The 136,888-nt window shown below is 62.1% G+C and overlaps 6 protein-coding genes across 8 annotated transcripts in view; 2 read left to right on the forward strand and 4 right to left on the reverse strand.

Moving 5' to 3' along the window:
- Positions 1-5,520, reverse strand: part of UBE2I (ubiquitin conjugating enzyme E2 I) — an 11,556-nt gene extending 6,036 nt beyond the window's left edge. The window contains exons 1-3 of the mRNA XM_055409101.2: positions 5,366-5,520; positions 1,031-1,106; positions 787-870 (exon numbers count right to left, since the gene is read on the reverse strand). Coding sequence (XP_055265076.1) covers positions 787-870; positions 1,031-1,096 — 150 coding nt within the window. The 5' untranslated portion in view covers positions 1,097-1,106; positions 5,366-5,520. The remainder of the gene's footprint in view (positions 1-786; positions 871-1,030; positions 1,107-5,365) is intronic.
- An 11,595-nt stretch (positions 5,521-17,115) lies between these two features.
- Positions 17,116-20,542, forward strand: LOC129545826 (mastin-like). The gene is made up of 5 exons (XM_088833054.1): positions 17,116-17,176; positions 17,329-17,509; positions 17,716-17,990; positions 20,129-20,289; positions 20,375-20,542. The coding sequence occupies exons 1-5, from the start codon at positions 17,116-17,118 to the stop codon at positions 20,540-20,542; spliced, it is 846 nt and encodes a 281-aa protein (XP_088689180.1).
- Positions 20,543-27,961: 7,419 nt separating this feature from the next.
- Positions 27,962-29,826, forward strand: LOC129545063 (mastin-like). The gene is given in 6 exon segments (XM_055408863.2): positions 27,962-28,111; positions 28,281-28,461; positions 28,608-28,719; positions 28,722-28,884; positions 29,383-29,537; positions 29,649-29,826. Coding segments are annotated over 6 exon segments (843 nt in total). The 5' UTR covers positions 27,962-28,050; the 3' UTR covers positions 29,820-29,826.
- Positions 29,827-39,578: 9,752 nt separating this feature from the next.
- LOC129545062 (tryptase-2-like) lies at positions 39,579-42,493 on the reverse strand. The gene is made up of 6 exons (XM_055408862.2): positions 42,390-42,493; positions 41,836-41,890; positions 41,555-41,726; positions 41,181-41,446; positions 40,064-40,227; positions 39,579-39,998 (listed from the first exon to the last, which is right to left on the reverse strand). Exons 2-6 carry the CDS (start codon positions 41,888-41,890, stop codon positions 39,834-39,836), a joined length of 822 nt encoding a protein of 273 aa, XP_055264837.1. The 5' UTR covers positions 42,390-42,493; the 3' UTR covers positions 39,579-39,833.
- Positions 42,494-49,810: 7,317 nt separating this feature from the next.
- Positions 49,811-77,442, reverse strand: CACNA1H (calcium voltage-gated channel subunit alpha1 H). 3 transcript variants are annotated; one of them, XM_088833110.1, is made up of 33 exons: positions 75,245-77,442; positions 74,971-75,104; positions 74,426-74,523; positions 71,911-72,070; positions 71,281-71,599; positions 71,015-71,107; positions 69,450-70,227; positions 67,750-68,192; positions 66,182-66,333; positions 65,368-65,553; positions 64,560-64,677; positions 64,153-64,308; positions 63,771-63,861; positions 63,406-63,614; positions 61,539-61,955; positions 60,987-61,087; positions 60,732-60,855; positions 60,586-60,654; positions 60,297-60,481; positions 59,979-60,105; positions 59,720-59,845; positions 59,427-59,483; positions 58,995-59,187; positions 58,421-58,438; positions 57,122-57,273; positions 56,298-56,407; positions 55,975-56,108; positions 55,739-55,813; positions 54,372-54,446; positions 53,572-53,693; positions 53,054-53,477; positions 52,494-52,654; positions 49,811-51,935 (listed from the first exon to the last, which is right to left on the reverse strand). In XM_088833110.1, exons 1-33 carry the CDS (start codon positions 75,335-75,337, stop codon positions 50,931-50,933), a joined length of 6,705 nt encoding a protein of 2,234 aa, XP_088689236.1. In that variant the 5' UTR covers positions 75,338-77,442; the 3' UTR covers positions 49,811-50,930. The 3 variants fall into 3 exon arrangements, with proteins under 3 accessions (XP_088689236.1, XP_088689234.1, XP_088689235.1); XM_088833108.1 differs by having other exon boundaries at positions 59,427-59,516; positions 75,245-77,441; XM_088833109.1 differs by lacking the exon at positions 58,421-58,438 and having other exon boundaries at positions 49,812-51,935; positions 59,427-59,516; positions 75,245-77,440.
- A 29,471-nt stretch (positions 77,443-106,913) lies between these two features.
- LOC148773710 (voltage-dependent T-type calcium channel subunit alpha-1H-like) lies at positions 106,914-108,131 on the reverse strand. The gene is made up of 2 exons (XM_088833116.1): positions 107,839-108,131; positions 106,914-107,563 (listed from the first exon to the last, which is right to left on the reverse strand). The coding sequence occupies exon 2, from the start codon at positions 107,543-107,545 to the stop codon at positions 107,045-107,047; it is 501 nt and encodes a 166-aa protein (XP_088689242.1). The 5' UTR covers positions 107,546-107,563; positions 107,839-108,131; the 3' UTR covers positions 106,914-107,044.
- Between the last annotated feature and the right edge of the window lie 28,757 nt (positions 108,132-136,888).

Here is a 136,888-nt window from a genome sequence, read left to right on the forward strand (position 1 = left end):
GGGGTGCTGGTGGCCAGGCCCAAGAGGAGCTAGGGGCCTGCTCCGGAGCACCCCCAGGAGCAGGAGGGCCCCGAGGCAGCTCCCCAGGACTCCTGGGGCCTCTATGGCCCCAAGGGGAGACGGAAAGGGCCTTCCCTGGAGGAGTACGTGGTCCCGGGGGGCTGGCCCCAGACCCACACCAGTGGGTGTGGTGAGGACTCACAGAGGGGGCTCCCTGGGACATTCTGCAAAGCCACCCCGACACCCCGCGGGCCCAGGCAGCCTCCTGGCTCCACAGCGCACCCCTCCCAAAGCTAGGGCCCACTCCTGCTGCATCTTCATGCCAACCACAGGGAGGGGTGTGGGGACGAAGCCCTGTCACCACCCAAGCACCTCAGAGGTCTCCTTCCTCCCACCCCCGAAGCCCACAAAAGCTTCCAACGTGCCAGTTCCAGTGCACCCAGTGGCACTCTGGCGCTGAGTGAAGGACACAAGGCTGAAAGGGCCATCCCAGGCGGCAGAGGTCGCTTCTGCGTCTAAGGATCTGCCAGGGTCCAAGGCTCAAAGACCCTCTGCCCTGGCCCTGGAAGTACTGCTTCAGCCTCAGTGCATCCGTCCCCATCCACCCCTCCAGGGCTCCCCCTGCTCCCAGACATGGGGCCCCACGGTGCACTCCCCACCTGCTGCAGCCCAGCTCCTTTCTGAAATAAGGTTGCCTGGGGGGCACCTGTCACCCAAACCTCGTCCCCTGGTCAGGGGACGGGCCAGGGCCTGCCTGCATCCTTCTGAAGGGGTGGCCCCTCTTACCCCCTTCTTCCCAGGAATGGCGCACTCCCAGTTCATGAGGTTCATCGTGCCATCAGGGTTCTTTGTCGGGACGGCCACGAAACCCTGCGAGGGGAGAGCACGAGCACATGGGCACCGGGCAGCGGGCCCACCCCGGGACCAGCCCTCCAGCGCAGCCCAGGCCAGGCGGCGACCTGCATGGAGCGGGCGTTCCGGTCAGGGGACACAGTCACCCTGCTGCATGCAGAAATAAAGCTTTCCTTACAAACGGGTGGTCTTTTCTCCAAGCTTTCCTCTCCTGGGCAAGTCTGCTGAGAGCAATCCCCGACATGTTCGCGTCCCTGGAAGAGCCGGGCAGAACGTGTGATGAGCAAAGGTAGCTGTGGGCCCTTCGCCCCTCACCCTGCACCTGGCCCAGCCCGAGACTTGATTCCGAGGAGCAAGCAAATGATGGCTCCCAGCGGCCTCACAGGCTCTCTGGGCATGCTTCCACCTGGGGTCTGCATGGGGGTCATGCCCCCTGGGGCACCCCCAACAGCAGCCCTGCCCTTTGTTCTGCAACCCCAGCTGGAGTGACAGGGACCCCGGTATCACTAGGAGGGGCAGGAGAAAGACGGGGTCACCCAAAGGGCCGGTCTGAGACCTGAGGGGCGGTCACTGAGCACGAGGACATGAGGGTGCCGCCAGAACCCATGCTTGGGTCTAGCTTCCAGCAAACCCCACCAGGCTGTCCACAGCCCCGCCACCTCCTCATCTGACACCCCACCCAAGGACCCGCCGCCACGCCGCCTGTCCCCCAGACTTTGGAGAAGTCAGCAAAAGGCACAGTTGGCCCTGTAGCCCGGCTGCTGGGGCCCCTGGTCACTTCTGAATGCTCCTCCTCCACCTCTGGACCCCAGACCCTCAAGGCTGGGCCATCAGCATGCAGATCCATCACCTGACGTCGTTGGGTCGCATCCCGGGGTGGCTGACCCCACACACCGACCAGACCAGGCGCAGGCCCAGGTCAGAACCCCACTGCCCTCGCCGCCCTTCCATCCACAGGAACCTGGCCACAGAACCTGCTGGAGAATCTGACCCTAAGTGCGTTCGCTGGTCTTCAAGTCCATGGGAACGTTGGAGAGTACCCCGAATCAAGTACCTCCACAAGCACAACTTTAACCATACTGAGGGGAGAGTCTCCGAGCTGGGCACGTCCGCTGGGTGGCCAGCTCACCCCACCTCGCGCCTCTGGCAGGGGAGAGGCCCAGCACCTGGAGTCTCCTAGGACAACAAGCCGTGTCTTCCACAGCCACAAAACAAACTTTCACCGAAGACAGAACAAGAAACTGGCCATGCTTCCCAGCGGTGCTGGCACTACCCCAGAGCGGGGGACCAAGGCCAGCTGAGAGCTGAAAAGGAAAGACCCAGAAAGTAACCTGCCCACTGGGGGCGAAGCCTCAAGTTAAACCTAGGGGTAGAAGGGCCGCTTCTCACCGAGGCCCCTGGCCCACCATCATTTGGCTCAGGCTGCCAACTTCTCCAGCAAGCCAAACGGCGACCCTGTCCCAGCACCGGCTGCTAGTGGCCACTCTGGTGTGCCCACATCTGTGCAGGGGAGTGGGGTCAGGTCAGCAGGTCGACAGCAGAGTCTGGTCCTGGGCAGCTGCTTGTTCCCAGGCCCAGTGGCCTCAGGGAGCCAGAACTCTGCAGGGGTCTGGCTCTTGGACCACTCCCCAATAAGTAAGCATACAGGAGGTGGGGCTGGGATCGCCACCACAGACTCCAGCCTCACCCAGGAGCCCAGGAAGTGGGGTGACTTACTGCAGACACCAGACAACTGGGTGCCGTGAGATGTCAAGAAATACAGAGACTTGTCTCAACACAAGGAAAAGCGAGCGTCGAAACTCTAGCTCCCATGCAGGCCTGGTGACAGGAGCCTCTGCCCAGCTCTGACCACTGAGGACACTCTCCAAAGGCTCTAACCCTGCCCAACCTCAAGATCCAGTCCCAAGCAAGAAGGCCTTAATCCCAAACAAGCCTGCACCCCAAACAGAATTTCTCTTTGCCACCCCCGACCCTCCAATCCTGGCCCGCCCACCTCCTCCTCATCCATGGACCCGATGGACAGCACCCCATCTGAGGTCTCCTTCCCTACACAGGCACATCCATCTGGTATTTTCATTCATTCACGCGATATAAGTTGAAGACCACAAACGCGGCTGCCTGAAGGCTGACACAGGCGTGCTGGTGCCCCTGGGTCCTACTGGTGGTTGGTTGGCCACCTTGGCACTGCCTACAGCACCAGGCTCTGTCCAGAAACAGGAGGGTGGGAGGCGCTGGGGTCACTTCCCTCAGGCGGGGAGCCAGCAGAGTACAGGGGAGCACCGGTCAGCTTTCGTCTTTAAGGTCCCCACTGACGTGAGGGCAGTAATCCTGAAGTCTGAAAACCCTTCACTTCACATGACCCTTCTAAACAGAAGTCGCCCCCGCCTCATCCCCAGGGCCGATGGGAATGCCTCCCCTTCCCCCAGTGGGGCCTTAGGGATGTGCAGGATGTCCTACACGAGCCCCTCACGGGCCAGAGCAAAGCACAGGGCACAGGCTACGGCCACCTCTAAACTGTCCCACACGGAAGCTCAGCGGCAGAGACAAGCAGCCTGGCTCTCTGTGCAGTGTGAGGTTCCTGTTGAGTCTGCGCTCAGCAAGGCGTCAAGACTGGTTCCTGGAGCCTGGGCGGCACACGGGTTCTGGAATGGACAAGCTGGCACTCGAGGGCTCTGGAGTGGCAGGGATGGGCCAGGACGTAGAAAAGGCCGGCGGGGTGATCCTGAGTGCTGCATGCCTGCTGACTGCATACCAGGACCCCGCCACAGGCCACCTCTTCTGCTGACAAGGAACAAAGCTGCCTCAGCAGACTCTGTCCGGGCGCCAGCTGTGATTGTCTCAGGTGCAAAAAGGTAATGGGGGGGGTCCCACAAGAGCTGCTGCAACCCCATCCTTGGGGGTGACAACCAAACGGCACCAGAAAGATCAGTGCTGCAGCCAGAGCAGAGTCACAGGCGCACACCTGCACCAGCCCAGAGAGGCAGACCTCTCACTCCCCAGGAGAAAGCAGCCAATTTGCTACATTTTAATTACAACACGGAACCACTCGTTCAGCATCCCACTTAGAATCGAATCAGCTTTTCCCAACTGACAGGGAGGCACTTGAGGAGCTGTGAAGTGTGAGGAGAATCTTCAGAGCAGCAAAATCAGTAAGAGGCAAAGATAAGATATCCATGACCTGCTACAGACAACCTGAAGCACCGGATCCGGGTCTGGGGCAGACCACTGAAGTCTGCAGCCACCCTTCGACAGCCTGGGCTGTGCTTGAACCCACTCTTCTCAGATCACGCTCTGGTAGCCAACAGCACTGTGAAGCCACTTACTGGCTGCAGGCGAGGGCCAGTGGTCTCCCTCTCCCACCTCAACCTTCTCACCTGTATGGGCGATAGCACTGTGAGCCCAGAGGTCGGCCCAGGATGAAACCGGTGAAGGCTTGCGGCCCTTGGTGGGCTTTCCCATCCAACCGTAAACTCGCCAGGGGAAGGAAGGCACTGGCTTCACCTGAGCTCAGGAGGCCCTCCAGCCCAGGTGCACTTCCCTGGTCTTTCCTGACACGCCTCCCAGGCTTGTTTTCAAAGCAAGCCCGGAACCCCCAGCGAGACTCACGTGCAGCACCATGCAGAATTCACCCCTAACCCACCCCAAAACCCAAAAACAAGTCAGGACAAACGTGGGATTCTTCTCCGCCTGCTGCTGGGGCAGGTTCTCCATCCAAAGGCAGGGTTTCCTTGGTAGCAAGAAACACAGAGGACCACGGGTTTAAGAGCAGACCAACGAAAGCCAACTCCGCAAACACTCTAAGAACGGAGCTTGTTTTCAAATAGTACAAACCAAACCAGTTACTTCTGTGATTCAAGGACAGCTGCTGGCCGTTACCATCAGCCCAGCTAAACATTCCCTCGCCTTCCTCTTACTCGCGAAAACTACCAGCTCCAGCCTCCGTGCAGTTGGTACAAAGCGGTCTTGGGACGAGATCTCCCCGGCAAGGGGAAGCGCGAACACTCCCCCCAACGGCGAGCAGAGCTCGGAGGCGCAAGAGCTCTGGCTTGTTTTCGTTTCCAGGCATCACACGCCACCCCCAAACGCGCCGGCGCTCCTGCAGCGCGCGGCTTTACACTCTTTGTGCAGCGCGTCCTCTCCCCGGCTGGAACGCGCCACAGGTTCGCGCGCAGACCGTGACCCCGGAAACGCTCCGCCTGAGCGGAGGGCTCGGCGCTCCTGTCAGCGCGGCCCGAACCGAGCGCGCCGTCGGTCGCCCCGGACGCGACTCGCCCCGAGCGCGAGCCCGGGGGAGAGGACGCCCCCACTTCGCGGGCCGAGGCCGCGGCGGGCCGGGGGCCGGGCCGCCCGAGGGGAGCCTGGCGGGCTGGCCCCCGCCGCGGCGTCAGCAGCCCGGGGCGGGCCGGTCCCCGGGAACGGGCCGGGCCGCGCGCGGAGGGCGCCGGCCCGGCCGGGCCCGCCGGCGGCGGAGACTCGGGCCCCCGCGGCCCGGCGCCCGCCCCGCGGCGCTCACCTCGGGCGGCCCGGCCCGGCGAGCGAGGCGTACTAGGCGGCGGCGGCGGCGGCGGCGTTCCCTTTGTCTCGGGACTTCCCTCCCGAGCCCGCTCCGCGCGCAGCCCGAGCGCTCGAGGACCCCGGCGCGGGCGGGGCGGGGCGGGGCCTGCGGGGCCTGCCCGCTGCGCGCCTGCCTCGCACCCCGCCGCCGCCGCCGCCAGCCCCGCACCACCCGCGCCTCCGAGCGCCGCCCGCCGCCCGTGTCCCGTCGCCGCGCGCCCGCGCCCCGGGCCCCGCTCGGGAGCCCGGCCCGGAGGCGGCTTTCCAGTCAGGCGGCGCCATGGACACCTGCGTCCTTAAAGGGGCCGCGTCCCGGGTGTGAGGGAGCGTCTGCAAACTCCCCTTCGCGGGGCACTGTTCCTCGCGAGGACGGGCTGGCGAGCGGCGGGCAAGCAGGGTGGCTGAGATCTCCCGGGGCTCCCCAGATGCCCCGCGGGCACCTCTCCGGGCAGCGGTCCCGGAGGTCTCCTTGAGGCTAGGGCCCGGAGCGGAGGAGCAACGACCACTGAGGCCTAGGGATCCCCCAAGCGTCGCAGCACGGAGACAATCCCTCGCCTACGGCATGCTGTGAAACCCCTTGCGATTGGCCAACTCGGGGCTCTGGGCGGGGCATCCGTATAATGTGCCCAATGAGCAGGCCCCGTACAGAAGACCAAGTGGGGGCCCGACCGACGGGAGGAGAAGTGCAGACGGTCCCTAACCCAGGGGCTGGCCTGGGGGGAGGGGCGCCGGGGGTCCGTGCGGGTGGGGGAGGAGCAGGGGCAGGGCTGGGCCCCTGAGGCCGGGATCTCAGGTCCGCCCCGAACGCGTGCGCTAACGCCCGTCCTGGCCACGCTGGCCGCCTCCCCGTCGGGCGGCCCCCGACCCCCGTCCCCTGGCCCAGGGTGGGAAAGAGGGAGCGTTCCAAGGTCAGCCTGCTCCGACCCTTGGGCGCTTTGGGGTCAAGTGGCGGGAGGTGACACCTCCCCGGCTTGCATTCATTCACCCCTTCGTCCTGGGTCTCCTCCTTCCTCCGTTTCCTCCATCCTTCCCACCTTCACCCCCAGCAGCACCCTATTTGGCACTGTACAGAGACTGTTGGCCTCCAGGGCAGACCCTTCCGCAAGGCTGGTGTCCCAAGGCCCACGTCTGGCCCAGAGCTCTCAACTGGTGTTCAGCACTCCCAGCCCTGTTACAGTGAGGATGGTCACTAGCCCTGAGAAGGCTCCGGGCCGGGCGTGGGGTTGGGGTTGGGGCGTCTCCTGCGGCTGGTAGCTCCGCTGGGCTGGGGAGGTAGTCTGCCTAGGGTACCTCTGGGTCAGCCGTGGCCCAGAGGGCCTGGTTATAGTGCCTGGGGTCCCGGGTAACGAAGACCAGAGGGCTCAGACCCCTTGAGCATTCCAGGTCTCTCTGAGGCTCTGAAGTCCAAAGGGGCTGCCTGCTCCTGTGTCCCCACAGTGACCCAGCGTGGGCCTGTTCTGGGACACTGCCTCCCTTGTCTCTTCACCAGCGCAGATGCCAGGATCAGGGGCTTATCTGAGACATCTGTTCTTGGGTCCCCAGCGTTGGTTCGTTGGCTCTGAGTAGAAGCGTGCGTTGTAACAAGTGTCCCACGTGGGCCTGCCACGCAGCACTTGACCACTGAACTACAGTGTTAAGAACCCCAGGAGCATGGGCTCAGTGCCAGTACCATCTTTTTTGTGAGGGTACCGGGAGGTTTGCACAGGGCTGCACGGGGAAGTCACCCAGACCAGTAACATTTGCCAGTGAAAAGTGGTGGCCACTGCTGGGGGAGGATCCTGGCGGACTGCGCCTGGTCATGTGCCCACTGTAGGGGGAAGGGGTAGTAGGTGTGATTGGCAGCTGCCTAGAGTAGGGGTAGCACCCCTAGCTCCCTCAGGTGGCTGTTGAGGGTCAGGCCGTGGGAGGTCTATGTGCAGGGGCTGCTGCTCCAGGGGCTGAGTTAAAAAGGAAGAAAATCCACATGCAACAGAATGAAATTGGACCCCTACCTCACACCACATACAGAACCAACTCAAATACCTAAACAGAAAAGCTCAAACTATAAAACTCTTAGAATAAAACAGAAAAACCTTCATGACCCTGGATTTGGCAATTATTTCTTGGATGTGACAACAAAAGCACAGGCAGCTAAAAAGGAAAAAATAAATGAATCAAACATCAAGATTGTGCATCAGAGGACATTATTACCAGGGTGAAATGGTGACCCACAGAATAGGAGAAAACACAGGTTACATATCTGATAAGGGGTTAGCATTTAGAATATATAAAGAACGCCTACAACTCAACATCAACAGAACAAACCCAGTTCAAAAATGGGCAAAGGGTCTGAAAAGATTTTTCTCCAAAGAAGATGGGCAATGAGCACGTGAAAAGATGCTCAGCTCCACTAGTCACTAAAGAAATGCAAATCAAAGCACGTTGGCTGGAATATGGAGAAGCCTTGTGCGAGATGGTGGTTACATAAAACGTTTTGGTTCAATTGCCATGGAAAAATCTGGAAGGTGGGAAGGTCCAGGGCTTGCAAGGACTGCATCTGTCTCCCTGAGCTTGGGAGCCATCCTCAGAGAACCAAACTTCTGGACTTCCCACCCTGGGGGTATCTGTGGGTTGCAAAACGTGCTGGGGAGGCATAGGATGGGTGCCCATCGACTGGGAAAGGGTGGGTCTTTATTTATGCTCCCATGTGTCCTGCAGAGAGCTGAGCCACCAGGGTGAGAAATATTTGATTGTCACAAGCCTTTCTGCGAGTGGAGGATAACGTCACCTGGGGCAGCTGGACATTCCTCTCATTGCAGAAAGAACGTGGCTCCAACAGAGCCTGGCTCCCAAACCCCATGAAACAGAGGAAGTGGGGTGGGGGTGCCTTCCCACCTGGTCATAGGTTCATTCACTCCCTGCCTTGTCATTGAGCCCGGGGCTAAGAAAGGATTGGTTGGTTTTTATTTTATATTAAGATGAGAGAACATGTTTGCTACTCCAAGACAATGAGAGAGAAAGGGTGCTCAGGGGTGAGTCGGCCACACCCCGAAGGGTCCGGGCTCTCACGGCCTGCAGGTGGGCATGCCTGTGAACGTTTTCAGAGCCCTCCCCTCCGCGTGAGCCGTGATTCGGCATCTCCCCCGGCACCCTATCAGACTCAGCCCCCCACATCTCAGTAGGCATTCTGAGGACCCCGGAGCCGCTGGCCAGGTCAAGTCCCCTGCACTCGGCCCTCCCCTCCCCGCACTCAGCCAGCTCAGCCTCAAGGGCAAGGCTGAGGCCTGGGCCGCTGCTGCACCCCTGCGCCCCTCCCATCCCCTCCCCCAGCACCGCAGCCAGGCCGTCCCCTCCTGCCTGCTCTAAGTCCCAGCCCCCTCCCGGCCCTCTCCCAGCGCCAGAAGGCCGACCCCGCAGGATCTGCAGCCCTCGATTCGGGGCGCTCCCCCGCAACCTGCGCCCAGCTTGGAGGAGGAGCTTTCAGGGTGCCAGGCGGAAGAACCGGAAGACCAGCGGCTCTCACCTGGCTCGGCGGGCGGCGATGTGACCGCGGCGCCTCGCCCTGAGCTCGGCCGCCAGGTGGCAGCAAAGCGCCGCCGCCGCTCCAGCTCGGCGGCCGACACGGCAGGTAAGGCAGGTTCGACCCCGGCCCTTCGCATTGCGGTCCAGACTAGACCAGCCGTGCATTTGCACACTTAGCAGCTGCTGAAAGGAGGCTTCCTACACAGCTGGATAGCGGGTGTCCATGTGCCTTGCACTTAAAGAAATAACAGTGCCAACTGAACCGCGCTCTGAGTTTGAAGCCTGATGACCTTACCTGACCCTAACCTGCCCATATTCTGGCCTCACCTGTCCTTTCTTGTTAAAGTGGGGTAGGGATGGGAGGAAATAAGGATACCAGGACGTGGAGAGGTATTGAAGTAGCCAAAGGCAAGCCTTTCTCTTGGCTTTAAACTGAGGGATTCTACAAGCAGCTGGCACGTCTCCTGCATCCTGTAATTTGATGTGTTTTTACTGCAGACTCCTCGAGCCTGGGAACTATCTGTGAGCAGGTGTTCTCTGTCCCCACTCAGTGATGAGCTTAGAGCCAACACCAGCGTGCTCCGAGGTCACTGTGACACATCCCTCCCAGCTTCCTGGAGCTCAGACTCCACGTCCTGGATGCCAGGCCCCAGTGGCGCTCAGGATGAAGGGTGTATGTCCCTGAAGCTGCCTGGGGTCTCTGTCCCTGGAAGCCTGTCCTCCAGCAGGGGGACAGTCTCAGATGGGCGGTGCCAGAGCCCTGGGGCAGGGAGGGCAGCCCGCCTCCTTCCCTGTGCGGCCTACCACCCATATCCAGGGCCTCTGCCAGGCTCACAGCCTGGGCCTTGCCTGCAGCTCTCCACTTGGCAGGGCTTGTGGGGCTCGAGCAGAGGAGCCTGTGGAGGAGTGGACATGGACCCGGATGGTGGAGGCCGCTTGAAGGAGTCAGAGCAGCGGGGTGAGGGTGGCTATAAGGTCAGATGATAAGGGGGTGGCCCACCCCTGCAGGTTGGGTTTAACATGGAAAGCTCCTTGCTATGTGACCCAGCTCCATCCCCCTGCTTAGGCGAACATGCAGGAGAACTGAAACCAGGCATTCACGCTGAAATGTGTCCACGTGTGTCCCCAGCATCCCTGTTCATGGCAGGCAAGAAACAGGAGCAACCCACAGGCTCCTCAGGGGAAGACGGGTCAGCAGACCCTTCCATCCAGACAGGGCATGGCGTCTGACCCACACCCCACACCACGTGGACGCACCCGGCAACGTGCTGAGCCAGCGAGGGAAGCCAGACACTGAAGACCACGGAGCTTGTCTCCGCAGCTGTACAGGATGTTCAGAATGAGGAAATCCACAGGCAAGTGGAAAGTGGATGGGTGGGCACCTGGGGTGGGGGGTGGCGGTGTGGGGAGGAATGGGGAGCTGTGCCTTCACGGGGATGGGTTTCCTTTCATGCCTTGGAAATGTTCTGGAATCAGAAAGAGGTGGGAGTCGAGTAACATTGTGAACGTACTAAATGCCACCGAATCCTTCACTTCAAACGGTTACAGCAGCACATCCGTAGTTTCTGTGTGCTTTACAATAATAATGGTGATGATGGTGATAATGTCCTGAAATCTCGCCTTATGAGGGGTTACCACCCCCTCAGTCCAGATGGGTCAGGACGGCAGGTCACCACCACACATGGACCAGGTTGGAGCATGCGTGGAGGTTCATGGGCACCTGGGCAGAACACGCACACCAAACCAATGAGACAAACAACCAAACCTGAAAAGCTGGTTGTCTATGGAAGACCAGAGGCCAGTGATTCACAGCAGAGGAACGAGATCAGGGGAAACAGAGGGGAAACCGCCCAGCTGTAGCCAGGCCCTCAGGGGTGAGGCCACCAGACAGGACCTGATTTGCGCCCCCACCAAGGTTCTGGGTCCCGATGGGCCTCAGCCTTGCAGGGAGGGTGTGTGAGCAGGAGAGTTTGTGTTGTAATTCTGTTTTTGATGAGTGACAGTGCTTTCTGTTCCTATACAGTGCTATGGTTTTTGTTTTTAATCTGGATCTTAGTTAAACATTTGAACAAATTTAAAGACAAAACATGGAGCAAAAATGGGGGAGGGTTGGGACCCCAGAAACAGAGGTCTTTGCTCCTTGCCTCTCCTTGTGGCTGCATCCTACCAGGCGCCCTCCCCTGGGCACTTTTCTGTTGGCGTCTGGGGGTTGCAAACTGTGTCCATTCCATCCCCAGCCCTTGCCTACCACGGCCCCAGGGGGCCAGAGACAAATTGGAGACATGGGCCTGCCCCTCAGGATTCCCGGGACGCCTGGTGCTCTGGGGGAAATGGCTGGACAGGGGCTGGGCTCAATGCTGAGCTGTGGGGACCCCTCCCAGGGCACTGGGCCCTGAGCCCGGAGTGATGTCAGCAGGTGGGTCGTGGTTGGGGGGGACAAGGAAACAAGCTTCCGCAGAGATTGTGAGGCCCTGACCACCACCCACTGGCCGTTGCTGCCAATTCTCCAAGCCAGGCTTCAACAGTACGTGAACCGTGAACTTCCAGATGTTCAAATTGGGTTTAGAAAAGGCAGGGGAACCAGAGATCAAATTGCCAACATCCGTTGGATCATCAAAAAAGCAACAGAATTCTAGAAAAACATTTGCTTCATTGATTATGGTAAAGACTTTGACTGTATGGATCATAACAAACTGTGGAAAATTCTTCAAGAGATGGGAATAACAGACCACCTGACCTGCCTCTGGAGAAGTCTGTGTGCAGGTCAAGAAGCAACAGTTAGAACTGGAGATGGAAAAATGGACTGGTTCCAAATAGGGAAAGGAGTACGTCAAGGCTGTCTATTGTTACCTTGCTTATTTAACTTGTATACAGAGTGCATCATGCAGAATGCTGGGCTTGATGAAGCATGAGCTGGAGTCAAGACTGCCGGGAGAAATATCAATAACCTCAGACACGCAGATGACACCACTTTTATGCAGAAAGCTAAGAGGAGCCAAAGGGACTCTTGATGAAAGTGAAAGAGGAGAATGAAAAAGTTGGCTTAAAACTCAACATTCAAGAAACTAAGATCATGGCATCCAGTCCCATCACTTCATGGCAAATAGATGGGGAAACAATGAAAACAGTGAGAAACTGTATTTCCTTGGGCTCCAAAATCACTGCATATGGTGACTGCAGTCATGAAATTAAAAGATGCTTGCTCCTTGGAAGAAAAGCTGTGACAAACCTAGACAGCGTATTAAAAAGCAGAAACATTACGTTGCCAACAAAGGTCCACCTAGTCAAAGCTACAGCTTTTCCAGTAGTCATATATCGATGTGAGAATTGGACCATAAAGAAAGCTGAGCGCCAGAGAATTGATGCTTTTGAACTGTGGTGTTGGAGAAGACTCTTGAGAGTCCCTTGAACTGCAAGGAGATCCAACCAGTCCATCCTAAAGGAGATCAATTCTGAATATTCATCTGACGGGTTGATGATGAAGTTGAAACTCCAATACTTTGGCCACCTGATGTGAAGAACTGACTCACTGGAAAAGACCCTGATGCTGGGAAAAATAGAGGGCAGGAGGAGAAGGGGACGACAGAGGATGAGATGGCTGGATGGCATCACTGACTCAATGGGCATGAGTTTGAGTAAGCTCTGGGGTTTGGTGATGCACAGGGAGGCCTGGCGTGCTGCGGTCTATGGGGTCACAAAGAGTCGGACACGACTGAGTGACTGAACTGCACTGAACTGAAGATGCTTTAGATGATGGGCCTGCCGTTCCTCCCTGTAGCCCCACAGTGGTGCCCAGGCCAGCAGGAAGGAAGAGGAGGGTGACCAGGGACTCGAGAGGGGAAAAGAGAGTTGGGTTGTGAAGCTCCCCCTCTGCATGCCTGGCTCGTGGGGACACTCGTCATGGCGGAGAATGTTGCTGGTTGCTCTATGCACTTGACCTCCAGCAGCCCCGTGAGTCAGCCCATCTTCTGCCTCTGCCCATTGCTGCCTCCCTCTCTCTGTCTCCTCCATCCGGTGTCCAAACGCTTGCCCATCAGACACAGACACGACACTGTGGCCTCTTTCTTTGCCTCCGAGTTGATGCTAGTTACTTGCAGCTGCTTGGCCATCTCTGTGGCCGGGGTTTAGGGGGTGAGCTCTGAAAGCCGGCGGGCCCTCTGCTGTGAGTTTGGAGCCCCGTCTGCACGGTGACAACACCACGTGCCGGCTGCCCCCTGCTCTGCGCCGTGGCCATCCTCCCCTGAATTTCCCTCCAGACACGCTCGGGAAAACGACCAGATTTGCCTGCAGTTCACGTCATGGTGGGGTTTTGAAGGGTTGATGTTTGATGACAGCCACCTCAAACCCCCTTCTCAGGAGAGTTTTGCGGTCGTCACAGACCTGCGAACATTCCTCATGCAGCTATTAGAGGGGAAGGGGCGCCGATGCGGCTCTAGACTGGCCCCTCCCACAGTTATCCCTGGGAAGCAGGGACGACTTTCTTTCTTTCTCAACTTATTTGTGTTTAAAATATTTATCTTCCATCTCGACACTTTAAGAAACTTAATTTAAAAACCTCTTCAGTTGAAGCTTTTGGCTTTTCCTGGAAGAAAATCACATTATCTGCCAATAATAGTCAGGAGGCTTTTCCCCCATGAACCTCAAACCTCTTGCTTCTGGTTCTGGCAGATCCGATGGCCGTGTTCAGACCCTGTTTTGCCCCCAGTGTCCTCCCTTGGGGTTCTTTTCGGAAGTGGTGGCCCCCCTCTTCCCCTGGCTCTGCTCCAGCCCATTTCACCTGATCTGGGTTACGGGAGGTGGGAAGTCAGGGCCCAGGCTCAGGCTTGGCCCTGGGGGCCCAGGGCTCCTGGCTGTCACCTCTGTGATGTGTCCCCATCAGCTGGGCCCTGGGAGCCAGCTCCACACCCACACCCACCGCTGTGGGTGGATGGACAGTGGGGGGTCGGGAGGAGGCCCCTTGCTCACCCAGAGCTTGTGCCAGGGCCTGTAGGGCCCCGCCCCTCCTGTATGCAGACTCTCTCCCCCTGATGGTGCCCTGGCCACTTGGGATCTGGGTTGTTCTCTGTAGAGACCTGAGCAGCTCTGGGGTTCTGGGCAACCCGGAGGAGCAGGAAGGATGCTGGTGACTCCGGCCCCCAGAGGGAGTGATGGGTCCCTGGAGATCTGAGCTCGCTGAGTGCGGTGCTGTGACCGGAGGGGAACCTGGTTCCAGGTGGGGTAGTGAGTTGTAGGGCACTGCCATGGCCCCAGCTTTTTCTGGAGTGACCTCCTGCCTGTGCCAGGGCCACCACTGCGGCTCCTCAGCCCTCAGCCCCGGGCAGGAGCCAGGGTGCTGGCGGCGTGGGCCGATGTCGGGCCCTCCTGGGTGTTTGAGGAGGGGGCCCTCACTGCTCCTTCCCCGACGCCCACTGTTCACTCAGCTGCATCCTCCACCACGCTCTGCTCTGAGGCCCTCCTGCCCTGCCGCTGTCCTCAGCTCAGGGAGCGGCCGGATTGTGCCCTCAGGTGGGACCAGGGTCACGGCCTCCCGCCTCCTCTCTGTGCAGCTCGTTGAACCCAGGAGCCCCGGTTCTGGGTGTCCCTGCCTGAGGCTGTGGCCAAGCAGCTGCTGGGTGGGCTCTTCCTGGTGGGTTGCCAAGCGTACAGCAACGGAAGGCATCCTTGCGGCTGCAGGCGGGGGTCCAGCTCAGGGTGTCCTGGGGGCTCTGGGAGGACTGCCCAGCATCCAGGGTCGCCCGCATCCCTGGTGGTGGCCGTGGCCTCCTGTCTCTGCCTCTGTCACCTCCACGGCTGTCTCTTCCATGTGTCTCCCAGCGCCCTTACCTCTTCTTACAAGGGTGCCCACCACTGGATTGAGGGGCCTCCCAGCTCCAGTCTGATCTGGAGGGACAGGGGGATATCAGTTGAATAATTAGTGGTCCCAAGCTGGGGGGTGGGCGATACTGCCTTCAAAGTAGCAGCGGGTGGCGGCGCCCTGCCGTTCTTCCCATTGGGAGCGAAGCGCACTGGCTGCTGCCCAGCCAGCCAGGCAGCTGGTGGAAAAGTGGTCACGGTGGGGGACATTCTCAATGGGGCTGGTTTAGCCTCCCAGCAACGGGCACCAGCGCCCGCCCCGATGGACAATTCTGCCAGGGAGCAACCGGCCCTGTGGACAGAGGCCCAGGTCGGCGCTCCTGCTCCTGGAAGGGCCAGAGGTTTGTTCCTGTGGTGATGGAGGCGTGTCCACCTGTGGTTTTGAGGAACTTGGCCGGCACCACTGTCTGAGAGCTCGGGTGTCTGAATCCCGTCCCATGGTGTCGGCACCCAGACCCACTCTGAGCTCAGGAGGTGAGAGAGAAACCCATGGCCGGGCGCCCGCTGGGCACACCTGGGAACCGCTGGCTGGTGGCCCAGCTGGGCAGTAACACGTCAGGGGGCGGGCTGTCCTCCAGGACAAAGCCTGGGCAGAACTGCAGGCCTCCTCTGGAGCTGTGTCTCCAACTGTGGAATCAGGGTGCAGGGGCCACAGAGGGAGTGGGGGCCACGGGGGCTGGGGGAGCAGGGCCCCCAGAGGGAAACAGGGTGCCATGTGGGGAGCAGGGTTTCCACAGGGGAGTGTGGGGGCCACACAGGTGCAAGAGGGTGCAAGGGGATCCGGGCTTGCCCATTGGCATGCTCAGTGGGGACTGGTGCTCCCGGAGCACACAGGTCTGCACTCTGCAGGGTCAAGGGTCACGGCCCCTCAAAGGGCCCCAGTGTCGTAAGGATGTGGAAAGCAAAGTCGCGGTTGACGCCTGGCTGTGCTGGGCTTTGTGTCCAGAGGCCCCTGGGCAAGAAGGAGGGGCATCCTGTTGGTAGGACAATGACACTGACCGCTGGGGGAAGGGCTGTTGTGTCACAATGGAGGGCAGGGGACATGCAGACGCGCCCCTGGCCCACCTCAGTTGTGACGGCCTGGAACCACAGCCCCAGCCCAGATGTCCATGTGGCCAGACGGAGCTCAGACACCTCAGGGATGGGGTGAGTCTGCAGGTCATTGCCGAAGGCGGTCTAGTGGACGGTGGGGGGGCGACACTGGCCCCCAGCTTGGCCGCAGTGGCTGTGGGCTGGACCCTGAGCCTCACTCTCCCCTGTCCCATGGCTGCTGTCCCCACACACAGTGGACGGTGCTGGACGGGGTGGGCCGCCACGTCCCCTTCTGGTAGCACTTGCTGACCAGTGTCTGAGGGGCTGGCAGCTCCTTTGTGGCTGCCTCACTCCCGTCAGCCCCCTGGCTAATCTAGGGTGGTGTAAGGGCTGGCATTTTGTCCCCATGAGGGCTGTGCATGTCCTGGGCCTCCTTGCAGGCGGTGGTCAGCCCTTCATCGCCCTCCACCCAGCCTGGCTCCATCCACCTGCCTTCCACAGCCCAGCCGGTCACACTGTCTCAGCAACAGCTTCCGAGAACCCCAGCCTCAGAGCAGACAGGGGGCCGTGTCCCTCCACTGGCGGCGGTGAGGGTGGCGGCCAGCTGTGCTCCAGGTAGATGGTGGCGTGCTCCAGCTGCCCCGCCAAGCTCAGTGGCCTCAGGGGTTGGTTGCCCCGCGGCTCAAGCAGCCCGGTCACTGGCGAATGCTGCCCCTCATCCTGCCAGCCTGGGCCAGTGCTCCAGGACTTCGTCCAGCAGACCTGCATCCTCTTCACATTCTTCTGGGCCTGTTTCCACTGGCCTGGTTGTGGGTTGACAGCTGAGGTTCTGGATGTCAGGCTTCCCAGGTGGCACTAGTGGTAAAGATCCCGCCTGCCAATACAGGAGACAAAAGAGACGCGGGTTCAATCCCAGGGTTGGGAAGATCCCCTGGAGGAGGAATGGCAACCCACTCCAGTCTTCTTGCCTGGAGAATCCCATGGACAGAGGAGCCTGGCAGGCTGCAGTCCCTGGGGTCGCACAGAGTCGGACAGGACAGCGTGCACGCACAGCAAAGTGTGGGTGTTACCAGCAAGGGCGGGGGCAGGAGCGCCTCAATGACTGTTGATCGATGCACCGAGCTTGGTCCCCACGGGGCTGGAGAAAGGAGGTGCTTCGCAGCTCCCTCGACCCCCACCTGGGGGGTAAAGGGGCTCAGAGGGGCTGGAGAGGAGTGAGAGGTGCACCCCCATGAGGAAGCCAGCCACTCAGCCTGCTTGTCCACCCTTCCCCTGGAGTCCTGGCCCTGGGTGCCTCACCGGGGGCCCTGTCCTCCCTTGCAGATGCTGTGGCTGCTTTTCCTGACCCTTCTGGGCCCAGGGGGCTCTTTACCTGTGTCCCTGGGTGAGTCTTGACTCCCTGTCCCTGTCCCCTGCCCTGGCCGCCCAGATGCCCCCGCACCGGTGCAGAGGGGACTTGTCAGTCGACCCCCAGGAGGGACTGAGTGTGTGCAGCCGGGCAGGGGTCCCTGATGGCTCCCTTCCTCGGCTTCCCAGATCCCAACCTGGGGAGGGAGCAGCATGGCACGGTGGGGGTGCACGACGCCCCTCCCGGCCGGTGGCCATGGCAGGCCAGCCTCCGACGGCACAGCGAGCAGCGTGAGCAGTGGGAACATGTGTGTGGGGGCTCCCTCGTCCACCCCCAGTGGGTGCTCACCGCGGCCCACTGCACTGGACGGTGGGTCACTCCACCCCTGCCACCGTGGCTGGGGAGGGGAGCGGGCGTGGGGGCACAGGGGGGTGTTGGTGTGGGCTGGGGGCCAGGCACTGGGCTGCACAGAAAACCATAGCTCTGCCAGTGGCCAGCCCGGTTCCTGCTGCAAGATGAGCCCGGCCCTGCCCCAGCCCGGTGCCTCTGAGTGGCTTCCGGCCCCTCTCCCTCAGGGAAAGCCCGCAGGCTTCTGCCTTCAGGGTGCAAGTCGGGCAGCTGAGATTCTATGACCCAGACCGGCTGATGAAGGTGACTGAGATCATCCCACACCCTGATTACGACCACCTCCTGTCTGCCAAAGGGGGCGCGGACATCGCCCTGCTGAGACTGGAGGCCCCTGTGACCCTCTCCCCTCACGTCCGCGTGGTCTCCCTCCCACCTGCCTCGCTGAGGGTCCCCGAAAGGAAGATGTGCTGGGTGACCGGCTGGGGTGACATCAGACTCGGAGGTGAGGTTCTGTGAGACCCAGTGGGCGTGCCCAGAGACGCCTTATTCTCTGTGATGTGGGGGAATCCTCTCCTTGTTTAGTGGGGTGAAATATACCTAACAACAGCTTCCCTGGTAGCTCAGCTGGTAAAGAATCTAGCTGCAATGCAGGAGACTCCGGTTTGATTCCTGGGTTGGGAAGATCCTCTGGAGAAGGGAGAAGAATACCCACTCCAGTATTCTTGGGCTTCCTGGGTGGCTCAGTCGGTAAAGAATCCTCCTGCAATGTGGGAGACCTGGGTTCGATCCCTGGTGTGGGAAGATCCCCTGGTGGAGGGAATGGCAATCCACTCCAGGATTCTTGCCTAGCAAATCCCATGGACAGAGGAGCCTGGCGGGCTGCAGTCCATGGGGTCACAGAGAGTTGGACACGACTGAGTGGCTAAGCACAGCACATGCCTAACAAAGGTTTGCATCTTAACCACTTTTAACTGTACACGAAGTACATTCACATGACTGCACAACCATCACCATCACTGGCCACCAGAACGTCCCCCCACACAGAGGTTTCCTCTCCCTCAAGCACTGGCTCTCCTCCCCCAGCCTCTAGTTCCACCACCAGCTCTCTGTCTCTGCGGATTTGCCTATTCTGGAAGCTTCATGTAAATGGAATCATGCAATGTATGGTCTTTTGTGTCCAGCTCATCTCATTGAGCGTGTTTTCAAGGCTCATCCACGTTGTAGTGAGTCTCAGCGCTTCATTCCTGTTTTATGGCTGAGTAATATTGCACTGTGTGGATGAACCACATTCTGTGTATCTGTTCACCAGCTGATGGATACCTGAGGGTTTGCCAGTTTTTGGCTCCTGTGAGTCAAGCTGCTGTGAGCCTGAGGCTCCCAGCACCTATTAGAGCATCTATTTTGAATTCTTCTGGGTCTAGATAAGGTATGGAATTTCTGGGTCATCCACTAATTCTGTATGATATTTTGAAGGGGATTCCCCTTTGAGCTGAATGTTCATGAGGCCTGGGTCTCAGGTGGGCAGGTTTGTGGACGCTGGGGACTCAGGGCCTTTATTCTCTGCCAGGTCCCAGCAATTACTCCCATGGTTTTCATGGGGTCCTCACCATGACCACCAGGGTGGACCTTGACTGTCCTCCTGCAGATGAGCAAACCTGGGATTGAGAAGCTAGGGATGGGACTGACTCCTGGGCATGTACCTGAAAAAAGCCAAAATTCAAAAAGATACTTGTGCCCTGACAGTCACTGCAGCACCGTTCACAACAGCCAAGACATGGAGACAATCTAGATGCACACTGCAGATGAGCGGAGAAAGGAGATGTGGTCCACGCGTACCGCAGAATATCACTCAGCCATGAAAAAGAACGGAGTCATGTCATGTGCAGTGACATGGACGGACCTAGAGATTGTCATACTGAGTGAAGTCAGAACAGAAAAAGACAAATATCTTGTGATATTGCTTATATGTGGAGTATTAAAAAAACTGTACAAATGAACCTATTTACAAAACAGGAATAGTCACAGATATAGAAAACAAACATGGTTGCCAGGAGAGAAAGGGCTGGGGAGGGAGAAAACCCACTGCTATATGTAAAATAGGTAACTGACAAGAGTCTACTGTATAGCACAGGGAACTCTAGTCAACAGTCTGTAATGACCTACATGGGATAGAAGCTGAAACGGAGCATCTTGATGTATGTGTAACCGTCTATGTCTGCGTATAACTGAATCACTGTGCTGTACCCCTGAAACTGGTGCAGCATTGTAAATTAACGATTCTCCAATAAAAAATAATTAAAACAGAGAAAGAGAAGCTGGGGTCTGCTGTGGTCTCAGATGTCAGAAGGTGAAAACTTGAACCCACGTGGCTTAGAGCACTTTGTCAGGTTAAGTGCTTGATATGTCCCTTCTCCAGGGAGAAAGAATTCCCGGGAGAACGCCATCCTGGGTTGTCCTGTCCTTAGGCTTATGGAGCCCTGCGTCCTGGCGTGGCCGTGGGGAAGCCGAGCCCCAGGGCCTCAGGGTGCTGGGTCTGGACCCAGGGTCAGGGTTGGCAGTGGGGACCTGGAGCCGACCGCTGATGCCCCAGCGTGGAGCAGAGTGAGTGCCTGCCCTCACCCAGCCCCTGACCCCCGACAGGGCTGCTGCGCCTGCCCCACCACCTGCAGGAGGTGGAGGTGCCCATTGTGGGGAACGAGGTTTGTAACCAGCACTACCAGAACTCCTCTGCAGATGCCGCCCATCAGATCATCAAGGACGACATGCTGTGTGCTGGCAGCGAGGGCCGGGACTCCTGCCAGGTGGGACCCAGGCCCGCCCTGTCCTCCCGACCCTCCTCACCCAAGAGGGTCCCCTGCAGGGTGCTGAGGGCTGCCTCTCCCACAGGGTGACTCTGGGGGCCCCCTGGTGTGCAGCTGGAATGGCACCTGGGTCCAGGTGGGAGTAGTCAGCTGGGGAGACGTCTGCGGCCATCGCGACTTCCCTGGGGTGTACACCCGGGTGACCAGCTACGTGTCCTGGATCCACCAGTACGTCCCATCCCCCAGACCCTAGACAGGGCCAGGGTGGGGTCTTCCCAATGAGAAGACTGCTAACCCTCCCGGCCAACACCCCATGTCTTTCCCAGGGCCAGCTGTGTCCTCCAAACCCCTCTTCCCCTCACCCTCCGAGACACTGGCCCCCTGTCTGGGAGGGAGAGACAGAGAGAAGCCCTGTATGCTGCTGACTCCTGGCAGTGGGGTGGCCCCTGGCCTCCCGCTCACCCTGTTTCCCATTAAACTAGGAAAAGCCAGCCCCTGGCTGTGGTTTGGGATCGCGGCATGGACGCACTGTGGTTGCTGGATGGAGCGGTGTGGGGGACCCTGGAGCGGTCCGCGGACTCTGGCACCAAGCTGGGTTGCCACATCTAGGGGTGGGGACATTTCCTGGGAAGCTTTCTGGGAGCTTGTGGGGGAGGGTTAACTTTGCCCAGGGTGCATCCTTTTCCAGTGAATGCAGGGCAGTGACTTTGTTCTGATCACACCTCCCCCTGCCCTGCCTCCCGTGACTTTGCTTCAGGACTTTCACCTCCAGGAGGGATCTCTGGAGTGAGTAGGAGGGGCTTTAACCCAGTAAGTGAAGGGGTGGCCCTGATCCCGCCCCACCCTGCGCATTTCAGGGACACGGGTGAGATCACAGCTGCCAGCACCTGTGGAGGGTCACCCCCGGGACTGGCCACCCCATGAACCCTTCCGCCCATTCCCCTTTCTCTCCCTGAGGCTGATACTCAGCCTGGAAAGTCACTCCCACCTGGGGCCTGGAGGCACCCGGGGACACATGGATCCTGCCGCTTTCCGTAGCATTTACAAGCCTGGGGTCTGGCAGCGGGTGGGCCCCCAGCCCCGACGAGGTCCCCCTGGAGACACTAGGGTGCCCCCCACACATACCTGTGTCCAGGCCTGGGTCCTGGGGGCAGGAACCACCCAACATGTGTCCTGGGGACTCGAGGCCTGAGGCTCGGAGCATTCCAAGGGGTCATGGCTGAGACGGGGCGGGGCACGTGGGGTAGGGAGCGGCCCCCTCTATGAAGTGGGCACACGGCTCCCTCAACGGGCAGAGTGAGGCCCTCCGCTGCTCAGAGGGCTCCCGTGGGCACCTTGAATCCCCAGGGAAAGACCCCACGAGACTGTGGAGGGCCTAACATCGTGGTGGGCAGCCTCAGACGAGGCTGGACAGTGGGTGGAGACCACTGCCATCAGGAGTAGGTGGTTCCCAGAGGGGAAAGGACTGTGACGCTGGCCCCCCAAGCCCGGGAGCTGCACCCCCTCTGATACGGGCCTCCTGGGCTGTGGTCCTCGGGGAAGGGCTTGGCCGGGCCACCCTTGCCCATCCCAACACCTCCAAAACTCCCTGTGTGCCCTTTGCGGCCGCCCCCTCCCCGCCTGACTCTTAGCCGCAGCCTCTGGCCTCCGGGTTGCGTCCGTCGTCCAACACTCTCTGCTCGTGAACGCACTGCTGTTTGTTTCCATCTTGTTTAATTCATTAATATATTGGCTGCACCGCAAGCGGGATCTTAGTCCCTCGACCAGGGAGTGAACCTGCGCCCCCTGCTTTGGCACCTTGGAGTCTTAACCACTGGACCACCAGGGAAGTCACCTACCTTTTTATTTTTATTTGAACTTTCTTTCCTTTTTTTTTTTTTTTAACCTGAATTTACCTGCTCACGATATTGGTGCTTTTCCAGGTCTCTGGTGAGTATGTATCAGGCCAACATTTTACACTGGTTTTCATGGGAATGTGTGTCCATTTCCTTCTTCTCGGAAAGCCTGCGTTTTGCTCTGTAGCCCTTGGCTTTGTCATTGGCCTTAAAATGCCATTTTAACAGGTTAGCGCTTATTTTAACCCGTATTTTGCTAATGACTCAGTCTGCTGTGCGTTTTCATGTGCTTCCTTGGCACCCTCCTAGCTTCTCTTGTAAACACTTTCTCTACTTGGGCTTTGTTGGGGCAGTCCAACTGCAGGTTGGAAGGCAATTTCCAGACACAAAATACTGCAGTAGGGAGGGAGCTCAATAAGAACAAAAAGCAGAGATAATGCAGGTGCTGCGAGCACAGCAGGCCAACCTCCTCACCGGCCAGGGAGAGTTGACAGTTTTCATGGGTTAGTAGCCATTTTTTGCAGCCTCAAGACAGAGAAAATTCCTGCTGGAAGATTGGCATTATGTAATTGGTTCAGTTCAGGAGGTAAAGAATGCCTGCAATGCAGGAGATCCAGGTTCGATCCCTGGGTCGGAAGATCCCCTGGAGAAGGACATGGCATCCCACTCCAGTGTTCTTTCCTGGAGAATCCCATGGACAGAGGAGCCTGGGGGGCTGCAGTCCACAGGGTCGCAAAGAGTCAGACACAGATGAGCAACTAACACTTTTTATTTTAGAGCACTGTAGGTTGACAGCTGGGGTGGGCACCTTTGCCTAATTTGGGGTGAGGAAATCTGCTAGTGATGATCGTGGGGGGAGGCTTTTGGCAATGGTTACAAAGGGGCTCAGTCAGCTTTGGAGGTGACCTTGGCTCTGGGCTCCGCTTCTGTGGCCTTGGGACGTGGCCTTGGGACAAGGCCTTGAACCTGTGGCCTTGAACCTTGAACACATTTTTGTTTCTCAGGATGGTGTCTGGGGAATTCGTTATCTGTTCTGGATACAAGTATTTTATGCTTTGCGATTATTTTCTCCCTGGGACTCCTCACCCCATTTTCTTAGGAGTGTTTTTTGAGGAACGTAGGTTTTTGGTTTGGATGAAACCCAGCGCGCCCCCGATGTGCTGTTTGTGGCTCGTGCTCCCCTTTGGCGGGGTTTGTCTGCAGGATCGTTTCCATCCTTGACTCTCCGGGGTCGCGCTCTCGTGAGGAACCTGTGTCCAGGGTGCTCCCGATGCGCTCCCTCAGTGCTGGTGTGTGAGCTGCCTTGATGTCATATAATCACTGACGTCCTCAGACTGGCTTCTACTTCCTTAACTTACTAATTTATGTTGTCCCAGCATTTCTCTGCCTTCTTCCCTTTTTCTTCTAGAACAGACATCTGTGCATAACCCCAGTAAGAGAAGACGTTGATCGGCCGTTCGTCTCCTGTCTCACATCTCCCGAATCGGCCATCTGGACAGCATCTAGACTGTTAATTCTGGGTCATTGTGGCTGCCTATTTCATCGTTCTCTTTGATGGCATCTCTTTTAAAAAGATAAGAGTGGGCTTGATGATGAGATTTGATTTCCTTTGCTGACTGTATCTCTTGGGACATTTGCCTTTTATTGAGCTTTACTGTAATTGATTCAAAGGTCTGGGATGTGGTGTTTCTGAGAATATGCTTGTGTTGCCCTCTTCCTCAAACGGCTATTTGCTTGCTTCTAAATTGTTTTCTTCACCATTCTGAAAGATTACTTGCCTGTCAACTTGCATCTGCAGTTACTGTGGGATCATCTGATACAACTATTGATTTTTCAAATGAGCTGTGACTCCTCAGACTGTTAGACATGGTCAGGATCCCCTCCACCTGCCCAGCCCGCCCCTGGGGGTGCCGCCTGATTTTTTGCTTTCAGTTCTGCCCTGAGATGAAAATTCAGGGGAGGCTCCCTGTGGAAGGGGAGGGAATCCTGGCGGGGAGGGGACAAGGGCTAGTGATACAGGTGTGGAGAGGCTTCCCACTGTGGGTTCAGGAGCTTTCTCTGCCGAGGCTCTTCTGGAGTCAGGAGAGCATATCGTTCTGTGACATCCCTCTGGAGGGACTAGGGAGCTGTCGGTGGGTGGACCCGCCTGACATCGGTCCTGCTGTGAAGCCACACTGATGGCAGGGTGAGGTGTGAGGCTTTCTGCTGGGACGAGTCTCCAGCTGTGGATGGTGTGGCTGACGCGGGGCTCCGTCCTCGAGGATGAAGAGGACGCGTGCCCCTGGTCTTACCAGGAGTGTTTGATGAGAGCCAAGTTTTGAGCTGCTTCCCATTGTCTGGATGGGATTTATGCTGGAGAATGGGGGTTTGAGGTGCTTTCAGGTTGAGGACCAGGTGAGGAGGGGGAGCGATGGGGAGCGGGGGCTCCAAAACCAGGCCACAGGCTGCCGTGTGCTGCTGGGAACAGGCCATGAACCTCAGCCCGAGAGACAGACCACAAGTACCAAGTACCGAGGGCAGGTTACAGAATAAGAGATGGAAGACGAGTATTTGAAAGCTAGTCCCCGCCAGGTCCCCAGGAAGCCCTTTGGAGAGCATCTAGAAGGGGCCATTTGCACCCCAGATGGGCGAAGACTGAGGAGACGGTGCCTGGAGGTGGCAGAAGCAGGCAGCAGATGCTCTAGGGCTGATGGGAGGTCCCTCCGCCCTGCAGGGTGGCTCGGGAGCCAGGCTGCTGCCCTTATCCTTCAGGGTGGGGAGGGGAGGTGGTAAAAGAGCCCGTCAGCAATTGATTCAAATGGAAACACTGTTTATGTTCGTGTTGGCAGAATCTGGACACGACCTGAAAGCCCTTCTGCTTGAGATGAATGACTGTGTCGGGGGAGCCCTGTCGCCATCCAGGCAGGCGGATGACGGAGGCCGCGATGCTGGTGTTGCCGCAGACGGGGGGTGAGCCGTGGGGTCACCCACTGGAAACACCATGCAGGCGAAGCAGCCCTCGCAGCGCTGAGGGCACAGCCTGCGGGCTTCAGACAGGGAGGCGGGCTCCTCTGCAGCGTGTGCAGTGTGTTCAGGGCAGAGATGCCTGGTCGATGGCCATCATGACGAAGTCTACAATAGCGCATGCTGGGGAGGCTGTGAAGGGAAGGGGAGCCTCCTGTAGTTGGTGGGAATGTAAGCTGGTCAGCGACTGTGGAAGACAGTATGGAGATTCCTTAAAAAACTAAAAAGAGAGCTATCACGCATGCAGCTGTGCTAGTTCTCTCTAGTCCTGTCCGACTCTTTGTGACCTCACGGACTGCAGCCCATCAGGCTCCTCTGTCCATGGGGATTCTCCAGGCAAGAACACAGGAGTGGGTTTCCATGCCCTTCTCCAGGGATCTTCCCAACCCAGGGATTGAACCCACATCCCTTGTGTCTCCTGCCAAGAGCAGGTGGGTTCTTTACCACTAATCCACCTGGGAAGCCTCAGAGCTACCATATGACCCAGCAACACCACTCCTGGTCATATGTCCAGACAAAATTCTAGTTTGAAAAGATACATGCACCCCAGTGTTCATAGAAGCACTAATACAATAGCGAAGCCTTGGAAGCAAACTGAATGTCCATGAACAGATGATGGATAAAGACGTGGTGTATATATACAATGGAGCATTAATCAAGTGTGAAAAAGAATAAAATAATGCCGTTTGCAGCAACATAAATGGATCTAGACGTATCACACTAAGTGACATGCGTTAGAAAAAGACAAACACCGTATGACATCACTTTTATGTGGAATCTACAATATGATTCAGATGAACTTGTTCATAAAACAGACACACTCACAGACATGGAAAACAAACATGGTGACCAAAGAGGAGGGATCAGTTATGGGTTTGGGATTAACAGATCCACTTTACTATGTATCGACAGCCAGTAAGGATCTCCTGTATAGCACAGGGAATTACATTCAGTGTCTTTTAATAATGTGTAATGGGGAATACAAGATCCACTTTACTATGTATAGACAGTAAGGGTCTCCTGTATAGCACAGGGAATTACATTGTCTTTTAATAATGGGGAATACAAAAAAGAATATGTGCGTCTGTGTGTAACTGAGCCACTGTGCTGCGCGTCTGAAGCGAACGCAGCACTCCCCCAACCCTGGGCCTTGCTGCCCTCCCCCAGCCCTCCCTACTGAAGACCTGCATGAGCAGAGAAGAGCCTGCAGGTGAGCGCCCAGCATCTCCCTCCTCCCAGGCCTGGGGCTCCTGGGCTCGGCTGTGAGGCAACCCGGCCTGGACCAGGGGCCTGGGTCCAGAGATAGGGGTTGGGTAATACCCACAGGCCCATCACCTAATCTCTTCTTGCGACACTGTGCGGGGGCCGCAGGTGGCCCAGCGGGCCTTGGACACGACATTCCTGGGGGCCTGGGGCTTGGTCCTGAAGGCCCCCATCCCCAGGTGACACGGCCACCATCTGTGAACCCTGCACAGGGCAGAAGCCCCAAGCCTTCAGAGCATCGCAGCTCCATCGAGAGGCTGCAGCTCAGCCTGACCCCACCCTCCCTGGTCCTCTTCCCCGCGGGCCGATGGGAAGTAGAGTAGGGGGTGGGGATACACTAGGCTGCAGAGCAAAGCCCCGCAGACCGGGTGGGAGCGTGTGTCCTCCCAGTCCCGGTGCTGAACGTGGAGACCTGCTGGGGCAAGGCCGGTCCTTCGGGGACCTCTGTCCTCGGCCTGCACATGGCACCTTCTCCCTGGGCCCTCCGAGGTCTCCCCATGCGTGCCTATGTCCTTCTCCTAAAGACACCAGCTATGTTGATTAAACCATCACCCCAGTGACCTCTCTAACGACCCCCTCTCCAAATATAGTCACATCCTGAGGAATGGGGGCCAGGGCTTTAACACAGGAATGCAGGGGACATCACTCAGGCCACACGGGACCTGGGCTCCCTGGGGAATTGGGGGAAACACCTCCGGCCCTCCTGAGTCTGGCTGAGTTCTCTCAAATGCCTGCACCTCCCCATGCTCAGGGGTCCCTCTGGACCCCAGGCTCTCCTAGAAGACACCTTGCAAGTGGGTCCAGGCAGAGGGGTGCCAGCTCCCAAGGGGCTGGGAACCGGGCCCAGGGAGGGGCCCAGGGAAACCCTCACCCCTCATCCTCTGATTCTTTCCCGACCTCAAACCTGAGAACAAACAGGCCCTGAGCCAACCCTCCACCCGGCACGCCCCGAGACCTGTCCTGCCCTCAGAGGCTGTGCTCAGGGCGGCACTGAGACCACACGCCCCCAGGGGCGCCCGGGCCTTCCCGTTCCCGTGGGCGCCCAGCCCGCACTCTCACAGCTGGAACGCTCCTTTGTCCTGGATCTGGAGCCTCCATGGGCGGTAATAACTGTGAGCCCTCAGGGTCTGGGAGAGACGTCAGGAGGGTTGTCAGCCCAGGCACTGGGCTCCAGGCTGGGGAGCAGCCCTTGGTCCCCGGAGGTGGCTGGTACCCAGAAGAGCAGGGCCCTGGCCTCACCACCTCGCCTCCGATTAAGGACCCCCTCCTTGGGCGGTGGCCAGTCAGCGCCCCTCGGTCGTCTCCCTCCTCCCTCTCTGCCCACCGAGTGTCCCTCCCAGTGGGACCCACCCGGGCAGGGACCCCGGGCCCTCGCTTCTTCCCCTGCCCAGGCCCCCGTCCCCACCCCCTGCCGAAGGAGGCTGAGTTGAACTGGCCCTGGTCCCCAGCCCCCACAGGGAGAGGACCAACCTGGCCGCAGCCACAGTCCTGTGCCCATTTCCTGTGTGAGGGGGATAAATGGGGCCCTGGGGGCACTGGGGGCAGAGACGTGGAAGCAGCTTGGAGGAGGCCACCTTCCCATCCAGACCAGCCGGAGCCTCGGGCCACCCTTCACAAAGCTGGTGCTGGGGGTCCAGTTGCCCCTCAAGACTGCCTGCAGATGCTGTGGCTGCTGGTCATTACTCTCCCCTGCCTGGGGGGTTCCGTGCCCGTGACCCCGGGTTAGTCCGCACCCCACACAGTGCCCTGAGGGGTCCTGAGGATCCCAGGACCTGTCTCTGCACCCAGGGTCAGCACATCTGGGGGGCAGGGGCCTCCCCACTTCTGAAGAGCTTTGCCTGGGAAGGTCATTGTCTGGGTCCCTGATGGCCCCTTACCTTGCTTTTCCAGGCCCTGGCTCAGGACATGAGCTGGTAGGCATCGTGGGGGGGTGCGATGTCTCAGCCAGGAGCTACCCATGGCAGGTGAGCCTGAGGGTCTACAATAGGACAGTTGGCCGGTGGAAACACTGTTGTGGGGGGTCCCTCATTCACCCCCAGTGGGTGTTGACCGCTGCCCACTGTGTTAAGCTGTGAGTATTCTGTGTCCCTGTGGCTGGCTGCAAGGAGGGTGGGGAGCAAAGGGGGCTGGGGGATGTGTGTGTGGGTGTCCAGGGGTCCCTCCCCCGCTCTGGGGGTCCCCAACCTTCTCTGAGTGGCTCCCGGTCCCTCTCCCCAGGAAAAGCCTGCAGGCTTCTGCCATCATGGTCCAAGTTGGGCAGCTGAGACTCTATGACCATGACAAGCCAATCAAAGTGTCCAAGATTGTCCGACACCCTGATTACAACCAACCTCCCTGTCTGCTAAGGGAGGGGCGGACATCGCCCTGCTTAGGCTGGAGGCCCCTGTGAGCCTCTCCCCTCACGTCCGAGTGGTCTCCCTCCCGCCTGCCTCGCTGACAGTCCCCGAGAGGAAGATGTGCTGGGTGACCGGCTGGGGCAGAGTCACGGTTCACTGTAGGTTTGGGGAGAATTGAGGTGAAGGATGAGGAACTGGGGAGGCTGGGTCTTCAGGGAAAGTGGCTCACTCTGCAGACCTTGGGACCCCAGGGAGGGGTGTCCTGCGTGGTTCTGGATGGGAACCTTCTGGAACAACCTCAGGGGTGGGCCACTAGCCCTGGGCTCTGTCAGATTCTGCCCTGGCTGTCCTGGGCTCTGACCCCCTCAGCCTGAGCGCACAAGGTGGTCATCAGGTCATGCGGAGGAGGTCTGGGTCACCGAGTGTGGGCAACCCACCAAGGTCTCAGGGCTCCTCCATGCTGCAGGGGGATGGGCATCTAGACGTTTGAGAGTCATGTAATCAAACCCCAAATTTATGGCTGTGGGGACACTGAGTCCAAGGCCAGGGGCGCTGGGTCTGGACCCCAGGGTCGGACTGGCAGTGGGTCCCCAGGCCCTCTGCAGACCGAGGGGAACCCCTCCCCAGCACGGAGCTCACCCAGCCTCTCCCCGCAGCGCCCCTGCCCCCGCCCTACCACCTGCAGGAGGTGGAGGTGCCCGTCGTGGGGAACCAGGTTTGTAACCAACACTACAGGAAAATTTCAAACAACACCAAGCCAATCAAGGACGACATGCTGTGTGCCGGGAGCAAGGGCCAGGACTCCTGCAAGGTGGGACCCCAGACTCACCCTCTAATCTGTCCCCAACCTCCTAGTGAGGGACCCGCCAGCCCCACTGCCTGGGGGCGTGGGAAGTGCTTACTGAGTGGTGTTTTCCTGCAGGGTGACTCCGGGGGACCCCTGGTGTGCCTCTGGAAATGCTCCTGGGTCCAGGTGGGAGTTGTCAGCTGGGGCCACAGCTGTGCACTCCCCAACTTCCCTGGGGTGTACACCCGGGTGACCAGCTACGTGTCCTGGATCCGCCAGTATGTCCCGCTGTCCCCAGGGCCCTAGGCCTGGAGACCCCCAATCTTCTTCGCTCAGGGGCCCCTGGTGGTCCTGGGGAGCAGGCAGCGGCTCCAGAAGGGGGCACCGTGTGGAAGGGAGATGCCGGCAGTCAGCTGTCTGTGATGTGAGCCTCATTAAACTGTGCAGAGCTGCTCCCAGGCTGTGTGTGCTTGACCTGACTGGGGTGGGGGTGGGGGGTCCCTGGGTGGGCTCCCTGGGCACAGTCGGAGGGGAGCAGGGTGGGCCCACCTCCCGGGGCAGGTGTCCTCGGTTTCTCCCCCTACCCCCACTGCCGTCTGTTGCCCGCTTCTCTGAGACCCTGGGGCCTCAGTCCACACGTCTCTCCTCCCCTCCCTACCTGACACCCGCACCAGGAGAGTGGGGTCCCCATCGGCGTCTCTCACAACTATAGCTGTTTCTTACGGGATGTGTCCTGTGGGCCCCCTTAGACAGCTGGTCTCTGGGGTTCAGAGGTGCGTCCAGGTGACACTGGAGGAGGAAGGGGCCTGGGCTCTGCGGAGATAGCCCTGGTGGGGGGGCCCAGCGGGAGGGGTGTCCAGGTCCCCGTCTTCACGCTGCTTGGCTTCCAGCTGACCCACCCCGGCCCGGCCCCTCAGGACCCATGTGGAGAGCCAGCTTTTCCTGAGCAGAGTGAAGTGTCTGTCCAGAGTGGATCCTGGCCCCTCTCCCTGTGGGACCCAGGGCTCTGAGGATGACGTTTGGGGCCCAGTTACAGTGTTTGGTGTCCTAATTAGTTTTAACTGGCTTGAGCTCAAACTGGACACAGCTGACTCGTAGTCCTTGAAAACAAACTGGGCAGATAGCTGACCGTTTAGACTCTGTGCCAACTGGAGGACCTGCACATTTGTTGCAGCAGCAATGACAGGAGCCTGGTCGGTGAAACTGGGTCCATGGTCGAAGGACCTAAGTGGCGATCACCCCAGGCGTCAGCGGGACAAGCTGAGCTGAGTGTCTTGATGACAGGCTGTGGGAATAAAAAGTGATCGTTAAACTCTTTGATGCTTAAAAATGTTAACTAACGGTTGGTTTTAAGGTGCTGTAGGATTTACAACCAAATCCTCAAGTGGAATACATTCTATTGACCCAAGATGGAAGAAATATTCACTTATTGGGGTCTGGGGAAGTCGTTCCGTCTTATACATGATTGAACTCGGATCTTATGCTAACTTAACTCTCAGCCTGTTTGTGGCCATCAAACACACATTGTGTACCTGCTTTAATTATTACAGAAAAGGGCACCTTGGTCGGAATTAAGGAAATCCTGGGGCGCTGAACGCTGGTGCTCCTTCCGTGATAAGACTCCCTCCCAGGTGCTGGCCAGCACTCGCTGGTCTGTTTCCTGTCTCCCGCTGTGAGAGACCCACCCAGTCCTGACCACTCTGTTGCCCACAGCCACCCCTCCTGCCTCAGGGCGAACCTGCGGCCTCCCCTGTGCAGGGTGAGAGGCCCCCAGCTCAGTCCGCCTGTCCCAGAATTTACCACATGACACTGTGCGTGGTTCCAAAGGGAATTTATCCAAGTCAAACAATTTTGACTTGGTGTCACACCCACCCCCGGACACCCATACACCCACCCCCTTCTTCCGTGAGGCAGTCTCTATTCTCTGAATTAGCCAGTCGCCATGTGACTGTGACCCGGATATGACACGACTGTCTTCTCTGGGGAGATGTTTGCTCCCCTGGGGACCACTCAGGTGAAGGACTGTACTCTTGGCTGAAGGGCCACAAGGGCAGGTGCGGGCAGGGCAGCCGAGGGGCCCAGAGATGAGGGAGGCTCTTGTGTCGCAGATGCCTGCGCAAGTCGGCAGGGACGCGGCTCTTGGGTTGGGCGCTCCCAGAACGCTCCCTCCTCCTCTGGTTTGCTTGGCTCCCGGCTCAGGAAGACCCTTAAGGTCAAGCGTGTCTACACTGCACACCTGGGATTCTCCTGGATTCCCCCTCAGCCTGCCGCAGGGCCCATGCGACAGCCGGCAGGGGGGGCAGGGAGCACGTTTCTTATTTACAACCCGGCCTGGCAGGGAGGGAGCGGAGCGTGTTCCTGGGCTCACCTGGGATCTGTCCTGGCTGCCGCCGGGCTGCTAGACCCTGTGCCCTGAAGCCCGTGTCGGATGGGGCCAGGGCAGAGGGAGAAGCTGGAGCTGCTGCCGGCCCTCAGCAGGTGTCCCTCCAGATAAGGGGGTCTCAGGAGGGCGAGGGGTGCAGGCCTCCCGGGACTGCGGTGCTGTGGCCCCACGGTGGGCCCCTGGGACGAAGCCATCTCTGGGCCAGGCTCTCCAGCACAACTGGTCTTTCCACGGGGAGCAAGGAGGGACGTTGCCCTGGCCCTGGGCAGTGCTCCGGGCGGCGGCCCCGGGGAGAGGTCGGGGCGCACCTGCCTCCGCCAGCAGGTGTGGCTCCGTCTGGTGCTACTGGGGCTTTCCTTCCTGGGAACAGAGGTGAGTGCCCAGGCAGGCGTCCTGCTGCCCTGGAGCCCAGGCCCTGGCCCTCCGGGCAGACTGCGGCCCCTCGGGGCTGGGTGTTTCCCAGCAGGGAGGCAGGGCTCCAAGGTCTGTCCTGGGACCTCACATCATCTAGCTTTTCTTCCTGGCTCCACCCCTGGGAGATATGTGTGGGGTCACTTCCAAGCCTCCCAGTTTTTTTTTTCCAATTTTATTTTTTAACACCCAAAAGCATTTTGTATTGGGATGTAGCTAATTAATAATGTGACAGTTTCCAGTGAACAGTGAAGGGACTCAGCCATACAAACACGTATATCCATCCTTCCCCAAACCCCAATTCCAGGCAGGCTGGCACGTAACATTGAGCAGAGTTCCTTGTGCTGTGCAGCAGGTCTTCGTTGGTTATCTATAAAGATAGCAGTGTGTCCATGACCGTCCCAAAGTCCTTAACTAGCCCTTCTCCCCCGCACCCACTGGTTCCTGAAGGCCGTCACCTGTGCCTGGTGGGTCTGAGAGAACACTCAGGTCCTGCAGCTTTTGTAACTTTCGAAGTCCTTCCCCAAGGCTGCTCAGTCGGCTCAGGAGCAGACAGGACGCAGAACACGGTGGAGCCGTCCTCACCCCTAGGCCTTCTCACCGAAACCTCAGAACAACACCAAGGAGACCCTCTTCTCGTCCCAGCAGGGGGACTGAGGCCTCCCCAGTTTCCAGCCTGGGAGCCACTCACCACCCACGGGGCCCACTAACATCTAAATTGATTAAAATTAGGTGAAAAGTTTAGTCACACAAACCGAGGTACTGAGCCCTTTACCGTGGAAAGTTTCAGGGGGCGGCTGCTTGTGGTTCAGAAAGTTGGTCACAGGCAGGAGTCTAGAGCTACTCAGGAGAGGAGCCACCTTGGGCCCAGCCCCAGACCCTGTTATTGCAGAGAGGCCACCTGGTGGCTGCTGGGCTGACCGTGACCGTGACTGTGACCATTCTCAGCCACCTCTTGGCCAGCGAGCGGCTTCCTCCCAGATGCCTGCGTCGTCGGGAGCAGCGAGGCATCCCCCCCGCAGTGGCCCTGGAAGGTCAGCCTGAGAGAGCAGGGCCGCCATGTCTGCGGGGGCAGCCTCATCAGCCTCCAGTGGGTGTTGACCACCGCCCGCTGCGTCTGCAGGTGAGCCCCGCTTCGCTCTCTCTGGGGCTGCGCGGTGCCTCCGCCCCCGTTACCCGGGTTCCGTCCCTGGTCAGGGGACTAGACCCCACCTGCTGCGACTAGGATGTAGCACAGCCACATAAACAAAAGTGAGTGTGTGCATAAAAAAAGAATTCCTGCCTGTGCGCGCTCTTGCACACTGCCCTCCTCAGGGGACCCTGTCCTGACCCGTCTCAGGTCACTGTCCTACCTGCTGAGGGCTCAGCTTAGCTGTCCTCAAACACTGGGAGGGGGCCGTCTGCCACCCCCTGCCCCGCAGCTGCACCTGGAGCCCCTGAGCTCCAGCCACCTACCTGCCTGCCTCCTGGCGCAGAACCTGTCTGCCGCCCGCTGCCAGCCTCGGCCTCTGCCGTCTGGGCACCACTTGCCTTGCTGTCTGCCTGGCCTGGGAAGAGTGGGGTCCAGTCCTTTCTGCCCCCTGGCAGCAAAGGCCCGCCTCATGCAGGGCTCTGCACAAAGATGGGTCTTCTAACCCCATGGCTGGAATGGACCCTGGAGTCTTTGTCCCCATCCAGATGTGGTCAGCCCCGTGGGCCAGGGCTGAGCAGAGAGGGTCTGAATGAAGCACCCAAGCGCACAGCCCTCACCCCCAGAAGCCAGTTCCGATGGCGCTGACGCCACCAGACTTTCCCTCCTCACGCCCCATCACATGCCCCTGCTTCCCGCACAGCTCTGTGAGCCTAACTGTCCAGCTGGGAGCATCTGTCCTGCACACCAGCCCCCCAGGCTGTCTCTGCGGCCGTGCTCTGTGTCATCCGACACCCCTCCTTCAACGGGAACGTGCCTGCTAAAGCTGGCTTGGCCGTGCCCTTCTCCCAAACCATCAGGCCCATCCCTCTGACCTTGGCAGGCTCCTCCTTCCCACCGGGAACCTTCTGCTGGCTGATCGGCTGGGGGGACATCAGGCAGGATGGTGGGTGAGGGGCCAGGAGCAGGGGCGGAGGGGACGGCCCTGAGGTGGAGCAGGCCGTGTGCAGGGATGACGGGTCACTTGCGGCCTCTCTGCGCGTCCCTGTCCCCGAGTGCCAGGTCCTGCACACCGCTCACCTTGCTGCCCACTTGGGTCAGGCGTCTGCCTCACCATGCAGGGCGGGGCTCACCCCCAAGGGCGGGCAGGGCCGCACTCCCCACCCAAGGGCCCCTCCTCCCTCCCTGATGCCCAGTCTCTTGCAGTGGCCCTGCCGGAGCCCCACAGGCTCCAGGAGGTGGACATGCACATTGCCAGACCACAGAGCTGCCGCAGGCTCTCCTGCCCAGAGCCCGTTGCCAAGAAGATGCTGTGTGCTGGCCACTTCCAGGGCCGAAAGGGCTTCTGCAAGCTCAGACCCCCATTGGCACTCCTGCCCTGGTCCTCCATGGGGCCTGGGGAGCCACCGGACCCCTCAAGGCCTGTTTCCTGCTAAGCAGAGTGGGGTGAGGAGGCAGAGCCCCGTTCGCAGGGAGTCTGTGACACGCCTGCTCCATGCTTAGCCAGGCCCTTTCACCTTAAGTGGCCCTGAGAGGCAGGCTGGGGCCTGGACTCGGGGTGGGAGAGACACACCGTCTCACCCCCGAGGTGGAGGGCTTTGTCTCGCCCCCGAAGTGGAACAGTATCTGGTACAGCCAGAGCTCAATGGATGCTTGTTACAAGAATGAGTCTGGAGTCAACCTGACAATAAACAGCCAGAGAACTCGGGCTCCAGCTGCCACAGGGAGGTGAGCGGGTGCTGGGTCGGAATCTAGGCTCAGAGAGGCCATGTGACTTGTAAGGGAGGCAGCGTGCATCAGGGGAAGCATCCAGGCTTGGAATAATAATAACATGACTGAATCTCAGCGATGCTGTAACCTAGCTGTGTGACCTTTAGGAAGTTGTTTAACCTCTCTGAACCTCAGAGGCCTCAAAAAAAAAAAAAAGAGGAAGATAGAGCTGATATGCAGGGCTGCCAACAGGATAGATTAAGGACGGAGCTCCTGCCTGGACACCTGGAGCCCCAAAGAGCTTGCCTTGTGTGCCCTGCTCCACTGCCCCGGCACCCAGCCCCTCTCCATCCCTGTGTCCCCTGAAGTCAGCCTCGGCCCGAGAGCCCCCCGGACCTGTCTGCTCTTCTTGCTTCTACCAGGGTGACTCTGGAGGCCCCCTGGTCTGCCTGCTCCGGGACCAGCTCTGGGTGCAGGTGGCAGTGGTGAGCTTCAGCGGGGTCTGTGCTGAGCCAGCCGCCTGGGCGTGTGCACCAGGGTCTCTGCCTGCCAGCCCTGGATCCGTGCTGCATCCTCCTGCCAAGAAACTTGCGCGGGGGCTGACCCCTCCCAGGGGCACAGCCTGCCCTTCTCACGTCATCTCCTCCAAGCTGCCCGTTTCTGTGGGGCCCTTCCCTGCTCTGCCTCACTGTCCCACCTGTCCCCGCCTGTCTCCCTCTCCACCCTAACCCCCACGTGACCAGAGGATGGAAGATGGCCAGGGCATGCAGGCAGTTTGACTTGTTTAAGAGCTGGGTCAGGAAGGAAGCACAAAGTCGCTGGGCCCTGGGGGCGGCTTTGGCCCTTGGGGCCTGGGGGCCTGGGGGCCTGGGGCCCTGGGGGCCTGGAGGTGGCCAACACCCTGACGCTAACACCAAATGCTTGGTAGCCTGTGCCTCTGGCCTGTTCATTTGAACTGTCATGGCGGTGGGGGCTGCAGGACCACATGTCCTAAGCAGACATCCCCAGGGGGGCTCTGTGCCCCTGGTTTTGGGGTGTCTGTGGTGGGGGAGGGGGGCAGGCTGTGGATAGTGTTTGCTCTCAGAGCAGTGGCCTGGGGCTCACCCTGGTCTGGGAAAGCTACATAACTGGCAGCATCTCTTGTTTAAAAGGCAAGTAATGACTTTTTCATTCTTTACAAGTCTCTCCATTAGTCTGGCTCTTCTCTGCACAGGGATGCCTACAGAGTGAGCCCACAACCTCCAGCGTAGGTGCAGCTGGGAGGTAGGGAAGCGGGCCTGCCCCCCACTCCGGCCCCCACCTTGTTCCACCGTCCAGGGACTTTCTCACCCAAACCAAATGGCTTGGCATATCCAGGCTGCAGGGTGTGAGCGGTGATGTGACTCCAGGTCACCCGTGCCCTAGACCCCCAGTCCAAGTCTCACTGTCCAGCCATGGGGAAGGAGCAGAGAGCCCAGCGCACCTGCATCCATGAACCAGGCCCTCCCATCCTGGCCGGCGGCAAAGGAGGGGGTGGCCCTGGGTGGCTCCTGGTACAGACTGGGTCCAGGGAGCCCAACTGGGAAGGCATTCCCAGCCCCTCTTCCTGCCTGCCCTCTGACCAGGCCCCGGCTCTGAAGAGGGTCCAAGGGGACTTTCCTCTGTCCAGAGAGGGGATGGAGCAGGCAGGACCCCAGCTTCTGGGTGCAAACACGGCCAGAAGGGGCCTGGAGGGGGTCTTGTGGCCCTGGAGTCTCCTGCTTCCTGTCCATGTCTCAGAGGCTGCCTATGTAGAGGGCAGGCTCCGCTGCTGTGGCCTGTCCCAGACTGGGAAGGCCTGTCCCCTCACTGGAGGGGTCCAGGGTCATTGTCGAAAGCCTGCCAGGACCCCATCCCCCAGCAAACCTAAAACCTGTGGTGGAGAGCCTGGATTCCCGCAGCTGCACAGCTGGCCTGCCCTTGGCGTCCCATCTCTGGAAAGAGGCCCTGAGAGCACACATCTCTGCTGTCTGCTGTGTGGCCTGGGGAGCTTCCTCCTCCTGCAGGGAGGCAGGGAGGACCTGTCACCTCCCTTTGTCCCCCTGTGGACACTGTCACGTGGCAGCCAGTGGCTGACTCAACAGGGCTAGGTCAGACCCCAAGCATCTTGGCTGCAAAGACTTTTCTCCCCAACTGGGCAGGGATTGGAGCCAGTGCCACCCCCTCCAGGAAGCCCTCCCTGGTTCCTGCCAGGCACACTGTCTCCCCTCCTCTATCCTCCAGGACCCTAGTCTTTGGGGTTCCTCAGGAGGGTGTCATTTTGAGGCCCAGACTGAGCCCCATGGAGACAGCTCAGGCCTTGTGACTGGCATTTATGTATCCACCCCAGGTCCCATGGACCCCACCACAGATCAGATTGGCACAGCCCCAGCTAACTGGCCCGGGGCAGCCTCTTCCTAACCATCCTCTGCTGGCCAGGGCCTGATGACTGAGCTGATTAGCCCCTGGGAAGGGCCGGGACTTTCCTGCCCACCTTCCTGCCCCAGCTGCCTGCCTAGCTCCTAAGTGCAGGCTGTGGGTCCTCCAGGATGCTCGAGGTCAGTGGCCCCTCTTAGGTGCGGGGAGCTGAGGCATGGACGAGCTACATTTATGATCAAAAGTGATTTGAGACTAAGACGGAGAATGAGCAGCCTCGGCACCTCCCCCAGCGTGTGGCTTCAAGTCAGAGTCAGAAGTTGAGAGTCTGGCTGCAGACCAGGGCCTGACCTCTGGGGCTCTGCAAGGTGGACCCCAGTGCCCCTCGGCCCACCAGCCTGGGCGGAGGTGCAGGTCCCGAGGTTGGCGGGGCAGCAAAGGACTGGGAAAGGCAAAGGCGGTCTTGCCTCCGTGGTTCTGGAACCTCAACTGACATGGAAATCGGTCCTAGAGGATTAATGTCAAAGTATGTCTGCATGTGTGAGCACACACGTGTGTGTGCGCGTGCATCTGTGTGTGCATGTGCAACAGTTCAAATCTTCAGTTTGTAAACACAAACACCTTCAACTTTACAAAGCCAACAAAAACAATTTTCAGCAACTGCGAAAGTGTTAATGCATCTAAAACCTCAAAATGACCGCAAGAACCTAAGTACTCCAAGCCTCCCTGCCGGGGAAATGCAGAGCTGCCCTAAGGCAAACCCCACACCCCAACAATCAGATAAATGCAATCTACAAAATGAAGCAGCCAAAGGATGCTACTCTTTACAATAATTTAAAATATTGAGTATTGATTATGCCTTTACTCCCTCAGTGTAGTATGCATGTGTGCGTGCTAGGTGGCTCCAGTCGTCTCCGACTCTTTGTAACCGCACAGACTGTAACCCACCAGGCTCCTCTGTCCATAGGACTCTCCAGGCAAGAATACTGGAGTGGGTTGCCATGCCATCCTCCAGGGGATCTTCCCGACCCAGGGTGGGACCTGTGTCTCTTCTGTTTTGCATCGCAGGCAGATTCTTTACCACTAGTGCCACCTGGCAAGCCCCACAGTATAGTATATGATATATTTTTATATATTGTGTATCACATATATTATGTATCTTGCATCGTGTTTACATTATTACACTTCAATGATATGATAGGCTAGGTCTCAAGTTTGTTTCCAGGGTATGTCTCACATTGTGTCAAGGTGTTGGATTCAAAGAAAACCAGAGCAACAAGGGAGCAGAGACCCCAGTACAGACTGGGCTTCACTCCAAAGGAAGCAAGTGGGGATTGAGGGTCAAGGAGCAAGGGGATAGCAGGTCTAGGGGAATTCTGGTTAAACCAACCTAAAGAGGCTCCTGACACGCCCAGGGAGATGACACCTTGGGTGGGGAGTGAGGGTTCTGATCAGATATCAAGGGGGATCAGGTACTAAGAGAAGGGTTCTTACTGAATCAGCAAGGTTCCTGGTAAAGTGGGGTGTAACCAGGAAGGGCGCCGCTGGGCCAGGAGAAGGTTCAGGGGCCCCAGTGATGAGGGGAGCGCTGTGATGCCCACAGGTGGGAGGAGCCAGGGGACCAGCCTTTCTGGAGATGATACAGTGTTGCCAAGGGGTTCTAGGGAATCTGCTCCAGACACAAGAGCCAATGAGGAGACAGCGCTCAGATGCTGACAGCAAGAACAGCCTGTGCAGGAGCGGAGCGCAGCCCCAGAGAAGGCAGGCGGGCCCAGGCACGCCTCTGAGACGGGCTGGGAGGTCGTGGGGGCGGTCCCCTGGGGGCTACCCGACAACAGCAGCGGACACTGCCCCGCAGGAGACATGTGTTCTGCAGCATGAGCCAGGGTGCAGAGAAGAGGCCCTGGGCTCCAGGGGCAGGACGGGGCCACCCCCACAGCCAGGCAGGTACCCAGGGGTGGGGGACCCACAGAGACGGTGGCTGCACCCAGCCGGGCCCTGGGGCCCTCCCCTCCCTCAGCGACACCCGCAGCCAGAGACAGGCAGGACCATGTCTGCTCTCCACGCTCTTTAATGAGTGTCAGCCGCCCCTGCTGGCGCCCTGAACTGGGTGGGGAGGGGGCTGGGGCAGGGTGCTCAGGGCAGGGAGGGGTCAGCAGAGAGGGGTCAGCCGGGAGGGGGGCCATCGGGGGTGGGCATTGGGGCAGGGGGCCGGGAAAGGTGCGGGAAGTTCGCCTCCTTGGCCAGAAGAAGTGGTGTGAGGACAGGGCGGCCGGCTCCTCCACTGACCCAGGGGGCGGCCTGGGGACCGGGCTCAGGGCCCCTGGGGGACGTACTGGTGGATCCAGTCAAGGTAGGAGGTGACGCGGGTGTAGATGCCTGGCCGGTTGGGCTTCGCGCAGCCATCGCCCCAGCTGACCACACCCGCCTGCAGCCAGGTGCCGTTCACCTTGCAGACCAGGGGTCCTCCGGAGTCGCCCTGTGGAGGGGAGGGGTCAGTGCGGCTGCGAGGGGCGGTGGGGGCTGTGGGGGGTGCTGACCCACCTGGCAGGAGTCCCTCCTGCTGTCCCCGGCACACAGCATGTCCTCCCGCACGATGGGGACGTTGTCCCCCGTGTACAGGCCAGCGTGGTACTTCCTGTCACAGACATCGTTCTCCACGACGGGCACCTTCACCTGCTTCAGGGGGAATGGGGGCGGCAGGTGCCCTGCGGGGAAGGGGCGGAGGGAGGCAGACTTGGGCCGGGGGTTCAGCTCACCCCGTCCCCGATGGCAGGGATGGGGCAGGACCCCCGAGACCTGATGAGACCGCCTCTCAGAGGGTCTGCAGCTCGGGCAACACGCAGCGGTGAGCGCTTCCCTCCCACTGCTGCGAGGCTATGGGTTCTCCGCCTCAACTAAGGTCCGTCCAGGGAGGGGAAGGGCCGCGGTGCTGCGGTTTGCAGAGCAGAAGCCCGGTCTTCCTTCAGCTCCGCTGCCTCCAGGATGGGCTAGTTTCTGGGCACCACCCAGCCCTACCTCTGGGCCATCCCCGGGCCCAGGATCAGCTTGTCTTTCTGTGCCGGGGTGGCTGGGCGGCATGCCACCATCTCTTCCACCCTCGGCCGATCTCAGGAGCAGAGTCTTTCTGCAGGACACCGAGGACGTGACACTGGATGGCCGTTCACGCTGAGTGTCCCCAGGGCTGTGCTCTGAAGCGTGGGTCAAATGAGCACAAGCCCTTTACACAGGAGCGGAGGTGGTATGCCGGAAGGGGTGCCCAAGCAGCACTCAAGCTCTCCCACACCCCTGCAGGGGTCTGGTCTCCTGTCCACGGGCACAGCACCAGGATGCAGGCTGCCCAGCCCAGTGTTATCGTTAATGAGACATTTCATGGGTGCGATTTTCCTCTTTCCTCTTAGAGTACCCATGAAATACCAACTGCAGCCGTCCCCATTTAATGGCAAGGGAAACTGAGGCACAGAGGTGCTGAGGGACCTGCCCGACACCCCGAGAGTTTCGTCCGTCCGTTGGGCTCTCAGCACACCAGGCCGCTACCACCTCTCCTCCCCAGGGTCTCCACACTCGGGCTCCCTGATGGGCGGTGGGGACCCTGGTCCCCAGAGGAAAGACCAGAGCCTAGAGCCTGGCCCTGCCCCATCCTGGGGTCCCTGACACTCACTTCCACTCTCCACGTCGCCCCAGCCCGTCACCCAGCACTGCGTCCCCGGGGGGAAGGTCTCCGACGCAGGGGGCAGGGTGACTGGCTGGACGTGGCAGGAGACGCTCACGGGCTCGTCCAGCTCCAGCAGGGCGATGTCCGCCCCGTTCTCAGCCATGTAGTAGTTGGGGTGGGGGATGACCCTGCTGACGGACAGCAGCCGGTCCTCGTAGTACAGGTGCTGCTCCCGCAGCTGCACCCGGAGGTGTGAGAGGTCGCTGACTTCCCTGGGGACAGAGACGGGCCCCTACTCAGAGCTGAGCCATGCTCGGGACACCCAGGAGCCTGGGTGGAGCCCCAGGCGCATCCCACCCGCAGGCCCCCTGGAGACTCACGGTCCGATGCAGTGGGCTGCGGTCAGCACCCACTGGGGATGGATCAGGGAGCCCCCGCAGAGGTGCCTCCAGTACTGGTGACTCACTCTCAGGCTCACCTGCCAGGGCCACCTGCTCCCAGGGGCCTCCTGCCCCCCAACGATGCCCACGCGCTGCAGGGCCTGGCCTGGGGCTGGAGAAGCAAGCCTTCAACCCTGGGCTCCTCTGAACCCACCACCCGCCCCTGAGCGTGTGGGGGTGGGGGAGGGCAGAGACCCCGCGGGCCTGGGGTCAGTACTCACCAGGGGCCGCGGGGACCAGGCTCAGCAGGAGGGCTAGCGTCAGCAGATGGAGCATCTGGAAGGAGCAGGGAGAGGTCTGGGGGAGCGGGTCTGGGGGTGTGGGGTCTTACGTGAGGGGTCTGGAGGTGAGGCGTTTGGGGGTGCGAGGTCTGTGGGGTGTGGGGTCGGGGGTGCAGGTTCTGTAGGGTGTTGGGTCTGGGGTGGGGGTTCTGGGGGTATGGGGATCGGTGGTGAGGGGTGTGGGGTTGCGGGGCCTGTGGGGGTCTGTGGTGTAGGGTCTTAGGTGAGGGGTCTGGGGTGCAGGGTCTGTGGGGTGTAGGGTCAGGGGGCGCGGGGTCTGTGGAGTGTGGGTTCTGGGGTGTGGGGTCTGGAGGTGCAGGGTGAGGGGTCTGGGGGTGTGGGGTCTAGGGTGAGGGGTCTGGGGTGAGGGGTGCTGGTGTCATTGGGGTCCCCTTGATCAGGGGGTCTGTCCAGGCCGGGGGTCTGGGGCCTCAGTGCTCGGCCACCTGGCTGCACAGTGACATCCGATGTCGGGGTCCTGCTGGGGGGCTCACCTTGGCAGGTCCAGGCTGCTCTTGCCCAGCCCGCTCTCTCTGCCCCTTTATCCTCACGGACAACGGCAGGGTCAGAGGAGGGGCCGGGTCCTCCAATCCAGGGGAGTGGGGGAGGAAGTGGGTGACTCAGACCAGAGCGAGTCCATCTGGTCAGGAAGGGGCCCTGCCGCCCCATCCATGCCCGCAGACCCGATTCCTCCATGTGGTCCCACGTTCATCTCTGGCTGTTATCTGAGAACTTAACTCTACCATCAGGGGAGCCTTGTTATCTGGGGATCTGAGTGCCATCTGCAGAGGGACAGGCCGAGGGATGTGACAGGGAGGGGACAGGAGAGGCCAGAGCCACCTTCCCTGGACGCTCCCCTCCAGGCCCAGCACCCCTGTCCCCCGCCCACTGGCCGGGGTGAGCCCCATCCCTGTCCACCCACCCTGCCTCCTCACGCTCCCCTGGGCCTGCTGGTCACTGGTCCTGCAGCCCATCCGCCCTCCTCACCTCACAGCCTCCTGACCCCGGCCTCCCACACCCCACCGTCCATGTGGCACCTCCTGTCCTGCCCCCACCCTGCCGGGACACCAGCCTGGCTCTGGGGTCCTCCTGTCCCTGGCTGGCTCTCTTGCATGCCCTAGGGGTATACTCAGCTGGATTTCTCAGGTAAGCATCCCTCAAAACAGGCAGGGGCTGCCCAGGCCCCATCTCAGACCTCCCTCCAGCAGACCCTGGTCACTGATTCTCCTGCCCCCACACCAGGCCTCCTGGGCCCTGGGAGGGGCAGCCTGGGCGCCAGTTCTCCCCACCCCGGTGCCTCCCCCAAGGCCACTTTCCTAAGTGTGCAGCCCCCATGGGCTCAGAGTGGAGGTAGAGCCTCTGTCGTCCTGATTTGTCAGCTGACCAAACACGGAGCATGCACTGTTGGGCCAGGGCTCTGAGCCCAGGGCTGGTGGGGAGGAGACAAGTCTGCCCCCCGCCGTGGACCATCAGGCAGCTCTCCACCCAACCCTGTGCCTCAGCTTCCCCACATCTAAGAGGGGGCCGCTGATCTTGAGCTTCCCGGAGGACCTGCAGCCTGTGCTTAGGAGCTGGGCAGGGGGCTGGGGCAGGAAGGAGGGGCAGGAAAGTCCTGGTCCCTCCCAGGGGCCTAATCAGCTCAGTCATCAGGCTCTGGCCGTGCAGAGGACGGTTAGGAAGGGGCTGCCCCAGGCTGGGCAGCTGGGGCTGTGCCCATCTGATATGCGGTGGGACCCATGGGACCCGGGGACGAGTGGGCAGCGAGATGCCCTGAGCTGGGCCTCAAACCCTATTCTGTATTTCTTTTTTTTTAATGTAATTTTTTAGAATAGGTTTAGATGTACAGAAAACTTTCCAAAGCGGTGTCGACGCAGCCGTGTACTCCAGTGACACTGAGGCTCCTGGGTGCTCCCAGGGACACAGCTAGGGAATCGTACAGTGTCTCACAGGTGAGCACACACAGGCACACACATGCACACGTGGACTGGCACGTGAACACAGACATGTACACACGTGCACAAGGGATCACACACATGCACACATGGGCTGACACATGAGCAGACATGCAGGCTCACACCCCCTGCATTTATGGATCTGTATTGACAGTTCAGCGTCTACACTGAAGCCATCGGCTCTCTCCAACCCCAGCTCCACACCTTGGGGTTTACTGCAGCCCCGTCTCCTATCTCCTGCCTTTTCTGGTGGGTAAAACCCGGTTCTGCCCCTAATTCATCAACTTATTTGGTCAGTGCCCATGTGTCCATTACCCTCCCATCTCCATTAGCCTTGCCTGAACACAAGCCCTTTTGCTCCAGCTGGCACCCTCCTCTATTTTCTGCAACACTGACCCCTTCTCGAGCGAGCGGCCACCCGACCACCTAGCTCAGAGGAAGGGGCAAGGGGAGGCAGTGGGCAGAGTGTGAGTGGCAGTTTCAGAGGGTGAGTGGCAGTGTCTCCCCCTCTCTGCACTTTCCCGATGAAGAAAGTGCTTCTCGGTCGTGGTTCACCTTTGAGGAAGCGTCTACACAAGCTGCTGCCCCTTTAAATCAGTTGGGCGTCATCTGAGGGGTTGTCAGCCTCCTCCTCTCCCCGCTTTACCTGGCACTTGCCTCACAGATATTCTTCTCAGCGGGTTGCTTACACTTTCGCTTTCTGAAAAGTGTCCTCAGCACAAGTTTTCAATTTGGCGAAGTCCAGTTTCTTCTGACTCAGAAATTCACCAGCTCTTCTGTTTCTCTTGGTGGCTTCCGAGTCCCCTCGCCTTCCAGATCAGGGTTTCCCGCTATAGTTTCTCTCCCGTGTTTTACAGTCTTAACATCTACACTGAGGCCTAGGGTCCACTTTGAACTGTTCCTCTGTGTGTGTTACAAGGCGAGCACCGCTCCCCTCTCTTCCCACACAGATGACACAGTTGTTCCATAAACATGTTCTAGGAAGGTCCCCTTCTCTGTCTCCTGAAAACAGGGAACTGTGTTTGTGAGTCTCTTTCTGGGCTACTGTCCTAACACTCTGGACATCACCCTGCACTGATAACACCCTCTCGTGGCCACTGCGGGTGCCTGGGGTCCCGTGTGTGGGTGACTCCACAGCACAGGGCTGCTGCCCCCTTTCCCCTGTAGAGTTTCCCCCAACCTGAGCCTCCCCCACTGCTCCGCAGACCACCAGCTAGGACAACCTGACCCAGAGGGCAGCCCCTGTCAGCCGGCTGGACGTGCTGTGTCCCCGGGACCCCAGGGAGGCCGGGCAGGTGAGCCCAGGCTCGGGAAGCGGAGGACGGGGACTCCTTGGCTCTCTGGTCCTCACCCCATTCTGCCTGCAGGACAACCTAGCAGACCTCTGGTCAGCCAGTACCTGACTGCAGGTGAGCTGGGTGAGGATTGTGGCTGTCCTGACTGGCCCACATCATGGGTTCTCCAGGCTTTCTGCCCTCTGACCCTTGATCCATGACCCCTCCCTGGCAGGGAGAGCACAGGCCATAGGCTGGGCCTGGGGCAAGAACCACTGGGTCCAGTCCAGCTTAGCGTCTCCTCCTTGTGGGAACTGAGGCCACGGTCACAGGCAGGAGGGTCCCCAGACCCCAGCGCCCCAGGTCCAGCTTGCTCCCCACGCCCTCCTTGAGGGTCCAAGCCCAGAGCCACAGCTACAGTCATACCTCCACTCTGAGACTGCAACCTAGTGTGTAGGTCAGGGATGGCCGGTCAGCTGGTCCCTCCTGACACACACTCCCCAACTCCGATCTCCTCCACACTGCCCCTGTCACTCCCAAAGCCCACCCCTGGGGAGACCCGCCCCCAGGTCCGTCTTCCCCAGGGCAGCAGGCCTCTCACCCGGGGTGGCCCAGCCCCACTTTCTCTGCATCACCCTGTCCTTAGCAGACTGAGGCTCTCAGGGTAGCCCCTAGGCTCCTCCCTGGGAGTCCTCCTCCTGCCCTTTCTCACTTCAGGTCCCACCTCAGGCCAGTGCCTTGTGATGCCTGGGGAGACAGGACCCCCATCCCTGGCCCCAAAGATCACAGCCTCAGCCAGAGACTTCCCCGGGGGCTACCCCGGGGGCTGAAGGCACTGACCAGCTTCACCCATCACTTTTTCATTCTGCAGTTAGGAATCCACAGGAAGCTCAAGAGGTCACTTGTTTAGGGCTCTTGAGGACACGACACCATCTGCCGACAGCATCTCTTCCCAAGCCGGTGGGACACGTGGGATGCATCCTTGCAACACCGGGAAGTGCATCTCAGAACCTTGCAAACTTGATCCCCAAGATGATTGCTCAATTTATATCGCATTTTCGTTAATAACTAGGTAGAATCTTTTTAGGTTAAAAATGGTCATTTGCATTTCTTCAATGAATTGTTTATTTATTTGGTTATTATTGATTTTGTAGAAGGGGCTTAAACTTATTGTTGAGTTTCAAGAGGAGGAGGTGGTCTTTATGAACTAAGGATACTCAGTTCAGAGGGTCTTCGGGAGGACCCACGTGGGGTCTGTTCACGCCTTACCATCACCTAGCCCCGCCCACATCCCGGACCTGACCAGGTATTGGTCCAATGTTAGCCAATCAGAGCAGGCACATGCTTAAGTTGCTGATTGGCCCGCTTCTCAGGGCTAAGCCAGTCAGAGCCTCCTTTGGAGGTAAGGCTCTCCAGGGCCCCCTAAGCCTTGCCTGGTCCCCTAGCAGGCCCTGGGCACCAGTATGTCACTGTTGTCCCTGCTTCCCCCCGCCCCCACCGTGGGTTCCTAGAGTCCCATCTCCATCATCCTGCTGCATGGGACACAGATGCAGCACCTGGAGGCCCTGGGATGAATTGTTGAGAGAATAAGTGACGAGGGTCTGCTGGAGGGACGCCTGAGATGGGGCCTGGGCAGCCTGTCTCCCTGCCTGTCTCCAGGGGTGCCAACCCCCAGAAATCCAGCTGAGTACATCCCTAGGTCGTGCAAGAGAGCCAGCCAGGGACAGGAGGACCCCAGAGCCAGGCTGGTGTCCCGGCAGGGTGGGGGCAGGACAGGAGGTGCCACATGGACGGTGGGGTGTGGGAGGCCGGGGTCAGGAGGCTGTGAGGTGAGGAGGGCGGATGGGCTGCAGGACCAGTGACCAGCAGGCCCAGGGGAGCGTGAGGAGGCAGGGTGGGTGGACAGGGATGGGGCTCACCCCGGCCAGTGGGCGGGGGACAGGGGTGCTGGGCCTGGAGGGGAGCGTCCAGGGAAGGTGGCTCTGGCCTCTCCTGTCCCCTCCCCGTCACATCCCTCGGCCTGTCCCTCTGCAGATGGCACTCAGATCCCCAGATAACAAGGCTCCCCTGATGGTAGTTAAGTTCTCAGATAACAGCCAGAGATGAATGTGGGACCACATGGAGGAATCGGGTCTGCGGGCATGGATGGGGCGGCAGGGCCCCTTCCTGACCAGATGGACTCGCTCTGGTCTGAGTCACCCACTTCCTCCCCCACTCCCCTGGATTGGAGGACCCGGCCCCTCCTCTGACCCTGCCGTTGTCCGTGAGGATAAAGGGGCAGAGAGAGCGGGCTGGGCAAGAGCAGCCTGGACCTGCCAAGGTGAGCCCCCCAGCAGGACCCCGACATCGGATGTCACTATGCAGCCAGGTGGCCGAGCACTGAGGCCCCAGACCCCCGGCCTGGACAGACCCCCTGATCAAGGGGACCCCAATGACACCAGCACCCTCACCCCAGACCCTAGACCCCACACCCCACACCCCCAGACCAAGAGGCCCAATGCCACCAGCACCTCACGCCCCAGACCCCACACCCAGACCCTGTACCCCAGACCCCAGACCCTAACCCTGCACCCCAGAGCCCACACGCCCAGACCCCACACCCCAACCCTGCACCCCAGGCCCCACACCCTCAGACCGCAGACCCCAAACCTGCACCCCAGAGCCCGCACCCCAGACCCCAGACCCCACACCCCCAGACCCCACACTCCACACCCCCAGACTGCAGTCTCCACACCCCACACCCCACACCACCAGACCAAGGGGCCCAACGCCACTGGCACCCCTCACCCCAGACCCTGCACCCCAAACCCCACACCCCCAGACCCCACACCCCAGACCCCGCACCCCAGACCCCGCACCCCAGACCCCCAGACCCTGCACCCCCAGACTCCTCACCCCCAGACCCCAGACCCCAACTCCACACTCAAGACCCTGCACCCCAGACCCCACACCCCACACCCCCAGGCCCCAAACCCCACACTCCCAGACCCCTCACCCCAGACCCCAAACCCTGCACCCCCAGACTCCTCACCCCAGACCCCAGATTCCCAGACCCCTTACCCCCAGACCCCTCACCCCAAGCCCCCAAACCCTGCACCCCCAGACCCCACACCCCCAGACCACTCACCTAAGACCCCACACCCCCAGATCCCTCCCTGCTTCTTCCAGATACTCCCTCTGCTGTCGCTGGCCCTCCTGCTGAGCCTGGTCCCCCGCGGCCCCTGGTGAGTCCTGACTCCGCCACCTTCCCTGGCCCCCTGCCCCGCTGCCCACCCCCAATGAGCCCCCTACCAGCTGACCCCTCCCTGCCCTGAGCACCCTGCCCCAGCCCTCTCCCCACCCAGCTCAGGGCGCCAGCAGAGGCTGCTGACACTCATTAAATAACATGGAGAGCAGACGTGGTCCTGCCTGTCTCTGGCTGCAGGTGTTGCTGAGGGAGCGGAGGGCCCCAGGGCCCGGCTGGGTGCAGCCACCGTCTCTGTGGGTCCCCCACCCCCGGGCACCCACCTGGCTGTGGGGGTGGCCCCGTCCTGCCCCTCGAGCCTAGGGCCTCTTCTCTGCACCCTGGCTTGTCTTTTTGGTGAGGTAAAAAGTACCTTTCACGACAGCTAAAGCAACACAGTCGTTAAGGTGATTCTTGGGGCCCCAGGTGCCCAGCAATGAGTCAAGAACCAGATTATTATCCCCTATAGCCCATCCCCACCCCAGGTCCCTGTCCTAATAATCCAGATTACCCAGCCAGGTGGGCAGCCCCTGGGAGGCCTGCCAGGTGAGCCCAGACTCTCGGCGGAGGATGGGACTCCCTGGCACCCTGTCCTCAGGGTGACCTGGAGAACCTCTGTTCCCCAGGGGCCAATACCTCACCCAGGTGAGCTGGATGAGGACTGTGGTCCACATCCCTGCTTCTCCTGTCCTCTAACCCTTGACCCACGACCCTTCCTTGGCACAGAGAGTGGGGGCCACTGCCTGGGCCTGGGGCAAGAACACTGCAGCAGCCCTGGGTCCGACACGGCTCAGCGCCTTCTCCTTGTGGGAACTGAGGCCAACATCATAGGCAGAAGGGTCACAGACCCTAGCACCCCAGGTCCACCTCTGCCCACCCACTCTGCCCACCTTCGGGGGCTGCTTGCTCTCTGGAGTCCTGCAATTCCTTGAGTCTCCACCAGAAGGAGCCCCTACCGCCTCTGGGCTGGGCGGGGCCGGGCAGGTGGGGAATGGGGGAGGGGCCAGCTGCAGCCCAGGGCCCCCCACACTGGAGACTCGCTGCCTACCTGTGTCAGAGCAAATAGATCCCAGCCTCAGCCAGGTAAGTTCCAGATGGCACCTCCCACCACCTGGACCAGCCTGGAGGCAGCCGCTGTCCTGCTGCCATGGGCACCTGCTTTGCTGAGTGGAAGGCAGGGCCTGGACGCTATCGGGGAACCAACCCTGCACAGGGTACAGCCCCGCACCATGGTCACAGCCACAGTTCACCATGGAGGACCACAGGTTCTAAGCTGACCCAGCCCGACTCTGTTCCTGCTCTCAGGGTGATGGGGTCATTGGGGGAGCGGGTCTCTGCATTGGGGCTGCAGCTGAGGCCAGCAGGACATGGGGCAGGTCTGGGGTCAGAGTCTTCAGGTAGGGACACAGGTAGAGACAGCAGGCAGGGGGCAGTGCCCCCTGCAGCCCCAAGTGACTGCCCAGCTGGGAAGCTTTCTCACAGGGGCCCACACCCCTGCTGGGAGCCCTGGCAAAATCTTCCTGGTCCGATCAGACTCCAGCGTGTGAATGATGCCACGTGGTTCTGGCTGCCAAGATGAGCTTGGCTTTTTCACAGCAGAACTTTCTATCTGCGATCTGCTGAGCAGTGTGGTGGGGGTGGGGTGTGGGAGTAGTGAGGACCTAGAGAGGGCAGGGGGGCTTTGTGGAGCCTGTGGCGCTGGTGGTGGCATCACCCAGGTCTGCCCTCACTAAGGCCACAGGCTGGCCACCCTCCCATGGAGGAGAAGGGTACCAATTCTGGCGGTGGAAACCCAACATGTTTCTTAAATAAGTTAATATTTATTCCACTCTGCTTTGCACCCCCATCCCCTCCCCTTGATTTGAGAAGCAGAGTTTTCAGCATCGGATTATTGCAAACGTTTAACCTGAATTTATAAAAGAAAGTGAAACAATGGGGCCATCAGCTCAAAGTCTTGACCCAGGCCCTACGGGCAGTGGGGGTCTTATTGCACGGTCCCCACTCCCTGGCGACCGGTCACTTCCCAGGGACCAGAGTCAAGGTTCTCTCTGGAATCCTGAGGGGTTGGAACGGCGGGGAGTGGGTGTGGAGGGGAGATGAGACAGCAATGAGTGGTGGAGACACGGATGAGAACTCGAGACTGTGAGTGATGGAAAGCGTGGCCATGGCGGCCTTTGGCAGGAAGCCGCCACCAGAGGGCGTGAGCGGCCCCAAGCGTGTTCCCTATAAAAAGAAGTGGAGGTGAGGATGGGGCTCTGCTGGGCGGCCTCTGCCTTCCTCCTCCTGGTCGGTTTCTGGTCTTTGTCCCTGGGACTCCTGGGCGGGCCGCCAACACGGCCCGGGACCACCTCGGCACACTGGGAAACCCCAAACCTGAATCGACAGGATGGAGGCCTCGGGCTGTGGGCTCCCGCTGCTCCACGTGCCCAGAACGGCATGGGCCTCCCTCTCTCTGCGTTGACATCCTTCTGGCTCCTCTGCCCTTGGGGGGCCCGAGCCAGGATCCACACACAGCACTGTCCTGGCCGCCACCCTGCTGGGTGCACCCCAACCCCAGTGCCAAAGCCTGTGGGCACTGCACCTGAGCTACACGGGCTCGTCTACGCCGTCACCCAGAACTGGTACAGCCGGGGGGGATGCTCTCTGTGGTGGACTCTCGGGGACAGTGAGGTGCACCCCCCGCCCCTCTTCTGGGGGGTCTCCTGAGGGCACTGGGGGCTCTGTCTCCCAGGGCTCGGGAGGGGCCACGGTGCCTGAGGAAGAGGGTCTGGGTTCTTGGGAGGCCCCGTGGCCCCCATCCACGAAGAGGTCCCCACTGGGGCCCCCCACGTCCAGCGGCTCAAAGACAAAGTTTGGGACAGTCAGGTGTTCTGTGCGGCAGGGGAGCTGGCCCCGCCGCTCCCCCTTGGCAGCAGCGTCCAGCCCTGCACTGTCTGTGGGCTCCAGGGGGTCTCTGTGGGGCACAGCCTCACAGGATGGGGTTCGCCGCCGCAGGGTGGTGCTGCCGCTCTCCGCCACAGGGGCCCTGGCCGCACCCTCGTCCTCCGCAGGGGGCTCTATGGAGATGCAGGGAGGACTCATCTTCTTCTTCCTGCGCGCCCCCAGGGCCAGTTCGGCTTCCAGGGCCCGGGGCTTCGCCTCCCCGGCCTCTGGACGGCTGTCCCCGATGCCTAGCTCCCCCGAGGGCCGCCTCTGCTCATCCACCCGGCCCGGCTGGTCCAGGAAGCCCTGGGCGTCCACGCTGTAGAGCCTGTGAAGGTCTGGCTCACTGCCCACCATTCCGCAGGCAGTAGGTGAGGCCGAAGGGCTGCGGGCAGAGCTGGTGATGTGGCTGACCTCCTCGTCGGCCGGGTCTGGGGCTTCAGCCTCCTCCCCGTCTGGGGCCGGCGGCCGGCTGGAGATGCAGTGCTGTCCAGAAGTGTGCTTGTGGGTGCGGATGCTGGCGGGCCGCGGGGACCGGGGTGGGGACCGCAAAGAGGGCCCCAGGGATGCCTGCCTCATGGGGGTCTTCCCGCCAGGCTCTCCCCAGAATGGGCTGCTATCCCCACTGCCATCGACCTGCCCTTCCAGGGATTCTGTGCGGACGGCCTCCTGCAAAGGCAGGGTGTCAGGTGAGACCAGCCAGAGGGACCCCCTCCCCACTCCAGGCCAGGTGACCTTGTGACCCCCAAGGCTATGGATCAGGGTGAGATGACGCTGCAAGATGCTGGTGTGGATACACTTGTCCCACAACTGGAGCAGAAGGACCCTCACCAATTCTGGTCGTATGGGGAGGACCAGAGGCCAAGCTCCTGTGGGCAGGGCCTACCCAGGGCCCTGGAAACCCTGAGGGGTACAGACCCCAGCCGCAGCCACTGCTTGACTGTGGTACTAGACCAGCTTGGCTCCCCAAGCAGGGAGGGGGAAGGGAGGGGGGACAAAGGCTCAGGCAGGAGGGGATCTCTGGCTGCAGCCAGGCTCACAGGCACGGTTTCTGGGGAGGGGGTGTCTGGGGGACTTAGGCCGCTGTTTAAGGGGCCGTGGGTCCCCGTGACCGTGTGTGGTCATTACAGACTCCAAGGGCCCAGCGCCCATGTCTCTCACGCTTCAAATGGGGAGGGAACCCCAGAGACCCCAGGGCTCGGCTGAGGACCCGAAAGTGCCTCCTACCTGTCTGCAGAGCAGCCGACCGACACTAGGCGAGCGGGCTGCAACTCGCGGGGGCAGGGCACGGAGGGTGTCGCCGCCCCTGGCCGGGGAGGACACGGCGGACGGGACCTGAAGGGAGGCGCAGGACTCCACAGGCGGCGAGTGGGCGGCGATGACCCGGCCTGCGGCAGGAAAGCGCCAGAAATGTGTATCCACCCGCAGCGGTCCCTGCCCGACAACCCACGCCCCTCTGACCCCCGTCCTTCTGGCCCCGCCCCCATTGCCCATCTGGCCCCGCCCCTCCTGCCCCACCTGACTCCGCCCCCACCGCCCCTCTGGCTCCGCCCCGCCCCCTCTGCCTGGATCCCACCGTCCCTCTGGCCCCGCCCCACCGCCCCACCTGACCCCACCCCGCCCCCATCGCTCTCCCGGCCCCGCCCCTCCTGTCCCACCTGACTCCGCCCTCATCCCGCGTCTGACCCCGGCCCCTGCCCCCACCCATCGCTCCTTTGGCCCAGCCCCAGCCCCGCCCCCGTCGGCCCCGCCCTCCCAGGGCCAGGCTGCTCCGCCAGGGGTCGTACCCGCGGCGCCCGCGTAGGTCTCCATCTCCACCTCCTGTAGTGGGTGGGGGTGAGCGGCTGCGGCAGGCGCCACGGGCCGGAACATGTAGCTGTCGTTGGGCAGCGAGAGCATCCTGGACACCGACACCTTGCGCACGACCAGCACGCTGGGGGAGTCCGACGAGGCGCCAGGGCTCTGAAGGGCCGCAGGCCTGGGACGGACGGGGGACCCCTGCGCCATCTCCATCTCGAGCTCCGCGTCCAGCTCGGCGTCCTCGCGGGCTTCCTTGTTGCTCTCCTCCAGGTGCTTCATGAGCACGGCCACCACCACGTTGACCAGCACGAACTGGGCCACCAGCACGAAGGTGACGAAGTAGATGGGCGAGATGGCCGGCAGGTAGGTGAGGCAGTGCTTGTCCTCGCGGGCGCACTCGCGCAGCGTGTCCTGCGGGCAGAGGGCGGCGGGCAGGCTCCCACCTCCGCCTGCAGCCCCCTACTCAGGGGGCTCCCATCGCCCCGCCCACTGCACCAGCCCATACCTTCATGATCCCGTTCCAGTTGTCCCCGGTGGACACGCGGAACAGCGTGAGGAAGGCCATGCCGAAGTTAGAGAAGGTGGCGTGTCTGCTCAGGCCCTCGCAGGGGTTGTCCTCACTGCATTCTGCCGGGAGCAACCGGGTCAGCCTGCCCCATGGGGCCAGGGCACACACGGGCCTGCCCCCCTACCCCGCCCCGGGAGAAAGCCATGCTCCTCAGGGTGCGGGGTGGTGGCCCAGCAAGTCCCCTGCTCTGCGGAATGACCGGGCGGCCCTGGCACAGGATAGCCCCAGAGGCTGGGTCAGGCCTGGGAGTCGCCAAGCCCAGGGTTGGGGCACCAACTTCGGGGTCCAGGCAGACCCTCAAAGGTGACAACCACCTTGACCCCCTCCCACACAGGCCCACTGGTGGCTCTTGGAACCCACTGAGCGTTCATTCAGTGACACCCAGTGGGACGGGGCTCCCATAGGACCTGGGCCGCCACGAAAGGTCCCCACAGGCCCCCACCCAGACTGGCCGGAGCCGCATGCCGGGGAGGTCTGAGGAGATCCTAGGTGACAGGAAGGGCTGGCTGCAGCACGACCCTGGGGCCAGTAGACTTGGGGCCACACCTGTGTGTGTGCGCGTGCACTCACACTCTGTGGGTCTGCACAGCGCGTCTGCATGCGCTGTGTCCAGTTACCTCACGGTGAAGGGCCGTGGGGGCAGGGGCCGGGCTAGAGGCCGGGCCACCCGAATGCCTGCGTGAAGCTGCGCCTCCCGGGCGAGTCTGGGGGGTGGGACACCGCGCTGCCGCACTCACCGAGCCTCCCGAACAGCTCCACTCCCAGGGCAGCATAGATAAAAAACAGGAGCATGAAAAGCAGGCCGAGGTTCCCTACCTACACGGGAGAGAAGCGGAGTGAGGTCAGGGGGCTCAGCCTGCCCTGCCCCCAACCCGCGACCTGCCCAGCGAATTCCCAGGCCTGTCTTGAGCCCTGTTCTTGCTCCAGGCCTCCTGGCCTCGAGGCTCCTGTGGCCCCAAGGCTGCCTGGTGCCCAGGGCCCCTCCTTGGCCCTCACACCTGCCCTGCACCCAGGGGGCTGCCTCCAGCTCCTCTGCTCCCGAGCGCCTCCCAACGGCTGGGGTGGACTCCAGCCTCAGGGTGCCCACGGGGAGGTGAAGGCGGAAGCTCTGCAGGCCGCCAGGTCTTGCCCAATTCCTGCCCGTGGCTCTTCCATGAACTTGCTGCCCTTCCTCCACACCTTCCTGACTCTGATGTGGCTGGTTCCCCTCTTCACCAGCCCCCAGAGGCATTGCACCGGGGGTGGCTGGGGCCTGGGCTTCCCCCCCACCCCCCATCCAGCTGCTCCCACAGACAGGGAGCGGCTACACAGGAGCACTAAGGGTGTAACTCGGGGCTGAGGAAGGCTGCTGGGGACCAGTGGAGGCCAGCTGAAGATGCAGGGTGTGCACAGCTGGGGAGGCAGCTGGGTGGATAGATACATGCTGGGCTGGTGGACAGTGGCCAGGAGGGCTGGATGATCTAGTAGATGGGGGACAGACAACTGTCTGAATGGATGATAGAAGCCTGGGTGGCTGGATGGCTTGTTGAGAGAGCTGGAGTCACGGTCAGATGGACACATGGATGACCGGGTGGACTGGCTCAGGGGCTGAGTACTACACAGATGGGGCAGTGAGACTTTCACCTCAAGAAGCTACACAGGGTCCGGGTCAGGGCTGTGGACACGGGATGTGGGGACACAGGGCCTGAGCGGCTTCAGGAGAGACAGGCCTTTGGCCAACACCTGAGCCCTGGGTGTGGCCCTCCAAACTCAACAAGCCCACTGCAACCACAGGCTCTGCCCTCTGCCCAAAGCCCACTGAGCGCAGAACTGCACCGGGCAGTGGGCCCTGGTCTTCCCCAAAGAGACTACAGAGTGAGGCTGGAAAGCAGGCGGGCCACCCCCTCACAGCACAGCTCAGCAGTCCATTACTCCCTGTAGGTGGCGGGGAAGGGCTTGATGATGATGATTCTTTGTCTAGAGACTAGAAAGACCATGTGAACGAATGATCCCTGACCAGTGAGCGAGGCCCTCCTGCAGTCTTGTCCTCTTGGGGGTGTCTGTGATGCCCACCCTGGGAGCAGGGGAGCCAGACCCACCCAGGCCAGGCCCCCGAGCGGCCAACCTACCTGGGGCAGCGCCTGGACCACTGTGTCCAGCAGGGCCCGCATGCCCGTGGCCATCTTGAGCAGCTTCAGGACTAGGACGGGGAGCCGAGCATTAGTGGGGGGTGGGGCTGGTCTGACCCAGACCACGCATCCCCTCACCCCCAGGCCCCAGGCGGTCCACTGGGGCGGGTGAGGCAGGACCCTGGGGGGCAGGCCCTCCAATGGCGTGGGGCTTAGGCAGGCAGTGGCCTACCGCGGGCGATGCGGAGGACACGCATGATTCGGATGATGGTGGGGTTGATGGGCAGTGCTGCATTCATCTCAATCTCCTCCAGTGTGATGCCCATGATGGACAGCAGGACAATGGCCAGGTCCAGCTGGTTCCACCTGGGCGGGTGGGCAGGCATGGCTCAGCGCTGGCCAGTACCTCCTCCCCGGCACCCCCGGCCCTTTGGAGCACCCGGAGTCCCCTCCCTGTCCCCGGGAACGTCCTGGTGTCACCAGGGGCACCCTTGCTCAGCACCGTCACCTCTGCAGGCCTCCGGCCGTGGTGCCCACCTGCCCCGCCCCACACACCTGTCCTTGAAGAACCTCCGGAACCCAAAGGCCACCAGCTTCAGCACGGCCTCGACGACAAAGACGATGGTGAACACGTAATTGCAGTACTTGAGGGCCTCATCCAGAGCCTGGGGGCGAGCACCAGGCTCCTGACCGTCAGGCCCCCTGCAGCACTACCAGGCCCGCCCCACTTCTCTGCTCCGCTGACCAGGGCACCCCATCCCCGCCCACGGACAAACCTTGGCTATTACTGGATGCAGGTCTGTGCTGGGTTGGGGAGGCCTGCCTCGCCTGACCCCTGCAGCATTCTCAGGACGACCCTCAGTTGGAGGAACCTGCCGCTGGGAACCCAGACTCCTGGCCCTGCTTGGACCAGTCCCACCCACAGCCCAGGGCAGGAGCCAGCCTGCCAGATGGGCTCAGCTTCAGCTACAGAGTCAGACGCTCTCAGCTGTTCTGGGAGGAGGGAGCGTCCCATCTTTGATGAAATAATGGAGATGGGACCTGAGAGCATCACCTTCTCAGTCTGACCTTCCCTGGGGACATCCCCCAGCCAGCGTTTTGGATGGAACCTGTCACAGGATCAAGGATGCCCTCGGGACAGGTGGCCCTGGGAGTGTCCACTGGCTTTAAAGGAAGGAGGGCCCTTTGTTCAAGCCACACCTCCACGTATCCCACAAGCCCTGGAGAGGGCTCAGGCAGGGCTGCAGACCTGGGGCTTCCAGCTCTCAGGGTAGCACCACCCGGCTGGCAATGGAACCCACTTTTGGCAACCAACACCCCCCCATCCTGGCCGCAGGCCTGGAGGCAGGGGGCCGGTGTGTCAAGGCAGCGAGCCCCACCTTGGGCTGGTTGTAGTGCTCCATGGACATGGTGATGACGTTGACGCCAATGATGAAGGTGATGAAAAGGTCCAGGTAGTGGCTGGTGCACAGGGAGTGTATGGAGCGGCGGGTGGGCGAGTAGTCTGCATAGTAGGGCCGGCGCTGGGCCTCTGCGGGGAGAGCACAGCGGTGAGTGGGCGGGTGGGGCAGGATGAGGGCTGCCTCCCAGTGGCTGGGGAGTCAGGGAGCTGGGGAGGGCTCAGGCTTGTGTGTGGGCCTCGGGGCAGGTCACCCACTGACCTCCTCCTCCAAGAGGGCCTCAGCCTCAGAGCAGATCCCTGGAGTGGGCATAGAAACTGAGACTCCACCTGGGCCCTGCCCTGGGGCCCTGTCTGGACCCACCACCCTGCCAGGAGGTCCCAAGCCAGGGCCTGTGTAGTCTACTCTCCTGGACTGGCATCAGGGTCCAGAGATACCTCAGTAATGAAGGAAGGGGCAGATGGGAGCTTTTTGGGGGGCAGGGACAGTCCCAAGGCAGGGCAGGGCAGGGTGACCCACCACACCCCCATCTCCCCGGCTGGGCATGTGCTGTGTTCAGGCCCGGAGTTTCCCTTCACTCCCTGTCTTCCAGGAGGCCTGTGGCCATGTGCCTGCTGTTTGGGGTCTGCTTGCCCTCCGATCCATCTGAGGTTGGAGGCCATGACCTGGGGGACTGGAGGGGGTGCATCTCCCAGCAGCTCTGTCTGCACTAAAAGCTCTGCCCGCGGTAACTCCCTAGGGCACACCAGTGCTTGCTAGATGAGGGCATGGCTGCCCCCACTGCACAGGGGGCCCTCCTTGGCCTCAGAACCCATGGGCAGGGACCAGGGAGAGCGGGGGCCAATGGAACCAACCCCTCCCTGGGGCCCGCATGCTCCTTGGTCTGGCATGCGGTCACTAGAGAGCTCAGCGCAGCAGCCAAGGGGGCCAGAGGCCAGTGAGGCCAGGCCAGCACTGAGGATATGGAGCAGCGACCAGCCGGCAGGCGTCCCAGCACAGCAGGCAGGTGTGCAAGCCAGGCAGAGGCACACACGGGCTCAGAGGCAGCAGTGTGAACACCAGGCAGCCAGTCAGCAACCCCTCCTCCTCCCACTGGCGCCTGGCGCCCCACAGCCATCCCGTGCTGACCCTGTGGTGGACCCCAGGGGGCCTGGCACCCTCCTGCAATGTCCACCCTTCCCTGTGGCAGGGGCAAAGGAGCAGAGGTCAGGCCAGTCCGCAGCCCCATGCAGTGGCTGGCAGAAGCGGGGCTGAGGCATGCGGGGTGGGGGCAGGTACCTGGGTTGGGGAAAGTGCCTGGAAAGACAAGGAGATGGTCTGAGCTGGCCAGTGGGCGGGGCCAGGACCCCTCCTGGAAGAAGCCCACTCTGCTCCCCAGCTTGGGCAGGGGTGTCCTAAGACCCTCTCTCTGTCTTGAATGGCTCTGCTTGCTCCCCCCACCGAGGCGTGAGAACACAAAAGCGGGGTGAGCCTGCCCCTGCAGTGGTGGGTGTGGGGGCTGGGGTCTCAACCCTGTGCCTCCTGGGAAAGGCCCCCTGCCTCTTCCTCAGACGTCCTTCTCTGAGAACATGAAGGGCGAGCATGCAGAGCCATCTGGAGAGGCCGGGGCATAGAGGAGTGGGGCCAGGCAGGGGGGGTGCTCCGGGGCCAGGGTGCTGAGCCGCTGCCCGGGCGCAGTCCCCACAGCCCTGGGCCGGGGGCGAGGCGGCAGCAGCCAGGTCTCGGAGCTGCCCCTGGCTGGCCTCCTGGTCCCCAGTCACCATCCCATAGGCGAAAGGGGGGCTCAGGTGGATGCGGGGGAGCTGGGCTACGCGCAGGTAGCCAGCAGCCACCGCCAGCGGGAGGGCCTTACTCCTGCGCTTCCTCTCCAGGCGACGCTGCCGCTTCTCCTCGCGCCGCCGTGCCTCCTCGGCCTCCTGGTGCTGCCTGCACTTGTGGAAGTTCTCCACCACGACGCCCACGAACATGTTGAGCACGAAGAAGCTGACGATGAGCAGGAAGGAGATGAAGTAGAGCAGCATCCAGGGGTTGTGGTTGGGCACGGGCTGCGGCACAGGAGAGCGCGTGGGCACCGGCCCGCCCACGGGCACTGACCCCGCCCACATGACCTGAGCCCCGCCCACATGCGCTGAGCCCCGCCCACGGGCGCCGGCCCCCGACGTGGACCTCTGCGGACGTGCTCTGAGGCCAAAGGTAGCCTCGTCTCAGGGGACGCTGCGCTCTCGGAGATGAGCGGAGACCAAGGGAGAAGGCCAGCGCAGAGGGGCAGGGCCGCCCGCCGCACCTGCTGGTCCACGCCCACGGCGTCCAGCCCGTCGTACATGATATTCACCCAGCCGTCCTTGGACGAGAGCACGAACAGCGACATCAGCGCCTGCGAGGCCAGAGCAAGGCGGGCACCTCTGGGCGCGGCCTCCTGCCGGGCGCGCCCTGCAGGGCCACACGCGCTGCCGCGGCTCGCTCACCATGGACCCTCCAACTTGCTGGCTGAGACCCTGTGGCTCCCGCCCTCCAGATCAGGGATGACCTGGGTGAGTCACCCGCCAGCCCCGCCCGCCCCGCCCCAGCCCCGCCCACCTGGCCCAGGTTGTCGAAGTTGTACTTGCGTCGCACCCAGCGGTAGTGCGCGGCCCTGCACTCGGCCTTAGTGGAAATGTTCCTGGTGTCGGCGCCCTCACAGTAGTAAAACTTCCCCTTGAAGAGCTGACCGGGAGGGGCGGTCACTCAGAGGGCCAGGCCCTGCCCTGCCATCCCCCGCCCCGTCACGGGCTCTCCAGGGGCGACTCAGCCGCTGCTGCCCACCGCCCATCGTCCCTCAGGCAGGCAGGCCACGCACCTGCACCCCGAGGATGCCGAAGATGATGAAGAAGGCACAGCAGATGAGGACGATGTTCCCGATGGGCCTGAGGGACGATATCAGAGTCTCCACCACCAGCTTGAGTCCTGGCGCACGGCTGATGACCCTGGAAGAGGGCCAGAAGGAACGCACTGCTGGGCGCGCGCCCAAGGGAGCTGCCACCAGGAGGAGCGCCCAGCACTGCAAACACCTCGCCACCGGCGGCCCGGGCCCTCTCCCGCCCAGATCCTGCCCAACACGTGGGCTGCCCTCCTGCATCCCTCTGCTCCTTCGGCTCCGCCCCATGGCCCAGTCCACCTCAGCGGCCGCAGGGTCCGCAGCAGGCGCAGCACGCGCAGGATGCCCAGGATCTTGGCGCCGCCGGCCGAGGCCATGGCCACGACGATGTCCACCAGAGACACCAGGACCAGCACCCCGTCCAGTATGTTCCAGCTGCTCTGCAGGTAGGCGTGCTCGCCTGAGAAGAGGCCCAGGGCCACCACCTGGTGAGTGCAGACAATCCACTCGTTGACCTACGCCCTGCACACGTGGCCGCGGCTGCAAGGCCAGAGGGACAGGCCCCCGGGTCCCCCAGGACTCAGTGTACCTTCACCATCATCTCCGCCACAAAGATCGCTGTGAAGATGTAGTTGGAGACGCTGAGGAAGACGCGCTCCTGCGGGAGACAGGACAATGGGAAGGGCCAGCCATGGCCGTGGGACCCACCCCTCCCTGGCGAGGAGAGAGCCTCACAGTGCTGCCGGGGTCAATGTCGGGCCTCTCCAGGGCGATGGTGATGCAGTTGAGGAAGATGAAGACGAGGACGACGTGATCAAACATCTTGTGAGCAATGATCTTTTGGCAGGAGATGCGGAACCTGGGAGCCGGGGGTGGGGGTTTTGGGGACAGTCCTGGCCAAGTCCTGGCTTCTGTCCACAGAGCTCACCATCTGGTAGGGATGAAGGGGGCACCCAGGGTGGGGTCAGCTTTTCCAGGTGTGCCCCTCACCTGTTCTGCGGGGAGAAGAGGTACAGGGCCCAGGGCTCGCGGCTCCGGCAGCATTCAGGCTTGTGCGGCTCCAGCACCTTCTGCAGTCGCGAGCAGCAGCTCTGGGGAGGGAGGGGGTGTGTTCAGGGCCCCTCCCAGCCTGACCAACCCCAGGCCCTCCCACCTTCAGGTTCAGCCCTGTCCACCCACCCAGGCACCAGGACAGGGAGCTACACTGGGGGCTGGGGGGCCTGTGAGTGGCCATCCTCAGATCCCCACCCAGGTGGCCCCCAGTAGTCCTGGGCAGCGGGGTGCCCAGCTGAGAAGGCACTTCCCCTCCCCCGCAGAGGTCTCACTGAATGACCGACTCCAGCCCAGAACCAGCCCTCAGCCGGAGGTGGGGCTGACCCTGGGGTGAATCCCACTCCAGAGCTCCCCGTGGGTGCGCTCTGGCCCAGCCTGTCCTGCTTCCCGCCCCCTCCCACCCCCAGGGCCTCCCATGAACGCTGGCCCCACGATGGGGGCGGGTGGAGGGGGAGGCAAGGGGCCAAGGTGAGGCCCACCCCCACTCACGTCCTCCACGTCGTCATCAAACTCGGCCAGATCCTCCTTGTGGCTGTCGATGCGCAGGAAGAACTCACTGGGCAGGGCCAGCACCTGCCCATTGCAGTCGTGGACCTTGGTGGGCAGCAGGGTGGCTGGCCGTGGGGGCCGCAGGTCCAGCGTGCTTCGGTGGTCCAGGGACTCGGCGCGCCGCAGCGGCGTGGCACGTGTGCCCGGCGAGACCCCCGCCCCGGGCCGGCCATCCTCAGCCTCCTCGTCCGTGCTGCCGCTGCCCCTGCCCTCACCGGACAGTAGCGACTCCCGCTCGCCACACTGGCTCCTGCGCTTGAGGCTGGGTGCACGGCCCAAGCTGTTCCAGCTGGAGCGCCGGCTGCTCCAGGCGCTGTTGGGGCCCCAGGGGGCGCAGGGCGAGCTGCGGAGGCTGGACTGCGGGGTGGGGGCAGGAATGAGCAGGTCACACCCCTCCCAAGTCACCCCCAACATCCTGGCCTCAGGGCACCTGGCTCACGGGCCTTTCCCTGGCGAAAGGGATTTCCACTAACACTTGCGGGTGACATTCGTACATGGATCATCTCCTTTAATGGGCTTCCCAGGTGGCTCGGATGGTAAAGAATCTGCCTGCAATGCAGGAGACCTGGGTTTGATCCCTGGGTTGGGAGGATCCCCCGGAAAAGGAAATGGCTACCCACTCCAGTATTCTTGCCTGAAGAATCCCATGGACAGAGGAGCCTGGCGGGCTACAGTCCATGGGGCTACAAAGAGTCGCACACAACTGAACAACTAACATGCATGTGTAAACTAAACAGGGCCTCTCCTCTACAGGGCGGACAGCCCTGCTGGGGCGCTGCTCGTGGCACTGAGCCTTCAGCGAGATGCCTGTGGCCCACAGTGGGTCGACGGTGAGCTGGAGACACCACCAGCAGGTGCCAGAGCCCTGAGCAGGCCTCGCATGCCAGCTTGAGGACCAGAGGGTTGGCGAAAGTCATCAACGGGTCAGGGACCAGCTACAGACCAGGCATCCTCAGATGTGGCCCAGCAGCTGACCTGGATCTCTGGGGAGGGACTGCTCATCAGTTTCTGGCTGGTAGGCTCTGGACTTCCAAGGAGAAGCCGCGTGCCACCTCAGGAGAGAAACTGGGCTGTGCTCCGGGGATTCACCTTTGCTGCGCCTGTGCTCTCTGCCCTTTGCCGTTTTCACCTCCTGGGTCTGGAGGAGCTGAGCTGGAATCTGGCCCAGCAGCCCCATCCTCCTCTAGCAGCTTAGCTGGGATGTGCTTGGCTGCAGGTGTTCTGTGACTGACTTTCAATGTCCCCACCTCTCAATGGTTCGCCTGGACTTCCCTCCAGGCTCACCCCCACCCCACTGCAAGTTAGCTTGTCCTGCTCCGCCCACCCCTCCCCGGCCCTTCTGAGACACAGAGCCGGCTCTAGCTGCGTCTGGGGTGGTGCTCCCTGGGTTTGTCTGGAAAGACTGTGGGCCCCAGCTCCGCAGGGCGCTGTTGGTCGTGACGCACGGGAGCCTCGGCCCGGCTTCCGTCACCTGTTTCGTGTACTCAGCTTTTACACCTTTTTGCCATTCTTCTGTTTTCCCTTCTTGTACACCCTGTGCTCTGCCAGCTTTTATCTTATCTCGCGCAAATTGGAAGATAAACTCCTGGCCTGCTATTCTACTTGCTTATTCATATGCCTCCCGTAAGAACAGCGGTTTCTAGTTCCATTTATAGAAAACAAAGCACTCGGGCCTGAGGGATTTCTGGGGTGTGAGTGGGGAGGGCACATTTGGGAACCCTCACTCATCTCTGGGAAAAGGCCTAAGGAGCTGTGGCGGGGGGCAGTGAGCCTGAAGGTGCCCTGAGGCCAGGGCAGGGTCCCCTACCAGAGATTTCTGGTCTCCTAGCTGAGGGTCCATGGAGCTGCTGCTGCCACGGCGTGAATCCAGGGGGCCAGGGGCCACGTCCAGGTGTGGGGAGCTCTTGGGGGTGGGCATGGGCGTGGCCGCCGTGCGCATGATAAGGGGTGGGGGCAGGCTGCCCCGGCCCTCCAGGTGCCCGTTGGGTGTCACCGCCAGCGAGTACATCTTCATCTCTAGGGGAGGGGGGAGAGGTGAGGCCATTCGAGCCAGCAGGGCTCCCAGAAAGGAGCACCTGTCTGCCTAGGACACCCCTCGGGAGTCCCAGCTGTGCCCAGACCCTGGAGGCAGCGTCCCCTCGCCCCATCCCTGCTCCCCATCCACATGCGCACCTGTGGCCCTGAGGTCTCGGAACTTGTCCAAGTCCTCCTCCAAGTGGGTGGATGTCTTGTCTTCATCTGTGTCGGATCTGGTGGCATCGCCCTGTGCCCGCCGAGCACACAGCACACTTGAGGCTCCCCGCGGGGGGCGACCCCCAATGGAAAGGCCAGGCCCACAAGGGGTGGGCATGGACAGAAGAGCCCAGCAGGGTGAGAACGAGGTCTGCCCCACACTCCTGGTTCCCACCACCTCCCCTGGAAGCCCCCTCACCTCCCCTGGAGGCCCCCTCACCTCCCCTGGAAGCCCTCACTCCCCTGGAAGCCCCCTCACCTCCCCTGGAAGCCCCCTCACCTCCCCTGGAAGCCCTCACCTCCCCTGGAAGCTCCCCCTCACCTCGGCCTGGAAACCCTCCACCAGGATGGCCACCAGCAGGTTGAAGAGCACGTAGTTGCCAAAAGTCATGAGGGCCACGAAGTATAGGGCAGCCCAGGAGGACGTGGAGGCCATGCCGTTGTACAGGACGACATTCCAGTCCTCCTGGGTGAGGATCTGGGGGAGGGGCAGCGGGCAGAGTGGGCCCAACGTGGGGGCTGAGGGGGCACCAGGACGGGGTCCTGGCTGGGGGAATACCGCCAGGTCTCAGGACCAGAAGGACGAGTGAGACCAGGCCCACCACCCCAACGTCCCGGCCACCGTTCTTCACCCCTGGTGGCCTCGGAGGGGCCTCAGCCAGCTCCGAGCAGGGCTGTGGCCCTCCAGGGACCACCGTGCACAGCACGGGACGGCCTGCTCAGCTGTACCTGGAACACAGTGACGATGGCCCACAGCAGGGAATCAAAGTTCTTCCGGTCGGGGACTGTGTCTCCGGTATCTGTTTTCAGACTGAATTTGCAGCCGAAGAGATGCATGCCAAGGATGCTGGGGGGTGGACAGGCAGGGGTACTGTGAGTGACTGGTGTAGAGGAACAGGTGTGGGGCTAGGGACCCAGCCTGGTCAGCCCACGCCCACCATTCACTCCTCTACACCTCCCAGGCCTCCAGCTTTCTCCTGGGCAGGGCTGCCCGGGGTCCATGGCCAAGCTGTTTCCATTCTATAGGTGGTAAGACCGAGGCTAAGAATGAGGGGAACACTGGAGGCCACTCTGGTTTCAGACAGCAGCCAGGACTGGGTGTCTGTCTCACCCGGCCTATGTGGGCCCCAGCCCCCTCCCCGAGGCCCGAGGCCCTGGGCTCAGCAGCAGCAGCAGCAGGGGTCCAGGAGCCCCAGCCTGCCGGCTCCGCCCTCTGCCGCCCCCTTCGCCCTTGGCTCTTGTGAGCACAGATCCACGTCCCCCACTGCGTGCTGGTGCCCGGCACAGGAGGCACCCCATCAATGCCAGCGAAACCCCCAGTGATTGATTTTGTCTTCCTCTTTGCGGCTCAGGGCACCCCAGGCTCCTAAGCCAGGGCCGGCTCAGTGGGCGGGACCTGCGCGGTGGGCTGGGCCGGCCGAGGCGGGACCGGGGGCGGTGCCGGCGAGGCGGGCGAGCCGGCCGGTGCGGACTCCTTGCCTCAGGCCTTCCCCTTGCGGCCACCCGGGGCAGGGCGGCCCCTGCGCGGCGCGCGCACCTGAAGATGAAGATGAATAGCATGAGCAGCATGCAGAAGGTGGCCACGTTGTCCATGGTCTTCATGAGCACCACCAGCTGGCGCCGCAGCGCGGGCATGAAGCGCACGAGCTTGAGCACCCGCAGCAGCCGGAAGGTGCGCAGCACCGACAGCCCGCCGTCCGCCTGCCCGATGATCTCCCACACGCTGGGGGGCGAGGGCAGGGTTAGGACGCCTTCGGGGCGGCGCGTGCCTACTCCAGCCCTGACTATGGGACACCCTCTTCCCAGAGGCAGGAACAGCTGGGAGCCACCGCGGCCTCCTCTCAACCCCAACTGGGAGAAGGTTCGGCTGCATCAAGGCGTCGGAGGGGCTGAGGGGTGGTGGTGGCATCTCTGAAGACTTGACTGAGCGCCTTTCCAGCGTGCCTGGCTTGTCTGCTCTTGTTAGGCTGGGGACCCCCTTGACTCCCAAGGGCCCTGCTTTGTCACGGGGGGGAGGGAATTTCCCCAGATCCCCCTGTCCTTTCTGTGCTGATTTTGCTGCAGCAAGCTAGCCTTCCTTGCTGAGCCCTCAGTGGAGGCCGGCTGCAAGGCTGAATGGCCACTGAGCGCCTGCTCTGTTCCCGTAGGGAACAGTTCCACTAGCTTCTAGAAACTCCTGCCTGAGCTGCCGCTGACCTCACCGTGTGCACCCGACAGTGCCTATGAGGAGGGGCAAGGACCACGCCCCAGGAGACCCCACCACTGCACCCTGGCGGCAGAGCCTTTCCCAGTGGCGGGGGCTCTGCCAGGCATGGGAGCTTCCCCAGGCCCCAGGGGAGGAGTGGGCCCACCTGATGACCACGATTATGCCATCAAAGATATTGTAGGGGTTCCGGATGTAGCCCAGTGGGCCGCAGGCCAGCAGCTTCAACAGCATCTCCAAGGCAAACATGCTTGTGAACACGATGTTGCTGATCTCCAGGGCGTTGGTCAGCTCATCAGGCTGCGGGCGGCAGAGTGGTCGTCAGGGCCCGCCCCCAGCCCCCGCTACCTGTCATGGCAGGGTGCGGCGCCACTCCACTGATCTGAGAGCAGGTAAGGCTACGTCAAGGGGCTGTGGCAACACCTCAGGAGGAGCCCCATCGGCTGCTGTCCAGAGGAGGAAACAGGGACCGCAGGGGAGTCCCCTCCAGCTGCACCTAGCCTGCCTGGCCCTCCCACCCTGACTGTCCCTGGCTCCCCCAGGCCCCACCTGACCTTCCCAGCAGCATGTCTCAGAAACAGGGCTCCGGAGACTTCCTAGACCCCAACAGCACAGGCCTTGGGAACAGAGTCTGGAGTATCTGTTCTGGGCGCATGGGTACCGGGTGCAGGCAGTACGGTGGTTCCCCCAGCAGCGGCCCTGGCCCTGGTGGCCCCGCACACCCTCCCTGGTCAGCAGAAGGCCCCACAGGCCCCTTTCTTGCCAGGGATAGGCTGGTCTGCCTGTGTGTGCGAGTGCATACCTGCTCCGGTGTACACGCTGGTGTGTGTGCCAGTGTGTGGTCTGCCTGTGTGCACGTGAGTCTGCATGTACCCGCATGTGCTGTGCGCACGCGTGGCCACCCACGTGTGTCTGTGCACCAGCTCTCATCTACACAGGTAACCTTTGCGTACGTGCATGTGTACGTGTGTGCATGCAGAGGCTCCTCCTGGCCAGGGATCCCCGAGCCTGCTGTTGCTCCTGCCCTGGATCTCACCCTCACAGGCGGCACCTCCCAGCCGCCAGTTGGAGGCCAACATCACTTGCATTTTCCCTGAATTGCAAAAGGATGAAAGACCAGAGCTTAAGGGACTTAAAAAGCCCATAGGACAGAAAAGGAGGAAGGCAGTTTGGTCATTAAGAGTGAACTGGCCTCGGTCTCCAGGGAGGACGACCTCTCCCTGCTGGCCCAGCTGCTGCTCCTTGGGGAAGCCCCAGTCCAGGGGCCATGTGCCAGCACCATGTGCCACTGCCACGTTTCTCCTCTGGGGCCACCCAGGGCATCCCAGCCCAAAGGTCCAGCTCACACGGGGGGCTCTGTCCATGAAAGCTGGGCTCTGGGGTCCCACCCTGAAAAGCACCAGATGGCCGGGCGAGTGCCCTCGGCTCCCTGCTGCCTCTGGGTCTGCGATCTCAATGCCCCACCCCAGAGGACCTCCGGACGGGAGCCACAGTCTCTCTGTTCTCCACTCAGCAGAGGCCCACCAACGAGCAGCAGGAGCATCCGCTGAGTGAGTGATAGAAACTCCCTCACAGCTGACCTTCAGCCCCATCGCCATGCCTGTTACCCAACCCCAGAGAGCCCTCTGTGGAGCCCATGAGTGACTAAAGGCCGCAGGAGGCAGGCGGGCAGGACGTGCCCAGGGCCGCTCCGAGGGCTTCCGTGTGTGCGCCCACCTGCTCATGGTACTCGACACCCATGCTGAGCGTGTTGGTGAGGATGGCCACCATGATGCCCCGGTTGAAGTACTTGCTATCCACGATGCGGCGCAGCTTGCCGCTGAAAGAGGCCCAGACACGACCCAGCCCGCCCTGCTCGCCGGCCGCCGCCCGCCGCGGCCCCCTCCGCCGTGTGCCGCCTGCGCCTGGCGCCTCCGCCGCGGGGGGCGACTGGATGGGGTCACGGTGGTCCCCGTGCCGCACGTCCTGCGTGAACTCGTAGACCCCATTGCTGTCTGAGTCTCCACTGTCCGAGTCGCTCAACTCCAGCTCGGGGTCCTCCAGGGCGCTGGTGCAGTACGGGCAGCTGCTCAGCTCACAGGTCAGCGTGCCCGCCTGGGGGCTGGGCAGGGGGCAGGGCACACTCAGGCCTGACAGGCGGCTGGGGGCCTGGCCCAGTCCTGCAGGGAGAAGGATGCGGGCAGCCTCAGGTTGCTCAGGCGGTGCCCAGGAAGGAGGTGCTCAGGAGCCTGCTGTGGGTGAATGGTGTCCGTGTGCACAGCTGCACACACCTGGGCACACTCATATATGCTTGGGCACACAGCTGAGCACACTGCACACACCTGGGCACACTCTTATACGATGGGCACACAGCTGAGCACACTGCACACACCTGGGCACACCACGCATGTCTGCATACACCTGAGCACGGGTGCACATCTGGGCACTTTCGCACACACCTGGGCACACAGCTGCGCACGCGCACACGCACAGGCACAAGACGCACACACTTGCACACGCATACGCCCCGCAGAGCTGCTCTCTGTTCACTCAGGGATAAAAAGAGGCAGAGGCTCATCTCCGCAGGAGCCACACCACCCACAGAAATATGACGTGAGCCACTTTCCAGTAAACGGATGGCGTGACCGTGAACGTTCTGGCTCACGATGCCCTGAGCCATCATCACTCTGGAGTCTCTGAGGCCCAGGTGACTCTACACCCAGAGCGGCTTAGACTCGCCGCAGCCAGGAGCCCCGCAGGGCCATGCTCCCCAAGGGCACAGTGCAGAGCTGCAGGCACGTGTGTGGTGACACCCAGGGCACCGTGTGAGCACACGGGGCGGCCTCGGCACACACACCTCTCCCTGCCCCGGGTGCTCCTGCCAGTGCAGGCTGCCCAGGAGGCCTCAGCCTGGTGTGACCCCCAGTGTCCTGCATGAGCCACGTGGGTTAGGCCGGGGGCCCAGCTGGGGGGACCAGGTGTGCCGAGGGGCACCCTGGCTCCTCCCTGCTCAGCCTCTGGGAGCTCTGCGACCTTGGCTTCCCCTCCCCCCGCCCCAGCCGCAGTCTCCCCACCAAGAGCGCGGGCCAAGTGCTCCTCCTGAGAAATGACTGGTTGTCCTGCTCGGGGCCGGACGTGGGCCATAGGACAAGGCCCCGGTGCTTCTTTTTTACTTGCCAGCTTCAGAATTCTCATTTCCCCGTGGCAGACACTCGCACCCCACTGAGCCATCAGCTGCTCAAGAACACAGGATGGATGGTGGTGGGGGGCGCCCCCTCCCATCTGAGGCCCCCAGACCCCCTTCCAAGAGAAAGGGGAGTCCTTGTCCAGGACTCCAGAGGAGAAGCCTGGGCTCACGAGGGTGGGCACGTAGGTGGGGATGTCCCAGGAGCCCTGTGTCTCACCCCCCACTGCTCCCCACAGGGGCAGGTCCTTACCATGCTCCCCAACCAGGTGCTGGATCTTCTCGCAGGGATCCGGGCTGCTCAGCCTCAGGGGGCTGTGCCCCCTGGCTCCCAGGGGACCACCAGTCCGCTTCCCCTTGGGACCGAGGCCGCCTTTGCCACTGCCTGCGGCCGAGGGCAGGATGGTGGGGTAGTTCATGGCTCCCAGCCCGGCAGCCAACTTGAGCCCGGCGGCAGCGGTGGCTGCGGCGTGCGCCACGCGCGCCCTCTCCTGCGGCCCCTCCACGTGGCAGTCGGCATGGTACACACTGTGCACCGATTCGGTGTCAGGGGGCCCGCGCCCGGGCGAGGCTGGCACTCCGGCCCGCACCAGCCTGGTGTCGCCGGCTCCCGGCTCAGGGTCTGGCCGGCGGGGGCTGCCATGGCTGAAGTGGTAGTGGTGGTGGTGATGGTGGTGGTGGTGGTACACGAGGTGGTGGATGGAGGCAGCGCGCCCGCCTGCCCGCCGCGGCCGCCGCGCTGAGCCCTGGCCATGCACGGCGCCGCCGGGGTCCACCTTCTTGCGCCAGCGGCTCTGCCAGCGGGCGTAGAGGCGGAGGCCACGGCGCTTTAGCTTGCGGCACACATGGCCCACGTACCGGAGGAGCTCCTCATAGCAGCTGCCCGGCTCGGAGAAGCTGGCCAGTGTGCTGTCATTGGACAGGTAACGGGCCCGCTGCTCCCGCATCAGCTGGTTCTCCCGCTGCTTCGTCTCCGAGAACTGCGTGGCGATGACCACCAGGCACAGGTTGATCATGAAGAAGGAACCCACCTGCGGTGGGCAAGCAGCCATGAGCTTGCCGGCCAAGTGCTCCCGGGAGCGGGAAAGCACTGGGATCCACCATCCTGGGTGGGGCAGGAGGCCAGCACAGCAGCTGTGGTTTCTACACCACAATCAAGCCTCTGATGAGAGATACACTGAGCCCTACTGTGGGCTTCCTGATCTAGGGGCCGGCGGGGTGCCCTGGGACGGGTGGACTGAGCCCTACTGTGGGCTTCCCAATCTAGGGACCGGCGGGGTGCCCTGGGATGGGTGGGATCCCTGCTGATTCGATGCTAAGCCCCAGCATCTGGAATGGGTGGTGAGCAGTGGCTGCTCCTTGATTATTTGTGGACAGTTGGAGGACATGTGGGAAGACTCTTTCCTGTCATTTGTGTGGTTCATGCCTTCCTCCTGAAGATATATTCTTCAACTAGATCCTCCTGCCTGGGTCAGGCCTCCCCCAGTCCCCAAGGCTGCACTGTCCTCCGTGGCAGGGTCCCTCTCCTGTGCTTGGGTTTATGGTCTGAGATAACAAGGGGCGGGTCCCTGGCTCAACTCACCTCTGGTCTAAGCAGACCCTGCCTAAGACCCCAGGGCCACTGAGAGAACCAACTGAGGGCCACCTTTGGGGATCACACTCCCTGTGGAGGGCCAGGATGGTGCAGGACCTCCATGGATCCCGGGGGCAGGGGCACGACTAGTAACAGAGGAGCTCAGGATCTAAGACAGGTCTGTCACAATGTGAGGACACCTCCCACCCCTCGCAGCGGATGTCCCACCACATCTTCACACTCACGATGATGAGCAAGATGAAGTAGATGAAGTTGTAGAAGGAGTGGGCGTCCATGACGTAGTACATGATGTCCACCCAGCCCTCCAGCGTGATCACCTGTTGGGGGGGGGGGCAGGCGGCTGGACACAGGGACGGCCCTGGGAGGGCAGTGGGCTCTCCTCGCCTGTCCCGGGGAGGGTGCATGGCTAGTGGGGCAGGAAAGCCCTGCCTGGCACCAGCCCCCAGCCCTATAAGCTAGGCGTGCGGTAGTGGGGAGACCCGGAGCCCACCTGGAAGATGGCGATCCAGGCGTAGCCGATGTTGTCGAAGCTGATGGCCCCGTTGTGCGGGTTGGAGTCGCCCGAGCGGCACACGTTGTAGTACTGGTTCCAGTTGATGCAGCTGTGGTGACCCGTGCCACTGGTGCCCTCGACCTGCGGCTGCCCGTAGGCCTCCCAGCCCAGCGTGCACTCCACGCGCAGCTCGCGACGGCTGGGGATGTGCGAGCACTTCTGCATGCCGTTGTCCCGGCGGGAGGAGCAGATGAACGGGTTTTCCTCGCCCTCCTCCGGCTGGTAGTACGGCCGCAGAAAGCTGAGATTGCTATTTCTGGAGGAGAGACGGCGAGACAGATACACACAGAGGTATACACACACTCAAAACAAAAGGTAAAAGGCAGACCTAAGTCCGCTAGCGCTAGTGCCGCTCTCCGAAGGTTGTGTCTGGGGGAACAGGGCTTGGAGGGAAGGAACCTGGAGGGCGGAGCCTGTTGGGGGGGGTGGAGCCTCAGGGGCGGGGCCTGGGGGAGGAGCCTGTTGGGGTGGAGCCTCCAGGGGCGGGGCCTGGAGGGAGGGGCCTGTTGGGGTGGCGCCTCCAGAGGTAGGCCCAGAAAGAGAAGTTTAGGGGCAGGGCCTGCGCACCTGGCGAAGGTGCTGTCCAGGAAGCAGCGGTTGCGCAGCAGGCCGGCCCAAAGCTGGACGCCCACGATGCCGAAGATGAAGAAGACAAAGAAGCAGAGCAGTAGGACGTTGCCGAGCATGGGCAGTGTGTCCAGCAGCAGTGTGACCAGGATCCGCATGCCTGCAGGCATCACACAGCTGATCAGCGCAGCAGAGCCCTCCCGGGCATCCGAGGCCCCAGCCCCTCCTGAGCTCTCTGCCATTCACAGGTGGGCATCAGTGGCTCTGTGGGGGACACGACCCGGGCTCCTGCACATTCTGTCAGACCCCACTGAGGGCGGTAAATAAGGCCACCGACTGGAAGGGCTCAGGGTAGGTGGTCCTTGCTCCTCAGGAATGCTGGCCCGGACGACACCGCATCCAGGAGGGCCCCCAGCGTGACAGCTCAGGAGTCCTGCAGCCCCAGGCTCATCATGGGAGCAGCAGCCTGGGGGAGCCCCAGCAGCTCAGACTCTGAGCTGCCTCCTGCGTGCAGGAGCCATGGGTGTTGAAGCAGGTACTGTGTTTGGGGACCAGTGTTTCTTCCCACTCTCTATGTGAATCATGTGAAGCAGAGCCCTGGAGGGGAGGTAGGGGCTGTGTGCACCCCAGGGCAGGAGGCAGGTTTTTTTTACATGTTTTTTCTTTTTAATGTGAACCATTTTTAAAGTCTTTATTGAATTTGTTACAATACTGTGTCTGTGTTATGTTTTGGACTTTTGGTCATGAAGCATGTGGCATCTTAGCCTGCAGACCTGGGCTCAAACTCACACGCCCTGCATTGGAAGGTGAAGTCCCAACCACTGGACCACCAGGGAAGTCCCAGGAGGCGGCTTTTGAGAGAGCGTTTTGAAGATCTCCTTCCTGGGTGCGATGGAGTGTGTGAACACAGATTAATCTATGGAGTGGGTCAGCCAGCCCCACTGGCCCTTCACTTGGTCCCGGCTCTGCCCTGCTCCAAGACCTCAGCAAGGACATGTCTCACTTCCAGAAACAAGCAAGGGCCAGGCTAAGAGTGCAGGCAGAGCCAGGGGCAGATGCCAAGGCCCCCTGGAGAGCACCCAGGGGCTGCTGGGTGACAGAGGGGCCCCTGGGGCTACAGGGGTAATCACAGCTGGGAGGGGCACTGCAGTTTCAGAAATGGCCGAGAGGAAGAGTCACCAGGGACAAAGTCCGAGAGCACCACCGTCGCCAGACTGCAACTGGCTCCGAGGCCACAGATGATCCAGGGTTCAGAGTGGACCCCAGGCAGCCAGAGTAAGATGCAGCCTGGAACATGCCCACTGAGGGCTCACTGTGAGGGGAACATGGTCCAGTGTGGGGGAGACAACCAGTTTGGGACCAGGGCCTGACCCCACAGGGAGACCAGGCTGAAGGCAGCATTTGGCCTGAAAAGTGATCTGTGCTGTGAAAGGGGCTGCGCGGTCACTTCAGGCACTGACAGGGGGCCCAGGTGAACAGAGCCAGTGTGTGGAGGTGCTGGGCACAGAGCCAAGAACCACCTCACCTCACAGCCATCCTTGAGGGGTACCACGTTCCCAGGTGGGTAAACCAAGGCTCAGAGGGGTGCAGTTACCTGCCCAAGGCCACACAGCATCTGAACCCTGTCTGATCCCTGAGGGTAGAGCCAAGTGGCAGCTAGATGGAAGACCTAGGAGTCCCACAGCATAACCCTTCACCCTCCTGCTCTTTGGTGGAGCTGACAGCTTCAGAGGGAGACAGTGACTCATCCTGGGGGGGATACTTCTTGGAGGAGCTGCAGGACAAGCCCGGACCCCTTGGGCCTTGGTGCTGAAGTCACCAGGACCCAGGATAGGCAGCCAGAAAGGCTGTGCACACCTAGGTAGTACACGAGACCCACCTGTATGCATGTGTACACACTTGACAGTCACGTGGGGAATGCCCCCCACCATACCCTCAGGAACACTAACAGCTGAATTCAGTCAGAACACTGGAAACTCTGAAGACACGGAGACCCCCACACAGACCCATGTGGGCATGACCAAGGTCAGCACAGACCACCTTTCAAACAAGCTTCCAAACCCACACGACTGCCCAGAAGCTTCTCCATGCTCCGCTGAGCACCAGGCCCCTTGGCAGGGCTCAGACGGGAGGATTGCTGGGGTGGGCCAGACAAGGAAGCCACCACGTCCTGCATGGCTCCAGGACATGACCCCAAACACTGTGTGGATGATGAGTCTGAGGTTCCGAATGGCCCCTGACACTCAGCAGCCCTGGGGGACATGGGGCCGCCATTCAGCCTGACTGCCCATCACACTCCGGCTCAGTACAGGGGTGCTCAATCCCCACCTGCCCTCCACCACCCTGAAAAGCAGCAGCATGTAAGCGGCAAGAGGCCTGCACCGTGGTCTGGGCTGGGACCCCAGCACCCAGACAGGCGGTACGGCCTCTGCGTCTTGTGCCCAGTGGGGCCTCAGGAGCTCTTAGCAGGGCTGTCTGGACACGCTTCCTCCAGCCCCGGGTGGGGGTCACTTACTGGGCACACGGTTGATGGCACGAAGGGGCCGCAGCACGCGCACTGTTCGGATGGCTGAGAGGCTCACGTTGTGTCCATCCAAGGAGTACTCCATCATACTGGGGGCAGAGAAGGGCATGCTCACCGGGGGCAGGTGCTGGGAGGGAGGATCAGAACCAGGCCAGGGGGCACCTGGCTCTTTCCAGGGTACCCTGCCGGCTGAGGCCAGGAGGTGAGCACTTGCTGGAGGCATGATCCCCATGCCGTCTGCCCAGCCTGGCTGCCCGGAGGCAGGGAAAGCACAGCCTTGGCTGAGCACTGGAGGACCCTCGCCACTCACAGGCCGCCCGGGACACCCTGTGTCTGTCCCACCGTCCCTGATGCTGGCACAGGGAGCCCCAGATAGGACCTGCAACTGGCGCCCCACCCCCAGCCACTCCCTAGGCCCCGTCCCGCCTGAGTGCACCTCCTCATCTCTCATTCTGGGGGCCCCCGGGGCCGCTCCCAGGCCGGCCTGACCAGGCACTGGGGTTGCTCCAGGCTGGCCCTCGGGGGAGGGGCCGTACCCCGCCATGACGATGAAGAAGTCCAGCCGGTTCCACGTGTCGCCCAGGTAGCACTTCTGCCCAAACAGCCCCAGGGCGATCATCTTGATGACCATCTCCACCGCGAAGAAGGCGAAGATGAAGTCGTCAAAGGCCTGCAGGAGCGGGGCCTGAGTGGGGCCTGCGCCCCTCACACAGCCCGGGCCGCCGGTGACCGGCCCCGCCCCCGCCCCTCCAGGCCCCGCCCACACCCAAACCCCGCCCTCCTACCACACCCAGGCCCCGCCCCTCCTACCTCCAGGATGCCGCAGCGCTCCGAGCGGCACTCGACGTCCTCGCAGGGCCGGAACATGCCCAGGGTCACGCAGTTGAGCATGATGACCAGCATGCTGACGTGCTCGAACCACGTGGGGCAGGTGCCGAGTTAAGGGTCCACGTGGCAGATAAGGAGCCCCAGGACGCGCCCCCAGCAACCCCCCAGCCGCCACAGGGCCAGATCCTCAAAATCTCCCCATTCCGCGCCCGGTCCATCAGCTGGGCAGTGAGGGACAGACCCCAATGCCAGCCTCTGGACACCGCTGCCAACTTCTCGTGTACAACAGGCCTTCGGACTGAGGCGCGGGGCCAGCCACTGCCCCTCTGCCAGGCTCCCTAAACCGTAGCCAGGCTCACCACTGCTGCCCAGCGGGGACCCCAAGTACCACAAAAGCCCACTAATTGTTACGGGTGCCATAAAGTCTGCCCCAAAGACCCTCTCCGTGGCCTTGCAGGAGTCCCTCCTGTGACCCCAGAGGATGCCCTGACCACGGAAACAGGCAATGAGGGATGCGAACTTTAGCCCAGCTCAGTGCGTGGGCCCAGGAGACCGGCAGTCCTACTGTGAGCCTGGATGAAGGGGGCTGGGACACGGACGAAGGACAGGTGAGTGAGGACCACCCCCCAGGTTAGTCGGCTTGTGAAGGGTCCCGTCCCATCCAGGAAACTCTCCCTTTGGCAGGAGGGTGTCATGCCAGGACCTTAGGGCGCCTGGCCAGCAGCCCTTGCTGTATCAACCTGTGCTGTGTGAACCTGATCACCTGCAGGGTTGCTGGCCCTCAGGACGGAAGGCCACCCGCCACCTCAGTGAGGATGCATGTTCTGAGAGTGGTCACCAGGTGGCGCCTCGGCTCCACAAAAGCCACGGTGCACCCCCAAGTTCCCCCTCCGCTCCTCCCAACCAGAGCCATGTGGTGGGCAGGCAGTGCCAGGCATGAGGAAAGGGGTTCCCAAGCTGGGGCAGTGGGGCTTCTCCCAAGCCTGTGGGTGCAGGCAGGTGTCCCTCAGATGGGAGGGCCCTGGGGCACTCCTTGTACCACCCCCCCCCCCCACCAGGACACACAGCCACCCTGTGGCCCCGGGGCCAGCTTCCTGTGGGGCTGCCCGCCTGTCCCGCCCTGGGCTGGATAGCAGGGCACCCAAGAAGCCTCTCCGAGCTCTGTGGGGTAGAGAGGACCTCCTACTAAAGACAGAGAGTCAGCACTTAGAAAACACTGCTTGTCCAAAGACAGCCTGAGAAATTCGGTACCGCGGCCCCCAGCCCCTCCCCTGGTGCCCAGGGGGCTGGTCAGGATGACGGGGACCAGATTGCCTGCAGCACACGTGGGCTGTGTGCCCTGGAGCCTTGGTGCCCCTTTGCGTCCCCTCAGTGTCCACCAGCTGGGGGAGGGCGCATTGCACAGTTCAATGAGGTGACCAAAGCAGTAGGGCCTGGCTCCGCAAAGTGGGTTGGTCCCCAGGGCCCTGAGTGCCTACTCCGCGCCCCGCTGCACGTGGGTGTTAGGCTTGGGGTCCATGTGGCCCCACCCATGAGGGTCTCTGACCCTGAGGTCACCTGACACATTGGCAGAGGCTATGCTGTGACCGGGGTCAGGGAGGGACAAGGCGTGGGGAAGCTCAGGGCCTGTGTGTTAATTCAGGCGGATGGGCAGGAGAAGGCCGGGCTGTGTCTATCTGTCCTTCCTTCGTGGAACTGGCAGCCCGCCCCACCCAGACCCTTCTCCCCCAGTGCCCCACAGGGACAGGGCCAACAGTGGCCCCTCTGAAGGCCCTGGTCCCCGGCGCCCCTCGCAGTGTGGCACTGGGCCACCGATGTAATTACCCATTCCCGCCGAGAGTGCCATAATTACACCTAATGTGTTCAGCAGTAACAAGTGCCTCTGCTGTGATCTGGCTGCAGAAAAACAGAAATCAGCATCCCGCTAAGATAGCTCAGAGGGCCCGGACCCCAGGTTTGCGACGGCGGGCCACCATGAGCAGGCAGCTCTGGACCTGGCGGATGATGGTCAGATGTTCCCCAGACCTGGCTGGGCCCTTGGTCTTGCAGGCTTCCCACCCCCACCCCTGCAGGGAGGCAGCACAGAGCAGCCTGCGCCCTCGTTTGCCCATCCCCAGCAGCAGAGGTGTGGGGACTGCGCACTGGCTCCTGCAGCACCTCTTCCCTGCCCCACTTCCCCTAGCTCTTCCTCTACCCCAAGGGCTCTGCCTGGATGGCCCTTCCTCCCACGTGGTGAACATCCTGCTCCAGGAGCAGCAAGGTGCCCAGCCCAGCCCAGCCCCAAGCCCTCAGTCCCTCCCATCTTCCACCATCATCACAGCCCTCTTCTCAGACTGATGTCACCGGCCGGCTGCCCGATTCCTCCCAGGCCTGCACCCACTCTCGCTCTGAGGTCACCCCAGACCCTGGAGCTGGCGTAGGGCAGAGCTGAGGACCTTGGCGCTTGATGGTGCCATGCACATCTGGAGCCCCCGGATGGTCTGACCGGGACCCACAAAGGGCAACTGGGCAGGGGTTGGGAGCCGTAGTCCCCAGCTGGTGCCTCAAGTCAGACTCCCAGCAAGTTGTAAAGACAGTCCAGCTCGAGGTCCTGGGCTGCAGTCCTACCTCGATACCTTCCCGAACCACAGACAAACCCCCCAACCTCAGCTTCCTCCTGACCCTGCCGGCCCCGCCTGCCTCCCTCACCCTTGGGGCCTGCCCCAGGGGCTCAGGACAGCTTCCATGGCTGCAGTGACCCTGTTGATGAGCACAGGCTCACCTGAGCAGTGGGGACACGATCCATGTGGCTTGTGTGACCTACCTGGTGAGTATGGCCCCATCCATCCCCACAAGCACACCCTTGGTGGTTATCATCCTATGATACACCCGCCCCACCCCCACCTAAACACCATGCGAGGGATGAGGTCCCAGGGTCCTGCAAGTCGTGTCTGTACAAAGTGCACCCAGGAGACACAGAGCCGCCCTCCCTGGGGAGGGCTCTCCACGCGCAGGGTCCCCTTGGCCCAGTCCAGAGAGGAGACCTGCTGGAGGAGGGCTCTATCAGCCACCCAGGCCAGCCATCCCCGAGTCACACCTCGGTGGGCAGCTGACGACAGGCGGTGCCAACCAGACTCTCATCTCACAGCCGCTGACTTCCGGAGGCTTAATTACACAGATGGATTTTCCGGGTTTTAATTAAAAATCCTGTAGGTTTTGAACCAAATTCTACAAATCAGAGTCAATTTCCACTGCGGATCCAAGGAAGCCAGGCTGACGTGGCTGGGCAGAGATGGCTGCGCCAGCCCAGCAAGAGGCCTCATCACATGCAGAGGGGCTGGGGGCATGGGTCTTTCACATGGGATTCCACAGCCAGGAAGGTTCTGCCCAGGTCTGGAGGCTGAAAAAAAGGCAGACAGCCTGCTGACCCATGCTCCTGGACCCCACTGGGCCTTGGCCTAACAGAGCCCTGCTGTCCAGCCTGGGCAGGGTAGGGCCTGGACTGACACTCCCTGGGGAAGCCTGTCCCACACCCAGGGGCTTGCAATGAGAAATGGGTTTCCAGAGAGGCTCGAAGAGGGGCCCAGAGCCAGGCCTGGAGACCCAGTCAGCAGAGGGGGCAGGGATTTGGTCCGTTCAGGGACCCCCTCAAGTGCCATACCCTGCCCCCGCCCCACCCCACGGGTCCCACACTCCGTCATGAAGCTCTCCTTGCATCCGCCAGCCCTGCATCAGCCTCTTCCCTGCTCCTCCTTTCTGTCTGTGCAGCCTTGGTGGGGACCACCTTCCCACCCCCGCAGCCACGCCCACAGGCCTGGCCTCCCCCAGCCGGTGCAGAGCAGGAACTCAGTCCTGTGAAGACTCTTGATGCTGACTTCATGGTCTCCCAGCCCACAGCTGCAGAGCACCGCACACAAACCCAGTGACAGGCCCAGAGGGCCAGGAGGGCAAAGTGGACAGTAGCCGCTGTCCATGGTGCTGAAGTGGCCACATCTGGGGAGCTCAGGGCTGAGGGGCTGGGCTCACCCAGGGCCGGGCTCTGTGGAGGCACTTCAGAGTGTCTAGCTCCATGTTCCTTCTCATTCCCAGACTCCCAGCTGGTTAAGAAAAGCACACCAAGGGCTGCTTGGAAGACAGCACCAGCCTGCATGGAAGACAACTGGGAAGCAGGGTGACCCCCAAAGGCACTAGGATGCTGTGAGGTGGGGAGCTGGGTTTGGGGAGGTCAGGAGAGGCTCAATCAGCACACACCAGGGGCGGCCAGCCACCATGCCATGGGGGTGCTGACACACCATGTCCATCACCAGGGACACTGGTCTCCAGGGTCCTGGAAGAGGGTGGGGGTCTCTGAGGCCCAGGTGGCGCAGGATGGTGTGGTCCTGGACCCCTGAGCCAAATCCTCAGCATGATGCAGCTGCCCACAGCTCACCCAGACCTGCTGGTTCCACGAGTCTGGGGACAAGAACCTGACCGCCAGGTTCTCTTCATGACCACCACCCATCTCTCACCATTTTTTTAGCCTCAGATCAGTCAACCCTAAAGGAAATCAACCCTGAATGTTCACTGGAAGGACTGATGCTGAGGCTGAAGCTCCAATACTTTGGCCACCTAATGCGAAGAGCCGACTCACTGGAAAAGACCCTGACGCTGGGAAAGACTGAGGGCAGGAGAGGGGGACGACAGAGGATGAGATAATTGGATGGCATCACTAATTCAATGGACATGAGTTTGAGCAGGCCCTGGGAGCTGATGAAGGACAGGGAAGCCTGGCGTGCAGCAGTCCATGGGGTCACCAAGAGTCAGAAGGACTGAGCGGCTGACCGCCGCCAGCCACCTCCCACATTTTCTTAGCCTGTTTCTCCACCTGTACAGCAGCGGTGATGATAGCTACTTTCCAGATGAGGACGGCCACCCAGACCCCCCATCCCATCCCTCATCCTGATGAACACTGCCACGTGCCCCCCCGCCCCCCAGGACACACGGAGGGAGGGGACATCATGCCACAGCCCCCCACCAGGGATCTGCGGATGTCGGGCAGGGTCTGTGGGGGAGGGTCAGGATGTGGGAAACCATCACCAGGGCTCAGGCAGCGGAACCGGGCATCCTCACCCAGAGACCCGGCTCCACACCCCAGAGCCACAACCGACGGGGAACACAGGGCTCGAGGGCTGTGGGGTGGGGGGTCCCTGGGTGCGCCTGCTGTGGGGGGTCAAAGCCCTGACCCCACAGGTCACGTTGAGATCACCTGGACAGAGACACAAAGCTCCCAGGAGGATGAGGCCTGAGCTGGCTGGCCCCAGAGAATCTGCTGGGCTCACTCACCCTCTTAGGCCCAGCCCACAACTGTCTGGCATGAACGTCCACGTGCCCAGGCAAAGGGGCTCCGGCACCAGGAAAGGGGTGCTGGGCCACGCCAGACATCCAGGTCAGCATCTGTGCCCTCCTCACTATGGCTGAGGCTACCACCCAGGCCAGGCCACGTTTGCTCGTGCTGGGACCACCACCTCCCTGTTGCCTGCCCTGTACCTACGGCAGCCCCCGGAGCGCCGTCCTTCCACTATGCCAGGGTCCAGGACACACAAATGCAAGAGCAGACCCTAGCTGTTTGTGACCCCCAGCAGGCAGACCCCTGTAGGGAAGGCCTCAAGGCTGTCATGCGGCGGTGGGGAGCCAGAGACAGCCAGGCCTCCAGACCCCACCCCCAGGGTCCAGCATCCGGCCATCCCATTTGGTGTGGAAGAGTCGCCCTGATGGGCAGGAAGATGGACAGCTGAAGACGAGCTTGAAGGGTGAACACCAGGCTGGTACTGGGGCTCTGGACCTGCCCACAGACTTACCGCCCGTGGGCGGCCCCTGGTGGGAAACCCCTCCCTTTCCCGGGGTGGGGACCCCGGGCTGCCCCTTCCCCACGGCTCTGCTCCTGTGCCTGCCCCACCCGTAGCTGCATGCCGCCCATGCAGCCGGCCTTCATCTCGTCTCCGCCAGTCTCGGAGCACTCAACCTTGAGCTTCCTATTTGCCAGAGGAGGAAAGCACATGTTTATTCATGGGGGAGGAAGCCCCGCCCTGTGGAAGAACGACCTGGGCCCTGAGGCCTGGGAGGGAGCGCATCTCCCCAGAGCCCACTGGAGACCCGCGGGCAGGGCTCAGGGCAGCACGGAGACCCCAGGGACCGCCCCGCTCCACGCAGTACAGAGTCTGGAACCGAATGCTCCGTTCCAGGACCCGCTAAGGTGGTGAGGCACCCTGACGTCCTCGGTCCGGCTGCAGGGGGCCAAGCCCCACTGGACAGCAGCGTCTGCGATCCTGAGACCGCTGACGGATGCGTGAGCTGTTCCAGACATGTGTTGTGCAGCTGAGTGGTAAAAGTCTGCAGTGGGGAACAGGGCACCCCAGTTACAGAGAATGCATGGCACAGGTGCGCCGGCAGACAGGCAAGAGGGCTGGGCCCACGTGAGAAGTCTGATCCACATACGAAGTGAACGTTGTTGGAGCCGCATCGCTGGTGCAGTGACCAAGGTGGGGTGTTAGGAAGTTCAGACACCATGGTCCACAAGGGCTGCTGGCTAAGTGAGGCTGGGGATAGGTCCTCACTCCTGGCTCCCCAGCCACCCACCCGAGCAGACACACCTAGCCCAGTGTTTGTGGGGCAGTCAGAGCCCATGGGTCTCCTGCCCGGCCCACCAGCTGGTGACCGGCACCTCCCAAGGTTGCCACAGACTCAGAGCAGCCTCCTCCCTATCCAAGCAGACACACGTCACTAATGAGGGGGCCTCCCTCGCTGGCCTCGCCCTGGCAGGGTCCCCGCAGAAGGGCCCGTGGCTCACATGCCATGAGTGTGGCCCCCACCCAGGGGCTGGCATGCTGGTGAGACTAAGCTGGCCAGCAACGCCATCTGTGGACCACCAGCTCCACAAGGAACTCAGAGGGCTCCTGGCAGGACCCATGGACACCGTCCAAGTGCAGCCCCCACTCTGGACCCCCAGGAAGCAGGAAGATGAAGAGCTGCCATCTGGAAATTCCTCAGAGTGTTAACCCGAGTCCCCACACAGTCCAGGGTCACACGCAGAAGACCCAAAACCCAGAACTTATTACATACACATACACACGCATTCAGGGTTTTCCCAGTGGCTCAGTGGTAAAGAACCTGCCTGCAATGCAGATGTCGCAGATGTGGGTTCGATCCGTGGGCCAGGAAGATCCCCTGGAGGAGGGAGGGCACGACAACCCACTCCAGCGTTATTGCCTGGAGAGCTCCATGGACAGAGGAGCCTGGTGGGCCACAGTCCACGGGGTTGCAAAGAGTTGGGCACAACTGAAGTGACTTAGTACACGCTCATACACGCGTTCACGGCACCCAAAAACCAGGGGCAAGCCCCACATGCAGCAGGTAAGCGGACAGACAGCACGAGGCCCACCCGCGCTCCGGACGGTTGCCGGGCCATGGGCAGGGCATCAGCACCTGCCGCCGGGCATGAGGAGCCTGAACCCGGGCCGCGTGAAGGCCAGACACTGGGGCCCCGTTCGTACGACTCCGCCTGCAGTTTATGAGACGCGCTGAACTGGCAGACCCACAGGCAGTGACCCACTGGGCGCCAGGGGCTGGCAGAGGGGGCGGGGCCCCTTTGGGGTGAGGATAAGCTCCAGAATTAGGCAGGTGTGGTGGCTGGTCAGGCCGTGAACATACTAAATGCCTCTAAACCGTTCACTGTTAAAAGGGCTGATTTCACAGTATGTGAACTTCACCTCGGAGAAGGCAATGGCAAGCCACTCCAGTACTCTTGCCTAGAAAATCCCATGGATGGAGGAGCCTGGTAGGCTGCAGTCCATGGGGTCGCTAGGGGTCAGACACGACTGAGCGACTTCACTTTCTCTTTTCACTTTCACACATTGGAGAAGGAAATGGCAACCCACTCCAGTGTTCTTGCCTGGAGAATCCCAGGGATGGGGGAGCCTGGTGGGCTTCCGTCTATGCGGTCACACAGAGTCGGACATGACTGACGTGACTTAGCAGCAGCAGCAGCAGAACTTCACCTTGGAAGATGCCATTTGAAATGAGCCTCCCTCAGGTGGGCCAGTGTGGCCAGTGGGAGGGGCTGGGCGGGGTGGGGTATCCAGTGACGGCTCCCAGGGCCTCAGCAGCTCGGGGGTGTAGGTGAGATGTGCTGGGGGTACAGTGATACCCATCAGGCAGGGGCTGAGCCTCACCAAATGAGAGCCGGGCTCTTCAAAGGCTGGGCGGCAGCCACACCCGTGGCACTCAAGACTGTGCTATGTGGCATCCACCCTGGCTTCAGCATGGGTACCACCAGAGCCAGGCCTGGCCCCCCATGTGCCCCCAGGTTCTGGCAGGGTCCAGGGATCCAGGCCCCCAGACCCGCTCTCCGTGGCCTCCTGGCCCCGATCCTCACCACACCTGCAGGGACTTGGGCTGGGCCCTCAGGTAGGGGTCTTCTCCGTGGTCTCGGGGCCCTGGCAGGGACTCAAGTGCAGCAGCTTGGGAGCCAGGGGCTGACCCCCTGCAGCACTGAGAAGCAGAAGATGCGGACGGAGGCTTGCGTAGACCCGCCTGCCCCTGGGGTGGGGTGAGTTTCAGCCCAGTTGCCAGCCTCCAGTGCAGCCAGAGGGTCTAGGCAGAGACAGACCCCTGAAAGCGAGCGCTCCGGCCCCTTCCTCAGGGGTGTGGCCTCACCTGCAGCCCCCATTCAGCGACCCCCCCCAACCCCAGACAGATGCACCTTCCCTGGAGGCTGGAGATGCCTCTTCTACAAGCACTCTTGGATAATTAATTAATTAGCAAGATAACTCATTAATTAAAGTTCTCACTGCGGTGACGGGGCCCAGCCAGGAGCTGGATGCTCTACAGACTTGGGGGCCTCCAGGGAGAGGGACAAAATGGGTCCCCCGGCACGTGCTCGCTCACACAGGGCTGCAGACAGAGGAGACAAGCTGGCATGGCCAAGGCCAGGAGGCTGAAAACGGAACTGGGTGGCGAGGGAACCCCCCAAGGGGACCCAGACATTTATGTAGCTACACCCCTCAGCCGCACCAGGCCAAATGCCCCCTTTCTCAAGGGGTGCCCAGGCTACTGCCAGAGGGGACACGGGGGCAGGTCCCGTCTTCGAGAGTGTGCTGATCCCTCTTAACAGGGAGGGGTTCTGACCCGGGGCTTAGGGGGAACAGTGGTCCACCCACAAGGGCTCAGGACAAAGCCGGCTGCCCAGGACCCAAGCCCACTGCTGTCAGGAGCCGTCTCGTGGGGGAGGTGAGGGAAACCCCACACACTGCAGGAGCACATGGTGCCCACGGGGCTCCCAGAGTGGGGCCTGAGCATGGCCATCCTGAGGCCAGGGAAGAGCAAGGGGCGTCGTCTGGGCTCTCGTAGGGGAGGGTGCTGATGGAGACCATGATTTTAGGAAGCTACTCTTTCTCCCAGGCCGTCTCCAAGGCGACAAGCTGCTGACAGGCTTAGGGGGCTGTGGAGGGGCTGCCCCCAGTCTCTACCACAGGAAGGCTCCACAAGTTTTAACTGGGGGAGGGGGTGGGGTCCAGAGGATCCTGTTGGTGTCTGAGAAGTGGGGCAGGCAGGAGGGGGACCTGAGACCAGGGAGGAGCTGGGCCTCTGGCAGGCGCAGGCAGGCTTATGTGAAGTTAAAGGCCCCGCTGACCCGCTCCCTGCCCCCAGTGGCTCTGCATGTGGCAGGGTCCCGTCTTCTGTGGGAAGCTCCAAGTTGCCCCATTGTCCACATCTGTGGGGATAGGTGGCCACCAGTCCCCACAGGTCACCTGTACTCCTCGGAGCCACAGGTCTTCTCACCTGTATAGAGCTCCCTCGATGCATTCACCCAGCATCGGGGTGGTGGGACTTGTCCTGGCAGTCGGGGGTACAGCAGTACCCCATTCCCTTCCTGCTCTGTCCCAGGGTCCTGCCGTGGTCACACGGGGCAGGGGTCTGGATCAGGAGCCAACCGTGAGGACCGAGGCGGGAGAGGGCCTCACCTGCGGGCTCTCCCTGTCCCCATGCCGGGATGGCGCCCACTGACCTCCCCGACTGTCGGCCCGCTCAGACCCCACCGCACGGGGCCGGTCTCCCCGCCCCCGTCCCAGCCTGGGCCCGTATGACTCACTCAGTCTGCTCGGCCAGCCGGGAGCCGCCGGGTGGGGAGGGAGAGCCGGCCAAACATGGAGCTGTTTGTTCTCAGTGAGGCTCGAGGTCATGAGGGCAGTGCTGGGGGTGCTGGGTTGCCCCAGGGAGAGCGTGTCCCCGGGTGCCTGGGGGCCTGCAAGCCCACTCCCCACCCAGCCTGGCCGCACGGGTGGCCAGCTGCGACTGCCCGAACGTTCTCTCCCCCTGGACCGAACTTCGCGTCCTCAGAGCCCCTCCCTGTGCCGGTGGCCCAGAAAAGCTTCCGGAGCTGAGCCTAGAGGCCCCCCGGAAGCCGGCTCTGCCCCCGGTCTGCCCCGCACCCCTCCCCCAGCCCCCTGCGAACTGGGACTGCAGAATGTGGGATGGAGCCCGGACCCTGGGTCTCAAAGGCAACGTCATCTGAGCAGCTTGGGGCACAGACGCCCCCACCCTGCTTGGGCGAGTTCTCAGCTCGTCGGGTGAGCGCCGTTCTCACGCTGGCAGTCCACACCCATGTGACTCAGAGGAGGGGGTCAGGAGCAGAGGCAGCCCCTTGCCTCCAGCCAGGCGGGGCCGGGGGGTGGGCAGCCAGTCCCCAGCAAGAGCGAGCCTGTACCCCGGCACACACGTGCCAGGCACGTGCGAGTCTGTGCTCTGCCTGTTCCTGCGAGCCATCCACGCCCCAGGCGTGCATCCAAGCAGGACTGTCTGTGCACACACACGCTCACACATCTGCACACCAAACACACAACCACGCACATGCGTCATGCACACACACCCCGTCACACACACGCCATCACGTGCACATGCACTCTTGCACACACATGCTCATGAACATTGCCACGTGTGCATCTTGCAGGTGGTGGCCTTGAGGGGGGCCTGGCACTCCTCTTTCTCGGGAGGAAGACCCCCTGGGACTGCAGGACACCACAGAACCACACCACATGTCCACAGCTCCCGCTACCAGCACCCAATTCAGAAGACTGCTAATTAGGAAGAGTGCTAATGGTTCCCTTCAGCTCCTAATAAAGAGCTTGATTAGGGATTTTTTCCAAGGCATAACTGAGTGAAAAAGTGCCTGGTCTCCACCGCCGATCACCCACAAGGATCTGGCGTGTGCAGGCCACTGAGCCTCGTGGAGACCTCGCCAGTCACGTGGTGGCCTATAGCCCCTGCCCAGGAACGTTTCTGCCTGCAAGTGAAGCCACCCAAGCCGCCCCCCACCCTTCCAGCCTTCTTTATTTCCCTCCCTTATTTCCAGCTTTCCTGACGGAGCTCTGTTACAGCTCTGTCTTGGCTTCCGCGGGGAGCAGCGGAGGGCTCCAAACGGTCTGCCTCATCTGGCTCTGTCCTGGGCCCAGGTGGGAGGGCCCAGCCTTCCCAGGTGAGGCCTCCTCCCAGCTACACTTCTGTACATCTTGGTCCTTTCTGGGGGGCTACTCACAGCCCTGGACCTTGGAGGGCAAGGCGGCACAGGGCCAGGAGGGGCCCCTTGGGAAGATGACCGCCCAGCGTGGGGCCCGCTCTGGGCAGGAATTCTCCAGGCCAGAAATAACCGCCTCAGCGCCACTGCACAGCTGCCCGCGGCCTGAATTAGCGACCCCAGGGGACTGCTCGCTCCTTCCATGGGAACGCAGCCTGCAGCAGCCCGCCCCGCCCCCAACAGCCGGCAGGCTGTCCCTGGAGAAGGGGTCTGGGGTCTGCAGAAGGTTGGCTGCAGGGGGTTCCTTACCACAGGAGACTGGGGTGAGTGCACCTGGGGCCCCCTGAAGGGCCTCCCCCTGCACCCAGACCCCCCGTCCGCAGGGCCTAGGTGGGGAGTTCTTCAGGCTTTTGCACACCTGTGTTAGGTAAAGCCCTGCTCACACCTGGGACACACAGCCACTGTGGTGGGAACAAGCTTACACGTGCATGTACGTCTTTGCACACAGGAGACCTGGTCACCCCGACGGCAGGCACATGGGCCGGCAGCTCGCAAGGGGTGCTGTCCCCTTGCCCTCGCCCTACGTGGGCGGCTCCCTGCAACCCGGCTTCCCACGAGTGTTGCCGGGCAACCGGGCATTTATTCAACAGATGGAGGAAGGCCAGGCCTTACCCGCCCGCCCACCCACCAGGGGCGGCCTGCCCTCCCACAGCATCGGGGCATCCCCGCGCAGTCAGGCCTCCCCACCCCAAGGGCTGACTCAGCAGGGCCCCATCCTCGGGTGGGGGAAGGCAGGAGAAGGGCAGCTAGAGGCTGAGGTCAGGGACCGCAGAGTCCAGCCTCCACCAGAGGAGCCACACCCCTTCCCCATCGGTCCCCGGGGCACTGGGTAAAGACAGAGCCCCTCCCCGGGGTGGGGACAGTGACTGGGGGCCCGCACAGGTGTTTTGATGCCCCAGGCAGGTTCGGGGAGCCCAGCCTCGGGGGTCGAGGGCCGTCCACGCCTCCACTCTGCAAGCCCCCAGGACACAGGAGCAGTCCCACCAGGCAGGGGCCCCAGGAAGGGGGGGTCCCGAGGAAAATAGAGGCAGTGTCCAAAATCTTCCAGATGAGTCGCGGGCACCGGGAGCTAAGGTGATCCCCACCCTCCAAAGCAGAGCAGCCCCAGGCCCCCGTGGGCTGCTCAGGACAGATGCCGCACAGGGGGTGTGACCCCATCAGGTGTGGGGCTCCCACAGTGATGAAGCCACCGAGGGATGGGGCCCTCTGCCTGGTGAGGGCCCAGGCCTCCTCTCTGGCACCCCTCCTGCGCCCTAGACCCAACCACCCCGCACCGGGGACCCCCCAGGCCACCGCGGGAGGGCCTCAGCCTCTCAGGGCCTTGGAGATTAAGGCAGGCCCTAGAAGCCCCGGGGGGGGTACCCCTCATCCCTGTGCTGATCCCGCCCCTGGAACCACTAGCTTCTCCAGCCCATCCTTCTTCCTCTGCCCACCCCAAGTCCCCCCGCCTGGGGGTGCAGATGGCCCAGGGCCTTCCCCCGGGGCTGCCAAGGAGCCTCTGGAAGGACTCAGCCCATCTGGGGGGCAGGAGGCCACGCATTCGGACGCCACTCCTCTTACAGATGACACACCAGGGCCTGGAGAAGGAAGTTCCCGGTTGGGCAGCAAGTTCAAGGCCTGCAGGAGCCCCTCGTCTCCTCTTTGCAGCCCTCGGGATGGGGCCCCTGCGCCCAGGAAGATCCCCTGCCCACACTGCTGAGCTAAGCCAGGCACTAGGCCCCAGGCCCTAGCGCTCTGGAAGGTCTGGACAGCCGCACTCGCTCCTCCAGGCCCCTCAGCACCCCTGAGGCCCTCTGCCGGGTACGACCTTGGCCCTGCCTGTGTTAACAGCAGCAGTGATGTTTTAAAAGGACGGCCCAGACCCTCAGAATGCCAGTTTCAAGGTGAAACTCACTGGCCCTGGGCTCGCATCCTTGGACCGCCATCTGCCCACACCCCCACAGCCGCCGCTCCCCCCACCACCGCCGGCAGCTGCCCCTGACATTTCAGCACTGACGCCGCTTGGACATCTTGCCCGAGGTTCAGGGCCGGTGATGGCCCGCTGTCCAGGGTGTGGAGCGGGCAGGTTGGAGCGCGGTCTAGACCGTGGCCCAGGGCCACACCTTCCTCAAGTGCGAGGGTCACGCTCTGGCCTGGGCCAGAGCCCCTGCCCGCCCCCCGACAGGCACGTCCTCCCGGGCGTGGAGTGAACTGTGTCCCTCCAAGTCCTTATGCTGCAAACCTACCCCTGGACCTTGGCTGTGAGTGCATCTGGAGACAGATGCTTCAGAGAAGCGCTGAAGGCCAACTGAGAGGTTAGGGCGGGCCCTGGTGCCTTGAGAAGAGGGGATCGGGGCACGGACACACACCGGGGGCACGTGAGGACAGAGCACGGCCTCAGGAGAGACCAGCCCTGATTGTGGACGTCCAGCCTGCAGGACTCGGGGGAACAAACATCTGGTGTTTGAGCTGCCTCGTCTGCAGTGCTCTGTCACAGCCACCCCGTGCAAACACACCCAAGTGCTACCAGGTCCTTGGGGGACCCTTCCTAACCCCAGATCGGTCCCGCCTTACCCGGGCTAGGACTCCCGGGGGCGGGCATGGCCCCAGTGCCCTGTCCCATGAGCTCCGTCAGTTGGGTGAAGAGACTTGGGGGAGTGGCTTGGAGGGGAGGGGTCTGGCTGCTCAGACAGATGTACAGCTGGACACTGGTGACTCCCCTGTGTGTGTGGGGATCCCATGTTCCTCCTGGCACTGCAGTTTACCTGATGGATAAACTGAGGCCCAGGGCACATCGCCTGCCAGGTCACAGGGAAGCCAGGCCTGGCCAGTCCCAGTGGACACTCACCCTTGTGCCCCTCGTCCCGCGCTCTCTGGGAATCTAACGTGGCCCGATGGCCCCCAGGGGCCCCTGCCTCCCACTGCCCCAGCACAGACCCCGCCCTCCTGGAGCAGCCAGCCCGCCATCTCTGGCGTGGCTCTGTCTCACCCCCTCCCCGCCCCTTCCCGGTGCCACGTCCCACAGGAAGTCTCAGCAGCTGGGCTCACACCCGCAGAAGCAGGCTCCCTGCGCTGCAGGGGGCCGGGGCGGCCAGCCGCCAACCTGGCAGGTACGGGCCCCCAGACCCAACAGAGACCCGAACCGGGCAGGCGGCACAGAGATGGGCCCTTGGAGCTTCCAGGAAAGGCCCCTCCACAGGCGGGTGGGGGCCAGGGAGTGTCCAAAACACACACATGTGCTCCACCCACGACCCCCACGCCCAGGACAAGGCAGGGAGACACTCCAGAGGCGCCTCGGGCTCCATCAGACGCTAATTAGAGCTCCGTGTGGTGCGTGCTCAACAGCAACAGAGGGGCGGCCGGCACAAACATTTCAAATGACACCGAATTTGCACTTAATGGGCTGAAATTCTTTAAGCTGAGAGCCCAGCTGAGCCATTATGCGGCCGATTTGCAGAAAGTGGAGAACACCTCATGGGAGCTGACAACCGGGGCACTTCCCATGACCAGAGGGGCAGCTGCCCGGCCCCGGGGCGACACCCCCAGCACAGCCACGGGGCGCCCCCGAAGTGTGGGAGCCCCAGCCGGGTGTAGACAGGACCCAGGTGCAGAGCCCAGGCTGCCAGACCTCAGAGCGCTGCTTGCCCTCCCCCCGCAGCATGAGGGCAGCCCCTTGGGGGACCCCTGCACACAGCAGTCTTCGTTTGGTAGGTATACCGGTGCACACAGTAGGGCCACCCACTCACAGGGCCGCCAATCACATGTGGCTGGGAGTTTGGCCTGTGCGCACAGCTGGGACCCGTTCCAAGTCACGAATGAAGGGTGGCCTCATCAGGACACGCATGGACCAGGTGCATGGCAGGGACCGGCGGGCCCACTGCTGGGGGAGGGCACCTCTCCTGGCCGCCACCCGCCCAGCAGCCCCCTGCCCGCAGCCCTGGGCCCCAGGGAGCTCGCAGCCGTGCTGGCTCCCCTCCAGCCTCCTGCCTTTGCATCGATCCCCTAATAACTTGATCCATTATGCCAGAGCAGGATTCTTGGAAACCGGCAGGAAAAGGAAGGCTCCTGCAAACGGTCTGAGTCATTTTTTTTTAAACTAACAATAGGGTGCCTCTCCTCTCACCAGCGCGGCGGGCTCTCCACCCTCGCTGTGCCCTTCATGGGGAAGGGGCCCCGACAGCCTGGCCAGAGCCGCAACGTCCCTCCCAGGGCTCTGAGCCCCGTCCAGCTCTCCCCTCGAGTCCAGCCTGACCCGGGACACAGGCCCTAGTGGAGGAGTCACTCACTGGCACTCCCTCTGGGAGGGAGACCGTCCACCCCCAACCTGGGCCATGGGAAGAAGCTGAATTTACACCCGAGTCTCCCAGCTCTGCAAAGCACATACCTTCTGGGGTGCAGTGCCCACAGGGCCAGGGTGATCAGCAGACCTTGGACCCAGCCTTCAAGCAGGCTGAGCAAATGGGCCAGGGCAGGCGACCAGGGCCTGGGAGCGCTCTCTCATCTGCAAAGCGGGGACCCCAGCAGAACACCCCCTCCCCAGGGGGAGCCTGGATAATTCTCTGGCAGGTGAGTGCCGCTGCCCCAGGCTGGTGGTCCTGGCGGGGGGCAGGACCCACCCCACCCTCACTGGTGCCCAAGGGCCCTGCTGTCTCCAGCTCTTCCATCAGGCCAGGCTGACGAGAGACTGGCAAAACCCCACAATGCCCCCTTTCCAGCGGAATTTTTATGGTTTAGAAAACAGACGTTTTTCATAAAAGAAAATGCTATGGCAACACCTAATGAGTTTATTATTGTTTTAAATTAATGACTAAAAAGCGATTTTTAAATTTCTTCAACTTAAACTCCAAGAAGATAAACAGCAGAACAGAGGCCCATTGCAGAGACCTCCTGGGGCCTCAATCCATCAGGCCCTGGGGTTCGGGAACCTATTTCAGAGGCGGCAGAACAGGGTCTCGGTGCGCAACCGTGCCAGGGCTCCCAGCTTCAGAAGGATGTCCCCTCCCTGCCCTGCCAGACACCCCAGGCCCCACCCAAAGGGGCTTTCCTCCTGGGCCCACTTCAAGAACCCCCATTCCGCAGCCAGTGCCTCCCCAGGTCCCCCTGGGTTCCAATGGACACACCCCAACACCCCCAGGGGAGCAAAGCATTTCCGGCCACACAAACATGATGGTTCCCACACCCAGTGCTGGCCGGGGGGGCCCCACCCCATGTGTCCCCAGATCCCCCCTTCCTGCATCTGCCAAGGCCTGAGGGGGCCACCCCTGGGCTGGCCGGGCCAGATGTCCCTCTGCCCCGCAAGGCCCTGACTGGTGGTCACTCAGGGCTCAGCAGGACCCTCTCTGAGGAACAAAGCCCACCCTTCCCACCAATGACCCCTCCTGGGGCAGGGACCCCCGCCACGTGGCCCCCACCCACCCCACGAGGCTGCCTGCGGGCTGAAGGCCGACGGCTGTCTCCGTGGCTGCAGAAAGCCCATGCCAAGGACCCTGGGCATCCCATAGCAAACCCTTTGATTAGGGAACTCCGGGCCCCAGAACGGGCCCCCTGCTGCTCCCACTCTTGGGCGGGCGCCATGTGCTGCAGGGGGAGGCGGCCCAGGCCCTGCTGCAGGAAAGGCAGCTCGAGGGTGGCCTGGCAGAAGCCAGGGGTGCAGAGGAAGTCCCCGTGGGGGGTGTCCTTTGCACTCACTGAAGGCATGTTTCAGAGCCCCGCCCCCATTTCTAGAAGCTTCCATGAGGCCAAGGATCAGGAGGTGAGGGTTTGGCGGCTGGCTCTGGATGTGGTGGACCTGGGCCTGGGCCAGCATATGAGTTGAGGGGGACTTGCTCCCCGGAGGGGCGTCATGGGGTCTGCAAAGCCTCCAGCTGGCCAGGACCGGCCCCCAGCCCAGGTGGCTCTGCCAAGGAAAGCTGCCACCAGCCTCCCAGGTTGGGTCTCACCTTCATACCCCCCCAGATGCCTGACACCCCAAACATGCTCACACAGCTCCACAGGCCCCCAGAGTGACCAAACGCTGTCTCCTGCGGTGTGAGGGCTGCACTCGGCCCAGTTCCCTCCCGGCCGTCAGTTCCGAGCATGTCGCCTCAAAGGCAAGGGGGCACCAGGGGACGAAGATGAAATACACAGGTTCACACAGAAGCGGGCGCTGACGAGGGTCCTGGCCTGCTGGCGTCTTGCTCAGCCCCCTCCAGAGGACGTTAAGGAAGGGGCAGCAAAATGGGGGCATACCTGGTTGGCATGGCAACCAGGAAGCCAGCCCGACCTCAGCCAGACCATTATGGCTAGAGAGTGAGGCGTATTTTCTAATTAAAGTGGGAGACGCGACATTGATCCTGGGTCAGTCGTTAACGAGGCGTGGGACCTGCAGGGGGCCAATGCAGGCCTGTTTTTCCCACCAGGCTCTCCCCCCGCCCCCTGAGCCTCCCTGCCTTTTCCAGTCCCTCTTTTAAGGTAAAACTCAGACCAGGCCACAGCTGAGTCTACCCAGCTTCAGATTCCACACTGTGCCGGCCCAGAGAAAGGCCCGGAAGGCGTGGGGAGGGGGCCGCCCCCTGTGGAAGGCGGGTGGCGGCCAGCTGGCGGCCCAGAGACGCCCATCCAGGAGGCCACTGCGGGGCTGGCAGGGCTGGGGGTCCGGAGGTGAGCCCCCAGTGGTGCCCTACAGGCAGCTGGAGCATGGTGGAGGTGGGAGGCGCCTGGGAGGGGCGCGGGGGGGCACTGACTCTCCTCGCCCGGCCTCCAGAGCTCTGCAGATAAACAGTCTAAATTAGGAATTAAAACATCGTTTGCTCCCACCAGCAGGCAGGCCAGCCATATTTCAAACGTGCAAGAAACACCCCGGCCTCCTCCCAGAGCCCCAGACTTCCCAGTGTGGGTCTGCAGGATCGGCACTCAGAGGTCAAGGTCAAGGTCGAGCACAGCACAGCCTGCTCTGCCCCAGCTGGGGCCCGGTGGGGGCCTCCCCAAGCCGGCAGGCTCAGAGCGGGGCCAGGACCCCAGCCAGCCGGAGAGTCATGCGCTCTGCTGGGGCCTCCCCGCAAGGCCCCGAGGAGGCCGGAAACCCCCACAGGCATCAATGCCTGGGGCGGGGGTGGCACTGGGAATACCCTCCCAACTCCCCCCTGCCCCAGTAGAGGCCTCTGTGGGTGCTGGGCAAGGATGTCCGCCCTCGGGCACTGCCTGGGACCCGTGGGGCTGCAGCCCCTCCGTTCCCGGCTCCAGGGCCCACCCTCCCCCAGCTTCCTGCCCTCTCACTCCCAGGTGGGCAGGGGGCGGCCTGGAACAGGGCACAGCCCTGGGAGTGAGCACTTGGCGGTAGAATTCCAGGCGTCAATGAACTGGAGGCTCATCCCTGAATTCTGGCTGGAGGATGCCTGCTGCACCACGGGTCAGTCCACGGGCCGCCAGGCTGGCCCAGAGGATGCCACCGCTGGGGGGCATGGGGAGATGATTCAGGACCAAGGCGCAGATGGGAGAGGGTGGCGCTTTGGGTGCTGGGAGAACTGAATCGGCAAGGCAGGGGGCCCCCCAGAACCCCTCCCTCCACAGGGCCCCCTGCTGGGGCTGCCCCAGGCTGGGAGGAGATGTTTCCCGGGGTGCCAGCTGTCCTGGGGGCCCTGCTCTGACCCCTGCACTGACAGCCCCACATGTACCATGAGTCTAAGGGATGGTGGCTGAGATGGGCCTACTCTAGCACCTTATAGAGGAAGCCACTGGCTGGTCGTCGGGACACCTTGGACCTGTCACCCCCAAGTCACAAATCCCAGCCACAAAGAGTCAGCAGACACAAGTCTGGTCATACCTCAGGCCATGGCCACTGAGACAGAAAAAGAGAGAGGGCCTGGGGGCTGACCCACGGAACCCAGATGGCCAGAGTGGACACTGGTATCTGATCATAAACACTGCCCAGCCCGCCTCTGCCCTGTCCCACGGCGGGCTGGGAGGACCCATGGAGCCCCCTGCAGACACTGCTTCACACGCCATTCCCACAATGTCTCTGCCTGGACACTCTGGCCACGAGGAGGCAGGGCTGCCCAGCCCTTCTGCCTCTGGTTAGTGTCTCCACCGGGATGAGAGAACAGTCTTCCAGAAGGAAGCCTGATATTGCTGGACAGGCTGGACTAAGACCTCAGCACCCACACAGAGGAGCGGGGCCCTGCATGCCCCGGGCACTGCTGAGTAGTAGGTGCTGGTGGTCCATGACTCCTGGCTCTGTGCAGAGCTGAGGTCACCCCGGGCATTAACTTGTCTCGCTTGGTGACTTCGGGGAGCAGGGCAGGAACATGTGGTCAGAGGGCCACTGTGTGACAGGCCCAGGTAGCCATGGACTCCAAGGGACAACCCTCGGATCCAACAGCTCTGGGGAGGTGCCATGGGCTGAGTGGCTCAGACCCTGGACCTCAGAACGCGGCTGTATTGTGTTTGCAGATGGTGCCTTTAAAGGACTCTGGAGGATAAAATGAGGTCGCCGCGTTGGACCCTAACACAGACCACGTCCTTATGAGAAAAGAGCAGGACAGACACACACACAGCGGCCCCACAGGAAGACGACAGCCACAGGCCGGGACAGAGGCCTCAGGCTGCCCGGGAATGTGCCAGCTCCCGCCCTGAGCGTTCCACCCACTGGTCCCCGCGGGCACTGAACCCCTGCTGGTGCCAGCCTCTATCCCACCCCTGCCCCGGGCACCACACACACTGGACCAAGCAAAGAGGAACCCTCAGGGCTTGTGTTTCCAATAAAAGGCCACACTCCACGGGCCACACCTCGGGCCCCCCAGACTCAGGAAAGGAGGTGGGATGGCCAGCGGCGGGGACGCCCTGGTCACAGAAGAGCTGGCCAAGGAGCCCCGGGGTCACCAGGCCTGGAGCAGCCCTTGGCATGCTAAATCGCTTTATGTAACTCAGGCCAGGCCGGTAAACCAGGAGCCCGGCTGGGGATTAGCGACAGGCGTTGCCACGGCAACCTGATTAGTCGGAAACGTGTCGTCCTCGGGCCTGGCGCTGCTCTGCAGAGGTAAAAGGAAACCCCAGAGATTCATTAGCAACAGGTTCCCATGGCAACCGCGCCAAGCTCATTAATAATTTTTTTTTATTCCTAGTGTGGGTGTTGAAATCCTCCAGAGGGCTGATGGAGGCACAGATCCGGGCAAACACACGCCAGTCACTCCCCCCACAGCCTGGCACCACCCCACCCATGTGCCTGCCTGTGCGCCAGGGCGCGGTGACTGGCAGACTGCATGCTTCCGACAGCCGTGCCTGGAAGGTCCATCGAAGGGAGACCCGGGTCAGAAGGGCTGCCCGATGCTGGAGGCCTTCCACCCTGACCAGGCAGTGCTGCCCACCGCCCAGGAGACACCCCAGGAGCATCTGCAGGAGGGCAGGTGGGCAAGTCCTGCTCCTTGGTGGGCTCGGGCTCGGGGCAGGGGGCGGTGTGATCTCTGCTGCCCACCAGACTCCTCTCTGGGGACTACTGCCGAGACTGCTACAGATCCACGGGCTCAGAGACCCAGGTCCAGGGCACAAGGGGGTAGGAAAACGCATTGGCACCTCAGGCACTCTGACACAGTTCCCTGTAAGCAGACAATTCTGCTCCGGGGTGCGTGCCCAACTCAGACATGCGTGCTCATGGCAGCACCGCTCACAGTGGAAAGGTGCAAACAGCCAGGCCCACCAGCGGTGAACGAGGAGACAACGTCCCATTCATGTCGGCCCGAAAGGCCTCTCCTGCTATGGCCTGGACGAGCCCAGAGGACACGCGCTCAGAGAGACGCCACACACGGGGGTCACTTCCGTGAGGTTCCGCTCCTATGAAACGCCTAGAGGAGGCACATCCAGAGACAGAACACAGGCGGGGGCGGGGCGGCCCCAGGGGTGGGGTGCTGACCGCTGAAGGGACAGAGTCTCCTTCTGCAACAAAGCCCCAGACAATGGCTGCACAAGTGTGACTGCAGCAGGGAAGGGTCCACCGTGTGACGAGCACAGCGTGTGGCCTCACATCCCAACAACGTTGAGAGAAAGCGGGCGCCAGGGTGGGGCCATCTGAGCTCCAAATCCTGGGGATGTGCAGGGACCCACTCTGACCCTCTGTTTCCTCATCGGCCGACAGGACTCGGGTGAGAAGTGCTCCAGGCCTGAGACACAGTGAGGGTCTCCCTGTGGCAAACGGTGAGCCTAGTTACCACTGTTCCTCCGCCCTGAGGTCAGAGGTGAGCAGATGCCTGAACCACAGGGACATGTAGCAACGTGACCCAGAGCCCAGCACGGCCTTCCAGGCCAAGGGACACCTGGGAAGGACCCGGCACACTGAACGGCCTGTCCCCCGCCTGCCCACTTCCTGGTGACACCCGAGGGAGAAGACACAGACGCAGAGGCCCTGCCACTCAGTCTGGTTGCTGGGTTTGAATCTACGAATGGGCCACGTGGACACGGGACGTGTGGCCCAGTAGTGTCCGCGGGGTGGCCGCAGGGTCTCCTTCCCGCGGGCCCCAAGTCACTTCTCCCCACCCCTCCCTCCTGTCCCCATGACCCAGATTTCAGTGGCTCTGGAACAGCACTGAGGAGTTCCGGGAAGCCCAGCATCTGACATGCAGACCTGCACCAGGGACGCACTGCCTGAGCCTCCTGCCCCAGGCCCCGCCGGCCGGTGATCCCGACGCTGCCCCTGGCTCTGAGAGTGCCCCTTGGGGTGTTGAAGGGCTGCTGGGGTCCTTCCCAGGGACCCCAAGGCTCCATGCTCAGCCAATCTCCTTCCGCCTCCAATGCACCCCAGACGGTCCACCCGCAGCCTCATGCCCTGGCTGGGGGCCCACCCCTCCTCTCCCAGTGTCTGCACCCCATGAGGGGTGTCCTTCACGTCCTGGAGCCCACTGAACCACACGACCGAGCCCATGTGTCCATGGAAACCAAGCTGCCAGAACCAAGCGCATGGCCCGCCACACCCGAGGCACAGCACGTGCCGGCTAAACACGGCGGCCCGTGCAGTCACGGGGGCCCAGCAGGCCCGGTCCCATTCTGGGGCCAGAGCTGGGTGGCTCCCCTGCCAGCAGGACTCGGGACGTGTCCTCATCCATCTCAATGAGGCGCTAATGCAGGCTGACTCATCAGACTGCAGCCAGGCGACTGCTTGAAACAAAGGGACGCGCGGGGTGAGCTGCATGCCGCCACCTGGCCAGGAGAGGGGTCACTCTCCGCACCTCCCGGTCACCCCCTCACACAATCCCACAGGCTCACTCAGCCCCAAGCCACGTGCAGCAACAGCAGCTTCAAAAGGCAGTGGATGCAGGTCAATGCTCAGTGGGCCCTTCCGGGCGCCCCTTCTAAGGGGAGCACTAAGGCCCCCCAGCCCTGAGGTTCCTGACTGTCAGATGTCCCCACACCTGTCTCCTCACCTCCACGCCAGGAGCCTGACCTCCAGACAGGCACCCAGGGACGCCCCCACCCGGCCTCAGCTGCCCCCAGCAGCCCCGGAACACCCACTGCTCAGGTCTTCACACCCCAGTCCTGGTAGACTACCCCGCAGGTCCACCCCAAACAGTGTCCACCCAGGACCAGTCATGCTCGTCCTCAGGCTCAGCGAGGCCTGGGTCTCATCTGTCCATGTGTCCTCTGCCTCCTGCCCTGGTCCGCCCCCCCAGCCGAGCACAACCCCTGAGCCCCGGCCCACTGGAAGGGAGCCTCACAGCCTCGAGGAAGCCCAGCCCACCAGAACTGGGGCCCTGGGGACCAGGAGAGCCAGCCTGAGAAAGCCCAGGGCTGGGCTCCGGGTGGGGGGTATCGGGGGAGCCCAGCTCCAGGACCAAGGCTGCCTCTTTCCCGGCTACCTGGGGCAGCGCCTGGCAGGAGAGGGCGTGGCAGCAGTCAGAGCCAGGCACCCCTGGAGCCCCTGCGGCCAGAGCCGGTCCCCAGCTGGGAACCAGCTGTCCACACTGGGTTCCGCAGGATGCCCATGGCGGCCACAGTCTCGGGACGGAGCCAGGCGAGGCTGGACATTGGGGCTCCCGCCACAGCCACTGCACTCCAGCCACACAGGGCAGTGGAGAGCCCACAGCACAGGTCACTCGCTGAGCGAGGGTCCCAGATGCCCACAGGATCTCTGCAGGCTCCATCTGGTGGAAAGGCAGCTAAAGGCCTAACATCCTGGACGGACACCTCCTCAGGGACACCCTCCTGCCCCAGGCAGGCGACTTCCCAGGAATCCCAGAGACAACCGTTCGAGGTCTGACCAGGCCTCCCTGGCGACAAGGCCTCCAAATGACTGATTTCATGGCTGATTTTCCCCGGGTGGCCAAGTTCCTCGTGAAGAGGAGAAGCTGACCTGGGGTGGATGGTGCGAGTGTGACGTACCTGGCAGGGCCGCCTCCCACCAGCCCATCCCACCACCTGCCTCTGCCTCCAGGGGCAGGCCCAGGTGCCCAAGCTGGGGAGGGCCCCCAAAACAAAGCACCACAGCCCCGGGCTCACACTGCAGGATTTCTCAGAGTCCAGAGGCCGGGGGTCTGCGACTGGGGGGTCAGCAGGTCGCGTGGGGACCCGTCCAGGCCCCTCCCAGCCTCTGGAGGCTGCAGGAACCTCGATCCTGGGCGTGTGGCTGCCTCACGCAGTGACTGCTTCCAGCCTCATGGGGCCTCTCCCAGCATCTCCGTCCACTCCTCTTAGAGGACACCCACCAGCGGGTCCAGGGCCCCCCGGCCCAGTCTGACCTCATCCTAACACGATCACGTCTGCAAAGACCCCACTTCCCCACGAGGTCACTTTCTGAGATTCAGGTGGACATGAATTCAGGGACAGCTCCAGCCAGTGCACTAGCCTACCCGTGTCAGTCTGTGGACAATGGGCATGCCCATAGCCACGCTGATGCCCAGCCCGCCCGCTCCAATCGCCCCAGCGCCCCCACTGGCCCAGTCGCTCTGCCTGGGTCTGCGGCGACGCTCCCAGCTTAGGGCAGGGGCCCCCAGTGCTGCCGCCCTCCCGTCTGCTTTTCTCCACCCCTGTCAAAGGCTCCTTGGAACCCTCAAGGGCCTGCCCTCCCTCCGCCCGTGCCAGCACAGGGGGCAGAGCCCAGAACACGCACACAACTCCACGTGGGGCTTGGGGGACATGCGTGTCCTGTCCCGCCGATAGCTGGACACCTGCGTAGTCACAGGGAGCACTGAGCCCCAGGCTGAGCCGGCTGGCCCCAGACCCCCCAGGGTGCCCACACGTGGCCAAAGGTCAACCTGGTGGCACCAAGTGGGACGCCTGGGCCTGGCACCTGAAACCTGGAGGAAGGCCCCACAGGCCCTGCCCAAGTGGCCTTCCCTGACCAGGGGGGCCAAGAAGGCCCCGTCGTGAGCCCAGGCCCGCCTGCTCGGCTCTTCGGGCGTGCTCCCAGGGGAGTGGCCGGCGCTCAGGCCAGCCCAGCAGATGGGCCCTGGCTGCCCGACCTCCCCGGGCAGGCGGGTCTGGGCCCCACGCCGGCACATGCCTGCCCCTCAGCACAGCAGGGCCAGGTCCGGGAGGCATCCCTGGCCCCCAGGCCTGAGCCCATGCCCCTCGCTGCATCGGCCTTCACTGACAGACCTGGCCCCCTGAGAGGTCCCATCACCTCCCGGGACGTCAACCAGCCCCTCCCCGCTTCAACGACTGACGCTGCCCACCCTCCCTGCAGGCTGCGGCTGGGGGACCCGGGAGCGCTCAGAGTGGAGAGGCAGCTGTGCCTCCAGTCAGGTTTCCGAAGCCTCCATGGCTCAGCCCTCTGAGCACCTGCTCTGAGCTGGACGAGGCCTTCACCCCCCATACCGGGGTGCTCCACAAACCCCACTCTGTCAGCAACAGAAGAAGGAAGAGGAGCCGTGAGGAACACACCTTGGCACATGAGGGGCCAGCACCCTGGCCGACGGAGGGGCCCCCAGACCCTCCTCCCCAGGGTCCCAGAGGCCCCAGCCTAGCCACGGGGACGTCAGGGGCTGCGGCCCCTGGAGGTGTGTCAGGGTGCCCCCACAAGTGTCTTCAGGAGAGCAACAGCCCGAAACACAACCACCGTGGCCAGGGCCCCCGCCAAGTGCCAGTGAGCAGGCAGGCAGCAGAGAGGCCCCTGCAGCCTGGAAAAGGGGTGCTGTCCCCACTGCCCTGGCGCTCTGACCCCACCTGGGGGCCAGCGTGAGCAAGCAGGCCAGCCACCGCCCGCCAGGCCTCTTGGCACTGGCATCAGGTCGGGCTGTGCGCAGTCCAGGCAGCGGACGGGGGCTGTGCCCACCCAGCAGGACTGGCCTGTCCCCCAGCCCCAAGCAGGCGGGGGGACGGGGGCTGCTGGCCACCTCCCTGTGCTGCCAGCCTGCTCGCCACCCCAAGCATCACTCCTCCATCCCCACCCTCCCTGCCCAGAACGTGAGCGTCTCACTAACATCGGCTCCCTAAGTGCCCAAGCAGTTCAGGCGGCCCCATGCGGAAGGAAGAGCTGACACCAGACAGGGCTGGGCCACCTGGACTGTCCCAGACCCAGCGGGGCAGGCGGGCCGATTGGCTCTCTACCACGTCTGCCTCCAACCCTGGCCAAGGGTGAGGTTAACACGGGGCTGCCCGGGACACGGCCCTGGTCCTTGTCAGCTTCACGCTCAGGAAAAGGGGCTGCTCCCAGAACCCCTGAAGCCCTCCTCACATCCGGGAGCCGCTGGGGGCCACAGAGGCGGGCAGCCCCCACCGTGAGGCTCCCTGCCCACTCTGGTCCCAGGGGCACAGAGGTGGCAGCCTCCCCGCTGGAAAGCTCTAATTGAGCACATCCATCAGCTGTCCCCACTGATCGGAGCTCCGGGCTCGGCCAACGCCAGTGACACCCACCCCCCCTGGCACCAGAGGAGCCCACGCCCTAGGGCCGGGAACACTGGGGCCCTTGCGCCCACGAGGCCACGCAGGGCAGCACGGCCTCGCCTCCCTGGAGGTGTGTGCGCACGTGTGTGTGTGTGTTTGGCGGGGCCCCTCCTGACGAAACGACAAGCCGCTACTCACTCCATGAAGACAGCACAGCCACGTGGCCCCATCTGTCATCCAAGGCGGGCGCAGCGCGCAGGCTCTGGGGACGCTGGTTGGACTCGCTCCCAGCTCGCCAGGGCCGGGCTGCTCGCTTCCCAGACCCGTCCTGCCCAGCTTCCCCCATCCCCGCCAGGGAGCCGGGCCCTAAATCACCACGAGGCTGCCAGGATGGGCGCCCGCCTGGAAACTAAGCGGAGGCCCACGTGATTCAGAGGTGTTCCCGCTTCTGTCAAAGTGAACCGCTGGGGGGAGGAGGAAGCAACTGGTCCTCCGTGCCCCTTACGATGAGGAGAGAAAGGGAAACTGGCCCACTCGGCCAGCTGGGAGGGCGGCCAACCTTGCCTGGGCGGGCAGGCACACACGCACGAAAGCAGGTAACATGTTCCCGCCCAACCTTGACGGCTGGGCCAAGGTCTGGACTCCAAGTGGCACACAGGCTGCGCGGACTCACCCTGTGGATGTTTGACAGGCCGGCCCATCCCCCGCATTCCTTCCCATCCTGACCCTGGAGCTGGGCGTCTCGCCAGCTCTGGGAGGGCGAGGGGGGTACCCGGACCACCTCTGAGCACTGCACCATGCCAGGGAGGGTGCCTGCAGCCTCCCGCAGCAGGACAGAACTTGGGTGGTTACCCCGGGGCGCCCTCCACCTGCCCTGCCCTCCACTTCTCCCCAGAGTGGCCCCAACACAGCCCCTGCCCGAGAACAAGACCCAGCCCAAGGCCCCAGGCCAGCCCGCACCCGCCCGCCATGCTCACAGGCCTCTCTGGCCGCCTGGCCCCTCCTGCCCCACCGCAGCATGCCCTCTACCCCGCCTGCCGAGGGCTGTGTGCTGTCCGCCTCAGGGCCTCTGCACGTGTCACTCGGCTGCCTGGGCCAGCCCTGCTCCTCGTCCACCCTCCCCTCTCCTCCCCCCAAGGTCCCCGTGAGCAGGGGGCTCCCTGACTCCCAGCTCCCAGCCGCCTCTACCCGGCCCACCCGCCTGCCCCAGGACCCGCAGCATGGTCAAGCTAGAGGCCAACATGCAGTGGAAGTGGCCCGCCGGGAGGACCCGGGGCTCAGCACAGGGACCAGGGGGCATCTGCACAGTGAGGCCGCCCAGCCCCACCCCCAGGGTACCCCCGGGCCCAGCTGGGAAGCAGGTGTGGGGGCGGGGGCCGCGCTCACGTCACCGTGTGTCACTGTGCCACACACAGGCATTTCAGCGCTCCTGGCGTCTGCCGACTAATCAGGCTGCCAGAAGCTGGAGAGACACCAACCGTCTGCCCGCATCAGGGCCCCGCAGAAGCCCAGGTGGGGAACAAGGCGAGTCTAGAAGTCTAGGCCCCGCGGGCTGGTGGTCAGCTGGGACCCTTCCCATGCAGTCTCATGGCAGTGAGTGACACAGACACAACCTGGGCCCCCCCGGGCAGATGCGCCTCAGCTCACCCCAATTTCCCCTTCTACACACCCTGCCTTCCTGGACCTTGCACTCACCCGAAGAGCCCAGCCCAGCCTCACCTCCTCCAGGAAGCCCTCCTCAACACACCAGCCAAGAGACGGACGTATCACAGCTCAGCTCTGAACTCAGAGTCCAGTGGAAGCTCAGGCCTGTGTCCAGGGACCCCAGGAGCGGGCACCCCAGGGACAGGGCTCCCCCTCCCAACCTCCTGTAGGTTCTCTGAGATCGCCTCTCCACTGCACCCACCTCCACCGGCTCTCAGGGAAATGTCCTTCCCCAGGAAGCCCCCCCTACCATGAAGCCCTATCTCTGCCACCAAGGTCTTTATTTCCACTGCCCTCCCCACCCCAGGACACGTGCCCTCAGAGCCCAGGGTGGGTGGCTGGGTAGACCCAGAGACACACGGACACACACACGGCAGCTCCTTTCAAATCAGAGGAAGTTGGGGTGGCCCCGTCAGCCCGGGTCCCGCCAGCCGAGGGGCAGCAGGCCCCCAGTCTGGGAGCTCCAGGTCCAGGGAAACAAACACACGGCAGCATCAGGACGAAGGCCCAGGACCAGGCGCTGAGGTGGGGGTGCTCAGAAGACGGAGTGTCTCCCGGGCCTGGGCTCCACAAAGCGCTCAGCAGCCATGGGCTCAGGCAGGGGAGGACACGGGCCGTCCTCTCACAGCCAGTGGGGGTGGTGGGGGCAGTGAGGGCAGACGGGGCATCCCCACGCCCTGCGTGTCCTCGTTGGGACGCCCGTGCCCTCTAGGAGCCGAGGCGCTGGCAGCAAGCACAGGGGAGCGGCAGGACAGCCCATGACAGCAGTATCCACAAAACACTGTCAAGGACCTGGACGCTGGGCCTCACCTCCCTGCTGGGCAGCGCCCTGTCAAACCCACGGATGTGGGAGCCAGACTGGGCTCACCCAGTGCTGTCCTCCGCTGGCCCTGTGACCTTGCCACGTCCTCTGTCTCCTCTGAGCCCGGCGCCTGGGGTGTCCACTGCCGGGCCCCTGGGACACACCTCCTGGGCACGTCCACCACTCCCGAGACCCCAGGTGCCCCCGTGGCCACCCCCCAGCACCTTGGCGCCCAGACGGGGCCACAGCCGGCCTCCACGGCTCCTGGGGAGGTGGCGGCAGGGCCCCCTTCCCAGCCGGCGAGCACCCCTGGGAGGCCCCGCCCAGCCTGGGTGCTGGGACGCGGCAGCCACAGCACAGGCAGCGCGAGTCAGGAACCCCGGGGGAGCCCGGGCGGAACACAGCCCTGCAGGGCGGGTTGCAACACAGATCCCACCCACCTTCCACTATAAATAAACCTGTGTAGGAGACACAGCACTCGACCCAAAAGTTCCAGCACCATTATATTTTCAAAAAGCGAAGTAAATCAATAAAGACGCCGCCCGCCCTTGGGAGTTCCTCTGCTGTGGACCCGACATCCTTCAAAGCAAAGACAGGACACACGTGCTCGTCTGTGTGGGGGGCCGTCCATGCCACACAGGGGTTCTCGAAAGTCCGGGCTTGAGGAGAGCCCCTGCCTGTGTTCCCACTGCTGGTCTTGTCCCCACGCATGCCTGGGCTCAGCAGACTGGCTGGGGTTCTGCCCGCCTCTGGGGAGCATGGAGTGGCTTCACAGCATGTGGGTTCTCAGAGCAAACCCAGTCACCCCATCTCCCTCTCCAAGTTTACCCTCCGCAGCAAGAGATGTTCCAGGGAAGGATGCTGGGCGCCGCCAGCATGACACCCACCTACAGGGCAGGGGACCGAGGCTGAGGGGTGTCCTCCGGCCCCAGGACAGACACCACGTGGGCTCTGGCAGACTGCAGGCCACCCACAGAACCACAGCCTCTCACAAGGAACCTGAAGCACTCGGAAAAGGCTTGCTGAGGCCCACAGGCTTCCCTGAGGGGACCGGGCCCCCCGTCTGGGCGCACTGTCTTATTTTAGATTCTCCCTGCAGTCAAGGCACCCCTGCACTAGGGCCTGGCACCTGCTGAAGGTCACAGCCGTCCCTACTCACTAGGGACCTGACAAGCCCACCCCACTAGACACAGGCAGCCTCTCCATGGCCAGGCCAGGAAAGATGATACCAGGACCTGAGCTCCCCCACACCCTGCCAGTCGGAAGGGTACTCCCCAATTCCCCGCTCCTGACCCGGCGGAGGGCTCCTCCTCGCCTCTCGACACCCTCCTGCTCCTGGAGTCCCCAGGAGCCCAGGGACAGACACACGGGCAGGTGGCCCTGCCAGCCTCACTCCCCACCCCCTGGGCCCCCCCACCCACCCACGTGGGGCACCCCCCCTCCCCTGCACTGAGGAACACAAACAACCTTGTCAGACGTCCCGAAGGACGCGGCCCGCCCAGAACATCCAGAACACAGGGTCAGGCGGGACGGGGACAGGGCGGCCAGACGAGGGGGCTGTCAGAAGAGAAAAAGTGCAGGCCCTGCTCCCACCCTTCCCTGACTGGTCCCCACGTGCGCCTGCAGATGAAGGACATGGTGGGGGGGGCTGCCTCCACTCCCAGGGCCTCAGGGCGCCCACCATATCCCCAGTATCCCACCCAGCTGGGCCACCTTCCCGCCCAAACCAGGTGGCCTGGAGATGCCCAGGGTTTTGGAGGGAAGACCAGCCTACAGTCCCCCTGCAAGCTCAGCCTGGCAGCTGCTGGGGGTTGAGGGGGGCCCCAAGCTCACCCAGGAGCTGTGGGACAAAGGCAGGCAGGGGAGCCTGCTGCCATGCTGGGGCGGCAAGCGGCCACAATGGACCCTGTGCATAACCGGCATTGGGGGCGGGGGGGCGGGTGTTGGCTACTCTGACTCAGCCCACGTTTGGATTTCAGGAAAGAAAAAAAGACAGGGTTTGTTACTTTCCTGCTACACATTCCTCTTTCCTATGTGATGTTTGTACAGTTAGACACACAAGGTAGGAAAAAGATATACAGGCATCGTTCATGTGGCCTGTCTTCTTCACGTGGACAGGGAAAGTTCACGTGCAAGGTCTTCCCCCCACCAGCCTCCTCTCCTCAGCACCCCCACCCTGCTGTCACCCAATCCCTCCAGGCCAAGGGGAAGAAATGCCTGGTGCCTGCAGCCCAGCCACCTAGCAGCCAGGGGCCCACAGGAGAACCGGCCGGGACACAGCGAGCCAGGGCCTGCTGACAGTCCCCAAAGGCCATCTGCTGGGAGTCCCCAGCTCTGCTACCTGTGTCCCAGAAATGCCCCCTGCCTGACCCAGCTCTGCTCTAGAACCTTCTCTGAAAGTCTGTGTCGCTCTCACCAAGAGCAGAAAGAGAGGCCCCTTCCTTTCGGGTCAGGGAAGCACCGGGAGGAGGGACACCAGGGTGCGGAGCGCGTGCCAGCTGCCTCCCTGCCCCCCACCCCCAGCTGCGCATGACTTAAATCAGCCCCAACACCGAGTTCAGCCTGGAAAGGCGAGTTCACAACCGACGTCACCGCCTCTCCCCACGGAAAAGGCCCAGCGAGAGCGCAGGGCTTCCCGGCCCCCAGGGTCTCCCAGACTCTCCCAAGTGCAAGGGACAGGGAGAAAACTTTGATCCCTTATTGAGGTCCCGCCGGCCCACCCCCAACCCCCACCGCAGTGAGGATCCTGCCTCAGGCCCGAGGTCCTGTAAACCAGGAGGGAGGAATTCCCGTCCTGACCGGCACCCATGGGGGCGCAGGCAGTGCCCACTTCCCTCCTGGCAACTAAGCACGCGGTGGCCTCGCCGCTTCTATTCCACCCTCTCTCGTCCGGAGCTGGCTCTGGAGCGGGGACACCCCGTTCGGATCAAGAGAGCCGCGGCCGCTGCCCACAAAGCGCAGCCCGGGGGCGCCTCTCTCGGAGGAGCGCTCCCCTCGCGCCCCTGTACTGCGTCCTCCACGCACCCAGACCGCGCCGGGGCCAAAGAGCCCGGGCGTGGGAGGCACACGCGGGAAGGGGTCCCGCGCCCAGAATCCCCGCACCCCCGGAGGCCCGGGAAGGATATGGGTTACAGACCAGCCGGAGACACCAGCTGCGCGGCCGCGTGGTCTGCCCGAGACAGAAGAAGACGGTGGCCGCCAGCGCCGGGTACGGGACAGGCTGCTCCTCGTCGGCGCCCAGCTCCGCGCCGCGCTCGGCCGCCGGACTCTCGGGGGGCGACGCACTGGGCCCCGACCCCCGCTCCGCCTCTGGCCCCGGGGCCCCAGGGCTCGCCGGGGACGCCGCCGCCGCCGCCACCGCCGGGCCCGCGGCTGGCGCGCCCAGGGGCACGCGGACCTCGTCGGCCGCCTGCACGCCCTCGGTCATGGTAGCGGCTGGCAGCACCTGCGGGGAACAGGCGGTGGCCAGGTCCCGGGAACGACACCCTCGCCTGCTCAGGCGGAGCGGGATCCGCGGAAACAGCCACGGCCGCCGGGATGTCTTTGTCTTTTCTCATTAGAGACAAATGCGCCCCCCGCCCCCTCCCGCCGGCGAGGGCTGGGCGGCCCCTCCCCCATCGCCCGGGCGGGGGCCGGCGCCCGAGGGGCTCCCCCGCCGGCCGCCTCAAGTTGAAGAGGGTCCCGGCGCGCAGCGGGGCGCGCGTCCTCGCCGCGTCTCACCTCGCTCCGGCTGCCGGCGGCGTCCCCGCGGGCATCGCCCGGGCGGTGCGGTCACCGCGGACCCGGCGCGGCGATTGGCCCCGGCTGGAGCCCCGCCGCCCCCGGCCCGCGCCCCCAGCCCGCGCCCCGGGCCCGCCGGCTCCCGCTCCGGCTCCCGCTCCGGCTGGCCCGGCAGCGACGGCGGCGGCGGCCGGGCGCAGAGGGCTCCGCGAGGCGGACGGGCGCGGGGCGCCGGGCGCGGGGGGCGCGGACCGGGCGGCGGGGCGGCGAGCGATCGCGGATCCCGTCCGCGCTCCGCGCAGGAAACTTCGGAGTGAGCGGCGGGCGGGGCGGGGGCGGGGCGCGGCGGCGGGGGCGGGGCCGGGCCGGGGGCGCGGGGGGGCCTCTCCCGCCCCGGGGCGCGCGCCGCCCCTCCCCCGTCGCGGAGGGCGCCCCGCCCCCGCCGGGAAGGCGGAGCAGGGCCCGCCCGCGCCCCCCATCGCGCCCCCACCCTCCCGCTCGCGGCGCGGGGCGCCAGGGGGCGCTCGCGGGGAGGCCGGTCGGGGGCGGGGCGGCGGCGCCGGCGTCTTCCCCGCCCCCAGCTGCGGGGGCGGCCGGAGCCGCGGAGGCGGGCCCTCCCTCCCCGCCGGGGCGCGCACCCAGCCCCTCGGCGCCGCGGGCGGGGGTCGGCGAAGGGGCGGGGCTGCGGGCGTGGGCGGTGCGCGGCGGCCGGGACCGCGCCGGGCGCGCCCCTCCCCCTCCGCATGTGTGTCCTGGGTGTGACCGCGCGTGTGATGCGCTGCTGTATCCGTGGGTGGGATTCTGGGTGCGCGTGCATCCGCACCCCAGCACACACACACACACACACACACACACACATGCGCGCGCACAAGCGCACCTAAAGCAGCTTCTGCGAACTTGTCCCTCGCCCAGCCTCCTCCTGGACCGAGCGAGCCGCGTGGGACCTCGGGGAAGCGCCCAGGCCCCCCAGAGCCCCCCAGCCTCACACTGAGTCACACCGCCCCCTGTGCTCCGGGGTCCCACTCGAACCCCTTGGCCACTGAAAACGTCACAAGCTTTTCACTTTTCCACGACCACCAGTCTGGTGGCTCCGGGGGCGACCTCCCTTCTTCTAAGCCCACTCAGCGCTGGACAAAGAGCGGGGTGGCTGGTCCACATGGGCCGGCTCCAGAGGCTTCGGGCCTCAGCAGTTGCTCGAATGGGTGAGAGGACCCACGTGGGGACCCCCAGATCTGGAGCGGCCCTGGCAAGGTCACTTAACCTGGGCTTCCCCACCTGCGTTGCCGATGGCACTGCAGAGATGCAGCCAGAATGGGGTGGCCGTGCTGGGGGTAGGGAAAACCCCCGAGGCCCTGTGCCCTGCTCCACCGCTGGGCCTTGGGGGAAGGAAGACGCAGGAAGGCAGGACCATGGCACTTCTCAGGCAAGGCCCAGGGGGTGTCCAGCGCGGCCGGTCCTTGCTCAGCAGCACTTCCTCTTGTATATGTGAACTTTTCAAGAAAATGAAAACATTTACTCTATTTTAATGCTGCTACTTAGCGATGGAGGGCCATGACCAGTAATTAAGGCCCTCAAAGAGCAATTAGTGCCCCAGTCACCTAGAAGAGGGCCTGGGAGAGCCCTGAGGGGAGCTTGCAAGGGTGGGGGCAGACCCGAAAGCCTCAGCAGCATCCTGGGCAGGGGTCACCTGGACCTCCCGATCCTTTCACACTGGCTGGATCATCGAAGGTCAAGGTGAAGCTGAAGACTGGCTCTGGCTGGGGAACTGTGAGTGATTTGCTGGACAAAAGTCAGTTGGAGGCCCACAGTGTGGAACCAGGGAGGCAGTGGCAGTGACCGGTCCAGGCCTTATCCTTGTCCCTTGGAGCTTCATTCCAGCGGGGAGGCAGTCACAAAGACACTGGTGGATAGAGGAAGCAAACAGTTACAGGCTGTGTTAAGTGCTGTGGGGGGCAGGGAGGGGGCAGAAGACACATGTGAGGACAAGAAAGCAGCTGGAAGGGGCAGGGTGGGGGTGATCTTCCCAGCTGCAAGAACAGACTGTGCAAAGGCCCTGTGGCAGGCAGAGAGTGCTGAGCAGGAAGAACCAGAGACAGCCTAGCATGCCCATGCAGGGGCCCTGCTGTGACGTGGGGGGGCGGGGTGGGCAAGGGCAGGGCAGTGCAGGAGTTCCCACGGGGCCCCACGGAGCAGGGAATTTTAATGTGACAGACTGTCACCCTCGTCTGCACACTCTGTCCTTCAGATGTCTGCAGAAGGGACAGGGCATGGATTTTTTTAAGTAGGCATTATTTTTTAAAGACAGCATCTCTAACCTGACAAAACCTGTAGCCTTCAGGAGCCCCGTGGCCCATTTATAGATGGGTGAGGCTGCACAGACACTGGACAGGCAGCGTCCACCTCAAGGTCTCAGAAGGAGACCTCCTCCCACCATATCCGGCTCCCTCCAGCACCTCTGAGAGCCTTGTGCTCAAGGGCTCTGAGTCCCCTGGGCTGATGATACTCACTGACCATGTGCGTGGCATTCGATGGTACCGAATCTCAGCTCTCCAGCCAGAGTGGGGATCACACAGCGTGGGGGACAGCCTCGCCCCGCAGCCGGGAAATGAAGAACAGATCGTGGACTGATAGGAGATGAGAAAATAGGATTAGAAACAATGAGGCTGTAATACATTCACATCGCTAGAAAGGAATGTTGGGGAGATGAAACATAGGACAATTTGGAAATTGGCATTAAAAGTATTTAATTAAACTGTACAGAGTGTTCAGATCTTTTTTTTATTCCTCTTGGCCTCTGGAAAATTTAGTTCTGCTTTTTGTTATTTCCTTTTTTTTTTTAAGGGCGAAGCTTTTTCTTGACAAAGATGAGGTAATGAACCACCTATTGGTTCAGCCTGCAGGAGGTAGAAAGTAGACCTCCCCCCAGGAGAGGACTCGCACCCTGGGGGCACATGGCTGCGACTGTGGTGATCAGGCTGCCTTGGGGGCCCTCCACCTTGGCAGGCTGGGCGTGGGGCAGTGGGCAGCAGGGTCACCTCTGTCTGACCTGTGAGTGCCTGAGAGCTCACCACCCCCACCTGGCCACTCTGCTCCGTGTCCGGGCATCCTGTCCACTTACAGGCTGGCTGAAGCCCCCAGAGCCCGTCACACCACACTGGTCCCTTCCCCTGACTGTCACTTGGCCTCCTTCCTCTCCAAAGGCCCCCCTCCCCGCCATACACTCCCTTCCGTCCAGAAGCCCCCACTGGCCCCAGGCTCTGTGTCCAGCCTGTCCTGCCCCACTGTCCCATCGGACTGCAGACCCACCATCCAAGCGCCCCTCCAGTCCCAGCCCTGGCCCTGTCTTGCCTGTTGATGGGACGCTTTGCCTGGCCAGAGCTTAGCGGTGCCCTCCTGCCGGTGGTGGCCACTCCAGGGCCTCTCTGACCACGACACCTCCCCCATGGCACTCACCTCGCAGTGCTCAGGCCGGCCTGGGGCTCCCGGGGCAGCCACTGAGTCATGTCTGATGTGCCTGCGGTGCCTAGCAGCTGGGGGTGGGGAGGCCAGGAGACACTTGGCGGGCGTGGAGTGGCAGAGTGGTGACCTGAGCGAGGGTGGGGAGAGGTGAGGTGCTGGTCACCCGGAGGGGCAGAGGCTGAGCCCCGGTCGCCCCCGCCACTGTGGGGGCTCACACTGCACAGGAGGGGTCCTGGACCTTCTGCAGGTGGCCGATCCCCCTCAGCCACCCCCAGTCGCGCTGAGACGCCCCCCCGACACTCCTGGATGAGCCACTGTCTCCGAGGAGCAGGGCCCAGTGCCCCGCTGCCTGGAAACTGAAACCAGAGGTGGCCTCCCTCGGCGTGCGTGGGGCTGGAGGCCAGGTTCTGCAGGGAGTGGCCTTCAGGGCAGGCGGCAGGGCCAGCACAGGCCTGGACCCCTGCCCGGCTGGGATGCCTCCAGTGACAGGCCCATATGCCTGCCCGGGCCCGAGTATCCTGGGCTGTCATCCCAGCTGAAGGGCGATTTGGAGGCTGCCTGCCCCGTGGACAGTGCCACCCCCGGCCCCAGCACAAGGCGGTAGCTAAAGGCCAGGCTTTTCTAAATTCTCACTTGATACTCACAGCTCCGGTCAACACAGGTGTCCAGGAGATGCTGTTTGTGTAACACTCAGTGGTCTCCTTTGCATTTTAGCGTCCTGTTTATTTCTCGAGCTGTGCCTGCGGAATCAGCCCACTCAGACAAGCCGCTATGTGGCCCCCCCACCCCCATGTCCCTCGGGCTCCTCCACTTCTGGGTCACCACAGGGCAGTGCTGGACCAGAGACCAGGAGGAGTGGGTATCCTGGGCCTCCGGCCTCCCTCTGGTCTCTGGCCAGAGAATGGGCACTGTTCACTCTACTCACAGAAGCCTTCAATTTAGCAGATAAAAACACAGCTTGCCCAGTTAACTTTGAATTTCAGACAAACATGAATAATGTTTAGTGTAAGTATATCCCATGGCAATACCAGTCGCTAAGTCGTGTCTGACTCTTCGCGACCCCATGGACTGCAGCACGCCAGGCTTCCTTGTCCTTCACCATCTCCCGGAGTTTGCTCAAACTCATGTCCACTGAGTTGGTGATGCCATCCAACCATCTCATCTCTGTCATCCCCTTCTCCTCCTGCCCTCAATCTTTTCCAGCATTAAAGTCTTTTCCAGTGAGTCGCCTCTTCACATCATGTGGCCAAAGTAGTGGAGCTTCAGCTTTAGCATCAGTCCTTCCAGTGAATATTCAGGACTGATCTCCTTTAGGATGGACTGGTTTGATCTTCTTGCAGTCCAAGGGACTCTCAAGAGTCTTCTCCAGCATCACAGTTCAAAAGCATCAATTCTTCTGCACTCAGCCTTCTGACGCAAAGAGCCAACTCATTGGAAAATACCCTGATGCTTGCAAAGATTGAAGGCAGGGGGAGAAGGGGGGAAACAGAGGATGAGATGGTTGGATGGCATCGCTGATTCAATGAATGTGACTTTGTGGAAACTCCGGGAGACAGTGAAGGACAGGGAAGCCTGGCGTGCAGCAGTTCATGGGATGGCAAAGAGTCAGACACAACTTAGCGACTGAACAACAGCAACCTTCTTTATGGTCCAGTGCGACAGTTGGGATGTATTTATACTTAACATATTTGTTTGTATCTGAAATTCAAATTTAACTGCACCCATTATATCCTACCGAGGGCCCCTTCTTGGGGCAGCACGGTGGGTCTATAAAGGGCTGGGAGGGAGGGAGCAGGGAGGAAGGGGCCAGTTCCAGCTGAGCCAGGTTCCCAAGGAGGCCTTAAACTGGGGTGGGAGCATCCCGAGTGTGTATGTCTGTGTGGCCAGCACCCTGCAGGCTGGCCTCTCCCCATGGAGGCTCGGAGTGTTCAGTCCCCACCCCAGAACAGCCAGCTCAGCTTCCCTCGGGTCAGTGTGGGAGGGAAAGGGGCCTGAGGACTGTGGCCTTTAAGCTCTGGACTCCAAAAGCAGGAGAAAGTGTGGTGGGTCGCCGTGGAACACGCAGGCTTCTTGACCTTCATCTCCAACTGCATGACTCCATGCGGGTTTGGACACAAGGCCCACAAGGGCAGGAGTGGGGGGTCTTCTTTGCTCAGTGCCTGGCATACAGTAGGTGCTAAATGAGTGTGTGCTGATGTATCATGCAGGGGCTTGTGCTTGCCTTGAAGGGATTTGGGGAGACACAGCTGCTCAGGTTGTATTGGGAGGGGTCACCTCACCATGTTGTACCCAGAACAACAGACTGGTTCCAAATAGGAAAAGGAGTACGTCAAGGTTGTATATTGTCACCCTGCTTATTTAACTTATATGCAGAGTATATCATGAGGAACGCTGGGCTGGAAGAAGCACAAGCTGGAATCAAGATTGCTGGGAGAAATATCAGTAACCTCAGATATGCAGATGACACCACCCTTATGGCAGAAAGTGAAGAGGAACTAAAAAGCCTCTTGATGAAAGTGAAAGAGAGTGAAAAGATTGGCTTGAAGTTCAACATTCAGAAAACAAAGATCATGGCATCTGGTCCCATCACTTCATGGGAAATAGATGAGAAAACTGTGGAAACAGCGTCAGACTTTATTTTGGGGGGCTCCAAAATCACTGTGGATGCTGATTGCAGCCATGAAATTAAAAGACGCTTACTCCTTGGAAGAAAAGTTATGACCAACCTAGATAGTATATTAAAAAGCAGAGACATTACTTTGCCAACAAAGGTCTAGTCAAGGCTATGGTTTTTCCCGTGGTCATGTATGGATGCGAGAGTTGGACTGTGAAGAGAGCTGATCGCCGAAGAATTGATGCTTTTGAACTGTGGTGCTGAAGAAGACTCTTGAGAGTCCCTTGGACTGCAAGGAGATCCAACCAGTCCATTCTAAAGGAGATCAATTCTGGGTGTTCACTGGAAGGAGATGCTAAAGCTGAAACTCCAATACTTAGGCCACCTCATGCGACGAGTTGACTCACTGGAAAAGACTATGATGCTGGGAAGGATTGGGGGCAAGAGGAGAAGGGGACGACAGAGAATGAGATGGCTGGATGGCATCACCGACTTGATGGACATGAGTTTGAGTGAACTCTGGGAATTGGTGATGGACAGGGAGGCCTGGCGTGCTGTGATTCATGGGGTCGCAAAGAGTCGGATACGACTGAGCGACTGAACTGAACTGAACTGAACCTCACCATAGACAGGGGCCTTGTGACGGCCGAGTTGTGGGCACCTTGCCCCCAACTCACAGAGGGGCCTGCCCTTTTCTGGGGACCTCAGATATTGCCTGGAATAACTGAGCAGCAATGAACTTTGAAAGTTTCAACATGAAGTGCCTAAGCCTTAGTGGTGCTGAGTGCAGAATCCTGCCGCCTTATCACAGGGCCTTTCTTGGGCTCTGCAACTGCAGGGCCTGGGTTCCGATCCCAGGCCTGCCACACATTGGCAGTGTGGCTTTGGGCAAATGTCTTGACCTCTCTGAGCCTTAAGTTGCCTCCTCTGAAAGATAAAACCTGCATCAGATGAAAAGTGACATTGAACTGGCTGTTCCTGTCAAACGGCTAAGGACAGCATTACCAAGGAACCAGCAATTCCACTCCCGGGTACGTGACCAAGAGAAGTGAGGAGCCACATCCAGACACTTACCCGAACGTTCACAGCAGCCGGATTCGCTGCAGCCGAATGGTGAGGCCACCCCGTGTCGGCAGACACGTGGGCGAGCTGCACGTGGTGCGTGCGCACAGCAGAGTCGACTCGGCCACAGAGAGGAGTGAGTGAAACACGGATGAATCTTGAAACCATGACGCTGAGTGACAGCAGCCAGACAAGGCCACAGGCGCGGGGCGTCCACACCTGAGAGGCCCAAGGTTGCCATGTGGGAGGAGGGGAACGCAGTGGGTGTCCTTTGGGGTGACGAGAATGTCCTAAACGTTGACTGAGGTGGTGGTCCACCCTGAATCTCCTGAGACCCCCGCGCATCCAGGGACCCTGTGGTGTGGGAACCCCATCCTGGCGAGCTGGGAGCCTGCAGGGAGGGCGTGGCGCTGGGTGAACTCCCATGACCGCAAATGACCCCCAGGCCTGGGGGCAGGGAGGGGAGCTGCCCTGGGATGGGGGGCCAGGGGGAGTGGCTTTGGTGGCCTTCAGGGTGCTCGTCTGCCCCCCAGGGTCCTCAGGCATCGAGGACCTAGGACGGCCACCTTGCAGCAGCTTCATGGCTAGCAGGCAGGGGGTCACACACAGGAGTGTAGCCTCCGCCCCAATAAGTCAGGGCGGCCTCAAGGACCTCCTCCAAGTGGGGTGTCTCAGCCTTGAATCCGGGGGTGCAGGCGCCCCCTGCCTGAGCTGCTGAATGTTCCCCAAGGAAAACGCTTCCCTGGAGGGAGGCTGACCTGGGGAGGAAGCAGGCTGTGAGCCGAATGGCAGTCCCAAGCACTTTGGAGGAGCCATGGGCAAGCCAGAGGCCTGAGGCGGATGTCAGCGCATCTCCCCACAACCTGGTTTCCTGCACAGTCCCCCAGTTCCACTGCCCGCTCCTGCAGGCGGTCACTCACGGGGGCCTACCGGGGCCTTTATCAGAGGAAGGCTCCAAAAGGCTGCATCTGCTGGCCTACAGACCCTGGGCTCGTCCTCAGCCGGCCTCCCTGTCCACCTGGCCTTGCACTGGTGACTCCCCAGGGTGCTCCGGTTCTCCCTGAGACCCAGACAAGGCCGCCCACTGGGTGGTCTGCCAGGGGCCTCTTCCCTGACCCGCCCCCTCCCTCCCCCATGTGCCAGCATTGGAGCTTGGACACAGCAAGGCAGAGACCCTCGAACCAACGGGTGATCCAGGGGAGCAGATGGAGGTGGTGTGAGCGTGACATACGAGCCTGCCTTCGAAGTGCTTCCTGGGGGCCAGGCTGCCCAGTGCACTGTGGCAGCCCTGACTTTGCACCTGTTCTTCACTGGAGAAAATCAGGTGTCAACCCAGGTCAGGTGGTCAGTGATCAGCAGTCGGCAGGCCTCAGGGAGCCCAGCGAGGAGGGAGGTACCACTAGTTCCTTCACTGGCCATGTCATCTTTTAGGTTAAACGGGTTGTCAGGTGCCACGTACGGAGCAGCCTCTCCCAAGGGACACCCCTCCCAGCTGTGGGGTCAGTACAGGGCCTCCCAGCTGAGTGTCAGGGGACCCCATGGCAGAGGTGACACCCCGGGCACCAGCAGGCCTGGCAGAGGTGGAGGCTCCGACAGCAGTTACATGATTTATTGTAAATTGCTCCCACTTTGTTTAACGTTCCTTTGATTCCACTTAATACTAGTTTCTCTGTGGCCGCCACCAGACTCTGCAGGAAGTTCACGTTTTCAGAGACGGGGAGACACGCCCAGCGGGGAGACATGCCCAGCGGGGGAGACACGCCCAACGGGGAGACTGCAGTCATACTGCCTGTGCCACACAGCACACCCGGCCTCCCTCCCTGCACGGGGCACCCTGCCTCCCCCGGGAGGAATTTCAGATTGCCTGGGCTCCCGACCCAGTGCCCAGACCTGGTGGCAGAACGCTAACTCCTGGCAAATGGCTGTCGGGCCCCTTGTGTGGGGGACCCAGGGCCCGAGGAGACAGCCCAGGACACACAAGGGCACGCGATGTGGCCGTCTGGGCTGAGCAGGCCTGGGCCAGCCCCTCAGATGGGGCTGAGAAAACACAAGCAGACAGTGTGGAAAGGCCCATTTGGTCCATTCCTGGCCAGAAGTGGGGGCGGGAGGCAGAACCACCAGGCCAGCCTCCCCTGCCCTGGGAGCAGGCTGACTTGCCAGAACCCACCAGGGCCAGGAAGTTTCTCTGTGGGCCCCAGGGACACCTTGAATTCCCCGATATCAACTTCTGCAAATCTGGGCCCTTGAAGCAGAAGTGGGCAGGCCGGCAGCCAGAGGACTCCAGCCCTAAGAGGGCACTTTGGAACTCTGACTTCCAGATGTGGGTCTGCACAGGCCTGACTGGGCCAATCCCCAGTCACAGCCTTGAAGCTTCACTGCTGACCCAGGGACCTGCCTTCTTGGGACAGGGCAGGGGCCTTAGTGGCCGTGGGTGGGGGTGGAGGCCCGGCCGGGCAGGCCTCTCAGCCATGACCTGGAGGCTGGGGAGGGCCACCGGGGGCCGGGCGGCCACAGGCCCCAGGGCGAGAGGGTGGGCCAGGTCCAAAGTGGCCCCGGGGACCCGCGGGCAGCGTCCCCCTAGCTGTGTCCCCACCTGTCCGTGGGAGCCCCGGTCCCTCACCCACAGCAGCTCAGCAGAAAGGCGCCAGGGTCCCCGACTCCAGAGTCTGCTTGGGATGGCGGGTCCCCACTATTCCCCGGGGGGCTCCTGAGCAGGGTGGATGGTGGCCATCCAGTTCGCCTGGGTCCCCAGACGTGTTCTGCAACCCAGGTTAGTCTTGTGTGTGTGTGTGTGTGTGTGTTCAGTTGCTCACTCGTGTCTGGCTCTTAGTGACCCCATGGACTGTAGCCCTTCAGGCTCCTCTGTCCATGGGATTTTCCAGGCCAGAATACTGGAGTGGGTTGCCATTTCCTCCTCCAGGGGATCTTCCCAACCCAGGGACCAAACCCCTTCTCTTATGTCTCCCACATTGCCGGGGAAATTCTTTACCATTAGCGCCGTCTGGGAAGCCCCAAATGAGTCTTGTACCCCCAGAGAAGCGGGGCCACTCAGGCTGAGTGTGTGGGGCCTGGTCTGTTTCCCGGAAAGCGCACTTGCGCAGAGAGGGTGGGCCTGGTGAGCAAGGCCACAGGGGAGCTGAGGAAGAGCAGGCAGCCCTGAGCAGAAGGCTGGGGTGGATGCGGCAGGCTCAAAGCCTGAAGGGGCTGAGAGTAAACCACGTAAAATGACAGGTTCTTCTGTGAGTTGGCCTCTACGCTGACAGGAGGGTTTGCTCCTGGGCAGCCAGGCCTCAGTCCCGCTGGAACCCCCGGCGGGTCAGGCAGACCGCAGCCGGCGTCATCCACTGAGGGACGGGGGAGGGCAGCGGCGTCCACCCGCTCCTGTCACCCCCGGGGGCCCTTCCTGAAGAGCTGGCTATGGCCTTGCTCGGCCGAGCCTGGGTTCTCTCTCCCACCTGTTTCCTGAGCAGGTGCTCCCGTGTCCCTGCCCTGGCCCCGGGGCCTCCGAGCACAGACGTCAGTGCTGGTGACCCTGCCCGGTGCCCGCTCCGCGCCCGGGGCTTCAGGAGTGGGGGTCGGAGCCCTGCCTCCCTCCCCAGCACCCAACAGGCCCTCAGCTGGGAGCGCCACGAGCCCAGGGCAGGGGGAGGGACCAAAAGGCTGCCAGGACGTCAGGGGCTCCCTCCCACCACGTGGCCGGCCCCTGATGGGGAGCCACGCGGTTCAAGCGATGCTTCCAGCTGGCCCTTTAGTCACAGCAAGGAGAGAACCGAGGCTTTCTCCTCCGGTGTTTACCAGTAAATCATCGTCTGTTGTCAGAGCAGGTGAAGGTGAAGGGAAACAGTATCATTTGCCGTTATAACAAGTGTGTTCTGGCAGCATCTGTGATAAGGCGGACGTCTGTCATCAAGCTGGCTCAGTCCCTCACTCGGCTGGCCGCCACATGGCAGGCCCTGCAAAGTTCATCCGACCTGACCCCCACAGGCCACCAGCGTGCGGGACTCAGGGACGTCCCATCCTCTCTGGAGAAAGGGACTCATGCGAGTGAGAGGATCACTGGAGAACCTTTCCCCTAGAGCTTCAGCATCAGGTTAAGCATTGCCCGCCCCGCCTTGGGCTCATCTTTTCAAAGACCACATTCTCTGGGAGGGGGTATGTCTTGAGCTGCAGCAACCATTCACATTTTAGGATGAATGAGTTCCTGCAGTCCTTCCCCATTGACGATGGTGGGGAACAGAGACGAGATGAGGTGGGAAAGGGCATGGAGGTGCTGCCGGCCTGAGAGGGACCTGGGGTCTCAGCAGGGCGGAGTTGGCATAGGTCTAGGCCCCAGGGGAGACCCATGACAGCTTGGAGACGGGGTTGTTTCAGGGGTGCAGAGCGGGTCCACAGAGCCAGTAGATCAGGCCTCCTGTGGATGCTTTTAGAGGATGAGGGCTTGGGGGTGGAAGGGGTGGGTCAGGCTGCCCAAGGAGGTGGCTCCAGGGGCCTCTCTGTGTGAAATGGAGGTTCCCCTGAGCTGAGAGCGGCCCACTCCCCGGGGCTGCGGGGAGGGGGCATCTGCACATCTGGGCTCGTGCTGGGTGTAGTGGGGTCTGACTCCTGCCTCCCACAGGGAGGTCAGGGGACCTTGGACCCCCAGGGGCCTCGGGTGCTCGGCGTCCTGTGCTGGCAGCTCCACCCCTCGGGGTGCCTCTCTGGTCCCCAAGGCCCCGTGCAAGCCCTCCTCTCCACAGGCAGGGCCTTGGGACAGGGCCCTGGACCCAGGAGGTCCCCACAGCTAGGCTTACCGAGGGGGGTCATGGGGAAATGACCACACGGCCTCTCCAAGCCCCTACCTGGCTGCCAGGAACCTCCTCCGGCTTCTGCCCCCTTGCCTGGCCGGGGAGCGGCTGCAGGAGACGGGAGATGCAGCTGCTTTAATTTCCTGGATTTATAGCCTCCTCTGCGGCTTCATCACAAGATGAGGATGGAACTCGTCCCCTTCAGGCTTCTCTAGGGTGTGCAGCTGCCCGGCAGGCCAGCATTGACGCTCTGCCTCCCGCAGGGAGGTCGGGGGACCCTGGGCCTCCAGGGGCCTCGGGTGCTTGGCATCCTCCCACTGGGGCCAGAACAGTGGGAATGCATCCACCTGACCGAGGCGTCTATAACCCTCGCTGACCTCACACTCAGCAACGAGAGGCTGGAGGCTTTCCCCCCGAGATCAGAGCCGAGATGAGCACACCCGCCCTGGCCACTGGCGCTCAGTACAGTGCTGGAGGCCTAGCCCGTTTAGGCAAGAACAAGAAATAGAAGGCTGAAAGTTCGGGAAGGAAAGAGCAAATCCGTTTACACACAGACATCAGGACTGTCTGGAAATCTTGCGGAATCCGCCCCAAATCAGCCAGAACCGATATGGAGCTTAGTGAGAGCGCAGGACCACAGGCAGAAGTGGGCTCCAGCACCAAAAGGCAGAGGAGCGTTGGAAACATTTCCATTTAAAGTATCATGAAACAGGGACTTCCAGAGGTTAAGACTCCATGGTTCCAATGCATGGGGCGGGGGTTTGACCCTGGTTTGGGGAACTAAGACTCCACATGCCGTGCAGTGTGGTCAAAATAAATAAATAAACTTAAAAAAAATACATGTCACAAAACATAAAACGTGTGAAAATGAATTTAACAGAAAATGTGCCGACCTCCGGAGTGAAGTGAGTGTAGCAGAAATTTGATGTGAGAGGGTCCAGACCTCAGTGGGCAGAGGCTCAGACTTGATCCTCAATCAGGGACCAGGAGTCTTGGCGTCACCAAGACATCACCCCTCCCACACCCCACTGTGAGATTCAGGGATCCCCAGAAGAAACCCCAAGGCTGTATTTTCATTTGGTAGCAGGTAACCAGCTGAATCCAAGATGCACGTGGACAAGCAGAGAGTAAAGAGCTGAAACCATCCTGACAAAGGCGAGCAGAGCTGGAGGACTCACACTTACCGCCCGCGGCCGGCCGGGAAGCCTCAGTGACCGCCGCGGCGTGGCCACCGTGACAGCTGGCAGCGGAGCTGCGGGTTCACGTGGCCCCCATGGAGCCGGGCCGGGGAGCGGGTTCAGGGGGAGGAAGGAACTCACTCTGACAAATGATGCTGGGAAAACCAGCAGACTCAGCAGGAAGACCACCCCCACCCTCCCTCACCCCCTACACACAGCGGTCTGAAGCAAAGCATGCGTGTCTGCGTGCTAAGTCGCGCCACTCGTGTCCGACTTTTAGCGACCCTTTGGACCATACCAGGCTCCTCTGTCCATGGGATTCTCCAGGCAAGCATACTGGAGTGGTTTGCTGTGCCGTCTTCCAGTGGATCTTCCTGACCCAGGGATTGAACCCATATCTCTTAGGTCTCCTGCACTGGCAGTTGGGTTGCTTACCCCTAGCACCACCTCAGAAACGAAGCAAAGACCCCCGCGTTGAAACTAAAACTGTGACTGTCTGTTGAAGTTCTGTGTGAGTGTCTAGGCAACTTTGAAGTGGCAAATATTTCTCAAAGAAAACACAAAAACATAACTGTAACAGGAAAAACTGATGCGTCAAGGGACTTCCCTGGTGGTCCAGTGGCTAGGACTCCGCGTCCCCGGTGCAGGGGACCCAGGTTCAATCCCTGGTCAGGGAACTTGATCCCACACACCCCAACTAAGTGTCTGTATGCTGAAGCTAAGACCTGGTGCAGCCAAATAAATATTTTTTAAAATGTTGATACACTGAGCTGCATCAGTTAAAACCTGCCCATCAAAAGGAAGTCAAGGGAAGATGCAGACCGGGCATGGACATTCGCGTGGTCCAGAGGAACGTCTCGAGCCCAGGATGGATGAGGAAATGCCAACGCTCACGTTGAACTGACAACCCAATTTGGAAATGGTCAAAGGCTGGAATGCACACGGTCACCAAGGAAGACACGCATGTGGTATAGAAGCGCACAGAAAGAAGCCCAGCATCACGGGTCCCTGGGGGGACGCGGCCCCGACCCGCCAGCCACAGCAGAGACCCTCACCTGTCAGGTGGGCTGCTGTACCAGGTTCCGGCTGGTGAGCAGGGTCCCAGCTCTCACACTGCTGGTGGGATCGGAAAGCAGCGGGACCACTCGGGGGGATTCTGGCTGTTCCTTGAATGTGCTCACACTGTGCAGTCTGATCTTTCTGCACCTGTTATTTACCCCAGAGAGATGGAAACGTGAGTCCTACCAAGATTTTCCTGAAGGTTCACAGCAGCTTCCTCGTAATTCCCAGTCCCCATTGGCTCAGGCCACCAGAACAAAATACCACGATCTGGGCCATTTACTAACAGTAGACATAATTATGTCCCGCTGTCTGGAGGCCGAGAGCCGGAGACCTCAGCAGCCGTGGATTCCTGTGTCTGGTGGGGCAGCTTCGCACGGTGTCCTCAGGCAGAGGTGGTGAGGGAGCTCCCCAGGGTCTCATCTGTTGTTGCTGTTCAGTCGCTCAGTTGTCTCTGACTCTTTGCGACCCCATGGACTGCAGCATGCTAGGCTTCCTTGTCCTTCACCATCTCCTGGAGTTTGCTCAGACTCATCTCCATTGAGTTGGTGATGCCATCCAACCATCTCATCCTCTGTCGCCCCCTTCTCCTCCTGCCCTCAATCTTTCCCAGCATCAGGGTCTTTTCTAATGAGTTGGCTCTTTGCATCAGGTGTCCAAAGTATAGGAGCTTTAGCTTTAGCATCAGTCCTTTCAATGAATATTCAAGGTTGATTTACTTTAGGGTAGACTGGTTGGATCTCTTCGCTATCCGAGGGATTCTCAAGAGTCTTCTCCAGCACCACAGTTCAAGCCTCGTATACCTGTCTTCAGGTTCACTGGTCATTTCCATTTCTCTGCCTAGTCTCTAACCCGCCCTTCTGACTGATCACCTCCCGAAGGCCCCACATCCTAACACCATTACAGGGTCGGGTTTAAGTGTGTGAATATAGGGGGACACAAATATGATTGAAGGCAGGAGGAGAAGGGGACAACAGAGGATGAGATGGTTGGATGGCATCGTTGACTCAACCGATATGAGTTTGAGCAAACTCCAGGAGATGGCGAGGGAGAGGGGAGCCTGGTATGCTGCAGTCCATGGGTCACAAAGAGTCGGATGTTACTTAGCGGCGGAACAAACATCCAGACTGCAAACTCAAGCCCCACACTGGAAACGACCCGAATGCCCTCAGCAGGGCAACCCCTGAAGCATAAGGCCATGACAGGAGGGGTGAGTGGGTGCAGACAGAGCCTGGAGCAGAGAGGCCGAGGGCAGGAAGCCGGGGGAGAGGGGACACCTCTGCCCGCCGTCCTTGTCCGTCCACCTGTGGTGACACCAGGTCGCGGGGGGCTCCTGACTGCCGGGGAGACTGGCGCTTCCACCGTCTCGACCTTGGTGGCTTCGCATGCATCGCGTGTGTCCAACTTCACACGCGTGTGGTTTATTGCACATCAATGGCGCCTCTGGGAGCTGCTTGAGAGCAAGGAGTGCAGAGATGCCAGCCTGGCCTCCAGGGGCCGGCACACATCCTCTGCTCCAGGTCCCTTTGTCCTCGGTCACAAAGAGCCGAGACCGAGGGAGCCTCGCGCTGGAGCAGGGAGGGGCAGGCAGCCAGTGTGGGGGTGTGGCCCCGGGGCCGCAGGCTGAGCACCAGTCCGTGTGTCCTGATGTGGCCGAGGTTCCCACAGGCACGCGGTTTCCGCAGAGGCTTTGATTCCAGGCCATACACATCCTCTCACTCACACTCTCATCTTTCCACCCGTCTGATCCTGCACCTGGGGTGGAGGAAGCAACATCTCAGCCCCAAGCGAGGCAGCACAGGCCGAGGGGGCTGGGGCTCCTCGGCTGCCCCGCTGGGACTGGCGGCCTCCATGTTCTTGGGGCTGCTCCGTGGCCAGGGGGTGGGGGGTGGAAGTGGCCCTCCTGGAGGTCTGCAGCCCCCAAGAGGAGATGGGCGGTGGGTGAGGGTCCCCAGGGACCTTGGGCAGGGATCGTGCTCGGTCCCTACACAGGAAGCTCAGTCTCTACATGGGATGCTTGGTCCCCACACGGGATCCTTGGTCCCTACACAGGATGCTTGGTCCCCACACAGGATCCTTGGTCCCTACACGGGAAGCATCTGATCAACGCTGTAAACAGCGCTGGCACTCATGCTTCCCAAGGAGTCTCTGCTCTAGAGGAGCCCCGCGTGGTGTCTGGGGTCCATAGCGACATGCCAGGGGGCTTCAAACAGCAGGATCTACCCTCTCGGCCTGGGCTAGAGTCCAGCACCCAGGGGTTGCAGGGCCATGTACCCTCGGAGCTGCCAGGGGAGGCAGCTGCCTCTGTCCCTGCCCCTTGGGCACAGCCGACTCCCGTGTGTGGCCGTGTCTTACCTCCCGCTCTTGTCTCAGAACTGATTGGACTTAAGACCTGTCTGGATGATCAACATCCTTCACTCCATCTGCAGAGATGCTTCTTCCAGGTGAGGTCCTGCCTGCAGGTCCTGGGATCAAGAGGGGTTGTGTCTTTGGGGCCAGTGTTTGTCCCACGACACAGCCAGCTGGGGGGACTCTCAGGGGGCTCTCTCTGAGGCCGTTGCCCGCATGACCCCCATCACCTGACCACCACCCCAGTGTTCGCTCCCGACTCCCCTCGGCATTCAGCCCCCCTTTCCCCGGTCGTCCTTGGAGACCTGGCCCCGTTGTGGCTCGTGCTTGAGCCCTGCTGTGGTCTCAGGGTCCGGGGCACCCCAGGCCCCCCAGGAGGTGCCCTCTGCAGCTACGTGGTCCCATTGCCACCGCTTCCTGCAACTCCGTGGAGCATCACCATGGTCACCCAGCCGGTCAGTTCCCTGCGGTGCCAGACCTGCATTCTCTCTGTTTTATTCCTCCTCAGCTGGAGCGTGGACAGCCTGTGTTTAACAACCCCGCTGGGAAGAGGACAAAGCCTGCCCCGTGTCCCCAGAGCCCACGCTGACCACCGCTTCCCCTCTGGACGCTGTGGCCTCTGCTCCCTCTGGGTCTCCAGCGGGAGCCGGGTCCTGGCCGAGGGGCTCGTGGGGACTTCCCCGTAGGGACTTCCAGGATGGATGGGGTGGGGTAGGGGGCCCAGGGCAGCAGCAGTGAGGGGCAAAGGATGAGCTGAAAGCCCCCCTACTGACATTGGAGACGCCGAACACGCCACCACAGACGCTCCAAGGGCTCGCTCGGCTCACCTGGGAAGGAAGGGAACCATAGTGTCAGGGGAGTGGCGGCTGCTGGGGCAGCTCATCCACCAGAGGGATTTCCTCCTTGAGGTCCAGAGGCCGGATGTCCGAGGCCAGTTGGCTGCATGGCTGGGCTGCCAGCGGCTGACCTGTCTCTGTGCCCGGGTGGGGAGAGAGGGGCTCCGTGGGGTCTCCTTCGTAAGGACGCTGCTCCCCGGCGAGGCTCCACCCTCAGAGCCCAGTGACCTCCCGAAGGCCCCGCCTCCTGACAACATCACCTGGGGCTCAGGTTTGCACATGTGGATCTGGGGGATACAGACAGACCACAGGAGGTGTGGGGCACGGGGAACCAGGCGGTGAGCCAGGGATGTGCACCCTCCGTCTGGATTAGGGGCTGGGATGACTTGTGTTCCGTCTCCTAACCAGGGGATTCGGTGTTGACTGCCATGCAGAGGCAAGGCTTTCCATCTGGTGGAAGGGTGGGATTAGAACTGGGGAACGGGAGGCTGGAGAGGTCCAGGCACCGGTGCTGTCTGTGTCCACCTGGCCCCTGGGCAGGAGGGAGAGGTGTGTCCCGGGACTTGAGACCACAGACTGGCTTCACACAGGCCCTGCAGGCCTAGGAGTCCTCCAACCAAGACATGACCAAGAAACTGGGCCAGGGACAAGCCCAGGTCCTTGGGCCACGAGCTGTCAACTCCTCTGAAGGGGCAGCCCTCCAACCAGTTTCAGCTCACAAGGAGATCATCTCCGTGAGCTCAGAAACAGGAGCTGGGGAATTCTCTGGTGGTCCAACGTGTAGGGCTCCACACTCCTACTGCCTGGGGCACACGTTCCATCCCGGGTGGGGAGCTAGGATTCCTCATGGTGCAGCCAAAAAAATAAATTAATTAACAAATAGTTTTTGAAAGAGCTGACTCAGGTTCAATCCCTGGGTTGGGAAGATCCCCGGAGGTGGGAATGGCAAACCACTGTGGTATTCTTGCCTGGAGAATTCCGTGGACAGAGGAGCCTGGCAGGCTACAGTCTGTGGGGTCACAAAGAGTCAGACACAACTGAACAACACATACACCGTAACACAAACACACCGTAACACACACACACACCGTAACACACCATTACAGACAAGGAATAGAAAGAGGGTGTGGAAGAGTGCTCAGAACACACAAGAAGGAGCCTAAGACCCCAGGGAAGGATGAGGCTTTGTGGGGAGGGCAGTGGAGCTCGGAGACGCGAGGGTGACCTTTGAGCTTTGCACAGTGTGGCGGACCTCACGTTGTGCGAAGCTGAGGAGAGAATTAGTGAATTGGAAGGTGAAGGTTTGGGGACCAGCCCGAGTGCCCCACAGAGCAGCCAAAAGAGGGAATAAATGAAAGAGGGGTCAGGAGGTCTGCGGTGGGCGACCGGGGCCTCGCCGGGAGCTCACGTGTCGTCTGTGAACTCTCTCACACTGGAGCTGCAGTCACGTCACTGATAAAGACACGCGGGCCCGCGCAGCCTGAAACACTTGCGAGGCCTGCCCTGGAAGGAGCACCAGAGAAGAAAGGAAGGAGATGCAGGAGTGGGACCGCTACAGCCGAGAATTCTCCAGAACTGGTGAGAGCCGAGACACGTCAGATTCCAGAGCCCAAACATGGACATGGATGGATATGATAACTAGGAGTAAATTCCTGCTGAGCCTGGACCCGGGGCAGCCACAGGACCCAGGCAAAGACAGGGTCCTGGTGAGAGTGGAGAGGAGGGTTTGCTGGTTCACAGAACAGCCAGAAGACAGACGCCAGACCCTGCCTCTGCCCACTTGCAGCTGTGGCCACGAAAGCAGGGGAGCCATGAGGGCTTAGGGCTGCCCACCCCCGGGCTCCGGCTGATGCCTGCCTCGGGCTGTGGAGGGGCCTTCTCCGGGTCCTGGGCTCCATCTGCCTCCTGCCCCCAGCCATGTGTTGGGCGGCACCTGTGGGCCCTCTTCCCCCACACGCACCACGGGCCAACCCGGGCGCCAGGAGGCAGAACGCCAGCAGACAGCACAACTGCAGCCCAGAATCGATCTGATCGTAACTGGGTCTTGGAAGAGGTTTAATATTTAACAGGATTAAATATTTAAACAGGATGAGTTGACAGGGAGCACGGTGGCCCAGGGAGATGTGGGGACTGGTCCTGAAGACAAGGCAGGCCTCACTTGGCCAGCGAAACAGCAGGAGCTCAAGGCGTCTCCTTCCGAGGGAACGATCGGTCCCAGCTCTCAGGGCTGACCACTGGTGGGGGCTGACACAGCGTCTCCAGCCCCTTCCGTGGGACCCTGATTACTGAGTGCCAACTGTGCCAAGCAGGCCTGGGGGTTGGGACTGCCTTGCAAGTGCTCCTGTGACTGTGAGGCGCTGCCTCCTCCAGGAAGCCTGCTGGCACTGGGCTGGTTCCTTGTTACACACACTGTCACCCCCCTGACCCGTGCCATTCATGAGGATTCTAAGTGCTGCAGGCTTGGCGGCATTGGCAACGCCCTGCGTGCAGCCAGTCCTCAGCACCGCCCTTGACTGAGTGGCTCCTAGCAGTGGGACCCGGCTGGGCTCCTCTGGCACCATCTCCCTTTGGGCAGCACCAGTTAGGGATTCTCGTCTGGAGTCCTGGGGACCCACCCGAGTCTGACACATGGTGGGGAGCAGGGTGGTGAGGGGTAGCGGGTGCAGTGGGGCCAGACTGGCTCACATGCAGTGCTGTCCAGCGTGGAAGCTGCCTGGGGGCGGGCAACTGGGGGCACCGCCATGGGGGAAGGGCGAGGACACGGGGCTGGGGGTACCGCCGCGGGGGGCGGGGCGAGGACTCGGGATGTGTGTCTCCCCTGGGGCTGCGGGCGGCTGGAGCCAGTGGAGCTCATCTTCTCACGCTCTGGAGGCCGGAGTCCAGGAGCAAGGAGGCCTTGAGGCTCTTCCTGCCGCACCCAGCTCCCTCCAGCCCCTGCCTCCGTCATCACTGGGCCTCCCCTGTGTGTCTGAGTCGCCAAGTCTCCTCTCTCATAAGGACAGCACCCAAGGGACCAGGGTCCCCAGTGACTCATCTGCAAAGAGCAGTTTCCAAATAAGGTCCTTTCCCAGGTACTGGGGTCAGGATCCCGACTTATCTCCTGGGGGTCGGGACCCAGACTTATTTGCTGGGGTCTGGGACTCCAACGTATCTCCTTGGGGTCAGGATCCCGACTTATCTGCTGGGGGTTGGGACTCCAACTTATCTCCTGGGGGAAACAATTCAACCTACCAGCCAGTGTCACTTGTACCGAGCTGGGGGTCAACTGTGTGTAACCCTGAGTGGCCCCAGGCCCTTTAAGAGCCCAAGTCTGGTCCCTCAATGGACAGGCAGGCGGTTCAGAGCTCGTGGTCCCCGGTTCCTGACTTGGAGTCCAAGAGCAGAGGGAGACCAAGCAGGGTATGTGGGGACTGTGCTGGGAACAGCTGGGACCTTCAGTGACCAGAAACAACGGTCTGTGCCCCTAGAGGCTGAGAACGACCCATTTCCTAATTTCCCTTCCTTCAACCTTCCTTCTGAACTAGAAGGTTTGGTCTTTGTCTCCTAAGAAAGCGCTGGTGCCGCCAAGGGTCTGTCCTGGAGTTTCCAGGCTGCACTGTCCTCTCCCAGTCTGACACCCCGACTCCTCCAGAAGGTGCAGCGAGCTGAGCACCGAAGGGGTGGGGCACCTGGGGTGCAACATCTTGGCCTTCAGTCTCCAGGCCCCACTGTCTCTGCACAGCTGGCGGGAGGCAGATGTCCAATATCGGGTCCACGGTCCCCATGAGAACTCAGCAACCCCCAGGGGGGCCACGGGAGTCCTCACCTGGCCCCCCTCTTCGCCGCAGGTCTGTGGGCGGTTGCAGCCGGGAGGCCATCGTGCAGCCAGAATGGGGTTGGAGGGGCGCCAGGTGTCCGGCTCGGCTCCCGCCCTGGCGGGTGGCTTCCCACACGCAGCACCCACGTGGCCAGGCCGAGCCGCGTCTGTGGAATGTCAGGGCCTCTCGGAGGAAGTGAGCAAGGCGGCCGGCCCCTCATGATGTCTTGCAGACCCTGGGAACTGGGAGAGACAGCCCATGCCCCGGGCCAGGATGACGCCTGTGTTCCAGGTAGACCCGGAGCTTCCTGAGGCTGTCCAGCTCTGGGGCTGGACCCAAGGGCATGAGCAGGGCTAAAGGAGAGGCAGGGTATGCTGGGGGAGGCCCAGAGGGGCCTAAGTCCTCATGGGGGATGGGGGGCACCTTGGAGCAGGCGTGGGCTCAGGCCAAGGACTGGGCACTCCACCTCGGGACTGCATGACTCGCCGCAATTCCCTCACTTGTACGATGGGCTGGACCACCGTGCCTGTGGCGGGCCGGTCACGGGCTGTGACAAACGAGCCCTGAGACTGGGCCCTGGTTGTCCATCTATCAGGGTCTCCTGCTAGAGGGAGACAGACACATAGACAGGGGGAAGCAGGTCAGAGCCTGGGAGGAGCAGAGGCCTAGGGTCCTCTGTAGCCCCCCGCCTCCACCGCCAGCTGCTGGGAAGTGGTGGCCAGGCCCGGAAGCCGGTGACCCAGATTTGCCCTTGCTGGTCTCAAGCAGGAAGCTCAGATTCTCCTCCCACCACCTGGCCGCCCCGCACCCTGGGCCCCTGCCTCCGACCCTCCTTCTGGTCTCTGACCTGCTCTGCAGGCCCCCAGACCAGAGTGTCTGTGTCAGGGGGGCAACACTCTTTTGATGGCAGGGATGACGGAGGTCAGGGGTCATGGTTCATTGAGAGGGACCTGGGGATGAAACCACCCCCTTCACAGACCTCGAGTAGGGAGGGGCCAAGGGGGCTGCAGGAGGGTGTGTGGGGGGGGGTTCTTGGGAAGAGGAGACACTGCCTGCCTCTCATTCCCTGGGTGAAGGAGACCCCTCTGTGCCCCCGGGAGCCTCAGAGTCGAGGGGACAGGCAGACGGCGTGAGGTGGGGAGCAGGCTGGAGCTGGAAGCCAGGCACTGACTCTGCTCCTGGGCGGGCGCAGTGGGAGGGCTGTGGGGACAGCTCGGGGGCGGGGGCCCGGGGCCTCTTAGCTTTCCCAGGAAAGGCCTCCGACCTTCACACCTGAAGCTGCTGGCTCCTTGGCAGTGACTAGAGAGTAGCAGACACTGAGATGGGCCGAGAGCACGGGGGTTAACCAGCAGCCTCGGCTGGGACACAGTTCCCTGGACACGGATTGAAGGGTGACCAGAAGGTAGTCCACATTTCCACTGGATCTCCTAGACAGGCTGTGGCCTAGTCACACAGCCAACATCCCATAATAACCTGGGGGTTGCTCTTAGTTTCCCTGAATCTCTCTTGTAGCTCTGATAAATGGGATGCCATAGACGCAGCTCATAGCATTGCTGCCCCTCAGGGTTCATACCAGCAAACTGACCTGCTGGGATTTCCCTGGTGGTCCAGTGGTTAGGGCTCCACGCTTCCACTGCAGGGGGTACAAGTTATATCCCTGGTGGAGGAACTAAGATCCCCCCACCCCAACCAAAACCTGACCTGCTGCTGGTCAGTCTCTCTAGCAAGAATGTCTTCCCTTATTCTGCCTACCAGAACAAACTCCTATTCACTCTTCAAAACCCCATGAGATCTGTACTCTTGAAATTTGAGCTTTTCACTACATGCAATTATTTCTCAATAGAGGTAACAACCTTGGAAAAAATAGCGAAGCCGGAAATGCCTTCTCTTTCCGTCTCTGGGAGTCGAGACTGAGTGGGAGGCTGTGGACAGTGTGGGTTCTTGGAAGAGACCTTTTGGGTTGATGTGAGCCACCACTCCTTCCCCGTGAGAGGTGGCTGGGGGAGGTGTTGTCCCCACCAAGGGGAGCTGGAGGGGTCTTGCTTTCCCATTGGACGGCTGCCCCTGGGTCCTGGGCCACGTCTGAGTTCTGCCTACGTCCTAAGGAACCTCGGGGACTCCAGCCTAGCTTTGGCGCAGCTCTGGCCCCCTCTCCCCTCGCTTGTCCATCTCTGCTTCCATGGCCATCCTGGGGGCAGAGCTGTAGTGGCCGGGTGGGGGTGGTCTCCACGGAAACAGCCATGGCGACCAGTCGTGGGCAGCTGTGGAAGGCCTCCTGATGTCCTCCAGAGAGGCCGGGTGGGGACCTGGTGCTGGAGTTTGGGGGCATCCAGGGCAGGTGGGAGAGGCCTGGCTGGGGGCTGGGTGGCCAGGCAGGGCTTGGCTCCCTCCTAACGCAGCCCCTTAGCCCCTCTGCCTGGTGGTCCCGTGGTGCCCAGGCAGCTGCTGGGGGCCGCAGTGATGTCATCAGGCACAGCCCGGTGGGAGGGGCCCGCCTGGGGAAGGGCTGCTTTCCCACTGAGCCTGGGGAGGGTCCCGATCATGCGCTCAGCCTGGCTGCACATGTGGATGCCACAGAGCTTCTGACAGCCAGCACCCAGGCTGCCCCTGGCCCGTCCCCTCCCGACCCAGGGCTGGGCCGGCGGAGGCTCTTGGAAGCGTGTGTGGAGCCAGGAGGCCCTCAGCCCCCACTGTGGGCTCCAGGGGCCCTAGCCCTGCACTCAGAGGGCAACAGAGCCCTAGGACCCCCGAGCCCCTCCATTTGCCCCACTTAAGTGTCCCTCACCTGGTGACGGGGCGGGGACCCCACCTCTGACTCCTCGGCTGCCCCCTAGATGCCTGCTGGGGTCAGGAGGCCCAGGCATGGTGGGGGGAGGGCGTGTGTCCCCTCCTTGGGCCCATCCACGGGGCAGCGAACGTCAGAGAAGAGATGGCCCCAGAGCATCCCGGAAGTCCGTGGGTGCTGCCAGGGGCCTCCCCTGGGTGAATGGACCCCATGGAGAGGTGGGGTCCTTCCTCTTCGCAGAGGGGAAACGAGGGCCGACAAAGGCCACGGTCTCGTCCAATATCTCAGAGCCTATAGTGGAGCCTCCTGGTGACCCGACCCCAGCCCCGACCCAAGGGTCTCCCCAGGAGGGTGCATGGTCAGTCCCTGCCCATACAGCTCGTGTACACAAGCGATGCCTCTGGTCTGCAGACCAGACTGTCCAGTGGTCCGGGGAGAGGACAAATCTGGCCTCTGAGAAGGAGGGCTGTACTGGGCTTGGGCTCAGCTAGGAGTCTGGTGAAATGTAGTGAGGGAGCGTCCCTGGTGGCTCAGATGGTAAAGCATCTGCATGCAACGCAGGAGACCCAGGTTCGATCCCCGGATTGAGAAGATCCCCTGGAGAAGGAAATGGCAACCCACTCCAGTATTTTTGCCTGGAGAATCCCACAGACAAAGGATCCTGGCGGGCCACAGTCCACGGGGTCACAAAGAGGTGGACACGACTGAGTGACTCATGGGAGCAGGAAGGGGCAGGGCAGGAGGAGGAGGTGGCTTTCGCTGAGCAGCCCTGGAGCTGCCCCGACTCACTGTTCCCCCCAACAGTGCCTAAGGAGCACCGTGTGTGCAGACACTGCTCGGCTGCCAGGGGAGACAGGATCCTGGGGACAAGGCAGAAAGGCCGTATCGAGCAAGGCTGGACCCCCAGTCCCGCCAACAGGAAGTACAGGCTGGGAGGGGCAGACTTCAGGGTTAGAGGTTACCCATCCCTGCCGGGACGCTCCTTAAACAATCTCACATCGACTTCACCCTGAGGGTTAAGCGAGATAACACCCAAGGGACCTGATGGCTCAGGCTGAGCCTGGGGGGCTCCGTGAGCAGTCGAAGGAGCAGAGGGAGGGGGTCAGGGAGGCTCAGAGCTCCTTGTTCCCTGAAAGGAGGGCTCAGGTGACGGTTTCCAGAACTGTGGGGGAGCCCACGGGGTTCAAAGGCCTCGGGAGGCCCTCAGGAGCCTGCAGATGGCTGGGGTCACATCCAGGGCCAGGTCAGGGGCCCTGAAGTGCTGTCCCCCGATGTCTAGAGCATCACTTGAGGGGATGGGGTGGGGCCAGGAGAAGGTGGCAGGGAACCTGCCAATGAGGGGTGTCACCCTTGCCTCGGGGTGGGCGCTCGGAGATGCCAGGGGCTCCCAGACTCCGGCCTTGTCTCCTCCCCAACCGGCACTGGGCGTCTGCTCGTCACAGTGCGCCAGGCCTGATTCCCAAACAAAATATTTGGTTTCCAGGGCTGATGGCCTTGAAATGCAAATATTGCTTCTCTGTTTCCAACAAACAGTCACACACGGGCTCTCGGGCTCTCGGAGCCCTGAGCTGGCTACCTACCGGCCCGAGATAACCGGCATCCACTACCCCTGCTGAGAGCCAGCAGGAGGGGCCCCTCTGTCCCCAAAACCCTGGAATGGGGGCGGGACCCGCCCCCGCCCCCGCCCCCGCCCCCCTCCGGGCGGGAGCCCCCCTCCACTGGTGGATAAGGACTCATCTCAGAGTTACAGAACTGCTGGGATTGGCCACTCCAGCCCTGCCGAGAGCTCCAATGGAGGGGGGTGGGTGGGGGGCACACACCTTCTTCAGGCTGTGAGGAGTGGGGACTCCTGGAAATCCCAGCCCCTGGGCCTTCTGCTGAGCTCCAGGGACCCTCAAGGCAGCCGCGTGGGCCCTGCCCTCACCTGGAGCACCTTCTGAGGTGCCTCTGGAAGGGCCTGGCAGGGAGGGGCAGAGGGCTCCAGGCCAGCCCCCTCACTGCCCAGGGGGATGCCAGGCCCATTCAGGTGCCCCCCACGGCCCCATAGGACCCGAGGTGTCTGCAGAGCTAGGCCTCACCAGTGCCTTGACCTCATCCAGAGTGGAAGTCAGAAGGGAGGTGGGGGGTGGCCCTGGAGACACAGTGGGTGAGATTCTGCCAGCGTGGGGGCACGGGTTTGATCTCTGGTCTGGGACGATCCCACATGCCTCGGAGCAACCAAGCCCGTGGGCCACAGCTACCAAAACACGTGCGCCTAGAGCCTGTGCTCTTCAAGAGGGGCCCCTTCTCCCCTCTGCAGTGCAAGGCCTGTGCCCTGCAACTTGAGGGCAGCCCCCAACCATCACACTAGAGAAAGCCCGCCAACAGCACAGCCAAAAATAAACAAATAATAATAAAGAGACACTGCAGGGTGGTGTGTGTCCGCCCCAGGGAGGGTCAGTGGGGCTGGGGAATGGGGGAGGAGCCCGGGCCCAGTCCCGCCCCCGGCCCCCCACCCAGAACAGCCTGTATGTCCCAGAGGGGAGGACCGGCTGGTGCCTCCTTGCCCAGGGGATGCGGCTCAGCCCGGAGGCTGGGGGCCCTGCACCAGGAGGGAAGAGCTGGTGTCTGTGGTCAGCCTGCCTCTGGGTGGATGGCAGCAAGGCCCCCAGCCCCCTGTCAGAGCGGGGAGCCCTCGGCCCCACTGGTGCGGGTGGCTGGAGGGCCTCCCGAGGGCTGAACTGGGGACCCTGCAGAGACCAGATGGCACAAAGGCAGCCCCTGCACCAGGGTGATTTCCCAGGTGGGAGCCGGAATGGTGAGACCCAGTGGCCTGGGTCCCTTCCCAGCTCTGGTCCAGCGTGTGACCCCAGGTGATGAGGGGCACGCGGGCTCCCTCTCCAGGTGTGATGGGGCGGGGGAGCCTCACCCTCGCTCTGAAGACGTCACTGCTCTGACTGGGAGCATTGCGCCCGCCAGGTGAGCACGGATCACACTTCGCACCTGGGGGGGCTGTCACCCGCTGGCCTAAAATCCGGCTTCCACTTCTCAAAAAAGCAGTGCGGCCTCAATCAGGGCCACGCAGCCCGAGACCTTGACCCAGCACAGCCGTTGGGTGCCTGTCTCCTGGTCTGAGCCTGCCCAGAGGCCTGTGTGCCAGGGGCCGCTCGGAGGGTTAAGAGGGCAGGGGCTCCTGGTGGTTGGGGTCTTGCTTTCTCTTCCTGTTGCTGGGACTGGGCATCAAGGATGCTGAGGACAGAGACTGGACCAGCAGATGCCCCCATTGACCAGGACCCATCCCCTCGGGGTCTGCAGCCCAGGGCCCAGTCTAGGGGACAGGGGAAAGTCTGCACAGCTTGTCTGCAGAGGGGCCAAACCCGGCCAAAACCCCTGCGAGTCCCCGGCCCACGGCCCCTCCCTCAGGCTGGCCGAGCCGGAGGTGCCGGGGGAGGCAGGACCGGCCTGCGTGGGCGTGGGGGCGCGGCGCTGCAGCGGGGTTGCCAGGCAACCACCATGTACATCGCCTGTGTCTGGGCTCCAGGGGGGAAGAGGAGCTCCGGTGCCAGGAACCGGGCTGGCCGCTCGCTAAGGCAGCAGAAGGGGAGCGTGTCCCAGACGCCCCAGGGTCCCCAGAGAGGAGAACGCTGTCTCCCTTGTTCTGCTGTCAGGGGAGGGGCCCAGGAGGGGCCCAGGAGTCCTCCAAGCGGCTTAGAGCTGCGGGCCCACAAGCTGTGATGGTGGAACTCAGGTCTGGGGCCTTCCTGCTAGGCCCAAGTGGACACCGGGGCCGCCTGTCCCCTCAGCCTGATTGAAAGTGAGGGTCAGACCCGGCCCGGGGCCAGCCGCTCCTGGCAGTCCCCAGTGGCATGCATCACACCAGCAGAGCCTCCGCCGCTGGCGCTCTGAGTGCAGCTTCACAGCTGGTGGGGACCATGGTGCGGCCCCCAGACATCTGAAACCCCAGCTTTCCCGGAGGTGCTCAGGGCCCTGGGGGGCCAGTCTGCTCCCTGAGGATCCAGGGTGACCTGTGGCCCAGGGCCCTACTGGCCAGTGGATGGGGACCCACGGACTCCAAGAAAGAAGACGCTGGCCGTGGGGGAGGCAAGATCAAAGCCGGCCCCCATGGGGGCCCAGAACTGCCCGCAGCACTGACTATGTGCCAGGCTTCCTTGGCGGGGAGGGCTGAGGACAGTGGGGGCCTCCATCCAGGCTTGGGGATACTGCCCACCAAGCTTCTAGTCTGGTCGACTCCTCGTGAGCCAAACCCCAGCCGCTGGCCGGGTGAGCTGGGCTGTCCACTCTGCGGGGTGGCTGGGCTTCAGCCCTGCTGTGGGCTTGCTCCATCTTGCCCTGACCCTCCTGCCAACCAGGGTGGGCAGGGTGAGGCAGGCGGAGCTGGTCCCAGCTGACCCGCTGGGAAGCACTGGGGCTGGATGGGGGAGAAGGCCGGTCTCGTAGACGGCCACACCGGCGGGGGCCCCAGCCTTCCCTGGGCACCGGCGTGCAGGGCAGTCTCCCACCTTCAGGCAACACGGCCTCAGGCTCTCCGCCACCCTGGGTGCCACCCGCTGACCTGCCCCCGGGGATGCGCCCAGGTCCTGTGCTTGGCCACAGGCCTGGGTCAGCGGCTCTTTTCACGGGCACACCCTCACGCAGACTGGGGCGTCCCCGATCTGAGGGTGCCCCCCACCCCCGCCAGCCGGCGCTGAGTACCCAGCCACCCCAGCCAAACAGTGAGGCAAGTGGGGCCTCCAGGGCCGGGCTGAAGGCTCCCCCTGCTGGCATCCCAGCTTTCCACCCACGGGGGGCCTGGTCCAGGCCCACACGACCCCCAGGCCCCTGGTCAGAGGGTGTGATGTTGGGGGGTGGGAAGCGCTGGCTTTGAAGGGGAAATGACATGATGACTCTCTTGCCCGGGGGGTAGGGGGTCTCCATGCCTGCACGCCGGGACTCTGTGGTCCACATGGGGGTCTCTACATCATGGGGGCCCTCAGTTCTCAAGAACTGTCCACGTACTGAGGGGTGTCCTGCAGTGGGGGCAGACAGCTGAGTGGACAAACTCCCCCGAGGGTCCTGGAGGCACGAGTGCCCCATCGGCTCAAGGGCACCTGGACACCCCAGGCCGTGGTCCCCCTGGAGGCCAGTAGC

This window comes from Moschus berezovskii, chromosome 27 (assembly GCF_049115385.1).
Source record: "Moschus berezovskii isolate FMDL1 chromosome 27, NW_MosBer_1.0, whole genome shotgun sequence".
Classification (NCBI taxonomy): Eukaryota; Metazoa; Chordata; class Mammalia; order Artiodactyla; family Moschidae; genus Moschus; species Moschus berezovskii.

Excerpts from the sequence above, each read along its gene's own strand:
- LOC129545826 (XM_088833054.1), top strand. The coding sequence starts at position 17,116 with ATGCTGTGGCTGCTTTTCCTGACCCTTCTGGGCCCAGGGGGCTCTTTA. Across the intron at positions 17,510-17,715 it reads GCGGCCCACTGCACTGGACG|GGAAAGCCCGCAGGCTTCTG; the intron begins GTGGGTCACTCC and ends CCTCTCCCTCAG. Across the intron at positions 20,290-20,374 it reads AGGGCCGGGACTCCTGCCAG|GGTGACTCTGGGGGCCCCCT; the intron begins GTGGGACCCAGG and ends CCTCTCCCACAG.
- LOC129545062 (XM_055408862.2), bottom strand. The coding sequence starts at position 41,890 with ATGCTCCATCTGCTGACGCTAGCCCTCCTGCTGAGCCTGGTCCCCGCG. Across the intron at positions 41,727-41,835 it reads CCTGGTCCCCGCGGCCCCTG|CCCCAGGCCAGGCCCTGCAG; the intron begins GTGAGTACTGAC and ends TTGCTTCTCCAG. Across the intron at positions 39,999-40,063 it reads GCAGGAGGGACTCCTGCCAG|GGCGACTCCGGAGGACCCCT; the intron begins GTGGGTCAGCAC and ends TCCCCTCCACAG.
- LOC148773710 (XM_088833116.1), bottom strand. The coding sequence starts at position 107,545 with ATGACCGAGGGCGTGCAGGCGGCCGACGAGGTCCGCGTGCCCCTGGGC.
- CACNA1H (XM_088833108.1), bottom strand. The coding sequence starts at position 75,337 with ATGCTGGTCATCATGCTCAACTGCGTGACCCTGGGCATGTTCCGGCCC. Across the intron at positions 70,228-71,014 it reads ACTTCATCTTGCTCATCATC|GTGGGTTCCTTCTTCATGAT; the intron begins GTGAGTGTGAAG and ends TGCCCACCGCAG. Across the intron at positions 61,088-61,538 it reads TTGATGACGACGTGGAGGAC|AGCTGCTGCTCGCGACTGCA; the intron begins GTGAGTGGGGGT and ends CTCCCTCCCCAG.